General features: G+C 35.0%; 1 protein-coding gene across 1 annotated transcript; it reads left to right on the top strand.

Annotated features, from left to right (window-relative positions):
- Nucleotides 1–17857: 17857 nt before the first annotated feature.
- tok (tolloid-like protein 1 tolkin) lies at nt 17858–129722 on the top strand. Its single transcript, XM_073083377.1, has 20 exons — nt 17858–17976; nt 47162–47416; nt 90112–90362; nt 90484–91061; nt 92506–92812; nt 93259–93479; nt 94271–94449; nt 107006–107236; nt 107693–107833; nt 114821–115024; nt 115822–115934; nt 116146–116294; nt 116701–116906; nt 117342–117517; nt 118389–118517; nt 119010–119236; nt 126983–127097; nt 127286–127466; nt 127714–127964; nt 128395–129722. Exons 2-20 carry the CDS (start codon nt 47224–47226, stop codon nt 128614–128616), a joined length of 4074 nt encoding a protein of 1357 aa, XP_072939478.1. The 5' UTR covers nt 17858–17976; nt 47162–47223; the 3' UTR covers nt 128617–129722.
- The last annotated feature ends 3318 nt before the right edge of the window (nt 129723–133040 follow it).

Here is a 133040-nt window from a genome sequence, read left to right as displayed (position 1 = left end):
CATTACTTTAAGAGGCACGGCCAGTTTGGAGGTCTATCTTGCACGCAAGTAAGACATGCCCGAATCTTCGGACGAATCTACGAATTTCGTCCAAAGATTCGAAAGGACAGAATCTCAAGAAGACTACGATACATCCCGATTCAGAATAACCGGCCATTACTTTAAGAGCCAGTGCCATTACAAAAAAGCAGTGATAGCCTAGTGGTTAAGAAACGCGGCCTCTCGATCGAGGGGTCCGAGGTTCAAATCCCAGACACGCACCTCTGATTTTCAAATTTATGTGCGTATTAGAAATTAATTATCACTTGCTTAAACGGTGAAGGAAAACATCGTGAGGAAACCTGCATACCTGAGAGATTTATAGAAAATCTTAAAGGTATGTGAAGTCTACCAATACGCACTTGGCCAGCGCGGTGGACTATGGCCTAATCCTTCTCATTCTGAGAGGAGACCCGTGCCCAGCAGTGGGACAGTAATGGGTTGATGATGATGATGATGACTTTAAGAGCCACAGCCGAGCCTAGAGGTTTACCTTGCACGCAAGTATGGTATGCCCGAATCTTTTGACGAAACTACGAATTTCGACCGAAGGTTCGAAAGGTCCCAATCTCAAATAGACTTTACGGGCCAACCCGTCTCAGAATAACTGGTCATTACTTTAAAAGGCTGGAGGTCTACTCTGTACTCAAGATAATCGAAGTTTTGTCCAAAGATTCGGGTATATTACTACTAGAGATTACTTACGGATGTATATTTCGGACAAAGGCTATAACGCTCGTTGTTAATATTCGATTCGTCCAAAGGACAATGCCCATGAAAGTATGGACCGCCGTCCAGAGTTGCATCAAATTGAAACTTGTTGTGAACGATGTATAATTAACCAAATACTACCACCAATACTTATTTTTTAGATCAGCACCCGGGTTCTGAAGTTATTTACCGAAATGTTACATAACCTCAAGATCGAAAATATCCGACGATAGATTGAATGTCGGTTTTAACTGATAGTAGGTACCTATAATGTAGTTCGATTAACATATATCCATTTACTTTTAAAGGTAGTAGTTAAAAAAACCTAAAATAATCCTACAAACTTAAAATAATGAATTCCGAGTATAAAATACCGCCATTTTAATTTTTAAGAACAACAATCAACACATCGTCTTATTTTATCTTAAATGGAACCCCCTTGTTCAAAGAAACTATTCTGATCGACAAACTATGTAAGAAAATCAAAAAATAATTTTAATATTACTTTCATTTTGATGCATGAGAAAAATCATTAGTCAAAACACTAATAGATCTTATTGAATTCCGAGTATAAAATTCCGCCATCTTAATTTTTAAGAACAACAATCAACATTTCGTCTTATTTTATCTTAAATGGAATCCCCTGTTTAAAGAAACTATTCTGATCGACAAATTATGTTAAAAAAAATAAAAAAATAATTTTAATATTACTTTCATTTTGACGCATGAGAAAAATCAGAACCAAGAATGGGCATTCTCCTTTGATCTAATAAATAATTGTCAAAATATCAAACATTACATCGTTGGATCATAAATACCGCGCGTAAAAACTCGTATTTAGGGTAGAGTGGACATAGTCAAAATTATGTACGAAATTACAGTAAAAAAATATCATTTTACGTTTATTTCGTATGTCTATATCCAAGTTAGGTCTACTTTGTACATTTGTCAATGTAGTTTCAAATCCTTCAAAAGTTAATTTGACACATTTAGCCGAAACTTCTATGAAATATCAATATTTTCGACAATAAAAGTTATACGATACGGATTACCTGTCACATTCCTAATATTGTTCGTTTTTCGTGAATCTTTCCGAAACAGACATCTGTAAGTAATCTGGGGAAACTTCCGAAAGTTCTGACAAAATTACGAACTTTATGCTTACAGAATAGTCCTCCGGTAACAGGTAATAAGTGCACCAATAAACGCTTCCATAAATAATAGGGCAAGTAGAGCCGCTAACTTTGCTTTTTCTTTTGTAATTCCACAGAAAGGAACAGTCTTACCACAGTAGAATGGTCTTACTAAGCCTACGCCGTCCGTCACTACTTCCGTTCGTCCTATTTTTAAACGCTTTAAATGCCTGTATCTTTAAAACTTTTTTAATAGTAGTTACAAAGCAAAACGGAAATATATTCTTTATTTCTCTATCCTAAAATTGATGATGAATATATCGACAATTGTTATTCAAACGGCAAACATTTTTAAAGCAATGATTCTGATCGACAAAAAATACATTTGGAGATACAATGTTTTCTATCTTAGTTAATTACATTTCTTATTTTCAAACTATATATTCGTCAAAAATATCAATAAACATTTAATATTATAAATTGAAAGAAAATTTCCGTCTGGAAAATAATAGCTGATTCTAAATCGAAGGAAAATAACAAGGTTTTGTACTAAAACGAAATATAATGGGTGCTCAAGAAAATTGCTCAACCAACGAGTAAGAAAACACATTAACCTTATTTGTAGCATCGATCGGTTCGCTTTAATCTTTGTTTAAGTAAGTCACGAAAAGGAGTTTTCTTAAAGTGATTCTTTTCATACGATATTTTTTTAATATAGCAGATGATTTATGAACGCACCGAAATTTGGTGACAAAAAAAAGTATACTAACGATGGTAGAACACATTGTTATTCGACCCCAGCGATACCACTTTCACACTTGTTTCTGTCTTTTAATTGTAATGTCAAGCGCTATTGTTTTCTAATTTCCACGTATATGTTAGACAGCTAGTACTTCGTGTCTATTTGAGGTTATTTCTAAATCTATTCCACAGGTAAAAGTGATAAATTTTCTAGTTTTATCGTCTTAAAAATATACCTATTACCGAGAGATACCACATGCTTGTGTTTTTTATTCTAGGTCCAAAGACTTCATAAATATAATGCAAAACTTTAGTACTGTCGTTCCAGTAGAAAAAAAACTAAACAGATATGTAGACCATAAGACAATCTATCGAATTCAACCGAATCAAAACTCTATAAATTAAATCAAATCAAAAATATCAAATGAATCCATGAAAAGTTACGTTTAAGAAGGAATAAGAAAGAAAGAAGAGACATTATGCAATATATTGATGGATTGTATATTTCTCAAGATTTAACAACAATCATGACTTTTAAGATGTGACAATAACCGAAGTTTGAAATTGAAATCAGGACAAAGAAAACATTTAGCAACTTTCACCCAAGTTTCAGATCGGACTTTTACTATACGACCTCCCCTTGAGGTCTTGAAATAGAACACAACGAGGGTTCGGCCAGAAACCACAAAAATGTCCACACACAGTTTTTTTATATAATATTGAAGTAACCAACGAGCAGTCCACCTGATGGTAAGTGGCTACTGACACTCGATGATATCTGCAATCAACCTCTGATAAGATTATATTCCTACTTTAGTTTGACCATAAATGCGTTGCTACTCCTGAGGACTTGTTGTGTGTACTGGGTCTCAAAGTGAAAGTTTAGGTCATCGTCCACAGACTGGCCAAGTGCGGATCAGTATATTGTATACTTCACACATCTTGGGCAACTTTTTTAATATTCAGAGTCAATGAACTTTGTACACAGAAGACTCTGTCATCATACTTATAATAATGATAATGTATCCCTTATCCAAGGTTAGATAGGTTTCAGAAATTCCGTAATAATCGTCAACCTAACATTTTTCCCTCATAAATACAATAGAATAGAGCATTTATCGTCAACTTTCCAAAAACAAAGTGAACGAGAAATGACAAATGTTATACGTGAGGAAGCACAAATGTTACCAAAAAAATATATTAAGCAAGCTTCATTGGCACATCACAACTTATGAGCAGCGACGAAAATATTTAATGACGACATATTTTACTACGAACAGTAAGGAAGAATACGGACGAACAAGTTATTTTTTCTTAATGTGTAGAGGAATTCTGTCCTGTTTTGGATTAAGGACAAGTATCTAATACTTAAATGGGCAATGAGCAAAATACGTATATATACGCTCGTGTAACCATGACCTTTTTTTTTTTTCGAGGGGAAACCTTCAAAAGGTACCCGACGACGTGGGAGCGACGCCGGGTTATGTGGGATTTTTACTGCACTAAAACCCCCCCGGTGGCCGTCCTCAGCGCTTGTTGGAGAACTCCGGGATCTCCAACGGAACACAACCGGAGTCCTCCAAGCGCGCTGCCCGGATCGGGCTCTGCTCTGGGGGAGCGTTCGCTTCTCCCACAACAACTGGTGATTACGACGGTATGCGACCACACATACCCCCGTCCTTCCCGGAGTCGCTTACTGGACGGTTCGAGCTCCCACTCTTGCTGCCCGCAACCCCGGAAACCCCCTTTTAGTCGCCTCTTACGACAGGCAGGGAATACCGTAGCCCTATTCTAGTCCCGGAACTACAGGGACAGTGTAACCATGACCTATGTCGTAATAATCAAACAGTAAAAAATTCTGAACCCTTGAAAATCTACTGCGTAATTATGTTTTTTCATTAAAACTCACTCCACTGCACGTATTATTACAATAAGAAATCCAGCTACAGAAAATTAATTTACACCTAAATGTACATTTAAATTTGCTTTTAAATATTACAAACATTACAGGACTCTATTTGAGTATTACCTATATTAACCTATTATATATCTATTATATCGAGGGTACTATACTCCTGCTATACTATACTACCTACCTATTATATTGGAGGTTACTTATAAACAATCACATATCAATCAAAGAAAGCATTATATTGATTGACTGACACATTGATGTATGCAAAATGCGTATAATACTCGTAAATATGTGGTAAGGCAGACATACTTTTCCGAAGCGTTCCAGCTTAGTCCTCAGGGGTGGCGGCGCATCTGTGACTGACCGCAGGTAGGAAACTAATCCTATCTGAAGTTGATGTCCATGGGCAGCAGTAGCCACTTATCATCAGGTGGACTGCATGCTCGTCTGCTTCCTCTATATTATAAAAAAATGCCGTTTCTACTTAAATACTTAACGTCATTTCTATGAGATATTATATTCTGTGGACTCGAATACCAATTTAGCGAAGCGGTTATACAAGTATGCAGGTGACAGTGATGAATTAATTTTTGTGGCGCTCAATAACCAGATAAATCCTTTGAGGATATTTTTATACTAAAATTTAGTTAGTATCAATATATTTTTATGAAAGATAGTTACTAGTTTAAGGCCCATTATCGTTTAATTTACGAGTAACTAAACAATAGCCCCTGTTTAAATTTTGCCACAAATGTACAACGTATGGAATTAACTTTCTCCCGAGGTATCTCTTGACCGTGGGACTCTTCAAAAAACTTGCACATACATAGGGGATTATTATAAAATCAAAACTCTATTTAAAAATATATTTGTCACTCCCACAATTTAGACCAATCCGACGACACCTCATATGTTAAAAGCCGTTAAGCCGTTTGGGCTGCAGGGAGTGCTAAAGTATGAGACATACAAACATAATATTTATACACTTGAAAAACATTATACTGCACAGTCGGGTAAAAACTGTAATATTGGTGTATTTCACAAAATAATGAGTATGAGAGAAATACGTATCTAGTTCAACCTTTTTCTTGTTTAGTCATGATTTTCCCAAAAAATCGCCTATTTGAAATAAAAAATAGCTAAGGATCGTAAATACAATCATTAATAATATTCGCTACAAACGCAAAAAGTTTCTTGAATCTGAACATAAAATACGTATAAAAATATCTTACGCGTATTTTTGATACCCTTTTGTACTGTGATCTATTTACGTCTAAGCTCTTTACAAAATGGTGTACAAAATATAACGGAAAATATTAGTAAAATACTCTTTCCTTACTTCAAAGTAAATTAGGTTTCTTTGCTCACGTGATCAAGTACGAAAATTCTGTATACTCTGATAAATTATACTGAGTTCTTTGATCCCTAAAACGGCTTATTAGATGAAGAAGATATACTATTTTCCTTAATACGAGTACTATGCTTATGTATGTTATTTTACTTAACTCTTATAAATCTCATATCTTTTAAGTTAACCTTCGTGGTTCGACTACGGCAGAGTTACCGCTAAACATTATAACATTTAAGTTTTACTATGACCTTTTCATTTCTAATGAACGTAATAATAAATAATAATTCTTTATTTCGGACAAGATCCATATATTGTTACGAAATACTTATTATCTATGTTAGTAATAAAATGAACTTAACTACTTAACATTAAATATGGCGCCTCTGAAACGCATGTGGCATGCATTCCAGTGCTTAATCATTGGGCAATTAACATGATCTAATATTGTGTTCAGGAGACTGTTGTTGCTGTACCTCACCCTCTGCATTACTGAGGCTACACGTTTCCGAATAATAGTTTGGAAACTATCCACTCGAGCCCCAGAAAACATACTGGATGCACTACAGTACCCTTACCAGGAGGTTTTACGTTTCGACAAATATGACTGTTTTGGTATTTGTATACCTATTGGCCCATGCGTCTTCTTAGTTCTGACACAATCCGCTAGGGGCGCTGATTGCAAATTCCAATCAGCGCCCCTAGCGGATTGTATTGTGTTGTCAACGTACATAGTTAAAATTTTAAAATGGTATAATTGAATCCTTTTGAAAAAAAACTGCATTATACGTGAATAATGTTAAAGTTACACGCATTAGAACATTCAAATCGCTCTACTGTAAAGTTGTGAAAACGCACTTGCACCAGTTTACGTAGGACCCGTCGATATTGTAATAAAGTATACTAAGTTATAAAGTTAGGTCATAATCCGTAAAGTGAAATTTTATATTAAGCTAAGTTCCTACTTGTAGTGAATTACATCGAAATTTACTACGACAGAAGCTAGTTCGATGTTTATCGCATCGCAGGAAAAGTTTAAAAAGGCTTTTTGCCTTCAAGCGTTTCTTGTGCTTTTAAAGATTTGCGAAAGTGTAAAAGAATTGTTAATGTAACTTTAGCATCGGATTCTATAAACTGTCGTAACCAACAATAAAATAATAATTATTAAAGTAATTATTTATTTGGAGCCATAAAGGCGCAATATTTTACATAATTTACAATGTACAGAATTATGTACGTAAGCGATAGGAGTTGCACTTAATAAATAATCATTCCAGTACCCTTACCAGGAGTTTTTACCTTTCGACAAATATGACTGTTTTGGTATTTGTTTACGTATTGGCCCATACGATTTCCTAGTTCTGACACAATCCGCTAGTGGCGCTGATTGGAATTTGTATGAGCAAATACGTAAACAAATACCAAAACAGTCATATTTGTCGAAACGTAAAAACTCCTGGTAAGGGTACAGATCCTAAATGACTTTATAGCTACACCAAAAAAATCTGCAGTACGTTAATATTATGATGCAGGCAGAAAGGCAACCACTAGAAAATATTATGTTCTGCGTCTATGACATAACAGTTAGTATTTCATAATAATGGATCGAACTATAATACCTACTAAGAGTGATTTATATGTCGGCAATATAGTATCTTACTAATTGTTATCAAGATGCTATTTGAGCGCTTCTGGAAACAATAAATCAGGGACCCGAAACTAAAAATTTACGCAATTATATTCACACAAATAACTAATAAACGCTTTAAACGCTTTCTACACTCATAGCCCCACACTAGGATTCCCTGTATCGTAGACGCCATGGACACACACAGAGACAAATACACAAACACCCAGACCCAGAACAGATATCTAAATTCATCATTCAAATGTCTGTCTGGCCGGGGATTGAACCACCCTTTGCACGTCAGACCGGTATGGTGACCGCTCCGCCACGCGTGTCAATATAATATAATATACTTTTAATATGGAATAATTTATATAACCTTACGTATTCCTCGAAAGTATAGCAGAGTATTAAAGCTAAGTCAAAGCTAATAAAAAAGTCCTTAAAGCTGGAGCCCTCGAGATAACATTCGCGCGAAATTCAGGAATACTTATTCTGAGACATAAAAATGTTCCATTGAGCAGCCCTCTTATATTCTTACTGAATGTAATGAACACACCGTGCCTAACGCTTTTATGGTAATGAAGGCAAAAATGAAGCTGATTCGGTGTTGAGTGTGAAGCTTATCACAGATGCGAATAATATTAGCGCCTTTATTAAGAAGGTTGGGGTTAGAGAATTTAAAATAGGTAAATTTAATCTAATTTTTGGGTTATTGCTTTTTAATATGTTAGTTGGTATGTTACGTGAGGTTTAAACTAACTAACGGTATTTCTTTGTATATTTTTGTTATATGTAAACATTCCGCAACTTATCAAGGGATTTTAGCGCTTCTGAATCACGCTTTTAAAGTTTTCTAATCATCTTGAATATAAACAAGTTCCGAACCTTTCGAAGCTTCCAAAGTATATCGGGAATAGACTTTTTATTCATCTTAAACCAGTAGGACCAAACGTCATTCAGAAGTAAAGCTTGCCTGTATCTAAATAAAACAGAAAATTACATAACTTTTTACCAAATAAAACATAATTTATAACAAAAACGTGTGCTGAAAAATGCGCAAAACATCTCTCAGTGTGTTTCAAACCCAACGGCTAAGTCTCTAGTAACAATTGCTCGTCGTTGACGATTATTTTCGGTGCGAAGATCTCGACGCAATGGCCTTAATTAAAAGCCCCGTGCAATCACGCGCTAAAGCTCGCTCGTTGACTTCATGTCGTTTGGGGATCTTATGATCCTGATTATAGGCACTCGTTAAATGGGTACATTCTGCCGGAAAAATGTTAAACGCCGTTCCTTTTTTAAAGCGTCAAGTGATGGTTTGTTTTGTACTTTGTAAATGGTGAGAACGTGATAATATCTCATTGATTGACGTTATTATAAAGTATACATTCTTTGCTAGAGATATAGTTATAAGTTGTATTTTAAAGCTTAACTCAATAGTTTGTTTTCTAGAGTGGTTCAGGATTAATAACACGTCATTCTTTGCAGTATCTATACTTAGTTACTGTTATATTTCTCGTTCTTCTAATTACAACAATAGCTTACCTTTCACACAAAAAATTACCGCTTAAAATTCACTCGCAGAATTTTTGGACAAATCCAATTGGTTTCATTTTAACCAATCTCAGACATGTTTCCTTCAGCGGTGGCAGTTCATCTTCATCTGTCCCTAACTATTATCTCCCGGATAAAAAGTTTCAATAGCCCAAAATTACTTCCGAAACGGAATGCCCGATTTATATGACGAGGGTCGTGTTCCTCGGAGGCCGAGTTTTTATTGAAATAAATCTTAGGATTGTGCTACATTCACTGGTTTAAGATAACGTGACAGTAATAATAATTTAGATCCTGATTTTAATTTAAATGTAGGTGGTCTACAGTAAATGCGAATTGGAAACATTTTTAGAGCTTTTTAGTGAAGATTTAGTCGAAGTTTCTTCGGATGTATTTTATAACATTTATGTAGTAAATTAGCCTGCAGTCCACTTAGAGACAACTTGATTGTAAGATGTCATAACCGCCCTTTGACGTCTGCAACCAACTCTATATACAGTAGGGATTCAACCTGAAACCTATTACAGATGCATCACCCTTGAGGACCTAAAAATGGTCACCTCATATGTAATTCAGCTGATACACAAAGTGTGTGGGACATAAGTTTGGACTCACAAACCAAAATAACTAAAAGAAATGATTGATCAAAGAAAATACCTACATACCTATAAATGCGAATAAAATCAATTTCAAAAATGCATTTCTGACAGGTTCTTTCGCTTGATGTGAATGATTGATAAATATGATATATCGTGAACTTCCGAGCTGAAAAACCGTAAACGTGTAAGATTAACGTCACATTTCTCAAATGTTCATTCATTAGATGCGTTGCCTCCGCTAGTCTAAGTTGAGAAATTATAAGACGCCGATCGACTAGTAACATTTATTTTATGTATTAAAATGTCTCCTCGAATGGTACATTACAATTATTATTTTGCATTACTATTGCATTGCATTTTGCATTATGTGCATTACATTGTACCTGACATCTCATAGAGTCTACGCCTTTATAAAATTACATCTGCCTTACCTGCCCAGTGCATTAAAAACGGATAATAAATAGTGCAACAGTACACATTAGTATACAGTACTAATACCATAGAGCTTGTCTAAGTGCTCTAATGCGTTCTATGGCTAATACGATAAGTGATATCCCTGCATCTGAGTAACCATCAGGTAAGCTTGCGGTCAAACGCTAATACTTAGGCATATAAAAACCTAAATTTCAAACGAATGAAGGAACCACCTTAAGTCTTTACTCGATACTTTAACTTTTCTTATTAAAGAACTACAACTATGTTCTTGTCTAGTCTTAAAGTATTCTTGTAAACAGTTAGACCGCTTTAACAAGACTTAATGATAGACTACTTTTATTATGAAGATAATAGTTAAAGTTTCTACATAAAAATAATTAACAATTCTTGGCCAGCACGAGATTAAAACCGCATAAGTACCTTTAAAGTATTTTGTATTTATTTTTTCGCTTAAATTATTTATTCACCATACTACGTTATTTGAAAAAAACGATAGATCAAACACCGGAAAAGATTAGGCAGGAAAATCTATTTCCAAAATCTCCATTTTGACGACACGTCCTTCCGCCTGATGTGACGATAAACGTGAAATATCGAGCCGAGCTGAAAACGTGAATATGAAAAATTTTGCTAATATCGCCCACCTGATAGATTCCAACAATTTATTAACCTAATCCTCTAATGGAAACCGAATGAAATCCTACGGGAGGATTTCTTTAGGGAATGTTATTGATAGGTTATTTTAAGAGGTCTGAAGAAATACCTTCATCAATTCCAAAGTTTCGTGCGCCTGTGAATGACTTTGACTGAACGACATTAAGAGCCATTTAACTTTAGAAGACTTTTCAATATATCACTGTTCTCATGAATAAAATTATGAATTTTCATAAAGCCTAAATGTTCATGCTATAAATCTATATATATCTTGTATGGATTTCTCGATTATCGTTAACTTTTTATTATAATATAGGAGTATCATGCAGTCCAACTGATGTCGGCTACTACCGACCATGTAAATTTGTAATCGACCCCAAATAAGATTAGATTCCTACCTAGGGTTGACCACAGATGTGCCGATACCTGAAGACTGAGGACTTGGCTTGAGGAGAAGTTTGTCTCCCGTACTACACCAGCTGAAGCGGTAGACTAATTAAATGCGTAAATACTTTTAGAAAAGAAAAAGGAGTAATATTTTCGGCCAGCCAGTCAGTAAATCCTCCAGTCAGCTAATCAACAGTCAAAACAATTTTATTTTGAAGTAAGCAATCCTTTGTAGTTTATATCTTTTGTCAGGAAAACTCGTCAGGAAATTATTTAAAAACAACGTATATAAACCGAGAACATTTTTACTTTACAAAGTTAACAAAATAACAAGCAAGCATTATAGCATTATAGATTCAACAACAAAAGTGGCAGAGTAACGTTCTTTACAACAATCGGAAAATAACTACCCAGAAGGCGATCTACAGTGCCCTTTTATACGCCTATTTTTAGTTAATACCCTCATCTGACAATTTAATTTTCTTTCTTCTATCGTCGTTGCTAACAGTATCATATCTGTCTTCTTAGTATTTCTGTGTACAAACACCTATTAAATAAATCACAGACCTGTATTTGTTTGTGAAATAATATAAAAAATAAAAAAAATCATGTATGTTGTTGCCTCACACTTTCTATTATAATTCTGTTTGGAAACCATCTGAATCAATTTATGCACAATAAAATTATATCCCGATTTGTGCTAGGTCTAATTAAAGCTCATGCTTGAATACGTAATTACGTACAGGAATATCAGATTTGCCGCTCCAGAATTAGCACCGTTTCAATTAAGTTAATCTCCACCGGTAGCTTAATTAGCATTTCTTCAAATGCCAAGGATAAGCCTTCTGTGTTCTAGCGTCGAGCTCTACGCAAGCACTGAGGGTTGCTACCCATTTGTCAATGACAGAAAGATTATCAATGCACTCCTGTATGATTTAATACTATTCTACTCGATTATTTCCTGTGTTATACTCGTACACGCTTATCAAATTGAATCAATATACTTAGATCAAGAGAGTTTGAAGTTTCTAAAGATTTTTCAATGAATATCGTTTTACTATTTAATAACTTTCTTAATAAAGTAAGATGACGTTGAATCTATTTCAGACCACACATTTTTATCATTTAAGTATCAATTTATATTGAAATACCCTTTTATAGTGTGTTGTTTGATAACCCGTTTAAACGTTTTCCTGGGATATTCGTGACAATTACACCCAAAAACAAATACACCACCAAGATCCGTAACTGATATCAAAATTTGTCCTGACCGGATATCAAAACCTGAACTCTATAGTAGATTAGATATATCTGCGCCATGCAAGTCGATTATTATACGTTTCCCAAATATTATAAATATTTATTGCGACCGTAAAAATAAATATTTAAAAAACAACACTTTCCCCAACAACATTAGTATACTATTCTATACGATTAAATGGGGAAACACCCACAGATCGGCATCTAGCATAGCATTAATTTCCTCAGAAGATGTAGGTCATCAGATAAGCTGGTTGGGGAAGCCGAATGGTAATTGTTTGAGCACTAAAGGCTTCCATTGTCAGCTAAATTGCGTCCGCTAAATGCACTTTGATCTCAGAATATTCGTATTAATTTTCTTTAGTTTTCCATCTTTTTATTACCCCTTATACCTATAAGGGGGTTATAATTATAAAAGGGGGTCTAATTTTTCATTGTATCCGACTGCGGCCGATCTCAGTTAGGACCCCAATACTATATTTCCCGTTATTAATAATCAATCTATCCAATGTTTGACAATTTCTGTCTACTAGAAATTGACAAATTTCATAGGCAATCAATGAATAGATAAAATTTTAATAACGGCGTTATGAATTAATATAAAGGTGGTAGAACCCTTTGTGGTTTGACTCCGGCGGCACCACCGCCACACCTATTTCTACCTAATAACAGCAGTGGTAGGCGCTGCTGTGTTCCGGTTTGAAGGGTGTGGTAAGGGAGACAGACTTTTCCGAGGCGTTCCAGCTTAGTCCTCAGGGGTAGCGGCGCATCTGTGGCCGACCTCAGGTAGGAATATCTAATCCTATCTGGAGTTGATTACAGATGTCCATGGGCGGCAGTAGCCACTTACCATCAGGTGGACTGCATGCTCGTCTGCTACTCTTATATTATATAAAAAAAAAGAAAAAAAAGTTACGTACCCGTTATCCGTCAAATCAACGCATACTTATTTGCAACTAAAGTTTGTTAAACCGTCAAATAGATGGTTATGTAATTAAACTTTGACTTATTCTCAAGGATCAGCTTTGAATAACTAGCATTAATGCAGATCATAATCTATGTCTACGAAGACAATATTCCACTTAGTTTTAGAACAAATACGTTCATACACATTGCATACTTGGCTTTCGGAAGCTTAAACAGCATAAAGCATGCAATAAAGCTTAACAATTGAAGCTAAGATTCCTGAATTTCAGAAGTACCTGCTATCAGTATAAAGTTTGTTTTTACAGCAAAGCAGGAATAAATTGAATGGCTCTAGGCGCAAGGCGGACTCTACTTAAAGAGCTTTTTCATAAGCTTTTATTGCACGCACTCTTTCACTCTGTTTACTACTTGGTCACGTCCTGCAAATAGGGGTGGGAGCTTTATTGAAGCCTATTTTAAGCTTTTCGCTTCAAGGTTGAGGCTGTGATGTTAACTCTTGATATTTTATGAGCAATAAACTTTAATGAGCGGTTTGCTATTTTGTGAAGTGCTTTGAAAGCTCCATGTAAGAAACATCTCATTTATGTGTCTGTTTATTGTAATGTGTGTATCGCTTTACTCATGTATTTTATTTGTATTGTGACATACGTGGTAAATATTCATTGTCGCTATTGGTCATAAATCTACCTCAAATAGGATTTGAGGAGAATAGTAGTTGAGGTTAGATATGTTTAATTACCCCGGCTATTGCCCTTTTTAAGGACCTTTAAATATATCGTCACCTCAAACTTGAAATAAAAATTTTGTTTTACATTCTACATACATCTGCCGGGAATCGAACCCAAAACATAATCAAATAAATACTCCTACAGCACATTGCCTAATCTTCCTAATTACATAATTTGAAGTAACCCATTTGACCAGCAAAATGATTACTCGTACTCTAATCCTTATAATTATATGAAGTGGCTCTTTGAAATGTAAATTTATTTCCCCAAAGATCATTGACATGGAGAGGGGATGGGTAATCAAAAGGCTGAACGAATGACCAGCAAATCGCCATTACTCATAGGGGGACCTTTGCGCGACCAGTGAGGCATGCGGTGATCGACTCTGCTTGGTCATACTCAATATATAAACTAATATAGGTATTTTTTTTACATTGGCCACTATAGGTCCTGTACAGATTTATTTAATTGTCCATTTACAATATATATTAAATAAAATACTAATTAAAATAAAATAAATTAGACTATATAGTAATAAAAACGTATTTATAAAATGTACATTTACACAAAATAGAAAAACAAAAATACTAATATAAAAATATAGGTATTTTGTTTCACGTTGATTTATTTTTATTTTATTTATTTCGAGTAGCTGGCAAACGTACAGCTTACCTCATGGTAAGTGGCTACTACCGCCCGTGGACATCTGTAATCAACCCCAGATAGCATTAGATATTCCTACCTGAGGTCGGCCACAGATGCCCCGCTACCCCTGAGGACTAAGCTGGAACGCCTCGGAAAAGTCTGTTTCCCTCACCGCACCCTTCAAACCGGAACACAGCAGCGCCTAACACTGCTGTTATTAGGTAGAAGGTGTGGCGGTGGTGCCGCCGGAGTCGAACCACAAAGGGTTCTACCACCTTCAAATAATCAAAATAACTCACGATTCACTAAAAAGGACATGACATAACACGTGCTGAGGGAGGTCAATTAAAATCAGATAATACTTACTTGCAATACTACCACAACGATTATAATTATCACCACTATACTATAATTAATTCATGTTTATCATTAGGTACTCTATAATTATCATTATTTATATAATAACAGATCAGGTACACACGACAATATTTCCAATGACCATTCACGCTCGGCTCTACTCGCATTTACCCCCGATCTTTTTAATTTCTACCTGGGAACCCTAAGTATTTTAGTCGGTAGGAACCTAAGTAGTGAAACAAATTACTAGCGCATAACATTGTAATCATTTCGATATAAAGAATGACTACTTTGTTTTTGTAGATAACAACAGCTTTTATGTACATCATTTGCAAGTAATTTAAGCAATTTCGATTACAGTTACAGAGCGGCGTGCTGAAGGCTAATGATGTAAATTTTAAAAACCACGTTAACAATTGGATTACATATTTTTGTTGTAAACACGTATGATTCATAGAATCTCCATGCTTAATACAATCGAGCAAACAAAGAGCTTCATTAATGACGTCCGAAGATTTCATTAAAATGAGTAATTGGATTAGGTATAAGGCTTAGGCACTTTAGGTAACAGATAGTAAAGTAAATTCTTTTTATGATAATATAGAAAATAAAACGGGCACCGATGCAGTCCACCTAAAGATAAGTGACTAATGCCGCTCATTGACATCTGTAATCAACCCCTATTAAGATTGGATTGCTGAGGTCGGCCACAGATGCGCCACTACCCCTAAAGGACTAAGCTGGATCGCCTCGGAAAAGTATGTCTCCCTTACCGCACCCTTCAAACGTGAACACAGCAGTATTTAACACTGCCGTTATTAGGCTGAAATAGGTGTGACGGTGGTGCCACCGGAGACGAACCACAAAGGTTTCTACCACCTTCTATGTCTTTAGTAAATGTAATTACGTAGATACCTAACTCTCCTTAAAATCTGTTGTGAAAGCTCTTATGTGCTTACTACAGAGATGGGTCACTAAATACCATTATAATACCTACGTTTATATACTATCGCTCAAATAGTAAATGTCAAATAAAAATCATATTGGGTAATATGAGTTCGTCAGTCCAATTAGACATATTCCTATTTCTATACTAATTATGATCACTTGAACAATAGCGCAGTATCAATTAGCTGTTTCCATGTAACGGAATATCATCTGACAGTAATTAAGACATGTTTACAAAACGAGATAAACTTTAACATAATAATGAATGGCTTGTTGTGCACAGTTTTGACAAGCGCTTAAATAAAGGCCGGTACAGTCGTGTAGAAAATTAATAGTGTTACAATTAGAGGAATATTCTATTGTCACTCTTTTATTTTAAGAGGAAAGAGGCAATGATTAGTTATATAATGGGATCATAAGTTTGAATGATCCTTCCTGTGTGACGTCACGTTCCAGTACTCTTACCATGAGTTTTCAAAACATCCCACAATTTTACGTTACGTTTACTCAATCTAATATTCTGTTCCGTTTGCTTCAGTAGACTAAGTAAACGTAACAATAACTAAGTGCTCAAGTCTTTCTGTCTGCCTCACATGTTTGCAAAAAAGAGACACAAAACATAAAGCGCCATTTTGTCAATTTAGACATTTAATGTTACGTTACTGACACTACAGCTCTGATACAATCCGCTAGGGGCGCTGATTGGAAATTATACGTAAACAAATACCAAAACAGTCATATTTGTCAAAACGTAAAAACTTATGGTAAGGGTGCATTTACATTGTTCCAGTTACATTGTTTACGCACTATAATTCTGCACAATTTTTGTCGTATATTTAGAAGGATTGTCGTAATAGTTTATGCGTACAATTTAAACATCATTAAAAAATTAAATGTCTACTTTCTTCTCATGAAAATTTTAAATCAAACAAAATTTGCTTTACAAAGTCATATGGGGTGATTGAAAGAAAGTCATTGGGGTGAAGTTAATGATTATCTACATATAATCATTAACTTAACAAAGTACTTAATTATTTCAAATACTACGTTAAATATGGTATTTACAGGGAATTGTCTATTGTTTAATATGTGAAAACTTGTACGATGTAATTATACAATTATACCTAGGATAGACTTGAACCTAAGTGAAAATTGAAATCAATAAAATTTATCGTCATTTACACCCACGTTTTACTCAACCTACTCTTATTAACTGTGACATTTCTGAAAGGAGGGAAGTTGATCGTTACGCCATTCCACAGGCTTATTTTAGATTTGTATTGAAAATGGTTCACGATTCCGTAAATTGATTAATTTTGGTAATTAGATATTTGTGTCTATTTAATTAAGGTATTTTGTAACAGCATTCAAGCTGCTCAAAACAGCTTGGAATGTTTTTTTTGGGTTACGAATGTTAATTAAAAAAAACGGAAGCTCACTTGTGTGTCTGTCTCCCCGTCTGTCATAGCCATGTTGCTTCGAATCTATTGAACCGATTAAATTGTAAGGTATAGTACGCGACAAACTGCTAGTCCGCTCTGAATATAGAAATGAATCGCGTCGCCATAGCAAATTGTATGACTACACCTGCTCGCAACAACTTCAGAGCGGAATAGCAGTTTGGCGCGGGTTATACTCACATGTATTTCTGTGACCCAGATACAGACGTAAATAATTTAATTTCTGAATAAATTGGGGTGTTTCAAGGGGTAGATTTTTGCAATTAAAAAAACATGGCACTTTACGACATTCGTCACAATAACAACGTGCTTTATGTTCAATTTAAAAAAGGAACATAAAACTCCCATCCCGATTTTTGTCGTCACAGTACTCCTCGGAGCACTGTAGCCAAGCTCGCGTATCAGTTGCCCACGGGACGCCGTCACGTGCGGACGTGTCTTGCGATATCAGAACTTACGCGATCGGGAGTGAGTGTTGTGTGGTTGACCCTTTACTCCGGAACATGTAAGTACAATTTTCACTTATCACTGTCGATGAACTTTCTGTCGCTATTGAAGGGTACTGGGTTCGATTGGCCAGTAAGTGTTATGGGTTATTTATGTTGTTGTATGGTGTCCCATTGTAATTGCCGGAACTAGACCGGGACGCACAGGAAGTCCTAGTTTGAATGTATGGGGATCTGATGTTCCACTTTTGTATTCTTCCCATTGGACTTCATAGTACTTAAAGTTTCTAATGTCGTTTATAATAGGTTCATGGGGGAATTTTTGCAGTGACTGAAAAATGTTGGTAGAGTAAGTAAAGTTATTTTTCGTAATACCTATTTATTCTTCATTTAAAATGTGATTATCATGAAAATGTGTTTTACACGTAATACACATAGTCGTATCATTTATTATTTTATGTAGAGTTTGAGTAGAGAATAATAAGTACTCAAATTAAATGGTATGAACAAAGGAAGAGATGTATAATTGTTTGTAATAATTGTTTTAATATTTTCTATAAAGATTGGAAGTCTATTCCTTATTTATTTCCTTGCTTTTATAGTAGGTATTAGCCACAAAAAAACCCAAATCAAGTCAGTAACCCGGCGATTCTACATAATTAAATTTACATATAATACCCTTCGCAGACGATACAAATAACAAGAAATCTATTTGTAATAAATAATATTTTCATATCAACAAGAGCAAAAGGTCAAGTCAAGCAATAATAGCGTAGCGAGAAGGCCAGATGACTGAGGGTTGTTAGTTATAAAAATATTGTGTTTTTTATATAATATTACAGTAGCAGACGACCATGCAGTCCACCTGATGTTAAATGCCTACTGCCGCTCATGGACATTTGTAATCAACACCAGATAAGATTAGATTCCTATCTTAGTTCGGCCACAGATGCGCTGCTACTGAGGAGTAAGTTCACCTCGAAAAGTATGTCTCCCTTACCACAACCTTCAAACCAGAACACAGCAGCGGTTAATACTGCTGTTATTAGGCTCAAATAGGTGTGGTGGTGGTGCCGCCGGAGTCGAACCACAGAGTTCTACCACCTTTAAGGGCGTATCCATATAACTAACTACATAACAAGAAACAACGAAACTTAGCAACACATGAAGCGAATACATCGATTATATACTGCCGTACATAGTCCTTTGTGTGGCTATTAATCACACATATGTTATTGTAGTAAATATATAATGCTATTATACCAGCTAACCGCATAATATCTAATTACGATCCAGATGTGTAATATGATGTAGGTATCTTCCTTGTAATAGAAAAAAAGTTGAGGAAAGAATTACTGAAACCTTTGTTTTATCAATAAATTATGTTGATTATTTATTGATTACATCTTTGTCTTTTTATGATTGAAGTAATGAATGAGCATGCAGCCATCTGATGATAGTCACATCTATCTCACCTATGGAAAAAATTCAAACGTTTTGTTTTATTAATAAGTTATGTTGATTATAGATTGTCTTTGTCTTTTTATGATTGAAATCTATACTAATATAATATTATAAAGAGGAAGACTTTGTTTGTTTATTCGATTGTAATGAATAGGCTCAAAAACTACTGGACCGATTTTAAAAATTCTTTCACCATTCGAAAGCTACATTATCCACGAGTAACATAGGCTATATTTTATATGAAATAAATTTGATAAATAGATTTTGAGGCGGTACAAAGTATGCCGTGTCAACTAGTAGCAAATAAAAATGCAGTCCGCCTGATGGTGCGTAGTCACTGCCGCCCATGGACATCTGAAAACAACTCCATACAGAACAGGGGTTCTACCAGAAGTTGATCAAAAATCCGTTTGCACTCTCAAGGACTAAGTCTGATCTTATATGTAAGTCAGTCTGCATACGTACCCTTCAAGGAAACAAGATTTGCCGCGTACGTGCAAAATGTGGAATGAACTTCCTCCTGATGTATTCCCTCAGGTCTATGACATGGGGCTCTTCAAGAGGGGTGTAAAAAAAACTCTCCTTCAAAGCCGACGACGCACTGGCGACTCCTCTGGTGTTGCAAATATCCATAGGCGACGGTGACTGCTTTCCATCAGGTAGCCCGTCTTAGCCTTATCGTTAGGTTAAATATTTAAAAAAAGAAGAACTTCTTCACATTACTAATAGTTACACCTATTCCGTTCTATTTCTACTATCTTTAGGGTCTGATTTATCTAGGTGATGATCTGCATCATATTGAATCTATATTTTGGTTTTACATATATTTGAAAGTAACAATTTCTACTAAAACATGAAACCGCGTCTGTAAAAAAATCGTTAAACAATTATACGGGCGACCAATATTTGCCAATCTAATTAATTATTAAGTTCCCGATGTTTGTGAAAATTAATTAAAAAAAATCATCTTCTCTACTCATCTATGGCCCTCATTTCCTTGTGGAATGAATACGCAAAGATAATTATAGTAATACTATGCCCGGATCGAAAACAGTTATCTAAATTAATCACTCAGTTATTCAGTTCAGTTATCTGTCCGACCCGGGATTAAACCCGGAACCCTCTGCATCTCGTCAACTGACACTGACGTTGAGACAGGTAACGATTAATCTTAATTCGACTACGGCAATCCATTGTCACACCTGTTTCTCCCTCACAACAGCACTACTGTATTCTAATTACGTTGTGGTACGGAGAAATACTTTTCCGAGGCGTTCCAGCTTAGTTCTCAGAGGTAGTGGCACACCTGTGGCCGACCTCAGGTAGGAATCTAATACTGTCTGGGGTTGATTACAGTACCCTTTGTATGAGTTTTTACAAAAATGACTGTTTTGGTGTTTGTTTACGTATTTGCCCATACATTTCCAATCAGCGGTCCTAGCGGATTGTATCAAAACTGATTGGAATAGTATGGTAGATACGTAAACAAAAACAAAAATAGTCATTTTTGTAAGAACGTAACAACTAATACTAAGGATATAGATGTCAACGGATGGCAGTAGCCACTTATCATCAGGTGGACTGCATGCTCGTCTGCTACGCTTACAAAAAAGGATTTCAACCTATCAGAAATCTTATTCTGAGTTGATTACAGATGTTCATGAACAGCACCTGACCACTTTTCATTAGGTAATCTTAAGCTCGTTTGCTGGTTCAATCTCATTGAAAGGTGTACGTACACCCTTATTATACCTTCACCTAAACAAGTTCATATTTCAATTTTTGCCTAAGACCAAAATTGTAAGCCTATTATGCGTGCTCAAGGTACGGCCCTACGTAAGGGATCCAGAGATCCATTGAATAAAACCAGCCAACTCATTCACAGGTGTGAAGGTTCAGTAAAAGGGACAAAGTATGATGCTAGATTTTTTCGAAAAGGGAACCTTTGCAACTATTCAATAAAAGGTTTCACAAACTGAAAACGTTTCTCCGCTGGTAAAGTTTCAGAAAGAAATTATATAAAGCTTAGCCCAGTGCCGGATTTTTTGTAATGGATACGGCTCACAATGGAATACTTAATGTGGGGTAAGTATCCAAGCGAAATTGTGTTTTTAGTTCATTTTCCATTTGTCAGTTTGTGTTTCTGTGCGGTTTTTTTTATAAGATAGGAGTAGCAGACGAACATACAGTCCACCTGATGGTAAGTGGCTACTGCCGCCCATGGACATCTGTAATCAACCCCAGATAGGATTAGATATTCCTGAGGCCGACCACAGATGCGCCGCTACCCCTGAGGACTAAGTTGGAATGCCCCGAAAAAGTCTGTCTCCCTTACCACACCCTTCAAACCGGAACACAGCAGCGCCTAACACTGCTGTTATTAGGCACAAATAGGCGTGGTGGTGGTGCCGCCGGAGTCGAACCACAAAGGGTTCTACCACCTAAAACAAGTAATTAATTTAAAAAATCAAAAACCCGACTGCACCAAAAAGGTTGAAGTAGAATTTCCAAAAGCAGTGAAATAGGCATTTAATCATTTTTATCCAGAAAGCCAAATACAAAGTTTTATAGTAGGTGTCTGCTTCAAAAACAAAAGATGTTCAAACAATTTTATCCTATTTTATCCTCTTAGTGCTAATTTACACTATATAAAGAACCAATGTGTAAAATTCCAGCACGCTTAAGTTCAGCGGTTTCCCTTTGCGTTGATCTCTGGCACAGCAACTCACTCACTTAGTCAGACAGTCATCTCGATGTGTATATACGATTGTATATGTACCTACTAGCTGACCCGGCAAACGTTGTGTTGCCATATAAATAAAAAAATGTTAAGGGTGAACAACCCTTATCACTTAGGGGTAAAAAAAATAGATAGTGGCCGATTCTCAGATCTACTGAATATGTATATAAAATTTGGTGAAAATCGGTGAAGCCGTTTCGGATGAGTACGGTAACTAACACGAGAATTTTATATATAAGATAAATTATATAATGTATGTGTAAACTCCTCTTAAATTCCTTTATTTTGACACGCTACTCGATAGGTTTGGTTAACTTTTTTTAAAATGTGTTACTATTTCGCGAAAAAATCCACCATTTACGGTCTATAAAATATATAACTTCAGTAAATCAAACTTTTGGTCATTATTTTACCTCGTTAGGGGTAGAATGTCATTATTTTTATCCAACAAGCCTGATACAAAATTTCATAGTGTTTGCTTCAAAATTGACGATTGTTCAAATTAACTTTTAACCCTTATTTTACCCTTTACGGGGTTGATTTTTCGGAGGGGGATAAATAAGTGCGTCCTTGTTCCTATCCAGAAAGCCAAATATAAAATTTTATAGTAGTTGCTTCAAAATTAAAGGATTTCAAAAAAACTGTTTTCTCCTATTTTACCCTCTTTAGGGTAGATTTTCCAAAAGGCCTTTCTTAGTACTTATTCACGCTATATAGAGAACCTATGTGCAAAATTTCAGAACTGTAAGGTCCTTGGTTTAGGCTTTACGTTTTCTAAAAAATGAAAAAGTCATTTAGTTAGTCTGTCAGTCAGTCACCTTGCTGTTTTATATATAAACAAATATGTTTTTATAATCTCCGTTTTATTTCCTTTCATTTGATACCCTGCTCGATAGGTTCGGTTAACTTTTTTTTTAAAATGTGTTACTGTTTCGCGCCAAAAATCCGCCATTTTGACTTTTTTTTACTAACACCTATCTAAGGACACTCGGGTCATAGAGACAAATATAATGACACCTTAACTGTAGAAATTCATCCAGCCGTTTGTTAGATCGGATCAAATAAAGAAAGACAAACATACAAGATACGCGCGAAAAACATAACCCTTCCTTGGCAGTCGGGTAATAACCCTTCCTTGGCAGTCGGGTAAAAATAATAATTGTGTTTTTAGTCCATTTTCCATTTGTCCGTTTGTGTTTCTGTCCGTGCTTTCGTCCGGCCGACTTTCCTTTCGTTCGTTTTTACGGCCGTACAAACTATAACATAAGAATGATTACATTAGGATTAATAAATACAAGCGTATAAATTTAAAAATTCTAAAGATTTTTGAGGTAATAGAACTTAGTAGTTTTTAATAACGAAATAAAATGGTTTATACTTAACACATTTGCCTTTAGGTGCAGAAAAAAATATTTCTTCAGTGTCTCTGACCTATTGCTCGTGGATACCTTAATTTTGGTGTGAATCATAAGAAAACAATCTTAAAAATGTTGATAAGGAGAATTTAGAATATCATCACTATGTTACATAGTAGGTTATGTTACTATTGTCGTCTTTCACTCTTTGCGGCAGTGCGACTTGTACATTATAATTAATGGGAGAGCCTAATTAGCTAACGATGTTACAGACACGGGGGTTTGACTGTCTGAGGGGTTGTTCAAATAGATTGCTTCCACCTTTTCCTGCCGAAATACACGCAAAAATACAAAGTTCTTAGATTATTTTTAATATATTGTACATTTTGTGTACATCTAAAAATATAAATATTCGTAACAATTACAGAAAAAAATAATAAATTTAATACAAATATATTTCACGAGTAATTTATGTTTTTTGTCATACACATGAACTTTTCTAAATAAAATTCAGTTAATCTATTAAACCGTAGTAAAATATTAAGAGAAAAATTATTATAATGTGATTGGCATAGTATTTCTTTTCACATTGATGTTTTAAATCAAGAACTGCAAGAAATACATTAGAAGCTTTATTCATGTAAATTTACCAAAGCATTATTTAAGATTTACACATGGATTAGTAAAGATTACTCACTCCTAACAAGAAAATGTACCCAGTTTTGAGAATTGAAATAGTTGCGTAAAAAAGTTTTGCCACGTCTCCGTGCTAAAATGTCCGTAAAATATTTGAAATAATTATTTATTTGCTACGTAAAATACGTAGTATTAGTTATTTATTCGTAATTTTCTCTAAAAAGTTTTTATTTGTCAAGAATTAAAAAAAAGAACTTACTAAAATAAGCCGTTTGTGGCTTCATTCAATTTCAAGGCGCCGAAGTATCTTTACTAATCTATGGTATTACATAAAATAAAAAAGTTTAAAAACTAAAAAAACACGCTTTTATGTTAAAATCAACTAAAAAGTAGAAAATAATTTTCAATCTAGAAATCAATTAAGGATTTTTCGAAAACTGATGGGTGGGATGCCGTGCGGTGCTCTATTTATGTTTTCAAACTGACGTTCAAAGTGGACAGAAATCGGGTTCAAAGATTCCATTACTTAGTTACATATATTCATACATACATACATATGTATGTACGTACATACAACCCAAGCTAATAAAACCGTGTTAAAAATTGAAACAAAATATGAAATACCAATTCGTGATACGAGTATGATCTCCAAATAAGTTACGTATATATTTTGGTCACAATCTAAACAATGACATCGTCAAGATAAATGCGTCTGTCCGGCGTCTAATATAATATATTATTGGACAAGACAGATTTCATCGTGACCCGCATAAGTTTCGATAGCTCGCCCCACTGACTTGTTAGGTAACAAGTTGTCAAACTGTTGTCAGCTTTGCCGAGGGTCAATAGTCCACTAGTGACTTGTATCTTAACTTGGTTGATACGGAAATGGCACAACTTGGTAGCCCATGTGTCTCTATAAACTATTAGATTGTTATACTCGGGTCACTATAAATTAGTTATAAAACTTTTGATCGTCTATCAATTACTTTTTAGTACAATTTCGTACCCCCATGGTATGCAAAATAAGGTACAAAAAACAGAGCAAGTAGTTACTTAACACGTTTGCAAAACTTTTTTCTTTTATTTTTCATTTCGTCACCGTTCCTTTTCAGTGTTGTTTTCGTTAAACCTTCGTCTTTGGGTCACGAAGAATCATAATATGCGTACCAATTTTTAACTTATTTGGTCCAGTAGATTCGGAGTATCATCATCATCAACCCATTACTGTGCCACTGCTGGGCACGGGTCTCCTCTCAGAATGAGAAGGATTAGGCCATAGTCCACCGCGCTGGCCAAGTGCGTATTGGTAGGTTCACATACCTTTGATATTTTTTTTTATAAATCTCTCAGGTATGATGGTTTCCTCACAATGTTTTCCTTCACCGTTTTAGCAAGTAATAATTAATTACTAATACATAATTTCGGAGAATCAGAGGTGCATGCCTGGGATTTGAACCGCGGACCACTCGATCGAGAGGCCGAGTTTCTTACCTACTAGGCTATCACTACGCTTTTATTGTAGTTTCGGAGCAAAGGAACCCTAAAAAAAGTTTTCATCCAAAATCAGCGATGCATTAGGGGCTCCTCTGGTGTTGCAAATGTCTATAGGTAAAGGTAACTTTCCATTCTGTTGGCCGGCTGCTTTTTCGTTAGGTTCAGCTTAAAAATGGTACAACCGTCACAGGCGCCACACCTAATCCTTACATTAAGCAGGGCGTTTTAGTAGAACCCTGCCACTTCCACTTGACACTGACTGACTCAGAGGACTACTAAGGAGTGCTCAAGAGCGGCAAAGCGCCTGTGATCGCCTTCCACTAGAATTCTTGTTCTACATGGAATCGGTTATAAATTTCCATGGCTGATGATCACTTATCAACTGGTGATAACATGCTGCTGTCTGCATGTCTGCTTCTAAAAAACTATATATCAAAAAATCTATTGAGTTTTTTGTTACAATTTGTAACACTAAAGTAATCTGTCAGCTAGAAAGAAATATAGTGGACGGGGAATTGTATGGAATAAACAATAACGTTAAAACCACCTGGTTAAAAGCTTATATCAATCAATCTCTTTGTTAGTTCCATATTTCATATAACCCTCAAGCTATTTGACCGCCATTTATTGTAAGACCCATTTAGGTATTGGATTCAAGTACCATTGCTGACATAAGATCTAAATTTATCAAAGCCTAAGATAGATCGCTACCAGGGTCGATAGACGTCATGTTTGGTAAAAAAAGTTTTATTTTTAAAGAAATTTTAGGCGTACAAGTTTTCTTATAATGCATCCTGTCAAAGCATAATTATGATAATTATGTGTGCAAAATTATAAAAAGAAATTCAAATATAATAGTAATCTACGAGTTATATGAGTACTTAACTAAATCAAAACCAAACCTATCCAAAACCGCCCAGACTACTTGAAGTGTGTCCTCGCTGTATAGGAAGGCTGTATAAATAACTAATATTATTAATATTATTTAGAATCCATTTTTTTACCTGCTTTTATGTTGAACACCAAATCCCAACATTTATGTTGACGAATTTTGAAAAAATAATACTAGTAACATCCCTACTAATCATTAAGACTTTTTAAGTAACATGTGACGTATCTTTTGTAATCTTTTATTTTCTAATGCATTGCGACTGACGCAGCGCTGCGGACGTTGCGGTGTCAGCATGAGGCCAAGGTTTAACTAATGAAGACCTAGAAAAACTAAAGAAAACACTGATTACTTACCTTGAACTTGACTTGGTTTTCAAGGCAGAAGCTTATATCCGGCCCGCCTAAGTATTACCATCGTCAACTCACTTTATCCATTACTTACTATCCCACTGCTGAGCACGAATTCCTCTCAAAGTGGAAGGGTGGCCAAGTACGAATTGGTAGACTTCGCACACCTTTGAAAACGTTTGTTTTGTAAAGAACTCTCTCAGACGTGCACGTTTCCTCACATTTTTTTCCATTACCGGTAAATCAAATTGTTAAAGCAAGTGATAATTAATTATTTATTATTTTGAAAAACCAGGAGTGCATGTCAAGAATTTGAACCTCGAACTTTTATATAGGTACTTGTACGTAATCGGTCACACACATCCATGGGAAAATAAATATTCTTAATTTTTCCAATGCTGACAAATGGAATTTGATAACACACTTGAATACCATTGCAATGAACTGAGAACAGACTTATACAATGTAGTTCACTCATACCCTTGCCCTGGGAACACAGTCGTGAATCTGACAGTCAATTTATTTTACCTTTTGTAAAAAGACGCAATTTGAAGCTTTAATAGTGCACTGCAATGCGAGCTTATTTCCAGTAAAGCTCGTTATTTTTAAAACTTATAAAAGTTCAGCAATTTACGATACAATTTATTTGTACGTTTCAAATGGAACTGAAAGGTTTATTTAAGGAATTTTACGCTAAAAATTATTACGTCGGTGGATAAAATTATATTTGTTTAAACAAAACTAGGTACGTATATTTCTTTCATTCAGAATTTGTTCAAATTTATTTAATTATTCAAATACATAGAAGACAATATGTTAAGTTTTGAGGTTTTCAGTATTTTATGGAATCTCTAAGATATATTTAATTTTACTGAATAAAAAAACACTTGTCACAATCATAGATAAATAGACCGATTATTATTAATTGCAACATTATCTATGTATATTTCTCTCGGTAAAAATGTACACTAATCGACTAAAAATAAACAAAATAACGCACCTAAATTATAAAACGTGCCAAATTAATTTATGCAATTTGTTATCTAAATAATATAATAATAGGGTGACGTCACAAACAAGTTTTTAATTAACGTTCGAGCACGTACGAACTTGTCATAGCTATTCCGGAATTTGTCACGGCACTTTAGTTTCACGTGTAACGTGACACAGCCTAAATTGGGATGCACGGTGATAATAATCCCACGCCGCTATTTACACTAAAGAGGTGTTTACCGTCGCAAATGTTACTGTAAACATGAATCTCTATAATATACACTTACGTATTTAGGAAACTTATATAAGGGTCCGTTTATAGACATACCGATTGACTATTGTATATGGCACTTAAAAAAGTGCAAAAAGAGCTCTCGAAACCCAGTGATACATTGGCGACTTGTCAATTGCTAAATATGTATTAGGTTAGAGTTCTATTAGGTAGCCCGTCTGCCTCGTCGTTTAGGTTATAGGTTATATATTTATTTATATATATCTTCATCATTTAAATCACCTATTCATCTTTCAATATGAATTTTCCATTATTTTTTGCCAAGTGTGAGTTGGTTAGTTGGTACTTCAGTGGTCAAGAAAACTTACATTTTAAAAATAAATCCTTACAAATGCTCTGAATACCTAAATGAAAATTGTAAAAAATCATAATGCGCATATTTTTGACGACGCAAATATTATAACTATCGCAAATAACATATCGTATACAGAACCCATTATGATAACTCGACTGTATCACACACCTGAAAGGTTACGCAAACGTTATTGTAAATACAAGTTTAATACGGCGCCGTGTAGTCTCAAATGTAATTACGCAGTGGATATGAGGTAGTTACCATTACAGAAAGCTTATATTCTGCTCCGTAATCTTATATCGCATGCTGTAGGCACGTTTATAGTTATGCATAATTATAGTTATTTCAGCACGCCTGCTTGCTGGATTAGGACAGTGTTTTTCACAGTATTTCATAACACGGCTCCCTTATTATTTAAAATACTTATCCCTGTCCTTCGCTGTTACAAGTATTTGCAATATTTGTGTAATTAGATTTCGGTTAAATACGTAAATAGATTACGGTTCAAAACGTAATTAACTTTTAGCTAAAGTATATTTTTGAGTTTAAATTAATTTCTTATCCTTTTTACTGACACTTCGCGAACCCCCGCGACCGTTGTATTGAGACTATGCGACGCTTTAGGTGGTTGCGACTCAAACTTTGAAACACTGGATTAAAGTATAGTAATACCCCGACTTACGCTACCCCGACTTACGCGAATTCGGAGTTACTCGATTTTAAAATCTTGTCGATTCTACTATGGTTTGAGTGTCTCGCAATTCCCGATTATAAAAAAAAAGCTTACTAACCCTACAGTTATTCATGTAAACATTTGTATTTGTTGTTCGAAGTCAACACAAATACGAAATCATACCATGTGATGGTATGTACATGCATTCCCCGATTTACGCGAATTCGACTTACGCGGTTATCACTCGGTCCCACCAATCGTGTAAGTCAGAGGTATTACTGTATCTTAAACGAAGCGCGTATATCTGCGTGCCTTGATCCTAATTGATCTTAAATGTTAGGAAACGTCGCGCGCAGTCGTACCATGGATGGGTGATCGACGTGAGATGACACGGATAGATGTTGGTTTCCGTTACCATATTTTGATAGTGGTTAATTTCGTTGAAGGTTCGATGGTTTGAAATCTTCTGACACGGATTTGCCTGTATATAGTGCCTTAACATTCAAAAGTTTTTATTAAGTAGCGTGCTAGAATTTTCCTCAAACTTCTTCCAGTCGTGGGAAGTTATGGAAGGAAGCTATGAGTCATAAAAGCACAAAAATAGTTCCAATTATAGTTCCAAATTTACAATTTTTTATTCACAATTTAAGATAGATTTACAAATAATTCATGACCTTCTTAAACGACGGAAATCATCGAAACAAATCCAACTTCTATTTCTCAAAATTCTTCACAATGTTCTTAACTTTAACTCTACCAACAGTTGTACTGCACATACGGTCGATACAAATCATAATTTTTCAATATATAAAATGATATTAAAAAACTTTAAACAATATGTGATCACCACAATGTTTCGCGAGCGAGTGTGATAACATAGGTTAGGTATATTTTTAAGAATTTTTTTGGATAAAAATTCGTCCAAAAATATCTTAAGACAAAAATATAATCCTCATGGTACGGTCCTAATGCGTACTGAGGACAGGAAGGCCAGGTACCGGTACACGCGTATCGTCGTGACCACAAGTGCGTATTTCCGGAATTTTAACTGACATTTAAGCGAATATGACATCAGGGATTATGGAATGCTCGAAATGTGTATCTATTTATGTTCCGAATTGTACTTTGTTATTTCAGCTAAAAGGTTATGTACATTAATACACACATAGTCTCCGTTTTTTGTCAAACCCTTTGTGAATTTTTGTCACGCCGTTTTTAGCAAATGATTTTGCGATTTTATTTTTAGCAGCTTTGTAGTTTTGCTGTCATTCGACTGTCTATCAAATATGTAATCGGATTTTAACTCAGTTCCAATCATCCGATTAGGGTAATATTGAGCGTGGGCGCTCTTTTTAAAAATCCATAAATATTAATCCATTTGATTCACTTTATGTTTCTAAAATTGTTTTTTCAAATACTGAAATGTTATTCGATTAGAAATAAAAAAGAGAGCGCCAAGATTTTATACTACAGTACTATTCATACTTAACACACACACACTTTATAAATAAGTACCTATAGCAAGCATTTAATTTTAAATTTTGAACTATTAGCCAATAGGCTAATAGGCTTTCAAAAGGCTTTAATAAAAGCAGCGTTTTCTTGTATGGCAAATCCCGATTTATGTTCAATTTTAGATTATTTTCAGTATTGTTATAAAGGCCATATACATACCAAGTCTGTAAAAAAAACAAGTGTTACGGTTCAAAAGATAGAGTTAGAAGGACAGACAGCGGGGCTTAGTAGGGTTCCGTTTTTACCCTCTGGATACGGAACCTTAAGAAGATGAAAGCCGACAAAGTTTTGGCGGCTGATATAACACTTCTTCATAAGATCGATGATTACTTTCAGCCTAAGGTACCTTAGGTCTACTTCAGTTCTCGTCCCTGTAGTTCCAGGACCAGAATAGGGCTACGGTATCCCCTGCCTGTCGTAAGAGGCGACTAAAAGGGGCTTCCGGGGTCGCGGGTGGCAAGAGTGGGAGCTCGAACCACCCGGCCATCGACCCCGGGAAGGACGGCGGTATGTGTGGTCACATACCGTCGTGTACAACAGACGGTGTGGCGAGCGGCATGCTCACCTGGGCGGAGCCCGACGGGGCTACGCGCTATGAGGACTCCGGTTGGGTTCCTCTGGAGATCCCGGAGTCCTTTACGCAGCGCCTAGGACGGCCACCGGGGGAAGTGCTATAAGAATCCCACATAACTCTGTGTCGCTCCCTCGGCACCGGGTACCTTTCAAAGGTTTCCCCCTCGAAAACAAAACTACTCTACCTCAGTTCTAATTAAAAAATATAACCCAAGAATGATGAAGTAATTTTATAACTGCACTGTTAATAATTATCTTATAAAACGAACTATAAATAACGTGAGAATAAATTATATCATACAGTTCAATAACTTTTCGCTTGAGGGCATACGAACGTAATCTATTTAAAACAACATTACTAAGAATTGCATTGTTATGTATGTATTTATATATTTTTGTCAATCAGTACATAGTAAAGTACTGTGATAAGCCCGAAGTATGAAAATTGCAATCAATTTAAGTTCTACTTCAATAAATCCAAAAACAATTTTTTTTGATGAAATGTTACGAGTAGTTTGAGAAAAATATGATATCTCTGCGTCAATTGGGCGTAAAACTATGTTGGTTCGACTCCAGAGGCACAGTAATAACAATAGTGTTAAGCGCTGCTGTGCTCTGCTTTGAATTTGAATTTAAAAAGGGTAGAAATGCATCTGTGGACAAACTCAGGTAAATATGTAATTTTATTACAGATAAAGTAAGACTAAAGGTGCCAATAGCCATTTATGTATAGAGGGCTGCATGCTTGTTTGCTGCTCAAATATTATAAAAAAGAAAATTAGGTAGAAGCAAAGGTTACACTCACAGCCCTATATGAGGATTCCTTATGTTGTGGATGCCATTAACACACACAAAGGCAAATACACCAACACCCAGACCCAGAAAGATATCTAAATTCATCATTCAGATATTTGTCTGGCCTGGGATTGAAACGGGAATCGGCACCAAGTTAGTAAAAAGTATACATGAGTTATGCACACAGGCACATCTAAATGATCCTTTATTTTCAGTACTTCCTCCTCTTTAAAATAATTTTTCAGTTATTCGCTCATGGCTAAAAATATAATTAAAAGTTGCTGTGTTGGTACACACGCCTAATTTCAAAACATGACTGTGAATTTAGGGCGAAACTTTAAAAGTTTCATATTAGAAATAGATCCGGAGTAAAATGGGTATAAACACTCATTAATATCAATTTTATATGTCTAACTTCCATTTTATTCCTCAAATTAATAATGTTTATTCGGTCGGTTTGTCGGTCGGTGTTTTACGACTTTAGAAGCTTAGGTAGGTATATCTTACTAACAACACTTAAATATAAAAGTCAAACGTAATCAAACTTAATCTTTTTGAAATTTCACTACATTAATTTTCATGCACCTACTTTCTGTATGTCTCTTATACTGTAATAATATATAATAAGTAAATGAGTTATGCCTTTTTCTGCTATTTGGCTATGAAGATCATTAGATTTTTATAGCTGTCTTTAAAAGCTATGAAACTGATTTTTTAAACAATTTAAGTATACAAATGGATTTTTTGAAACAATTTTATACCTTAAAGAAATAAGCCGGACCTACCGTTGTATATTTTATCAAGGTAGTATTTAGTACCGCCTCTACATAAATTGTTAAAGCTCAAATATGATGCTTTAAAACAGAACTTTCTATTCTATTTAACTAAAGATTGGATCGTATATCATAAATGCTAAAGCAGGGGCTGATTTACTCGACTACAGTTAATTAAGTTAACTGGATTCCTTTTACAATACTCTCTGTGTAACATTGTTAAAATTTTCAAATTTATAGCTTCCTATTATTTGTGATGGGGAAACCATGAAACTTTTCAGATACCCGCAATATGAAGGATTACTCAAAGGGTATGATTTATGATATTGGAGATTCAAATTTCATTGTTTCGCTTTTGATGTTATTTAAATAATTTCTAGAGAGAAGTGGAATAATATTTTCTAGAGCCGTCTTTTGAAATAAATGTGTCACGGATGCAATTTTCTGTTCGTGATTTTTATAAAATGGAAGTAGAATACAAGCATGGGTACCTGATGGTAAGTGACCATTATTGACCATCTTCTAACCTAGTTTTGAAGTCGATCACAGATGCGTTATCAGTCCTCAGGACTAAGATGGTCGCGTTATAATGTAACTCAGCAGGCTTCCGCACCCTTCCACCTATATGTAGACAGATTTCTACTATAAACAGGTATGGCGGTGGTACCTACCTGAATAAACAATATCTACTACTACCACATTTTAATATAAAGTTTTTTTTTATATGGAGGTTCCAAACGAGTACTTGGTCACAGTCGACATAACTAAAATAATATAAACGGTTATTGCTACCCATTTATAAACCCTAGATAAGGCCTGGGGTACGACATTCTTGAAATCAGAATATAACAGCGTTTAACACCGTTTTACTAAAAAGAAATAAGTAGGTGTGATCTTGATAACTAAGAAGTGAAAATACGAAGATTTACTCTATCCTATCTTCTCGACACATTACGACACGAGATATAAAAATATTTCCCTACTTCAATAATTATGTCATATGTTTGGCGCATATATTTCACGTGTAAAAATAAAATAAATTTAAAATAGAAATTAAAAGTGTACTTTTAGATTTAAAAAAGCAAACAAATGAACGAGCGATCAGCACACGTCTGGGCACACGATACGATGTGCGTATTAATTATTCGCGCCAATTAACCGCCGAAAACACGCGTTGTTGTAAACGGCCTAACCACGCAAAATGTATGAAACGTCACCTGCGTTGAATTTATGGCACATAATATATATCACTAGCAGAACCCGCGGCTTCGCCCGCGTAAAGATATATTATATGACATACAAATAATTGTAATCGTAAATTTGTACCTTTAACAATTTTAACGATAAAGTAGCATTAATATTTAATTAATAAAAGCTTTTTTTCGTCACTGTGTACCTAAATTGGTCAAGCTTTCTTCAGAAACATACACTAAAACTCTAATTAGTGGACTGTAATGAAACTTGCTTTAAAATATAAGTTTCATGTGGGATAATTATTATTTACACTATTCCATAGGAACCGTCCATATTATATGGGGCCTTACATACAGTGGTTCATTCCAGGTTCTCTGGCTGGGCGGTTAGAGCTCCCATTCTTGCCGCCCGCAACTCCAGAAGTCCCCCTTTAGTCTCATACAACAGGCAGGAAATACTGTAACCCTGTTCTAGCCCAACATTTTAATCCAAGGTCTATGTATCTACCACATCACCATCACTAATCCACGCATAACCACAACCATACCCCACGGCAGGACAAAATGTTGGCACGCAGTGTGTCCAAAGTAGTTGCGATGTACCTAATCAGTATACCAAAATGTAGGCCAATTTGAATTAACTTACGTATTATCATATATGAAATTTGCACCCGTCCACGTTGTCTAACTTCGAACCTAAAAGATTCCCGTATACATACATAAAACACTTCTTTTACCTCCTTAGTATAATTTCAAAAACATTTCTATGTACATATGCATCAATAAACACTTTATCGGCAAATTTCCGAAAGCTAATATTTAACACCAGCGGTCGGCAACCCGACAACCACGGGTGGTGTGTGGCCCGCGACTTTCCCTTGTGGCCTGCGGGTCTGCGCGTTACTAATAATTGGCCAAGTGCAAGTCGAACCCGCACCTGGAGGTTTCCGTATAACCAAAATTTTCATTTTTTTACATTTCTAGTTTTTAATATTGCAGCAGTTATTAAAGTACAAACATTGTGAAAATTTGAACTACCTTTAACGATTCAAAAGTTAGTTGGAAATCAATTGGCGCAGCTTATGATGAAGCACGAAATGTAATTATTTACAGTATTATTTACATATATTTTTTACATATATTTTCAGTATTATTTACATTATTATTTACAGTATTATAATTATTTATAATTCATTTTAATAAATTAATCTTTTTTTTTTTATTTTATGACAGAAATCTTTCCATCGAGCCTTATATGACGCATTTACGTTTTTTTATGAATTTATGAAGATAATGGAGAAGCTGAGTAATGAAAAGGTTCAAAGAATGGTCAAGCAGCAACAGTTAAAAGCCGAATGGAAAAATAAAAATATTGTAAAAAAATAATTAGTCATATTATTTTAATGTCAATTAAAATATACATTTTTATTAAAAAAAAAAAACGTATAAATTTCGAGGTATTTATTCTTGGTTGTTTAACAGGACGAAACAAAAAATCGTTTCAAAATTTGGTCTATTGCAGCTGTTAATTAAATATTTTTACTTTTTTTTTATTTTTATTTTACACCGTGCATTTTTTCTAAGGGCAATATTCCCGAACTCTAAAAGCTATAGATTGTAGTACACATTTTTTTTTTAATTTTTAACGCCCTCGCACAACCCTCTTGGAATTGAATATCATAAAATTAGTTTTTTAATAAACTCAAACATGACAATAAAAATATTTTAGCCAAGTTTTAAAGTTCTTAAAGCAATAGATTGGAAGATACAAATTTTTAATATTTTTAACGCCCCCGCACAACCCTCTTAGGGTTGAATATCATAAAATTCATTTTTAGTAAATTCAAACATGCCAAAAGAAATATTCTGGCCAAGTTTCAGAGTTTCAAAAGCTATAGATTGGAAAAAAACAATTTTTTTTTTAATTTTTAACGCCCCCGCACAACTCTCTTGGAGTTAAATATCATAAAATTAGTTCTTAGTGAACTCAAACATGCCAAAAAAATGTTTTGGTCAAGTTTCAGAGTTCTAAAAGCTATAGATTAGAAGACACAAATTTTTAATATTTTTAACGCCCCCGCACAACCCTCTTAGGGTTGAATATCATAAAATTAGTTTTTAGTAAATTCAAACATGCCAAAAAGAATATCCTGACTAAGTTTCATACCTATAAGAGCTGTAGTTTTAAAATGTGAATTTTTTTTAATAAACACCCCCGCAACCTATCTTGGGGGTGGAATTTCGTAAAATCCGTTCTTAGCTGACCTCTACTCGGTGAAAAGAATATTCCTACCAAATTTCAAGTCTTTAGCTCTAATGGTTCCAGAGATATCGTGATGAGTGACTATATACGTGGAAATCTCTTATATATATATAGATTATGAAACATGCATATATCAAATGATTATGTTTTGCCGTTGTAATTCTGCGTGGATTCTAATTTGGTTTTAACGTATATTCAAATTTGGTATTAAATTTGCATATTGTAATAACGTACACGAGATGCGTAATATTATTTTTGTGTAATAACATTTCTGTTACGAACTATTGTTATGTGTTATTCCAAGCTTGTGTTAATCTTGTCTTGTTAGTAAGTACGGGTCAACTCTTCCAATCAAATTTTGAATGACTTAACCTCAACTGATTTAGCTGAATTTTGCTTATAAGAAAACTATGCTTACCTCCGTATAGTTAGGGTGACAACACATGATTAGCGTAGTGACGTCATTCTAAATCAATATGCTTGACGACCCAATATTAGGGACTATTATTTTTCATACACACCTATCAAAGGAAACCCTATGAAACAATTTAAAGGTATCAAATAATGTCAAAGGAGTAAGAGAGTAGTAACTAATTAACTAATGATAAGACTTTTTCAGACAATAATTAAATTTATACGACCCGCGTGGCGGAGCGGCCACCATACCGGTTTGACGCGCAAAGGGTCCCGGGTTCGATCCCCGGCCAGAGAGATATCTAAATGATGTTCTGTTTCTGGGTCTGGGTCTTTGTGTATTTGTCTATGTTTGTGTCCATCCACGACACAGGGAATGTTAGTGTGGGGCTGTGAGTGTAGAAAGCGTTTATTTATTTATATTTATTTTCTAGTTAGTAAAACAAACTTTCATATGTAGCACCACTATTTCTACACGCATTCGCTTGTCGTCTCAAAATGCAATAAAACAACGAAATAAAAAAAATCTTTATCCTAAACAATGCTGAGAGGAAAAGTATTTGAGAATGTAGAGAGTAGAGATTTAGGCAATAAGTTCAAGTCGCAGTAACAATTTCCTTTCAGTGCTCTGTCGCTTCTTTTTCTTCGTATTTTATAAAGACTCGTCGCATCACTGCCATATAAGCTATGAGCGTAAAGTATTTTGGCGGATCCTAACTAATATTGGTTTTAAATACGAATATGAGTTTGTCTCTCTTTGTTTGCTGTACTTTCACACCTTAAATACATAATATGCGATTGTCACGAAATTTATTCCGAAAAAAAGTTTCGTTCCCGACGGATACGTTAAAACCTCTGACCACGAGCCAAGCCTCGTGCCAAAGTTAGTATATAAAATTTATTTTTTCCGACTTTGTAGAGGAGGTTTTCAAATCGCCAAGTAAATATTTTTTGTCATTTATATATATCTCTATTTTTAGTTCATTTTCTTCTAATACCTATGACTAACTCATATATATATATATACTAACCCAACCCTTACACTTTTTTACTACGTCTATTGTTTTATTATGACTATTAATGCGTAATGTCCTGCCACCCACGAACATTTGTAATCAACTCCAGATAAGAATAAATTCCTGACTGCGACCGGTCACAGATACGTTGCTACCCCTGAGGACTAACTTGGAACGCCTCGGATCTCTCCTTTTTCAGTATGTCTCGCTTACCACACATTTGAAACCGTTTTGATGCTGTATAAATAAAAAAATGTTAAGGGTGAACAACCCTTATTACTTAGGGGTATGAAAAATAGATAGTAGCTGATTCTCAGACCTACTGAATATGCATATAAAATTTGGTGAAAATCGGTTAAGCCGTTTCGGAGGAGTACGGTAACTAACATTGTGACACGAGAATTTTATATATAAGATATTCTCTATTTATTTACTCGCTTAACGACGCTCGCCGATGGTCGAACAGCTGCCAGACTGCGCCGGATGTTTGCTCGTAAGTTGCGGTACGAGATTCTAGAGCTATTTTTGTCTGGATGTATTTTCTAAGTTTAGCTTGAAAGCTATGGGTAAAATTAAAAAGTCTTGAACTTTTTCACAAGATAATGGTTAAGTGCTTTTACATTGTTATTTTAAGTGTTGAGTCAGTGTATTAGTGTCTTAATTGTAATATGTCTGAATTTTTTATTGGACCAGAAAAAATAGCAAACCACAATCGCAATTTGCTAGTTGGGAAAATAAGATCAGAATGTCTCATTTTCTTATATTATATATTTTCAAGTTTATATCAAGTTGCAGAATTAATAAGTCGATAGTAATTTTGAAGAAATATAATTTAAATTGTTATGTAGTAAATTTACATCGCTACAGTACTTAACGTAAAGTGTGTTTTAAATAGTTTAATGCCATTATTAATATATAAAATATCATTAAACTACGAGTTTAAACTTACTACATATTTTGGTCCATGAGAAACAATTCGTAAAACCATTACTTGAAGTATTGGACTTAAATGTCAGCGCTTTGTTCCAATTTGTTCGGTAACCAACAATGTTCCTTACATTACTATCGGCAGCCATAAAAGCAGCAACTATTCCGCTCCCAAAAGGCAGAATTGCTTTCAAATATCTCGAAACGGCTCCAGAAATATCACTGTAGTAGACAGCTGAAGATTGATCGATTTCGTGTTAGTTTGTCAGTTACCAGTTACCTACCCAAATAATTCCCTTATCGCTAGGGATGGCGATTCTTTCTGAAAAAGATCAATTCCTAAATCGACTCGAATCGAAGTGTGATAAATCGATTCACAAAAACATCGAGACCCAATGAATCGATTCTCCAAAAATCGATCTTCGATCTTTTTAGCTAGAAAGGGCGAAGATAAAGGAATAAAAGGCCATCAGGACAAAACATGCATTGAAATACGTATCCGTCAGCAAAAAATGTTTATAACACATTCACTTTGAAAACATCGACTTCAGTTTTTCTAGAATTTTATCCAGGAATCCATGAATTAAGATCCATTACTGGAGATCGATGAAAATAATCGATTTCTTTGGGCCAAAAGTTCGATTCTTCGATTAATCGAGTTCAGATTGCCATCCCTAGTTAGTTCGTCAGTTAGTCCGCGTCAAACTGCTAGTCCGCTCTGAAGTTGTTGTTAGCAGGTGTAGTCATACAATTTGCTATGGCGACGCGATTCATTTCTATATTCAGAGCGGACTAGCAGTTTTACGCGGACTATGCCCAAATAATTCCCTTATCGCACTGTTCTTAGAATAGTCCTATATTTCTGCTATTTCTGCTATTCCAACCTGGCACGTATAACAAAGAAAGGAGGCTCTTCATTATTGGAATGTATCTGTTATCGCTCAGTGATAATGGCGACCGGAGCTCTATTGTTGTCCGACCGAATAGCGTCATAACTACTAATCAGTGTCAATCTAAAATGGATTCTACATAAGTGATATAAAGTCTCGATTGTGCTACAAGAAGCCAGTGACATATTGGTGCGAAACGGGGCGTAAGGTCAAAGAACACTAGCTGATTAGTTGCAACAACGATTGGGTGTACTTAGAACAAAATAATTGCGTTCAATGAGTATTTATCGTAACGCAGTTTGCGCAACACAGATTTTTGTTGATTTGTGTTTATTGAAATGACAAAAGACATCTCTTTGTACTTCTGTTACATACCAGAAAAGTTGCCACTGCTGTTCGCTGGTATGAACTAATGTGTTGGGATAAAGCGTTCCACTTTAGTTGCAGCGAGAACAAACCTAAAGGTTCTAAGGTGTCTGTGGCCGACCTCAAGTAGGAATATGTAATCCTATTTGGGTTTAATTACAGATGTCCATGGGTTGCAGTAGCCACTTACCATCAGGTGGACTGCTCGTCTGGTACTTCTATATTATAACAAAAACCTAAAACTTGAATGGCTTGTAGAGAGAATAACTAGCCTTTTTGCCAGTAGCCTATACATTCTTACACCAACCCAGATTAGAAGATTACTACGGGTTTTTAACAATTATAATAAGAGATATAATTGAAGCAATAGGATTTAAAAAGAAGAGGTAAAGATTCTTTAACATGACCTGAATTTTCATTAATTTCCATCTTCCTTGTGAATTTTATTTATTTAGGTACCCACTGATAACGGAAACGGAGCCTTAAATAAGTATTAACTGTTGTTCAAATCCAACATCAAAGACTTATTCGAAACAGAACGGTGTCATTTACACAGAACAACCGTGACACTGTTCTGGTCAGTGCACCAAGGACGACGTGTCTGCAAGGTCGGTTACACGTTATGACTAATGTAATTTACGACTTTTAATTGTATCGTCGTTAACCCTGGGACAAGATTAGCCATATTCCCCAGGCTGACCAAATGTGTCTACTAATACTCTACTTTTGAAATTTCTTTAAACAACTATCAAGCTTATATCTATCCTCATCATATCGTAAAGTAAATGTAATTAAACATTTTGGAAAAATCAAATGTGAAGTAAATGGAAAAGAAAAATATCCTGAGGATACGCGCTCAAGAGGTATTTTAAAATATTCTCATAGGAAGTCTTCCTATCTGGTAGATTATGGTCTAGGCCCGTCTCACTCAGACGAGTTCTGTACCCAATAGTGAGACTGATGGGTTGACGGCATAGATCATCATCAACCCATTACTGTCACACTGCTGGGCACGAGTCTCTTCTCAGAGTGAGAAGTATTAGGTCATAGTCCACAGCGCTGGCCAAGTGCGTAATGGTAGACTTCACAAACCTTAGAATTATTTCTTTAAAGATTTGTCAGGTACGCAGGTTTCCTCGCGATGTTTTCCTTCACTGATTAAGCAAGTGAAAATTAATTTGTAATACGCACACAATTTTGAAAAGTCAGAGGTGCGGTGCCTGAGATATGAACCTCGGGCCCTCGATCAAGACTCCGAATTCCTTAACCACTATCACTGCTGTACACATATCCTGACATAGATCGCTTCAAATGAAACATAAAAAGTATTGGGAAGCTCACCGAATTTCGTATTTCCCTTATCAGTTGTGTACGAATCGTGTAAAAACACTTTAGGAGGAAAGGACGCCTTATCGGCCAGCCCTGACCTCTGCGAGTTATCGTAAAAGTTCACTAAAATACTGGGCCGCTTTTTTCGTCCTGATAAACAATTTCTCTGTAGCCAGCTAAATGAAATTTCGAAAGAAGTCTGTTATATATAAAACGATGAAGAATGACAAAGACATATTATGCCTAAAGGAAATTAGCTGTAAACACGCATAATGTAAAGTATTGGAATTACCAAGCAAATTTCTACGTATTTCGATGTTTACCTACATTGACTTGTTACCAAGGAAATTAACTAAACAATATTTTATTAAATTACATTCAAAAGGTTTCTTTTAAAGTACCTATTTTATGGTAAGTATAAGGTATAAGCATCAAATAAATAGTTGAACTGGTTAAATCAAAATTCGGCCAAGTGCGGAAACTTGGCAGACAAAATGGAGTACGCTAACTCAGTTTGTGGCCCTATAACTGACTTTTTTATTGTAAAAAGTATCATACAACCATGCAATCCACCTGATGGTAACTAGCTATTGTCGCTCAACACCTGACATTAACTACAGATGCTACCCCTGAGGACTAGGTTTGGACGCCTGTCATTAGTGTCATTAGTGTCATTACTTCTTTACATCACCCTTCAAACCAGAACACTGCAGTACTTTACACTGCTGTTATAACGCAGAAATAGGTGGTAGAGGTGGTGCCTCTGGAGACGGTTCGTCTCGGAGGACGAAGGACGTATAGGTAACACTAAAAATCACTTAGCAACACACAAAGCGAGTACAAAGCAACAATCTCTAACATATACCATTTAGAAGCATCAAATTAATAGCTGAACTGTTAAAATTGAAATCCTGCCAAGTGCGGCAACTTGGCAGACATTCCGGAGTACGCCAACTCAGTTCGTAACACCGCCATATATTCCTGTAACTTGGCTCTTCATTGAACTAGTAATATCAAGTTGATAACATATGTCCTACGTCTAAGTTTATTGTTGACTTGGCTTTGCTTGCAACTCCGTTCGCTAACTAATAACTAACAAGACAAAATAGAATCAATAAAATATTGCGTGAAAATAATGATAAAATTCTTACGTTTCTGTTACATCTGTTATTTAAACTTTTCTGGTCAACTAATGTATATTATAAGATGTAGCACTCATAACAGACATTTGATCATAAACTTTTTAGTATAAAATGTCATAAAATCTAAATCTACAGTTTTAAACTAGTTAAAACATACGCCTGTTATTAATAAAAAAATAATTTTGCCAATGAAATATTTAGAATGTTTAGTATCAAGAACTTGTCAAAAAATTTTTGTAGGCAAAACCATGATTTTTTTTTCATTGTGCAACCACATTTATTGTTCGACTACATTAAGTAGCTTGAGTAATTAAGTTTATTAAAGCAATAACTAAGTGGATATAATCAAATTAATTATCGTGTTTGTCGCCTATCACCACTATGTATGGGTTTCTTCTTTAGAAAGAAAAAAGTTATAGTGCCATAGACTATGCTGAGATGCACGTTGGTATACTTCACACATCTTTAAGAGCACTATGGAGAAATCTTGACACTCTCCACTCTTACATTATATTTTCACGACGCTTCCTTCAACTATAAAGCGTATAAATTAGTTTCTAATAATATATGCACAAGGTTTTAAAAATAGCAATTTTAGCTGTGTTTGTGTTATACGCAAAATAATGAAATAAAAACACTTTATGTACCATTCCACGAATTTTTATCTGATTGCGGAGGGTAATATGTTTCGAACTTATATGTATTTATTTATATCTCATTCTTTGGCATGTCCTGCTATACAAACGGCTTGGACGGGTTTTAATCTGAGGTAACGTTGGATTCGTCTAAATTGTTGGAGTGACATGAGTTGCAGTATTTTAAGCAATTGATTTTAGTTTTAATAATTATTTCTATGTGTTTCTTAAACAGTCATTTAAATCTAATCCTTGAATTTGGTCCACAAGCACCTGTGCGTCTAGATTTATTTAAGCAGTTTTACTACATTAAACTCGATCTCTTGCTTTACCCCTTAATAGTTAAATCTATGCACCACAACTAAGTAATGGTTATCTTGAAGCTTTAATTAAGTCTGAAGATAGACTACAGTTTATGCAAAGAGGTGATCCATTACTAGGAACTGTCTAAGATCTAAATGATCAATAGGGTGAATGGAAAAGTAGGTAAGTAAGTTTTATTTTAAAATCTGTTTTGTTTGCGACTTCATTGTGAAATGTGCTTTAGAATCATATATTAGTAAAGATTACTCGCTCCTAACAAGAAAATGTAACCTTTTGACAATTGTCAGTGTCAATTATTTTCGTGTTTGAAAAATATTAAAAAATGTAGTTTAAGTAAGTATGTAGATCATTTACGAATGATACGATATTTCTTCGCACTTTTTCTTAGATTTCGTGTCTTAACTGCGCATGTCGGCATTATTCTGCGTAAATTACACCATGACAGCCATTAAATGGCTTACAGAATTGTGAGCCATTTAATGGCTGTCATTAATGGCTTCCTTCAATTACAAGGCGATGAGATAGCTATACTTATCTTAATTGGTGGCTTATCATTAAACGGGTGACAGAATTGCCAGCCGTTTAAGTCATTTAATGGCTCCCTTCACTTACAAGGCGGTGAGATATCTACACTTATCTATGTTTAGAATAGTGATTTTTTTTCGATCACTCTAATAAACATTTGTAGTATTAATCATGTTAATGATGACTGAAGAACGAAACTGACACTTGCTGTATCAGACTATTATGATGACCAAAGCATCACTATGGTCGCCATATTTTTAAATCACAATCACTTCTTTAATAATTAGTAAACAGTAAGTATACTTCATACTTGTGAATAATTTACTATATAATTATTTATTTATTGCTTGTAGGTGTGTATATATAAATACGAAAGGGCCTAGTTTTAGCATATTCTAGTAATCTAAATTCAAAAGTAGGGCATGCGTTTCTTTGTTTTATTTAAGTAGTACAGTTAAAAATCTTGAGCCGAAGCAGAAACAATGTTTTAAACACGTGAGAATTGTTTATATTTTCTTTGTAACTTTACGATACTAATTATGCAAATGGCGTTATAGTCAGCATTATAGACAACTGTAACATCTCTTTTTTATAAAGTTAAAATAGTAAATGACCTTGCATTACCTGGTACGTCGTTACATGGACTTTTCCAACCAACTCTTTTCTAACCAACCTAGACCAAAGTTTATACCTGAAGCCAATCACACATGTGTTTCCACTCCTGAGGACAGTCAGTGACATGTGTTTAGTTTGGGCTACATCCAACATAAAAGCTACGATGTTTAACCAAATCAGCTTCAGGCGGAGCTACAAATGCATTACAACCAATTCATTATTGATTTTAAGAAAACTATTCCCGACCATAGTCTTCATTTAAAAGCGTTTTGTTTGTTTTTTTTTAAATATCTAAGAATATAACATTATATTTCCGATATGAATCGTTAATAGATACTAAAAAACCTAAATACCTATAACACACTCAACTTCATATTAATTTCGTTTTTGAAACTTATAATTATATCTAAACAGACAAACGAGCTTAAAATTCACGGAACAGCTAAACTATCCAAGTTGTTCAAACTTCACCAAATTCCCAACTCGAAGTTTACACTCTAGTTAGCGGTCGCTAATCATCACATCAAAGGTAGATCGTCTATATCGCGTCCGTATAAAGTTGATATACTTAAATAAGATAACTTTTCTGATAAGCTCGACTAGATTTATGAGGAAAAGTTCTTAAGTTTATGAATACACATCGAAGTCAACTGGCTTAGTTAGCCGTTCAATAAATAGCCTAGCCTCTTAACGGAACGCCTGTTAAAGTAGCTTCCTGAATGATATTCATAATGGTATGGCAAATTACTTAAATCTTTAACGTTTAACAACTTGCCTTATTGCAATGTGTATCCGCAAAAATAATACAATAGAACATTTTACTAATAACTAGTGATTTTATAAAAAAAAAAAATCCCGACTGCTTCAAAATATAGTCTACTCAGGGTGTGCCAAGGAATGAGACATACATACATATGCCCGAAAATGTTACCCTTCGAAGTTGATAAAAATAATGCGAATTTAGCTGTGACACCAAATTCCTGTGAAAGTTTACACTCTAGTTAGCGGCGGCTAATCATCACATCAAAGGGAACATCGATGTTTGATATAAGCGCCCTTGGACACGCTTAAACGCACCCTCGGATATGGTTTAACGAAGTTTACTCGTTAAAAGTCAACCACAACAAACTTTTCGTTTCATTAAGCCAGGTTATTGTCGCGTTTTGGATCATTTGGTCTCGTTTGACCCAGTTCCACATTTGTTTGTGGTCGTCGGTATAACTAAAAAAATCTGTGTGTGGTGGTCGGATATACCTCAGAGTGATGTTATTTAAAAACATCTTTGGATAGCGGCAATCAGTTTTAACTTATTGCGAAAATTTTGCAAATTTAATTATTCATAAATACTTGTAGAGATTTTAAATGCGTCAAAATATTACAGGTATGTAAATTGAGATTATAATTTATACTGTACTTATAATTTAGTTTTTAATATATAACAAATCTACTAGTAACTTCTCATTATTGTATTATTTTATTAACTTCGGAATAAAATCTCAAATCTGTCTACTAAAAGAAATTGCTAACTTAGAAAAAGATCACCTCTTGTAGACTTTAGTATAAATATTTTCTTTACAAAAGTTATATTATTGATGCATTATAAAGCATTGTGTAACTATCTCTTTCTAAATTCAAAGAAAATTACTATTATCACCAATTGATTGTCAAACAGACAGACGATATTGAAGCCATTCTAACAAAAAATCTTTATAATTTACACAAAAGTCTATCATTTCCACCGTCTGTTATTTATAGTCGAATTTCCTTTGAATGCTAATAGTCTAACCATTTTTTCTAAATCAAAAATATAGAATTCTCACTATAACCAATCATCGCAACACAAAATAAATAAAACAGAAATTTCTTTATAGTTTACACAAACATCTATTATTTCCATCTGTTATTCAGAGTAGATATTCCTTTGAATGGTAATGGTTGGAAGCGGTAACGCAGACGCGCCGTACTGTGAAACCACCATTTGTCAGAACCCTGTTGTAGTTTAAACTTTCCATTAAACTTCGGTTATTGATTTATAGGCAAAACTTTTGCCACTCCTGTACACATTTATAATGCTTTACATGTATACAACAGCTGGAGATTATTTTACGATGGTATACTTCTGTCTCATTGGACAAAAGTATGTTTGAAGACCCGTGTGGCGGAGCGTTTACCATATCGGTCTGACATGAAGGAAGTTCCTAATTCGATTCTCGACTAAAAATCAAAATTATGAATTTTAATTGATATTATAGTCTAGTGCTCATATCTGTGTGTATTCATGACTAGACAAAACACAGACAATCGTAGTATGAAGTTATGTCGAAATGGTACGTAATAGTGTAATGGCGTAGTAATAGGTAATGAGTCGGTGAACCAATTTCTCATATGAAGTGAACTTAGTAGTTAGGATTCATGGAGTAAAACATCAGGTGATAGACATTATTAAAGAAAATAAACATCAGTGCGGAAGTTCAGATTACACTCCGCATCGGAACAAATACAGAATTCATTTTATTTTCTGAAACAGGCGCATTTGTAAGGATGAAACTTGTTTGTAGTTGTAAACTTTCTATTAAACTCCAGTCATTGATTTATTAGGAACGTTCCGATCCTTGTTCTATCTGTATGAGTTCTATTGAAAACTTTAGACTAACTGTCTCGTTACTGTTGATTTTTTGTTTTGTATTAAAATTAATTTAGCACACCCATCCCAAAAGTGTGTGATAACGTAAGATCTTTAATATGCTTACTTTCTTTTGTTTCAGATGATTACACAAAACAGTTAAGAAATTATGTAACAGTGACTGCTAGTGAATAAAACATCAAAATGACGTTTAGGTGTGACAGTGCGTGCGCGACAGCGGTTGTCGCTGTACTGGCGATTTTAGTGAGTGTCATGCTACAAGTAACCTCTGTGGAGGGGAGAGAGGAGCCGCACAAGTACACGATAGACGAGTTGCTGTCGACTGAGTTTGAACACAAAGACTCTAATGATCTAGGAATGGATCCTTGCAAAGCTGGTAAGTTATTTTTATATCCAAAATACGTCTTAATGCATAATGGAGCAAAATAACGAAGTGTATTTTTGATATTTTTTCTAAATTTATTAAAAAGCGGAGAGACAGTATCAACGTCGCAAATATTTTATTCAATTATTAATCCTTTTTCTCGTCGTCTTTATCACTTACAAAATGTAAGGATGTCTGTTCAATAAAGGACGTTTCTGTAGATATAGGGTAATTTATTTTACAGATATCTACATAGATAATTAATTAGTGACCTTCAATCAGATAGGCTTTAAGTATAAAATATTTACCGTACAAACTTAATAAGTGCTGTGTCCGGCGCAGAACCTGAAAATATAAATCGCCTCGTACAAAAATAAACGGGATTCGGCCATTACGAAGGTCGTTATGTGGTGGATCAAATTCATTATAAAATTCCATTACACATAACTGATGGGATATTAATTCCTTGAGCATTTCTGTTAGTAGATGGTGGAATTACTTAATAAGCTCGTGAACGTTACGAATTCTTTGAGGGTATAAAAGTTTAATGTGTTGAAATGGTGTTGTTTTTTTATTGTTATTAGAGACAGCATTTTTTGAAAGAAAACAATAATAATCCTATTTTTTAGATTTAAATTATCCAATTTGACATCCCGTCACAATTTTACATCCCTACTTACCTATTTTCAAAACCAAATGATTTTTGGAAATCCACACGCAATTTTGACAGCGATGCGAACAAAACGAAGGTATACATGTGCCAAGATCATGTCTATTCCATCGAATACCCTTTAATTTGTAACGCATACACGTACGCGCTAATATTCTAGATAGAACTTAGCCTCGAAACAAACTTGTGAAAAGGCAGACGAAACCCAAGTCGTAGATAAGGAATGATTTGTTACAGTAACAAGTTATCTTTTATTAGTTAGAACGCCGCGTTCCTCTCGTGCCTTGAAGTAGGGACGGCGATCTAAGATCGATTAATCGAAACATCGATCTTTTGGGCTAAAATAGTCGATTATTATAATCGATCTCCAGTAATCGATTCAGTGAATCAATCTTTCATCCTAGAAAATTGAAAGTCGATTTTTTCGAAGTAGGTTGTGTTATAGACATTTTTTGCGTATTTCAGTGTTTGTTTCGTCCTACCTTACCTTTCTATTCTTCGATATTTTCGCCTCTTTTCAGCTGAAAAATTTATAGATTGAATTTGGAGATTCGATTCTTTGGGCTTCGATTTTTTTTGTGAATCGATTTATCGCATTTCTATACGAATCGATTCAAGAATCGTTCTTTTTCGGACTTTTTGGACAGAATCGCCATCCCTATCTTAAATACCGTCAGAATTTCAATGAGCCGTCGGGGCGGAGAGGGTTGCTTTTTATCACCGACCGTTGATTTCTGTTTTAGCACTTTTTAATGGCTCTCGTTCCGAGGTGGAATTGAATACATTGTTACCTTCGAAATTTTAGAGGCGAGTATTTTGATAAGGGCTTTCAGCATCTGATAAAGTAATAAATGTGTTTCCACTTTATTATTGCTTAAAGTGATGTAAAGTAAACATTTGTACATACCAATAAAAATGCCAGTTTACGTAAGGTTTTTAATAAAATAACATGAAACAGATAAAATAAAAAATATCGTATTTTCACGTTATGTTACTTTAAGTATCATTAAAAGCAACAACAAGTTTTACTTTTTATATAAATTAACTGAAAAAAATCGTTTACGTTTTAAAAGCTACAAAATATTTATGAATCAAAGGTAATAATTACTTTGCGAGTACGAAATAATAGTAAACGTTAATTAAAATTACCAACTCGCAGTGCCAAATAGCAATTAACACGCGGTAACACCACGCATTCAAACTCATCGACGGCCGAACTGTAAATTGAAACCGTCACTCTATAACGTCAATAAAGTGCCAGTCATGAATCGTAGGGATGGTGATGTGAAATCGATTAATCGGAGAATCGATTTTTTGGGCGAAAAAATGATTATTTTAATCGATTTCCACTACTGGATCCATTCAGTGAATCGATCTTTTATCCTAGAAAATTGGAAGTCGATCTTTTCGAAGTTGGTTGAATGTATTATAGACGTAATTTTCTGACGGATACGTATTTAAGTGCTTTTTTGGACGCCCTGATGACCTTTTTCGCTATCTTCGCCCTTTCTAGCTGTAAAAATCGAAGATCAATTCTTGGAGAATCGATTCTTTGGGCCTCGATTTTGGTGTGAATCGATTTATTGCATTTCGAATCGAATCGATATTTTGGAAAGAATCGCCATCCCTAAATTGAAAACCGTCACTCTATAAACCTTTAAAGTCAATAAAGGGCCAGTCATGAAGCGGACCGTGAAATCGGACAATACCCCTCCACAACGAACCGGACGCCGTCCAGTGAAGTAGCTTTAATCCAGCGGCTTTTATTCGGATGGCCTTTATTCGAGCTGCCTTTATTCGGAGCCTATTCACTGCCGATTGAATCTTTGTATCAACATTTACAATGTACGTGTGGAATGCGTCAATTGACGCATTGCAGTGATGTTTAACAATAAAAGCTCAGTACGGAAAAAGTATTTTACCACGTTCACCATTTTTCTGTACATTTTGTATAATCCGCGCCAAATTGCTAGTCCGCTCTGAAGTTGTTGCGGGCAGGTGTAGTCATACAATTTGCTACGGCGACGCGACTCGTTTCTCTATTCAGAGCGGACTAGCAGTTTCGTGCAGACTATACCAATTTTGTTTAATTATGTTTTCAATATTCTCATTATGACATTAAGTTAATTTTTAACATTCTTATATCATAAATATTCAGTAGGTATATCGTACTACTAAAATTTTATTAAAGGATTGTGAAAACTATAAATACTGCGCGCCACCGAACTGTTGTATAAAATAAGGCGTCTATTCGTGCAGCAGTTATCCGAATTGCCTATTCGCTGCCAATAGATTTAGCACAAATCTGCTTTGAGCTACTATCTGTGTAATTTATTGTACAGTGAGTTCAATTGAATTACCGTTAAATTATCAATTACACTTTAATGTTCTTTAGATGTTAAAACTAATTTGGTAGTGCATCTCTTCTTTTCTTTTATATTTATATTAAATATATATAACTCATAGGTGACTGACTGACATAGTGATCTATCAACGCACAGCCCAAACCACTGGACGGATCGGCCTGAAATTTGGCATGCAGGAAGATGTTATGACGTAGACATCCGCTGAGAAAGGATTTTAATTCAACCCCCAAGGGGATAAAATAGGGGATGAAAATAATACGTCGTAACGCGAGCGAAGCCCCGGGCAAAAGCTCGTTTAAAAATAAAAAAAGGGTGACTTAGTCGAATCTTGTCTAATTTGGAATTAAATTACTACAATAACTTAAAGGCAAAGCGCATAAGCCGTAGCACTAAATGTTAGCATTAATTTGAAGCTGCAAATAAAGGCAATTGCTACGTAATTTGTCGTAGACTCGCTCAAGCTCGTAGCGTCGTAGCAGTTCGTAGCGCATATGTTAGGCTCTACGTTCTTGCGGTCGTTTCGCTGAAACCCTAATAAATTGAGCTTTCTATACGTGTCTTAAATAAAATGTTTGTTTTCACAACTTATATGTAATAGTGTTAAATTTTTGATTAAATTTTAATAAGTATTAATATGAATTAACAAAAGTTACACTCAAGCATTAAGTTATTAGGGTATATAAGGGTTGTATATGATGTGGCGTAGATTTATTTGGCACGTAGGTAAATTATGTCATCTCTATAAACTTCAGTACATAGATATTTAATTTTATTATTATCAAATTTCGTGGAGTCATTCTGTAGCAGTTCATAAACTTATTTGCAATGCAGCTGTAAATTATATTATGTACCATTAGTACAACGACCCTTAAATATCATACTATAGCTATAATTTTTCAAAGGCCGACCACTTAAGATTCAGGAAACATCGTACTCTGTTACTATTTCCCTAAATAAATATAAACTTAGATATTTTTATGAGAAGATCATATTATAACTTTATTAGTAAAAGAACTAGGCTAGAAATATCTATACTCATAAAATATGGGCATACTTCACTGGGTTATGCAAGGAATTTTCTTCTAAGGAATGTGAATCATATTTTCTAGGTTTAGTGCCATATAAACCTAGAAATATAAAATGTATGTAATACTCTATAAACATGCATAATATACCAATAGTACATACTAAATACTTATCTGATTTCTAGAGGTAAACATGTAAAAAATATAATAATAATTTCCAATATTGACGCCCCACAATAGGCTTCCATGTATTGTGGGTGCGATGGACAAGACAAGAACTCCAAGAAAATATAAATTCTTCATTTAGACATGTCTTTGGCCAGAGATATGAACCCGGTACACTCTGTATGACAGATTGGTATGGTAACCTGCGGTATCCAGTACACTTACCATGAGTTTTCAAAACATCCCACAATTTTTCGTTACGTTTACTCAATTCATTATTCTGTGCCGTTTGCTTCAGTAGACTGAGTAAACGTAACAATAAGTAAGTGCTCAAGTCTTTCTGTCTGCCTCACAAGTTCGCAAAGAGAAGGACAAAACATAAAGCGCCATTTTGTCAATTTAGACATTTATGTTACGTCACTGGCACTATAGTTCTGATACAATCCGCTAGGGGCGCTAATTGCAATTTGTATGGGCAAATACGTAAACAAATACCAAAACAGTCATATTTGTCAAAACGTAAAAACTAATGGTAAGGGTACAGGCCGTATATAATACGAATACTCAACTAATTAAACTAATTTATATAGTGTAACGCATGAAATTTGCAATAATTATCTAACCGCCAAATTGGCAATGCTATTTCACATGATAGCATTAGAAAACCTCATAAATGATATTAATATTAGGGATATATAAATATCATCATAAAGATCATGTTAAATTATAATAATATACTAGCTGACCCGGTAAAAGTTGTGTTGCCATATAAATAAAAATGTTAAGGGTGAACAACCCTCATCACTTAGTGATATGAAAAATAGATAGTAGTCGATTCTCAGACCTACTGAATATGCATATAAAATTTGGTGAAAATCGGTAAAGCCGTTTCGGAGGAATACGGTAACTAACATTGTGACACGAGAATTTTATACTCGTATATAAGATTATTACAGTAGACGTTGAACTATTACACGAGCCATTGTATTAAATACTAGCATTCCACTGAACTTTGTGCGCTTGTTACGAAGAATTTCTAAAATTTCATAATTTCCGTTACATTTTTAATAAAAATTGTTTATAACTTCATCCTGCATTAAACGCTCTTATGGGATGGACGGAGAAATATAGAACCGGGTTTTTTTTTTTTATATTATAGAAGTAACATATATGCTGTCTATCTGATGATAAGTGGCTACTGACGCCCATGGACATTTATAATCAACCCCAGGTAACTTCCTACCAGACGTCGCCCCCAAATGCGCTTTTACCCCCGAGGACTTAGCTGGAATGCTTCGGATAAGAATACCCTCCACCTTACCACACTCTTCAAACCAGTAGCGTTTAACACTGTTATTAGAATAAAAAGGTGTGCCGGTGGTGCTGCCTAAGTTGAACCACAGCGTCCTATTACCTTCCCAAAAAACCTGGGTTAAGTCGAACTATATTAGTTCCAGGGTCTCGGTCATTCACCTTAATATTTGTGTAACTGCATACTGTAAACAAAAATATATACAAGATAACCGCAATGTGGTAAATACCAGAAGAGTGGCCATTAAAAACAATCACGTCATTACTGTCTCGGACAGCTTGTGTCATTTGCTCGCCGATCATTTTCATTTGCATTCACATTTTGAAAACACTAGCTGTGCCCGTGACGTTGTCTATAGGGATTTTTAAGGTACACGCTTCATCGGATGTCGGAAGGTTGTCGAAATGGGTTATAGAATAATTTTATGCTTGTATTACACTACATAACTCATTAGAAATGTCTTAATGTGATTTTACTTAACATGTTTTAAAAATGCTAATTAAACAGCCCTTATCACTGAATTTAAAAAGTGAAACGTATATAAACTTAATTATTAATCATTCATAATAACTCAAAACAAAAATCCGACCACTAAAGTAATTAACTGACAAGGGAGTGATTATACAGATTAAACAAACCCAGTACACTTCATATGTGAAATTCGTCATGTTATTTAGGCTGTAGGGTCAAGGAATGATTGTCCCTGTAGTTTCGGGACCAGAATAGGGCTACGGTATCCCCTGCCTGTCGTAAGAGGCGACTAAAAGGGGGTTTCAGGGCTTGCAGGTGGCAAGAGTGGAAGCTCGAACCGCCCGGCCAGCAATACCGGGATGGACGGCGGTATGTGTGGTCGCATACCGTCGCACGCACCAGACGGTGTGGCGAGCGCCAAGCTCACCTGGGCGGAGCCCGACGGGGCAACGCGCTAAGAGGGCTCCGATTGCGTTCATTTAGAGATCCCGGAGCCCTCTACGCAGTGCCGAGGACGGCCACGGGGGGGGGGTTTAGTGCGGTAAGAAGCCCACATAACCCTGTGTCGCTCCCACGGCACCGGGTACCTTTTGAAGGTTTCGCCCTCGTTAACAAAAAAAGGGTCAAGGAATGAGACATACATACAAACGCGCCATAATATTACTCTCCGCAATCCCGTAAAAGAAAACAAAATATAAACAAAAAACGACATAATTTCATATATTCATTATTAATACAGTCATATGAAATAAAAAATGGGAGATTTCCAAAAATGTTATACAGCGTTGTATTATATTTACTTTTAACTCCCAATACCAGACAACTTAAACCCGCTTAATATTAGATGTTTCATAATGGCGTTAAAGAGCCATTTGAGTGTCACAAAACTCGTTACGTCCGTAATCCCGGAAACATGTCCGCACTGTCACGTGAATGTCACAATCTGCGACACAAAAACGTTGTTATTGTACGTTCGTTGTAGATTATGTCGTGTAAAATTATTATTTGTTGAAAGGAAAATATGTATTGAAAATATAGATACGAAAATATTTGAAAGTGGCAGAACTACACATGAATAATTTCTAAGTTATATTTTTAACGAGTCTGTAACTATTTTAATATTTTTCTATGCCTTATTGTCAGTCCAGCTGCGTTTAAAAAGTCATCTTAATAATTAAGATAATTTAAAATAACTTATTAATAAAATAACAATATAATATCTAATTTTAAACCGAAATTATTATAAAATAACAATTTTTACGGTATACACGTAGTGTGAGAATGTATTTTTAATTTATAATAGCTTTTAAATTTTTCAAGATTAAATCTTATATATAAAATTCTCGTGTCACAGTGTTAGTTACCGTACTCCTCCGAAACGGCTTTACCGATTTTCACCAAATTTTATATGCATATTCAGTAGGTCTTAGAATTGGCTACTATCTATTTTTCATACCCCTAAGTGAGAAGGATTGTTCACCCTTAAATTTTTTTGTATTTATATGGCAACACAACGTTTGCCGGGTCAGCTAGTTAAGATCTAAATAATACACAAATATAGTTTAAAAAAAACTAAATAACACGCTTTTATGATAAAATCAACTAAAAAGTAGAAAATAATTTTCAATCTAAGAATAAATTGAGGAACACTAAATAGTATAATTGTGAAAAAAGCGTGGGGTTCTCCATTTATCAGGTTCGAAAAGCGCCCCACTTGTTAGTTACATACATACATACAACCCAAGCTAATATAAAAGCGTGGTAATAAACAAAATAGAACATCGTTTATTAAATTTAACATTTCAGTAACAACAAACCATTATAAAGGCATCGCATAACTAGACAAGTCACAGTGAGAAAACATTTTAGCAGATAGCAATATAGCACTTGAGCGCAACAAGATGTTAATTAAGACAATGGAAATGAGAAACAGCTGCCCGTCAATTAGTCAGCATTATCGCAACTGACAACGTTGAAATATCGCTGCCGAAAATAAACTCCTTTCTTAACTCATTTTTAACTGATGCTAATAAAGATAGGTAGGTTTTAATAGATGTTATTTTTTACAATATACAAGTACTCGTAGCAGATGAGCAACGTGCAGTCCTGATTGCAAGTGGCTTCTGCCACCCACGGACATCTGTAATCAATCTCAGATAGGATTACATATTCCTACCTGAGGTCGCCCACAGATACGCTGCTATCTTACCCTACGCTAAGGACTAAGCTGAGATGCCTCGGAAAAGTATAGCTCCCCTAACATATCCTTCAAACCAGAACACAGCAGCGCTTAAAACTGCTTTTATTAGGCAGAAATAGGTGTGGCAGTGGTGTCGCTGGAGTCGAACCACATCTTTGTGGTTTTACCACCTTCAACACTTATTTTAAATAGGTTTTCTATTAAAAATGATAAATAATTGTCTATTTATAATACTCTCCAGATAAGATTGAGTGCTTTTGTGACGCCTACCACAGTGTTGCTACCCTTGAGGACTAAATTGAAACCTCTTATTCTTCTTCTTCGTATTCAAGAAGAGACACTTCCCTCGCTAACCACAGAAAATGACTCTACAGTCAACATGATCTGAAACTTTTGATAGTGCTCTAAACATCCGTAATTGATCTCAGCTTGCAAGATTCCAATGCTATTTTCAAAACATATTTAATCGCTGTCTTCTTATCATAACACTTTAAGCTAGAACACAGTACCCTCTATAAAACAAAATCGGCTGTAATTTCTTAATTATGTTTGAAGAGATATTTCAGAACATAAACAGCTACTGTTTCTATGCGAACTAAGTCAGCATCTGCTGCTCATAATTATGCTATTAGTAACGGAATCTGAACAGAAAATAGATTCTCTCTGTGCTAATATAGCTTACACACTAGTTGAATATGACTATTGAGAAGATATGACTCGGAATACTGTTTTGATCTTTTGTCTGAGTATTAGCCACGTTATGGTACGAATTTCTCCATTAATCCAGATTGGAACAGTGTCGTGAAATATGCTCAAGCGGTTATGGGGAAACACTCTTGCTCAGTAAAAAGAAATCCGTATTTGTCAAACATCCTTTTTTATTCTTGCATTCATTTCATTTTTGTTTAGAAACACAAATTGGGTCCTTTAATTAAAATATTTTTAAGCCGATTAAAATAATTTCACATTATTATTATTATCATCAAATGCAGTGATAGCCTAATGGTTAAGAATCTCGGCCTCTCGATCGAGGGGACCGAGGTTCAAGTCCCACCTCTGATTTTTCACTTCGAGAAGAAACCTGCATACCTTAGAGATTTATAAAAAAATCTCAAAGGTATGTGGAGTCTACCAATACGCACTTGGTCAGCGCGGTAGACTATGGCCTAATACTTCTCATTATAAGAGGAGACCCGTGCCCAGCAGTAATTTAATGCAGCCAGGACAATGATGGTTGATGAAGATGATGATGATGATGACGATGATGATTATTATTATTTTCGTTCGAAGCTTTGTTAATTTTCCTTTAAAAAACAAATTAACAACATTTTTTTAAATCGTGCATTTTTTTTTAAATAGAAAAAAGAGAAAGAACCGAAAGATAAATGTGGATTCACTTGAAAACCCTTCGGTATTGAATTGTAATTCGGAGCTAAATCCGCCATTTATCACGTAACCGCACAGGGCCAGCGTGGATACAAAGGGTTAACGAATCGCCGACACAAATCAGGCTTAGCCTAAACCCGCGAAGGAGCTGTTTATTGCAGATTGAGTGAATATAGTTTCTTGTAATATGGAAGTAACAATGAAGCACGCAGTCCACCCGATGGTAACTACTGGCGTCAATGGACATTTGTTATCAATTCCAGATTTGAGAGTCATGCCTGGTGTCGGCCATAGATGCGTCGCTCGTCGCTACCCCTGAGGACTGCCTAATGTGGAATGCCTAAGAAAAGTATGTCTCCCCAACCACACCTTTCAAACCAGAACACATCAATGCTTAACATTACTGTTATAAGGAAAAAATAGATATGGCAGTGGTGTCGAGGTCGAACCACGGATGTTTCTGCCAACTAATAAATTTACCAGAATTTCAATATCCTTCAATATTTTAAATCCATATGTACGACTATTATTTGTTACGAATCAATATTTATTTTATTTTAATTACAAGGAAATCGACGTTACTAATACATATCAGTAGCACTACCATGAGTTTACAAAAGTATTACTCGCTAGCGACTGCGTAAAATAAATGTATGAAAAATTGTACAGCGCCTCTGGTGGTTACTCGTAGAACTAAAATCCGTAGTGGCGTAACTCGATACGTAAAAAACCTATCGAAATCAAATCGCTAGCGAATGTCATTATGATCTATTGCCATACAAATTCGGTCCCATGAGTCATTAATTTGACAGACGTTGTCAAGAAATACCGTGATTGTTATTCACTAGCAAAATGACAATAGTTTTCTATTTACAATTTCTATAGTGGCGTTTCTATGCCAACTCATGGTAGTGCTACAGAATCATAACGTAGATTACGTTTAACTAAAATCTATTGTTCTATATAGCTTGAACCCTTTATAATAGGAACCCTCATATATTAGTGTATTAATTAATATCGACAGAAGTAGATACAATCAGTCGATCATGGCGTTTCGCAACTAGCAACAGTATTTGAATAGTTCTAGCTTGTTTTATCCGACTGCAGAAGGTATTGGTTTTATGTAGAGTGATGTTATGTCTATTTTTTTAGCAAGACGGATTTTAACATTAAGTAGTCGTTGGATTTAACCCAACTGTGGAAGTGACAGGCTATTTTACGCAGTTTTTTGCTTTTAAAACAAGTGAAGTCAAACCCGGATAATATACAGAATGAAAACACAAAATTCAACCACTGAGCTACTGCTATATCAATTCTCATGACCTATATAAAATACATAGTAGGTAAAACGTTTTACGGCGGTAATCCTTGCGGCCGTATGTCCCGCAGGACATAAATATCTCAAGGGAAAAAATGCTAAACAGTAATTCGGACATGTACAGGAGTGGGACTGGCAGTTAGGACCGCCATATTTTAAATGTGCAGAAAAAACTGGCCGAGATTTATTTATATCTTTCAGTGTGATTGTTGTACGTGCAATTCTATAAAACTCTCGTTTTGAGTTGGTACTTGGTTGTTTATTTATAATATAGGAGTTGCAGACGAGCATGCAGTCCACCTGATGGTAAGTGGCTACTGCCGCCCATGGACATCTGTAATCAACCCTAGATAGGATTAAATATTCCTACCTAAGGTCGGCCACAGATGCGCCGCTACCCCTGAGGACTAAGCTGGTACGCCTCAGAAAAGTATGTCTCCCTTACCACACCCTTCAAAACGGAACACAGCAGCGCCTAACACTGCTGTTATTAGGCAGAAATAACTAATTTGGAACGCCTCGTGTAAGTGTATCTCACTAACACACCGCTTAACGTTGCTGTTATATAGAAATAGGCATCGTGAAAGCTCCTAGCACTATTTTTCAGAAAATATTCTATCGATGGCTCAGTATAAGCTGTATTCGATGCGAAAAAATCCATAAGCTGAAAGAATATTCAGTGCCTGCTTATTAATATTCAAGCTCTGAGAAGGCTCAGGTGCGGCGGACGTGGTTCAACGGCATGTCCTATCTTTATCTATAAGCTAACTTATACACGCGACTGCGCGGATTACTTTACAAACAGTACATTTTCTACGTAATAAAGGATAAACTTTATATATATACTTAGATGACAAAGAACTTGTCCCTGTCGTCCGGGGGCAAGAATAGGGCTACGGCATCCCCTGCCTGTTGCAAGGCGACTAAAAGGGGGCGTCCAGGGTTGCGGGCGGCAAGAAAGGGACCATCCGACAAGCGACCCCGGGAATAGCGACGGTTTGTGTGGTCGCATACCGTATGTGCAGATTGCACCAGAAGTGCGGGAGAAACTTTTAAGTGCGGTAAAAAGCCACAAAATCCGGCATCGCTCTCTTCAGCGTCGGATACCTTGTGAAGGTTTTCCTCTCGTCAACAAAAAAAGGTGTCAAATAGCTGTTTTATAAAATTTATGAAGCAAATAAATATGCTGTTCACCATCAGGTGAGGTCATTGCTGCGCATAAACGTCTGTATTTCACCATAAATAGAATGGATCCTACTCGAGGTCAAGCTTTATCTGACTAACTCGGAATGCCTGGTGTAATCGTCATTCCCTTATCAACCCTTTAAATCCAAACACAACACAGCTAAACACTCCTGTTAAGCCAGAAATAGGAGTGATGGTTGTGACACCGGAGTAAAACTACAACAAATTCTACCACCATTAAAGTACATAAGCAAAATATAGGCATTACGATCACACATATTTTTTTACTAAACAAACGTATATTCGTACATTTTTATATATAGAGCAAGCGTGCTTACTCAAGGCGCCATTTAAGTACTTAACGACAGACGATAATTTTATACCCGTAATACGGTCATGGCTGCGCTAAAGGCGAGATTATGATTAATTGTTTGTTTAGTAGCTCAGTGCGAAATATAATTCTCAATCTTACTGTTACTTAATTTTGAGACTTTAAGTAAAATTCACTTTTGAATAATTTTAAGTTAGTTATTAAGCCCGCGTGGCACTGTCACCATACCGGTCCGACTCGCAAAAGGTTCCGGCTTCGATCACCGGCTAGACAGACATCTCAACGATGAATTTGGACATCTGTTCTGCGTCTGTTTGTGTGCAATCCTTGCAACGATATCTGTAATCTGTATCTCAAGCCTGGTAATAATTGCAGTTATAAATTGATACAACTACATTTATATCTATCAGCTAAATTGAGTATCAGACTATTACACAATAAATTGCCGCTAGAGGATATTGCTGTACTATTTATAGTTCTCAAGATTTCACAGCAATACTACTTAGGCCCCTCTTATGTAAAGAGATTAAATATATAATATGAAATACATTTGTAAATCTTTCCTTAAATAATCTAATAAAAGAAATAAACAAACTGCAATAACTGGTTAACTGTCACACACTGACAGATGAATAGAAAATTACACAGAAAATCAAGAATTGGATAAAAAGTATGTTTTCAGCCAGTAACAACTCCAATTGTTTTCGCACTGACAGCGGCTGTCAGATTTAACACTCGCTGTTCTCTTTACATTTCATCGGCGAACGGAAATTGCTATTCGTTCCGTTACGACATCTGATTTAATATATTCAACTGATTTTAGGATGAAATGGGTGTTTTGTAAGTTGTACATAGAAAGAAAAAAAAGAGTAAGGAAAATATTCAACGCAGGACTAAAAAAACACGCATTTGCATTTGATTAGGTATTACTTTAAAAAAATGCCATTATGTACAATATTCGATTTGAAACCGGACTCAGCGCAGTAAATTTAAAATAGAAAAGGAAATAAAAAGGTTAACTCAAACAAATCCGTCCGTTTCAAAAAGCGAGCCCCCATAAATTCCCATTAACACGGACACAGCGAACTTTTAAAAATATCGCCGGCTCAACAATAATTTGCTTAAAGGCAACTATGACAAATGCGAACGCCTAAGGGCGTTTTAACCCTAAACTGAAACGGAACGCGAGGGTCGCAATAATTTTCACTTTGCGCTAATTGGTCAGCCTTGCCCCGCTAACTAATGACGCTTTACATGTCTTGGGTTTATTTGTTTTCGCAAATTAAAAAGGTTACGGCCTTAAGCGCTTTTAGAGGAGCTGTCTATGACTTTGTCTGCTAACCTTGTGCGTTTAAATAGGCATATATTGCTTATTAACATGTTAAGTTTGAAGTAGAAGAGACATGCGTAAAGTATTTTTAGAGGAAATAAATTTTATATGAAAAAGTACATTGCGTCTACGTTAGCCAATGAATGTCAAAAGTACCCCAATGGTAAAAGAACTTCAAAATGAGAAAAAAATCCGCTAATATTTTATACGTTAAATAATAGAGATGGTTAAAAGTTTTTTTACAAAAATAAAACGTGTACAATATTTTTTGCATCCACATTTGCCAATAGCTGACAGTTTTGCCACGACGCAAGCAGCCCAAATAAGCTAAACAATGGGAAAATGTATTATAACATAATAAACTGTATAAATGTATTATAAGTATATATTAGTATGTATGTTAGTCTGTAAGGTATATGTAATATGTAGGACTTTGGTGTAGGACCTTGTTGTCTGAAATAAATAAATAAATAAAATAAATTATAACATAACAAACAAAGAGTAAATGTTCAAAGTCTTGTAGAGAAATAAAGTGTGTACAGCGTATTGTACCCACGTTTGTCTAATAACTGCCAACACTCCCTTAAGTTCGAAAATCGACTTACAAGCAAAACAATCGGCAAATATTCTTTACAAAATGTGTAACCGTTAAAAGTTTTTTACAGGAATAAAATGTACAGACAATTGCGTCCAAGTTTGGCAATAACTACTCGTACCAATAATAGCAGTAAGAGTGGAAGCCGTCCACATTTCTTGTCAAGGTGTTTGGGCTGCAGGGCATGCCGAAGAATGAGACATACGTATGCTCTTAAAACATTACACTCCGTAGTCGGGTAAAATGCAAAATAATCAGCAAATGTTTCTTAACAAAAAATATGTAAACATTAACAGCCTTATTAATAAAAATCGTTTATTCCAAGCTTAATCCATAGTTACACTTGGACTAGTTAATCTTAGTTTAAAAAAAGTAGTCACTTCGTTATAACAATGTCATTAATAAACATGGAGTAACCTCGGAGTAACAATTCCTTTCTTAGTCCGGGTTTATCGAATAAAATATAGCAACACTCAAATTTTAAAAGTAAAAAGAATGAGTCAATGAATGAATTCATGTTTTACTAAACTACACATTACGTGTTTATTAATACCGAATTTGGATAAACTTTCATTACGACAAGTTTTAAAGTTACGCTTGCTCTAATCCACGTTTAGTAATAAGGCCATAAAAGTTTTGTACAGAAATAAAATGAGTACAGGGTATTGCGTCCACGTTTGCCAATAACTGCCAATAGTACCGCAAAGCGGAAGCAGTCCACATTTCCTGATCACCGCACATGTCCGATCGCGGCGCATTCAATCGTACACTATTTACGAACTGCGTTTAATTTGTACGTGCGCTTTTAAAGGGGGTATTTGCACCGAATACATACTGAGATAGAGAATTGTGTATTGATAACTGTTATTTATTATCTAACTAATAACGTCTTTTATTATTGACTTAGTACGTTTTTCGTACGAAAGATGAAAACTTGATAATTCCTACTTACTAACTACTAAGAAATTATCAAATTTCAATCGTTATTGCGCAAAAATTGGATAGCTGTATTTAATTTCTAAGACACACCTTTAAAAAAATCAAAGCTGTGTGTTTGGGATCGTACTTCTACTACTAGTGATAGGCTATCACTATAAATTCCAATTTTATATAACGTCTACATAATATGAGTAAATGATGTACCTCATTTACTTTGCGATCCCGTGTCCAAGCTTTGATGTATTAGGGGATGTTTTCGCAAAGGAAAAGCCTCCTTCTACCGATGTATTAAGGCTCCGGCAATATAAGAGCGATTGTTTGAGAACGTTTGAATGCGACGCGATTGTGTCAACAGAGGTAAGGGTATCATAGACTGAGTTATAAATAGAAGTGTCTTCAGTATTTTGTATGAAAATAAATAAATTTTTATTCGTGTTCCGTTATTAATGTTAAATGTATACGATTTGCGATTTGCCTACGAAAGACCTACCTAGAAACTTTCTAATTTTAATCTTCGGAAGTCAAAACATTGGATAGAATAATTATTAACAGCGAGAAATAATGGTAGCAATTGTAATCAGTGATTGTCGATTCATTCAAATAAGTTTTTAAGTTATTGTTACAAATTAGCTTATCCTATATGTAGCCACTATTATGAATCAGTAATAAACCAGTACTAGGATTCTGTTGTGCTTTGCAACATCTAAAGAAAATCTCGTATGCCTTTATCATACCATATATCTCGATGGAACACCGAATCACTTAACACTGCTAACATTCAGAGATAGGTATGAAGAGAATGCGGAATATCAAACTCAAAGGACCTTTCAAACCACCTTTCTATTCTACATATTATTAGTTCTATGGACATAAGTGCTTCGTCCTCTTGAGGTAAGTCCCTTCTAGACGCGATATAATGGAGCCGAGGCTTTTTTTCTTCAAATTGTCTGCTTTACGTGATTTTGTTACTTGCGGTCTGCGTTTGGGAATTCATTTACATTTTTATTCACAAAAACAGCTCGCGGTAATGATAAAAATACGTTTTTATCATTGACTTAAAAGAAAATAGATGTCGTGTCAAGTAAAAAATCTTATGATTTAATTTTTTTGGTAGAACAATATCAAGTGTGAATTAGTGTTAGCACTTAGCACTCCCTCCTTTCCGTAGTTATAGGAACGAATATGGATTACATCCAGATGACTAGTAATAATTTATTCGGGTCTTACAGTTGTAGGTACTATTTTGAAAAAGTCTTGAGGCCGTAAAAAGTAACTCCGTGTGGCAAAGCGGTGTTTCCAGGTTTGATCCCCGCCCCAGAAGAAGAATTTAAACTTCTAATCCGGATATGCCACCCACGGATATAGGGAATTAATTGTAATCCACAATGAAGGGAATCTTATCAGTTCTTATATGAGTCGAAAGCGCCTTTTAAAAAACAGTACTAAATAACTACCTATCAATCCACGTCTAATGATATTTACTTCGATCATCAAAGGATATTTAAATAAAAAATAAACTAGCTTGAAGTGTACACGTGCGTCCCTCGGGAATGATTAAATTAGTTGATTACCCTCACCTTTGACACATTGCTCGCTGACCTTCGCTATTTTTTGCGAGCCGTGTAACTATAGTGACCCCTAGAGCCTTTGACACGAAACACGTGTAAATACGCTAAAAATAAATTAAATGTAAGGGTGGGAGTAGTTTTTGCTCTTCGTTTTCAGTGGTACTATCTATTACCGACCGAAATGCAATCCGAAAGTTCAAACGTTTGATTGAGTCGAAAGATTTCTGAATGAGATCGAAACCTCGGTCGGTCACTCATTTCGGTCTTATGTCTGATAATAGGGATAGGTTTTATATATTTTTACCTTTGTATACTTTATGTATTTAAAAAAAAATATAATATATGTCACTTCTGACTACTAGAAAATGGAACGTAGTTTTTTCTCCGACTCCCTAAATTACTTAATATAATTCGATATAGTTCAATATAGTTCGATATAGTTCAAGGCCTTTGTCCTAAGCATCGCTGCGAGCCTCCGGAGCCCTACAAAAACAATTATATCAGCGCTATAACAATCTTTGTTTTGTAGCAGCAGCACATTGCTCTTGTGTTCCAGTACTTTCGGAATGATGGGTGTGATAATATTCACATTGTAGGTATATTACATTAGATCAGTCCAGTAAACGCCTGTTAGTGATCAATCTTGATCAACGTTTGCCTACTAAAGTTCGAAAATTGTGGACGCTTAACACTGTTGTTATTAGGCAGAAATAGGAACGAAACCACACAGGGTTCTACCTTTTTTTTTTTGTTTACGAGGGAGAAACCTTCAAAAGGTACCCGACGACATGGGAGCGACGCCGGGTTATGTGGGATTTTTACCGCAATAAAACTCCGGAATCGCCGAGGGAACACAACCGGAGACACACTTCTACCTACAGACTTACGATTATCTGCACTAAAATTGTTGTAATTCTAAACAGACCATGTTTAAGATATTATAAGGCGAGCATTACCATGCACCGAGCGCCTCTAAGTATTTCACGGTCGATTTACTCTCAATACAAAGTGTGATCACATCGTCAGTGCTGAATGCCTGCGCGATCGTACGATAAATATTTTTCTATAAGGCGCAGCTTCATAGAATTCCTCTAGCTTGAACTTATTCGTGCTATGTCTCAAGTACATACGAGTATACTTGAGAAAATAGTTTATTAAGTTTTTGATTGTTTTGTATTAAGCACAACTATTATATAATTTAACACATAGTTTTCATGAAATGGAACCATGAATTGAATGAAAGAAAGCAAAGTTTAATATGATTTATTTGTCATACGCTTCCATTAGGCCTACTGCTCTATATTTAGTTAATTACAGATGGCGTTAGTGACTATTTTAAAAGTAGACCAATTGTTTTTATGCAGGAATTTTCGAAGGTGGTAGAACCCTTTGTGGTTCGACTCCTTCGTCACTACCGCCACACCTATTTCTACCTAATAACAGCAGTGTTAGGCGCTGCTGTGTTCCGGTTTGAAGGGTGTGGTAAGGGAAACAAACTTTTCCGAGGCGTTCCGGCTTAATCCTTAGCAGTAGCGGCGCATCTGTGGCCGACCTCAGGTAGGAATATCTAATCCTATCTGGGGTTGATTACAGATGTCGATGGGCGGCAGTAGCCACTTACCATCAGGTGGACTGCATGCTCGTCTGCTACTCCTATATTATAAAAAAAGGAAGGTACCATAGCTACACCTTTTTTTACAGTGACGTTCTCGCGTAAGGTGGAAGGCTGTGGGAGCCGGCTAACGTATATACTATTACTACAACCCAGTTGTAGTAATAGTAGTAGTAATATTATATAGATTATAGTGGATAATTATAAAGTTGGTAGAAAATGGTCATGTGCGGCAGTGACCACTTACCATCAGGTGTAATGTATCATCATCATCATCATCATCAACCCATTACAATCCCACTGCTGGGCACGGGTCTCCTCTCATAATGAGAAGGATTAGGCCATAGTCCACCGCGCTGGCCAAGTGCGTATTGATAGACTTCACATAACTTTGAGATTTTTTTTAATGTGTAATGTACGCTCGTTCGCTATTTCAGTCTTAAAAAACACCGAAATAATAAAGAAGTGATATTGTGTTTCTTATTTACGATATCTCTGTACTTATTTCTATTTGGCCAATTTGGTCAAGTTATCTTAGCAAAAGGTCGTTTTATTTGCGAATCCACAACTATTAAAAGACTAAGCCGCACTTAACAAATACTTGAGCGGCCCCAGACATAATTAGGTAGCTGATTAAACACTTGGCGTGTCTCCCTAATTGCGGGCCGGTCCTCTATAAACAATTATATACTTATCTCTGAGCGGCCCTTACATAAATACCCGGAGGTGACCCAAATCCGAAACTCAGAAAAAGTTCAGTTACGATAATTTAGAGTATATTGGTATAACCTTTTTAGTTGTCGGATCTAAATATATCCTGTTATTTAGTACGCGTAATTTTTTTAAGGACGGAAATGTGTTAAGCCTGTTTCGTTTACTGAGAAGAATATAAAGGTAGGACCCTTTGTGGTTCGACTCCGGCGGCGCCACCGCCACACCTATTTCTACCTAATAACAGCAGTGTTAGGCGCTGCTGTGTGCCGGTTTGAAGGGTGTGGTAAGGGTGTGGTAAGTAACAGACTTTTCCGAGGCGTTCCAGATTAGTCCTCAGGGGTAGCGGCGCATCTGTGGCCGACCTCAGGTAGAAATATTTAATCCTTTTGGGGTTGATTACAGATGTCCATGGGCGGCAGTAGCCACTTACCATCAGGTGGACTGCATGCTCATCTGCTACTCCTATATTATAAAAAAAGAACAAAAATAATTCGCCAAGTACGAGTCGAACTTGAACATGGATGCTTCCGTACCACCATTCATTATTTTCTAGTTATTTTTATTCATTTTATTATTTTCAACAATACTTAGTTATATGATATAACAATAGATGGCGTTGGGGTGATGATGAATAATACGTAAACAACGTGTAATAAAATTAAAATAACTATATTAAAATATGTTTTATAGTTCTTATTTGTATTTATTATATTACCAGTTATAGTAGGAAATTCTTAGTATGGTTTAAGAGTTAGATCGAAAAATGCCGAAAAATACCGGTTTGTTGTATGGAGACCCCCTTCAAGATTCAACTTTATTTTATTTTTAGTATTCGTTGTTATAGCGGCCACCGTAATGCATCCTCTGTAAAAATTTCATGTGTCTATCTATTACGGTTCCGGAGATATAACCTGTGACAGACGGACAGACAGCGTTGTCTTAGTAATAGGGTTCCGTTTTTACCCTTTGGGTACGGAACCCTAAAAATCATCGGTCTTGCTCCCGGTATATGAATTCACTTATGTTACATATTAGTAAACAATGTTTACCAAATTTAGAATTCTATTAACAGTGTTAAGCGCTGCTTCGTTCCGTTTTAAAGGGTGTAGTAAGAGAGACATACTTATCCGAAACGTTCCAGCTTAGTCCTCAGGTGCAGCAACGCATCTGTAGCGAATCTCTGGTAGGATTCTAGTCTTATCAGGAGTCTTTTACAGAAGTCCATGAACGGCAGTAGCCATTAACCATAGGTGAACTGCATGCTCATTGGCTACTTCTATATAATAAAGAAAACAGTTCTTCGTTTCGGTGGAAAGATGTGGAATTGTGGATGTCAGATGACTAACACATGTATATGTCATTGTTGTCATGTTACTTCATGAAGCAACCATACTAGTCCTCTAAATTTCAGGCAAAATAGAATTGGTTACAGACGTACATGGACGCCAGTGATCACATACCTGCAATCGTACGCAAGTGCTTCTACTAATCCACTAACAAAAAATTTGGAACTTAGTATATAAAAATGCAAAGTGCAAAACCAGACCAAATTGCGTTTTATTGTCCCATGAATTGTATAGGGCCAATTTTAAAAGTAATTTAATAAAGCTTTGCTAGGTAGAAACATTTACTGCATGATAGGCATCCATTTAACAAGTCTGCATCGCTTTACACTTTGTATTGAGTGTTAATAGCCCGTGAAAATGCTGGATGCAAAATACTAGACAGCTTATCATATACCAGTATGTTTACGGAAAAATAGAAAATCATAGTGGATTTCAAGAAAAATACAATCTAGATGTACATAGCTGTCAAACGATGCTTTATTTGGAAATGTTTATATTATTTTTTATTTGGTATTTCATAATTGGTAGGATACTAAGTATTCCAGGAAAGCTTCAGATTCGACTTAAAATCTGTTCGTACAATCTTTCAATGAGACAAAAAAAAATCCATCTTCTCGATTGACAAATAAACACGATATAAATATAACATATCTACACAACAAACACAATACAGAGAGTATACAGTTACCGCTAAAATCCATTACATGATTGTCTCTAAAGAATAAAGATCTTCAGTGTTTGAACAAGAACAAAGAGAAAAAATTGAGACAGACCGCTCTCAGCTAAGTGCACCGCTCAATAACTTAATGCATGGTGTATTTGTTTCGTAAACAAAGATCCGGTGTACTGTCTACACTTAGAAAACGTCTGAAATATTGTTTTGACGTCTGGTAATAGTATAAAGACCGTAGCGTATTGTATATTCCCTTTTTGTTCACGAGGGGGAAATCTTCAAAAGGTACCCGACGATGTGAGAGCGAAACTTTCCGCCGTCCTTCCCGGGGTTGCTTGCTGGACGGATCGAGCTCCCACTCTTGCCGCTCTCAATCCCGGAAGCCCCCTTTTCGCCTCTTATGACTGGCAGGGGATATAGCCCTATTCCAATCCCGGGACTACACGGAAAGTATTGTTTATTACTAGAAATGACTATCATTGTAATGGTTTGTCGTCATTGTCAACCTATGAATACCCCAATGCTGAACACGGGTAGGAGACCCAGAATAAGAAGAATAAGGCCATAGTCCACAGAGCTGGGCAAGTGCGAATTAGTAGACTTCACATATCTTTAAGAACTTTTATTTGAAGATCTCTAGAGTATGCCGTTTTCCTCACTATGTTTTACTTTACCATTAAAAAAAGTGATAATTCATTTCCTATACGAGTACATACATAATTCAGAGGTGTATATCTTAAATTTGAACCACAGACCATTCGATTAACAGTCCAAGTTTCAGCCACTAGGCTATCACAGCTTATTATTAAAGACGTTACAAGAATAACTTATTTTCACTCAAACACGCCGACAATATCGCGAGTAGAAATTTAATAATTCCGTGAAACAGTTATTACATAATTAAAACTTTCTGCAGTGGCACCAATACATTACCGCAATATGTCAACGATACCCCATTTCCATTTGAATTGGCGCAGTGCTTGCCAAGAGCTATTATGGAATAATAATCATTTCTAAGCATACACTCTTCAAAGCCTTTGACTACTAACGCAGTCTTACGTCATGCCATGTTTGGTCTGTCATTTGAAATAGTAGACTATGCCACAAGGGAGCAAATTTATGTTTTAAGACTTCAACGTCTTATTTTAGGCTATTTTTAATCAAGATCAAAGCAGAGAATTCTCAAGAAGAATCAATTCAATCAAATCAAATCAAAAATATTTTATTTAAAGATTCTTAGATACATAACTCTTTTTGAATTATATCTCTCAAACAATAAATATATATACCCCTACTTCGCAAGGTGTTTCGCTATGGAAAAGAAGCGGCGAAAGAAACTCCATAACACATTGTAAAAAAATATGCTTCCACAGTATAAAAATTATATTATCGGACAAAGTAACATAAAACTAAATAAATTAAAAAATATTTTACGAAAAAAAAACTATTTACTCTAATGAGTAACTAATATAATAATGAATACCGGACCTACTTATTTAAGAAGAAGTCATATTTTATCGAACGGATGAAATGAAAAATAATTTCCTTCGCCGTCAAAGCGAGTAGAAAAATCTAGTCTATTACACATTTTAAAAATTAGAACTTAGAGCTGCTGTCCTTTAATTGACGCGTAAAGCATTTTTCTTTATAAATTTTATGAAGAGATCACTTTAAAATTAAGTATCTACTTCTTGAAATGGCATTAAAATGTATTAAATTTTACAATAATGTCGTTCACAAAGAAATATATTAAATTTCCGAAAGCGTAATACGAATTGAGCTCGGATATTAAAGATGGCGAGATATCTCGAGATTTTTGAAAAATGCAGTTCTCGGAGCTCATTACGACCCAAGATTCAGGAGTTGGCAACTACAAGACTGCATTTCCATTTTATTGCATCTAGTGTAGGCATATCATTTTCTTTTGCGTTGGCAATGACAGTCGGTTTTCATAATTTGAAAATCTGCCTCTAAAGGTCATGAGCAAATAGGTTAGCAAATAGGTACTTGAAATAAAATGAAATAAAAATATAATAAAACACAGAAGATTAAAGAATTAGATTCATGATAAATAATTTTATCTTATAAATATAAATTTTCATCGTCAGCCTGTTATTATCACACTGCTGGGCACGGGTCTTTTCTCAGTGTGTGAAGGGTTTATACTATGGCCACTGCAGTGGACTATGGAAAAATGCGGACTGGTGGCAGGATTGCCAACTGTAGAATATTTTTTCTCGTATAAAAACCGATAAAATCTCAAATTTTGCGTTTTAAGCCTCGTACGCTCCCAAAAATGGTATGGTATATGGGCGAAGACATGTAGGAAATTTGTATTTACCAGCTAAAAAAAACTTTTCGTACAGTTGACAACGCTGACAGTTAGGTTCATTTCGGAGAGTTTGATTTTTAAAAACTCTTACGTCTTTACTTGTTTAGGCTTCCGTGATAGGAAGTAATCATTATTTCTATTAATTTTGTTAGAAATACGTCTTTTTATCCCTCACAAATTATCCCCGGCTATGGAGCCAACGGGTTGATGACGAAAACTTATGTAACTACAAGAAAAACTCAAACAAGACAAGCACAATACGTATGTGATGCACTATACGTTATGATCTAAGTTTGTACCGGCGGCTTCAAAAGTTTGAAACCTCCGCCCTATTGTGGTCCGTTTACTGCTTTATTTTCAAAAGATGCCACGGAAATAGCTTGATTTTGCTGAAGAAAAAGGCTTGTTTGTTTTTAGTTGTAGTATTTTTTGGGATTGTTTTATTCTATTAAATCAGAATAAAAAATATTTTTAAGTCATGTGAATGCAGACGTATGTACATATTAAGCCTTTAGCTTATTATACTTTCGAGTTTATCTTTATAATGAGACCTTCACGCTTATATTGTGATATTTCGGATCACATAAAACATTCTTATTTTATGTAATAACTAAATAAGATTTAGTTTTACAAAAACTGGCAGAGAATACCAACAGGCATGAGATTTGCCCGTTTGTATCTTTTTTATTTTATAGAGCTGCAATAAATATACGTCAATAATACGTTTGTTACTAAATGTTTGGTAAATATTTTCACATTTATTTTTTGATGTTTGCCACTCTTTAGGAGTCGTTTTTCAATTTTCTTAACAAATATCGGAAATAAATAAACCTGTAAGGAGCCTTTGTTCGCGGTAATATTTTGAAAGGCGGAAAATAAAGTGACACGAAATACACCCTTTTCATTTATCATTCTTACACTCCAATAATAATCATAATCAAAAATCCTTTCATTTCCTCTTTTCATTTTAGGTATTGTGAATATAAATGTTTCCCTTACCTGAACATGAATGAAATCTTCATTAATGAATGATTAATTAAAAATGATTTAAATAAATATTAGGTACTCGTGTGTGTAATGAATGTTTACATTGAATTTTAAGATTTTAGCTGCTTCAAAAGTAATTAACTCTTTCTTCTATTTTATATTTTACCCTTTTAGTAGGTACGAAGCTATTATTAGATTGATATTTTATAGATATCTACCGTTTACATTGTTCACTACAAGAAAATATAGTTTTCACCTATTATCAACGGGTTTTCCATGCGTTATCTACGCATCTACTATTTTACGATTTTCATTGATTGTAAGATTACATAACATAAAATATGTAATACTGACAAAAATGTATAATGCAGTTCAAATAAAAATTCTATCTAACCACCGACGTTTGAGGTCCACTGCTGGACAAAGGCCTCTTCTAGTTAACGCCATTAAAACTCATATACCATTAGTAAGATAATAATATTTCCTCCTCTTTTGCCCAATATAAATATTGTTTAATAAAAAACTAACAACGTCGTTGTTGTATTGTTGTATGTTGTTGTATGTTGTTGTCGTCGTTGTCGTCGTTGTAACAACGTTGTTGTATAAATAGTTGGTATATTTATTGATTAGTACTTCTCCTGGTATTAACTCAGGAACTAATTAGGTAAATACATATTCGCGTAGCAAACAAATTGTTTAGGAAGCAAACATTATTTTTACTTTGCGTAGAACACTATATCATGTAACAGTAGTCGGGGTCCAACTGTCACAAAAGTTGGCTCTCACCGCGGATATAATTTCACGCACCAGCCACTTGTAAATACTCGTAAGTCAGGCACTCTGAACCAGAAGGGGGCGGCCTTTGTTCCACTGGAAAAAAGAATATTTTTAAACCGTTAGAAAAAGGAAAATGATGAACATGATTTTATAGTTGTATTTCTTTTGACACCTCCAATAGGAAGAGTTAAAAGTAATATTTAGCATCAGAATATAGACTTCATTTTATTTTCATTATTTTTAATTTTTGCAATATTTTCTTTTTATAAATATGTAGTTTGACTCCGACGACATCACCGCTGCTGTGTTATGATTTGGATGTAATAAGGGAGATATATTTATTCGAAACGCTTGGCCCTTAGGGGTAGCAATGCATTTGAGGCCGACCTCAGAGAGCCCTCTAACCTAATCTGGGATTGATAAAAGGTGTCTATAGACGGCAGTAGCCACTTACCACCAAGTGAACTTCATGCTCATTTGTTATTTCTGACATGTGTACTCAGCCCCAGATATAGTTAAATTCCTTCTTGAGATCAATAAGTGTTTTTCCCTTCAAAGCAGATAACGGCAGATTTATACAGCTGTTATAAGGCAGAAATAGGTGGAAGTCGAACAAGCAAGTAATTTACCATATTTCATAAATAATACCATAGTAACAATTGAATTATCTAAAATATATAATGAAACAAACAAAACTAATAATCTCCACAGCCATATATCATTAAATGAACGTTCAGTAATTAACTAATCTCTGTAACAATTCGTAATAATCCCAATCGCTTAAACAAAGCATTCGATGTTTGCGACCCACAAAAACAATTTACAATCAAAGTGCCCAAAAACAGTTTAGCATTGTGTGGCACTACTAGCGAGTGAAGAGAAAAGCGATAAATTCGTTAAGCTACAGAATATAAATATATATAACTCAAAGGACTGACTGACATAGTGATCTATCAACGCACAGCCGTTTGGGCTGGACTGGACGGATCGGGCTGAAATTTGGCATGCAGGTAGATGTTATGACGTAGGCATCCGCTAAGAAAGGATTTTGATCAATTCTACCCCCAAGGGGATAAAATAGGGGATGAAAATATTACTTTGTAACGCGAGCGAAGCCGCGGGCAAAAGCTCGTAAAATATAAAGTAAAAAATATTAAGCTGAAGAATAAGATATATAAATTATTATTGTATTGTATATTTGTATTAACAAAGTGTTAAATATTCCATTTAATACACATTAATAAGTGTTAATGTTAATAATTACAGATATTTTTAAATAACCAAAGCCCCCTCAAAATTGAATTAGTAGTATTTTTGAGAAAATCGCGAACATATAAATTACATACACTCGTAACGTATCCCGTTAACGAAATATACGCAACATCTATTTTATACCTTTGGTTTAGGTAAGTAAACAGTTAATACATATTTTATTATGTTGTCGACATGTGATTATAGCCCATACCACACCATATACTACAGTAACGACAACAACATATCGCTCCGAATGTTATGGAACTGAACTTACGACTAGCTTGGCAGTTTCTAGCTATCAGTGCCACAAGTGCCTTAATCCCGGTATTTTATTTCCAAATAGCAGAGGGAAACCGAACAATAGAGCACCAAATGCTTTATCAAACACAATGATTTATTACTGTAGTCTGTTATCGGCATTTTTGTTGCGCGCTACGTAAACAACAAAATTATAATCCTTTTATGGATTAAAGTCCGGATTTTGGGTTATTTAGAGGGTTGAAAGCGGAACCTTGTTATTATCCCGTTTATTTGTACATATTTTAGGGCTTTAGATGTGTTTGTAGGCTGTTTTGTGCTTCTCTTATAGACACAATTGTCTGTTCTATTTCTGATTTATAACAACGGTAAGTTTGCTATGTGGTAGATTCTGTTGTGGTTCGACTCCGGCGGCACCACCATCGTCTATTTCTACCTTATAATAGCAGTGTTAAGCGTTGCTTTGAAAGATGTGTTAAGGGACACACTTTTTCGAGGCGTTCCGTTCAAGATTAGCAATGCATTTGTGGTCGACCTCAGGTAGGAGTCAATCATTTTATCTTATCTGAGGTTGATTACAGGTGTCCATGGGCATAAGTTACCATTAAGCATTAGATGGATTGCACGCTCGAAGGCTACTTTTATGTTCAAAAAGTACAAAAGAAAATAAAAAAATAAATTAACAATCGTTACATTTAGCTAGCAAACAATGAAGTTATTGTTACTGATGTAAGTTGACAACTTTGCAAAGTTGGCACAGAATGCGATTTCAGTATTTTAAGTACGAATTTTACTGAGATGCGCAATTCGTGTGCAGCCAGATAGAATAGATTCCACTTAAATAAGACGACGAAGCTGCTTTCATCTCTTTTCTATTATAACTTATCTGTGGAAAATAAGACTAATTAGTTAGAACTTTTATTATTCAAAAAATATATTATTGTTAGTTTAAGTATCTTTTGCAGTTATAAAAATTGCAAAGTTTTCGAACGAAACAACTTACAACTTTGTCACAGTGGCACTTATTTTATCAACGTGCAATTATTTATTTATTATTAATAATTACTAAATGATTATGTATATTTAATATTTTTTTTATTTAACAACGAAAAAACATTCTTTTTGAAAATTGTATATTATATCTATAAATTTAAGGCTAAACGGAAAGAAGCCAAGGTCGTGAAAAAGAAGTATTTAAAAAATCAGTATCCGTCACATTGACAAAAAATAACGTCAAAATTACTACAGTAGCGCCCCCGGTGGCAAAAACGAGCAGCTGCCTGAAGTAGAGATTTCAGCAACTCAAAACATTGGAACAATACTAAGTGCAGCCGAATAGAATAGATTAAACTTAAGCCGTGAGCGAAACTAATTTTAAGTTGCGCTTTTGGAAGACTGGTATTGTTTTGAAGAAATCTCGGTTTTTTATCGCAGATGGCTTTGTTAGGCTTGTTGTTAGACAGTCCCGTCACTATTTTTTGAAGAAACTTGTTTCACAATGCTTTCTTTATTTTTCTCTCTGACAAATTAGAGAAAACGAATGGGAGGTAAATAAATCACGAAATTTTGGAAAAACAAACTTAATTGAAACATGTTTTAAGTTATTTATTCCTTCATACACTAACATTGTAAACATCCAAAAATATTTGACAACACATTTTTTTATATCTCCTAAGCCATCATTCTTTATTTATCAAGATATGATCAATAATTAAAAAAATACTATATATAATTATCAAATATTATATATAATTAATAAAAGTTATAAAGAAGTTGCGATATTATTATTAAAAAATAATAATTGATCATTGTCCTTCAATTACATAAGTAGGCTGTTTCACTAAATTACCTTGCCCTTCAGACAGTCTAAAACAATAAACAATCGCGGGAAAATAATAACACTATTTTACGTACAAAGAAAATTTACTGTACTTGATCTTATTATACAAATTTTAAATAAATGATCAAAACGAAGAAAGAATAATTATATAATAATTGAAAATGTGCTAGTTGTAAGAAGGGTAATTAAGAAAGTTAAATTACCATACATAGCTTTTTATTTACTTGATTGTTACTTTACTTTTTATTATAATTACTAGGGATGCGCCGAATATTCGTTCGGTATTCGGTATTCGGCATCTTTTTTGCTATTTGTATTCGGCCGCATTATTCGGTTTTAGTGCCGAATATATTCGGTTCGAGTATTTCTTATATACCACCACGCTGCTCCAATTATTAAATTTGGATATATGTTAAGAGCTGTTTTAATTAGCAACCCATAGAGGACGTTTTAAAACCACTGGTACGGTCGTTGTAAATTTTTAAATTTCTACTTTTAGCATTAAGGAATCTCTTTTAGTGATTGCATCCACGCTGCATCACATTTTAGCTAGCTATGTTCAATTATGAAATCGAAGGAATCAAACATGCGCGTTTTAGCGACTACTTGAATCATCGCGTCCTTTGAATTCACTTACTGCATCAAGAGTCCAAAGTAGCTACGGACGAGGCTTCACAGTTTTGAGGAATGAGGATATAGCGTTTTATTGCTAATGTCTGCTGATGCCGTTAGCGTAGCGGTACGAAAGCATATGCGTAAAAATATAAAATACTTGTAAGTATACTTAAAAATAACATTAGGTTAACATAAATAGGTTAATGTCCATTTATTATGAACAAATTAAATTTTCGGTCAACAAATTATTTCACAGTAACCATCTGGGGCTATAAATTTCGTTGTTAATGTATTTCAGCGACCACTGCGGCGATAAAAACGATGCAATATGGCGCTGCATATTGATGTCCGTTTGAAACTGCCGCTCCATCGGCTCACTATGCGGCTTTATTCACCGCGATTTCGATAGTAAAACTTAAAATCAGATCGTCTTTCTGTATTTATTATTAATTTAATTAGATTATTAAATTTCAGTAGATAGATATGGGATAATATAATTCAATTCATATTAAGCTGTATTAACTATACAGTAAATTTTGTATTCCACTATTGTAGTAAACAAGAATACACTCTGTATGTCACTCCCACAATTTAGACGATTCCAACCATATCTTCTATCTTAAAATCTGTCAGGCCGTTTGGGCAGCAGGGCGTGCGAAAGAATAAGACTTACATAACACATATCCTCGAAAAACATTACCCTCTCTAGTGGGATAAAACACTTAATCCTTACTAATATTATAAATCCGAAATTAAATCTATCTGTCTGTCTGTCTGTCTGGTTGTCTCTTCTTCACGTCTAAACCACTGAACCGATTTTAATGAATTTTTGTACAAAGATAGTCTGAGACCCGAGAAAGGACATAGGATAGTTTTTATCCCGGAAATCCCACGGGAAGTAGGGATGGCGATCTAAGATCAATTAATCGGAGAATCGATATTATGGACCAAAAAATCGATTATTTTAATTGATATTAATAAGAATTGAATCGTAAACTATGCATTTGATCAAGTGATGATCTTTAGCAAAGTTGTTGTCCATGAGCCCACGAAGGTTTCAGAGTTGGTACGACCAATATTCGCCAGATGGCGCCACTGCCACTCCAATGAAGGTACGAATTTTCAGTTTTATGTATGTTAGTATGTCATACTTTCTTTTAAACGCGGGCTTGGCCGCGGGCAAAAACTAGTGTAGAACTAAAGAGACTCCATTCTTATTACTTTCCCTATCAGTGATCTTTCCGCCCACGTGTTACATAGTACTCCCGTAGAGTTCTTCAAGGGGCACTTACATCGAGAGCGTAGTCGCCACTATCTCACCTATTTTTAGTTTATAAGTAGGTTCCCACTTACCATATCATTTTACACTCCATATTATAATATGATCACAAATATTAAAATGTAGTGGCGTGTTAATTTCTGAAAGACAGAAACACTTGTTTGTTACGTACAAAACATTTCACATAAACCATCATTATTTTTCGAGTTTTGCATCTATACATGAAAGCTGAACTTGTAAATAGAAGAGTACATATGACGAACAAAACCACAGTATACAAATACATACCACACGTGAAGGCGACACCGGTGCGTGGGATCACGGCTCACTTCACACGTGATTTCATTTCGTTGACAAATATGCGCTGAAAACTACTGTTTCGGAAAATGTTCGGATAACAACTTCCTACCTTTTTTACCGTACTATTATTTGAATCCAAAGTATACTTTTAAGATACTCGTGCTTCTATCCATCACAATAGATTTTTGTAGAGTATTTTTTTATTAAATTACTTCAATTAATTAAAGTTACTTTTCTGTCCAAAAAATGAAATATTTTTAACACATAATCGTATAATGCAAAAAGTATTAAAATAATATACTTTAAAGATCTTCTTCGAGTTTTAAGTGCACTTATTTCTGCATCAATGCAGTGAATTTTCGCTGATATTTTCCGATTTCAACGATGTAAAATATCAGGGGTAAGAGATATTCTTACAGGGCTAACAACTCAAGTGGGACCGTTGTCCTATCTGAACTTAGTCTGATAAACATTTATGAGGCCTAGTGGCCATTAACACTTCGACTGCGTATTTTTTCGTGTATCACAAAAAAATCATATCCTATAATGATATGATATACAACGTTCCATAAAGACGCGGGCTATTCTGACAACTGAAATTTTGCAAATAAAACTTTTGAAATAAAACAAGCATCGTCACAGTATAAGCTAGTATACCATAACATATGAAGGTGCCAGCGGCAGCGCTGTTCGCAGATCACGGCTCACTTCACACGCGGTTATTTTTCCGACAAATACTCAGCGAACATATTTCAAACGTTGATAATGTTATGGGTATTGGAAATGGGTTTTGAAAAGTTCTCGTGTGCCTTTTTCAATGTTATGTGGATGTTTTTGTAAATAAAAAAATACGTGTGGCACTCGGAGACTGCCGCGGTAAAGCTATTGCATAGCATTTTTTTATCAACTGGCGCTCGCAGATCGCAAACACAGATCGCTACTAAAAAGTAACACCGCTGTGCCGGTCGGAGTGGGGGGTGTTAGGTTTTTTCGTTACGGAATTTCTGGATTCGGTCTCCACGCTCAAGGCCCGCGATAGAAGCTATACAATAGCTTAAAAAATGTGTGGTTCTTAAAGATGTGTGAAGTCTACTAATTTTGACGTGGCTAGCGTGGAGGAGTTTTAAAGATTAAGAACAGTATCGAATTAATAAATTTTATAATGATCGGTTATAACTATTCTAAGTTTGCTGAATTTTTTATTTAAGCACAGCACTCTAATTTCATAAAACAAGTTTTGGTTGAAACCCTGTATTGTAATTAATTAGTGTTTTTTTTTTTCTATTTTAACGCTAGAATATAAGTTTTGTGATTTTTGTAACTAGTCTCTTACAATTATATTTATTTACAAGTTTCGCCGTAACCAATTCCGCCATTTAAATGATTAACTTATTTAAAAAAATCCAGCAAAACGAAATTATAGTTACGTTTTAACATCGGACAATCAAAAAATAATAGCTTAGGAAAAAACAACTAATTTGTTTCCACAAATAAATACTTTTAGGGCCATACTAAAACACATACTTGCGCTAAGGTAAATACTGCATTCAGCACTCGAATTACACTCTAAAATTACATCACGTTTAACTAGAACAGCAGCAACAATAACGTCAAGTTTAATGCAAAAATAGGTAAGGAAAGAGCATTTTTCGCTGCAAACAAGCACGAACACGCCATCCTTCAAACTAAGCTTCCAGCGCATCGGGTATGCATAATGTGCGCTATGCAAATTGATTACACCGATCGCATGCACTGTGCTGATTAAATTTAGACAGATTTCTTTAGAAATACTTGCCTGAACTACTTTCTTGTACATCTAATATCAGGTCTTTATATTCGTGGTTAGGGATGGAGCGTGCATTGCTTTACGTGGTTTAAATTAAGTTTTAAGTTAAGATTTAATACCGTACGTAACACAATTGTATTAAACAATTATTCGTAAATTGGAATTTATTAAATTCATTTTATTCTCCTAAAATTTAAAGTTACTTTACTTTATTTCATGTACTATTGCCTAATCCTTATCATTCTGAAATAAGATCTATGTCCAGCACGACGACTTTAAAACTTTCTGGGACGTTTTGAACAGGCTCATATGATGTTACGTTGATATTGACTGCATAATTATTTGGCAACGTAATACTCCACATGAGCGACTATAGCATAAAATAGTGAAAAGAATGACTCTTCTTCCTTGTAAAAAATATATACAGCTTAACATAAATCCTCCTTCTTTTTAGGGTGGTAATAAAATTATTAATAGAGGACTCTAAAGCAACGTTATTCCCGTCGCTCCAAAGACACAGACTTGAGAGGAATATAGGAAATGCAGTTGATACCCCGGCCTAATAACCGCAGAGATTCCAGTTCCAAATCACAAAAGCTTCAGCAAACATCAATTTGAGCTTAAATTCGGCGTTTGAAAGCACCCCGAAAATCAATGCCCTGATTCCCAAATGCAGAGCTTACTGGTTTAATTATGCAATATCATATTATTTATATGTAAATAAATATGTCTAATTACAAAATTGATAAATGAGAATTGTTACAACTTTATTTTAGGCTAGACGTTACCAAACTTTTTGTGTCGTACCAGTTGCCTTATTTTTCGGTTTTGGAATACCTCAAGAAATTTCAGGAAGAGATGCTTCAAGAAATATCACTTGGTAGCTTTCATTTGTCCCTGTAGTTACGGGACCAGAATAGGGCTACGGTACCCCCTGCCTGTTGTAAGAGGCGATTAAAAAGGGCTACCGGTGTTGCGGGCGGCAAGAGTGGGAGCTCGAACTGACCGGCCAGCGACCCCGGGAAGGACGGCGGTGTGTGTGGTCGCATACCGTCCTGTACACCAGACTGTGTGGCGAGGGGCATGCTCACCTGGGCGGAGCCCGACGCGGCAACGCGCTAAGAGGACTCCGGTTGCGTTCCTTTGGAGATCCCGGATTCCTTTACGCAGCGCCGAGAACGGCCACAGGGGAGGTTATAGTGTGGTAAGAATCCCACATAACTCTGTGTGTCGCTCCCACGGCAACGGGTACCCTCGAAAACAAAAAAATTGGTAGCTTTCCTTGACGTTAAAGTTACAACCTATAAAGTTCACAATCGTAAAACCCAGTTCCCATCTCACCTATCTCCAACTCTATTTTAAACTTAAATTCCCCATAAAATTAAAATTCTTATCACACACAACCAATCAGCTTTAAGTTTTATTCTTGAATAGTATGTAGTCTTACCATATTTTCAGCTGAAACGCAAACATGTTGGACACAAATTCGATACAATATTTGCACTATGCAAATCATTGCACCCAAACTGCACGCATTGCGGTTTTCCCGTGAATTATACAATGCAAAGCGATCAGGCATGGTATGATGCTGTGGTTAATAAATATTGAACCATTTATACAAATTAATAATTTGTAGAGCCTGTATAGTTAAAAACGTCGTAATCAAAGATGTCTCTTTATAAGATAATTCTAGTCACTTGGTTGTTTGTAACAGGATATAATTATGTCAAATAAATTTTATCATGGCTGCGTATTATTATCATCATTGAAGCCTGTGGTAAAAGAGATATACGTTTTCGAGGCGTTCCAGCTTAGTCCTCAGGAGTAGCGGCGCATCTGGCCAAGTAGGAATATCTAATCCTATCTGGGACAGATGTCCATGGATGGCAATAGCCAGTTGCCATCAGGTGGACTGCATACTCGTCTGCTACTCATATGTATATCATAAAACAAACATAGACTTAGAAATTTTCCATGTCAATGCTAATTACGGATAGAATTAACATAAATTTTCCCAAAAATGTTGTTTTTAAGACGCAATGCTGTCTTCAATAATACTGTCTGAAAATATTATTTTAAGTAGTTAAAAAGATTGTATATACCTTTGATTTATTAAGCTATTGCATAGCTTTTATCGCGGGCTTTGAGCGCGGCGACCGAATCGAGAAATTCCGTAACGAAAATAAGTAACACCTTTCAACAACTCGGTTGCCTGGAGACTTGATATCCAACTATCAAGTCTCCAGGCAACCGAGTTGTTGACTGTCAATAGAAAAATATGGATATAATTGAATAAAGTATTATTTTACATTCCTTATTATTTTATTTGATATTGGCGACGAGATGTCGAATGAACTAAAAAACAATAAGGAAATACGAGCCACATTACGTGGGTTAATGAAACGAACCGAAAATTACATTTCGGGAATAGAAAAAATTGACATTGAAGAAATAAATATACGACTGAATTCTTTACAAGAAAATTTGAACAAATTCTACGCGATTCAAGAAAAAATTGAATGGCTTACAGAAGAAGAAAATTTAGAAGAGGAAATAAAATACAGGTACGAATTTGAAGAAATATATACAAAGCTAAAATTTAAATTTTTGAATGTACAAAAAGAAAATAATCGGCTAATACCTGAATGTTCTTTTATATCAGCAAGAGCTGAAGTTTATTTGATATACTGTTAACTGTCAAGGCATGCTTGAGACGTACACCTAATACAAAAGAGTTATCACCTTATCAGTTAATGTTCGGCAGAGAGGTAAGAACCTATATGCATGCCTTATTTAAGAAATCCGCCCCACTATCCAGATTACATTACAATGCACCGTCAACGCAGGAGTTCGGACAAGGTGATAAGGTACAAGTCCGCAGTTACACCAACCCAAGAGTTAAATGGGAGTTCAGAGTCGTCATCCGAAGATTAGGTAGACTCCATTATGAAGTTAGAACTGAAAATGGCATACTGGTGCGCCGTCACCTTGACCAAATGCTGCCGGCGCAATAAGTGAAAATAGCGGTGGAGGACTGTTGGATATCAAGTCTCCAGGCAACCGAGTTGTTGACTGTCAATAGAAAAATATGGATATAATTGAATAAAGTATTTATTTATTTATTTATTTATTTATTTATTTACATGCCAACAGCAACACACACAATACATTATATAGTACTTAAAAGTACACTATAGTAGTATTAATAATATAAGGTTCGTATGAGTGCCAATTATAGGCATGAACAACGTTTATATATTAGTCTGTATTTTTAATTTGTATGGAACAAATCGAACCATACGCAACCATAATAATGCTGACTGAGCATGGTAATAATGAAACAACCGCAACTGTTGCCCACTAGTTTCAATCTGTGCCATTTAACTATGATATAAGTTCTACTGATATAAGTAGTGGGACAGTAATGGGTTGCTGATGATGATATTATTTATGTTAAGTATTATTTTACATTCCTTATTATTTTATTTGATAACCTTAATTCGTCAACTTGAACACAGATGGCAGTAATACACATTTTTTTATAATCCGTGCAGAAATCTTAAAATTGCGTGAAGTATATTTTATATTCCCATTATAAAATTCAAAATTATATTACCATATTATCCAAATAATATGTTTTATCAACATAAGCTATGTTGAATTCTGGATTGATAAAATTACGTAAAAGAGTGTTTGTTATTTTTAAACGTACAATTACAACTGACAGACTTGACAGCACAAAATCAAAACGCCATTATGATTTATGGTACAAATAATTTGTGTACAAAGTGTTTTAAATATGAATAAACAAAGTGCATTTATTAATGAAAAATGCGATGTACCTGTAACATTCGGCCAAATGTCACAGGCACATCGCATTGATCCATTTATATTGCTGGTTGTTAATACTTTATGTCACTTATTAAATACTTTTCTATTTTATATTTTAGAATGTTCAGTCTTGCTTGGAGTTATGAAATGTCAGCTGATATTTGCAATGTCTTATATAATGGAGATATGATAAAATAGTGGATAAAGATGTATTAATGTAAATGTTGATGATTATGGAAGAATATATTGTATTTCTGGAATTCCTTCTGAGCGTTTTCATAGCATAAAAAATGCTATGCAATAGCTTTACCGCGGCAGTCTCCGAGTGCCACACGTATTTTTTTTTTATTTTTCTCAAATTTTCATTAAAATTAATTTTACTAAGTATTTTCGTACTTGGGTATTAGTGTTTACCACTCTTCTCGTCTTGACAACCTATAAAAAGAAAGAGTACACAAGTCTTAAGCATAGCATTACGAAATATACCTTTATGAAGCTTACGTTCAGTTCTTCGAAACTCCCCCACAACCTATTGGGAATACTCGTACTCTGTAAGACGTTGATGATATTTGCAAAGCACTTAACACAGTTCCGGAAAACCTTGTAATCCGTATCGCTAAGCGTCTCTGTAAAATCATGCTAGTAATTACTGGATAGGTATCTTACCAGATAATACCGCACGTAAAGATGAAAATTTTGCAATTAAATGTTTTTAAAAAAGACTAAAAAGTCATATATACTAAATTGATACCTAATTAAAAAATACGAAATTTTAATTTTGATCAGACATGGTGATTCAGGTAGAAATCGAAAAGATCTTTAATATTTCGAATATTCTGAAACATTATGAGGAAACCATGACTAAAGAGCCGTGATGTCAAGTAGGTATCGGCTTTATATTCTTTTTTGGTACTGAAAGTCGAAAACATATTGAAAGGTATATTAAATTCTCTTAATCTTCTAACCAGAGTATAGCAGCCATACATCATGGTTATAAAGCAGGAACCGTTACAATAGTGGTGCTGCTACAGTTGATCTACAAAGAGTTATCCTAACAACAGTAACTTCACTTTTAACAGTAACAAATCTGTACTGTAGTAGCCTTATGAAGGTTCCCTGCCGAGGGGAATGTTTTTCGAGCTTATGTATGTTTAGTCCGTGTAAAACTGCTAGTCCGCTCTGAATATAGAAATGAATCACGTCGCCATAGCAAATTGTATGACTACACCTGCTCGCGATAACTTCAGAGCGGACTAGTAGTTTGGCGTGAACTATACATTTTTTTATAATGTGGAAGTAGCAGACGAGCATTCAGTCCACCTGATGGTAAGTGGCTACTGCAGCCCATGGACATCTGTAATGAACCCCAGATAAGATTAGATAGTCTCCTTTACCACACCCTTCAAAACGGAACACAGCAGCGCCTAACACTGCTGCTATTAGGCAGAAATAGGTGTGGCGGTGGTGCCGCCGGAGTCGAACCACAAAGGGTTCTACCACCTTGAACCACATGTCCTATTTTTTGGCATGACGTACATCCCAAATGGCTTAACGGATTTTAATATATATGTTGTTTGCATTTTGAGAGTGACTATGGCGATACTTTTAGGAATTCTTTTTTTGTAAAAATTCTCTAGTTAAATAATTGCTTTGTGAGTAGAAAATTTTATCGTTTTTCACTATTCCACTGAACAATAAATAAAAGTTATAAAAACCTCCATTGTTATCGCGTATGTCCTCGTAAAAGTATTTTACGGGTCCGCCGTATTTGTAAAGCTTTTGTGGCCTATAAAGATTATTGCTTTATTAAAATCGGACCGGGGCCCCTTCTCAAATTACTTAGACTTGAGTATGTAAAAGAAATAACTACGACGACGAAGCAGCGAAATAGACTCTTATTACACATTTTTGTCGATCTATAAAGCTATAAATTTATAAATAACTATAACTGTATTATGTTTGCCCTTTTGTGCATTTCTTTTTAGAGGTGATGCAATAAAATTTTTAAATAAATAAATAAATAAACTGTACATAATATTTTGATAAATCTGAACGCCACTGCATAAGAGCAGAGGACCGCGCGCTGATTGAGGATTACAAGGAAGATGTCTAAAACTGCAGGCTGGCTGGCTTCACTTAATAATCGGAGATACCTTTATGTACGATCTACCTACGATACCTTTATGTACGAGGTACCTTTATGAAACCAGAAGGATACATATTGAATCTATTTAATTCTATCAATCAATCATATTCCGAATGTAAATTTAATAATAATATAATTAACAACATAACAACGATCTTCAATTCAAAAAAAAAATATGTACATCAATTAACAATAACAAAATATAATACAACGAGTCAAATTCAAAATGTGCAATTTGCGATAATAAGCCCATTTTCAGGCGCTATTATCAGACCCTACACCTGCGGCTGTAAACTGTAATATCGTGTTCCATTGCGCACTGCTAATTAATTACACCCGCATAAAGGCTTACAAAATGCGCGATGGAAAATCAGAACACAATAGTTCCTGCCAGGATTCAAAACGATGCATTGAACTAAAATGGAGCGGCGAATTGCAATGATGTGATTCAACGCTTGTAATTAATTAGGCCTTTACATACACGTAAATATGTAATATCTTCATACGAATATTACCTTTTAGTCCAGATGAAATAAAACAAAGTTGAGATTTGCACGGGAATAATGTGACGTTTACAAAGATAATAAAGTTTACTTTGAAGTTCTACTTTACTTTATAAAAAGCCTCATTATTAACTCCTGACATTAAAAGAAAGATGTTTTAAGTTTGTTTGTGTTATTGTAGCTCTTGGGTTAGTATGAAATCTGCTTTAATTTGAAAAATATGTTTAGAGAGAGGGTCCACCGTTTAGTTATATATTTTTTTTTATTTCAAAGCAAATTTCAATGTCGTGCCAATATTAATAGTGCTAAGCTATGTTTAAGGTACGTGTTTGAAGAAAAAAGGGTATAAATTTTAAGCATTAGAACTTTTAATATAGAGTTCATCCGATAGTAGTAGTGTAGTTACTTAAATTTAGGTAGAAACTAGCTGACCCGGCGAACGTTGTGTTGCCATATAAATAAAACAATGTTAAGGATGAACAACCCTTATCACTTAGTGGTATGAAAAATAGATAGTAGCCGATTCTCAGACCTACTGAATATGCACATAAAATTTGGTGAAAATCGGTAAAGCCGTTTCGGAGGAGTACGGTAACTAACATTGTGACACGAGAATTTTATATATAAGATCAATTACTGAAACTTGATGACTATGTAGGTATATCTAGGAAATCCAGGTACTAAAATCGAGAAATCCCCAATATGATTTAGCAACAATGCACAGCAGATATTAATGTGCACCTGGCTCAGTCGTAAATAGTAATGGTCCAATGCATGCTACTAATTAATTAGATCTTCATAGGCCCATACACAATACGTAATGGATATGATGTAATTGTATATGTACGTACGAGGTACTGTTACTATGAATATTCATGTCGATACACAGAATTCAATTTAATATCTGGCTAGTAACTGATATGCTTAATTGAAATTCATTATAAAGATCTGTTACTGATATTGTTCTGTTAATATCCCAATTAATAAATAATTTTAACATAATTAACATGTTTTAAAGTTGTAAAGTAAGTTTTTAACAGTCAATTGGTTATTGTGATTGCAAACGTGCTCATTTTAATAATTATTATAGTTTAAAAACTAAAATCCACGCTAAGATCGTTATCCTGACGATCCTGATGAGGAGAATGGGACAAAACTATTAAAATCATGTATTGTCATCGGTTCTTGATAAGTGTTCAACATTTTAAATTAATCGGACCGTTCGAAGTGTGTAAAAATCGAATTTAAAGATTCCGTTACATACACACAGGTCAAGCTCATAAAAGCGTGGTAAAAAAAATGTAAACAAAGCTTCTTAAGGTTTTTCGTAGTTCTTTTAAAGTATGTACTTTTAAAGAGTACAGTATTAATTTTCACACATTCATAATCATTTATCATAATTAAATATGCGCCTAATTGGCTATCGAACTTGGATCCTTCTGCCTGCTGGTCAGAATGGTAGGTAAGGTATTGATGCAAGATGTAACATTTGTTGCTACCCTTTTTGACGTGAGACACTTGTGTCCATTAGGTTATGGTAAAATATAACTTTGCATATAAATCTCAGTAAATAGATTCAGCCGTTTTCTAAATTAGTCATCACAAACAAAATAAAAACTTTTATATTTTATCATTAGACAAAATTTACATAATGACATTTATTATAGTATCAGAGAGAGACTTCAATTATTTATTTGTATAGAAGTGAAATGAAGGTGCTCAATTCAAAGCTTACGCAAACACTGCGAAGTTATCGTAGGCTTCAAGCTTTTGAGCACAACGCAGAGCTTTGAAAAACGTTCGTTAGAAAGCCTACTAATGAGCGAATTCACACACCACCTCTGACAATAAATTGGTAGGTAAGATTCTTTTATCAACATACTAGATGTGCCCAAGATTTACTAAAAATAAAAAAAAAACAATTTGATTGTGCGGAACCCTCTGCGTGTTGGTTCGATGGTAATTGGCCAATCATTAAAATATTTAAGTATTTGCCGAACTAAAATAAGGAACTATTTTAGTTAATGTTAATATATATGAACCAAAATATTATTATACAAAAAATATACTTTGCTATTCTTCATATGTATCATTATGCATACTTAGTAACAGGCTACACCTATAATCCATTATGTGCCATTGCTGTCCCTCTGCTGGGCGCGGGTCTCTTCTCAGATATGTTAGGAAATATACTGATGAAATGAATGAATGGGCATGTCTGGATAAATATTTATACAAGATTATCCTTGACCATTCTCTATTTACTCAAAGGAGATTTAACGGAGATATAACTTTTAATTGGATTATTCTTATTAATTAACAAGAAAAAATAAAGACTTTCGTAGGACTTACGGACAATTCTTTTGACTTTAGGGGCTAACTATTTTACGTAACGTTATAAAATTATCTTAAGGATTTTGTCTTAATTCCTGGTGCAATTCTTTCCACAGAGCTTCTTTTAAAATGAGATTCTTTGAGTCTATAGTTTAACGCGTTGGCCAACTGCGGGCTAATAGACTTCCCACTTCTTTATGGATCAAAGAGAATTCTGCAATCTAAGTTTTCTGACGATGTTTTTCTTCGACGTTAGAGCAAGATACAAATAAACTCTAAGACACGTCTACGAACAAGCATCTACCTGTTAAAACTTAAGAGTTTTGCCATTTCAATGGAGAAATCTCGAAATATCTCAGCACAATCAAAATATTACCTTATAATTAATTATGCGTGGTTACCGCAATCCGTAGTAATATACTATCAGTGCTAGTAACAGGCATATAAATAGCAATTATGCAAATATCCTATTCATGTATCGAAGTAAATTAACGGCCTGCGAAACGATGTTAACGCTATAACCGTATTGTAGCGGCTTTACACGCAGTGTGGCGGGCTGACATGCACTGAATAATTGGAACACCACCAGCTTGCACGATAACTAGTAGAAAATTAAAACTATTATAGAATGGTAGATGTGTTGTTGAAAGTGATAGTCCGAAACATTTAACATAACTCACTATATTTTATAGTTTTATAGATAACAGTTAGGAAGCGAAACTAAGCGAACATACAGAAAAACCACTCTATTAATATATTCATCTGCGTATATACCATCCACATGATATCCTAATGACATTATTTATTTTTTATACAAAATATAGGTTTTCAATTACTTATAATATAACAGTAATCCGAGACGCGAATATTTTAACTTAATTTACAATATTTTAATTTTATAATAAGAAAAATGTTCAAGTATTTTTTGAGGGAATAAAGTGGATGGGCGCAAAAATGGTACGGTACTAAAATTGTAATTGCAAGCCAGGGCAGTAGATATCATGATTACGCATTAATGAAGTGGTAAATACCTTTTAATGTAGGCTTAATAAGTGCAATTAAAAATTTATGATATTTTTAGGAAGTCCAAAGTTTGAAAAATTTGTATAATTTCGTTATGTATATTACTTTGGTGTCATTCTCAAATGATACTAACAATATGACATTAACAACGTCATATTGTTAGTATAATTTGTAAGTATCAGTAAGTACTTACTAATGAAATGTAAATAATATTTATCATATTTCTATTGTTGCAGAAAACTTCCAAGGAGACATTGCCATTCCAGACATCGACTACTTTAAGCCTGCCCGCACAGTCCCTGCCACTTCTAAAATTAATAAGTCACTTCAAGAAGAAGTAGAAAGACTGAAAAAAGAAGTTTTATTAGAAGGTCTACAAGTAGAAGAGGAAGGCCTACCTGATATTTTAAGGAAACGAACTAAACAACCAGTGCCTCTACCACAAGAAAAGCCGAAGAAGTACAACGATGCTTCAGTATTAACAAAAGTGAGATCACTATAAATACAAAGTTTAGATGTAGATTTTTTTAATTTTACTGCAAAAGTACCGCCAGATCTATTTAAATACCACTGTTTACACTGTTTTATCAGCATTCAACTTCTTTTAGGTCCTACCAGCTGGTTTAGATAAGTCACTACTAATGAAAAATGGCAAATTACCTCCAGGAGAGACATTTGAAAACTTAACTAATTTAAGCAATCAAACGAAGCAAAATTACCTAAACCAAAGCACAGTCACAGATAATCTTACAGAGTCTGAGAGTCTAGAACAGGAAGGAGTTCTAGTCGTTAACATTTCAACAGATAATATTTTAAATTTAGATGAATTCTTTCCTAATATACAAATATCAAATTATTCCAATAAAATGGATGAAGTCACTAATAAGATACAAAGCAATAGTCGCGAAATAACTGGAGATTCAAACAACAATTTGAAGTTTAAAGAACTACCGGAGAACATGACTGTAGCACCAGCTCCTACGAATGGTGTCCTAGCTACAAATGAACAAGAGGAAGACACTGAAAATGTCGATAAAGCTATAATTAATAAAACCGATCAAGATCTTTATGCTAGAGTAGATGATGGCAATGACTTACTTAAACCAACGGAAAGTCTTCAAAGCTTGATAGAAGATTCAAAAGCTCACAGACGCCGGAGAAGAAGAAGACACGGTAATGGAAGACGGTATGATTTTTTATAATTTTTAACATTGTCATTAACATTAATTTAATAAACTTTGAAGCAAATATTTTTTTTCCAAAATTAAACAATCAGGTTATAAATAATTTAATTTAATTTAAAAAATAAGCAGGTCTTGTTTATATGTTTTGGGTAGTGAAAATATTACTTTTATAAGGGGCCATCGATTACTCACGAAATATAAATATGGAACGTTCAACTGAAAATTTAAAACATAATTTTTCGAAAAGATATTAATTAATAGGTATTACTATTATTTATATCAATATTTTCACTGACTTAAAATTTGATTCTCATAAGTAATTTTATTCGCAAGTAACAGCTGGAGATATGTAGAAAGTGTCGTGGAAAATTATAATAACTTATTGATGTTTTATTATCCTTTTCAAGGTCCTTTTAACAGCTACATTATTTTCTCCTTATATTCTTATTTCGCTTTATTTATTCGTATTCCTTTGTCGTTTCCCTCATCTATCATTCATTGCGTAATGCTTTTGTTAACAGTTAAGTCACATTTATGACACACGGCATTGAAATAAAAATACTTTGAGTTATAAGTCTGTTGTGATCCCTAGAGAATCAAGAGACTTATGTTTTATTTTAGAATGTCTCGTCAAAGTCTTAGTAAATTTTCCATTGTGATTTAGGAGATGTTTTGTACACATTATTATTACTGCTTTAGTAATATTTTTAGGTAATATAATGTCTTATTTTATTTCTACATGTTTGTATTGTAAATAATTCTATCGTGATTTCTAAGTATGATGTAACTAAAAATATTGACATTGTCTTCAATCCAAAGTTGTTTAGATTTCCCTAACGCCATCGTTTACGTTACTGGTGCTAAATTACTTCGAGCACTGCAATAAAATTTCCGAGTTTTCCTTTCAACATTTTAACCCTGTAACCAATGTATGAATAACATTACTGCATACACTTGTAAAGTTAAAGTAGCGAGATTGAAAAAACCTTTTTTAGTTTTAAGTTAAGGTAATGCTTGTTATGAAACTAAGTGGTACCTTAAAGGGCTTACCGGCACCGGCGTTCCATGGGAAAGCGGTCAAGTGTTAGCACCATAGGCATAGACTTCGAGGTAAAGAAATAAATTAAGCCTGCGAAGATTTTTCTTGGTTACTTAGAAAGATTTCATTATTTCAGTATTTTAGCTCGCAAAATGTTAGACTTCTGATAAGAGAATTGGATAACAATAGACATATAAACCAACAATACCTGATCTGAAGATAGATGAAATAGTGTAAGAACTTACATACAACAATGTATTTGAACAGAGCATATTATTATGAGTTTCTTAATTTGAATTAAATATAATAAGTATTTTATGTAATTCAACCAACAAATGGGCACTTGTGTTTATAGGTAACCTAAACAACCACTAAGAATATCACCCTTAAAATGTAACATTTTACAGGTTAAGAAACATCCAATCAAGCGAACGAGTGGGGCATAATTTACTTAAATTTTCGGCCGAAAATCATGATCAATCACATTTCAGTCGGAAAAAGTTTTTTCGTCACCAAAAAAGGCACGAAGACAGAGAAGAGGTGTACAAAAAATTTGAACTGCCAGAACATGAGTTTGAGGAGAGGTTCGAAGTTAAACCGCCTCCTAAAGAAAATAGCACTGAACCAGAAAACCAGCAGTTTAAGGACTGGTTTTTTCGGGACTCGGACGTAGACCTCGAAGCCGCCGAGAGTCAGTTTTATAACCACACCGAGGTATGTCACACTCTATATTTATGTCTATCTTCACCATTCGCAATTATCATTATTTCAGTACTTCATTTATTCTTCCAGTAATAGGTAGGAGAATCTTATAAAAGAAGTGTCAAGTTCTACTCCTTCATAACTTTCACGATGTTTCACTGTCAAAGAAATATTTAATTCTCAAGGAATCACAAAAGCATATATATTATTATATTCTGTATTGCTGCAATGATATAATGCTAAATTTACTACGCAGTAGTGTGAGAAACCGCCCGAACAAACTCATCGAACTCATACTTTACTTTACATTACTCTTTTTCAAATAAAAATTAATAATATTTCTATGTGTTAAACTGAATAAACTCTACACGTATGTAAATTATATAATATGGACAATATAACATCTTTACAGCTTGTTTTAGTGTGTAAAATATAATAATATTTTACTAAATCCTCAGTCAAGAAAGCACAGAACAGCGCGAGCGGCGACGAACAGAAAAGAACGGATATGGGAGAACGGTGTGATCCCTTACGAGATCGACGGGAACTTCAGCGGCGCTCACAAGTCCCTCTTCAAGCAAGCTATGAGGCATTGGGAGAACTTCACGTGTGTTAAGTTTGTGGAGAGAGACGCTGATTTACATAGAGACTACATTGTTTTTACTGAAAGACCTTGCGGGTAAGAATAAAGCAGAAATAGATTTCCTTTAATTTCATTTGAAATGTATGATAAGGCAGACATCCCGACATGAAACAATTCAAATTCGTTTATTTATTATTTATTCGTATATTTATTTATTAACCTCACTTAAGATTTATGTATGTAATTTATTCTACATTTATTATACCTTTTCGGAGTTTTCTACAAAACTATGAACTACAGGGACCGTTTTTCGACTTCTTTGACACACATATTATTAATGTCGACAATTTTGTATAATTCTCCAATCTCTCCATAATAAAAACTAGAGGCACCGGAAGACTGCACTAAGTCTGTGATTTGCACATAAAGTAGTTTTTATTGTCCTTGAAAGGAGGTAAAATAAAAGACATTAGCTTATGGCGACGGATACCGATTTGCATGGAGACAACATCGTTTTACTGCGTAGACTTCCTTCTTTTGAAGTTTCGCCATAGCTACGAATAATTTAACTACGAAATAATAGCTACGTATACTTCAATCTCTAGCGGTGTTTAAAGTTTAAACCTTTGTTGATATATACTACAATTAAAAAAAACAAATTTGCCATTTTTTTTTCTTATTTTTTTTTGCCAACTCTTTGGTTTTGGCTTTTCTCTTGGCAACTTGGCCAAATCAAATAGTTGTTTTTATTAGTCCTGCAATTTTGTTCACTGCTCTTAATTCTTTAATCTGTTCCGTTAACATGATATACTCTAATTATATTCGATATCTCTCATTTGAATTTTTAACCGACTTCGATCCTTTATAAATTTGATAATTTTCCCCAGCTGTTGTTCGTTCGTCGGCAAACGCGGTAACGGCGCCCAAGCGATCTCGATCGGCAAGAACTGCGACAAATTCGGCATCGTGGTCCACGAGCTGGGCCACGTGGTCGGCTTCTGGCACGAGCACACGCGGCCCGACCGCGACCATCACGTGCAGATCATCAGGGACAATATCATGACTGGTGAGTGGTTCTATTACACGTTTCTTTAGCTAACCTTGTCGTCAATCTTGCCATAAACCTGAGGTATAACCGTTGCACTGCTGAGTACGCTTCATATCACATAATAAGAAGGGTTTTGACCATAATCCAGCACGCTGGCCAAACTTGAATTGGTAGATTAGTACCTGTTTTTTTATAGGATTAAAAAATACAGGTTTCCTCGCGATTATTTTATTACAGCAAATCATCAATTTATGGTTCCAAATAAATGATTGTTACTTCATATTAGGTTTTATAAAACTTCTTTTATATCTTTTGGCTATTTTTAAAAAATTGCCGCTAGCAATAAGTACCTTTATCTTACCTTTACCAAAAAAAATACGTGTGGCACTCGGAGACTGCCGCGGTAAAGCTATTGCATAGCATTTTTTATGCTATGAAAACGCTCAGAAGGAATTCCAGAAATACAATATATTCTTCCATAATCATCAACATTTACATTAATACATCTTTATCCACTATTTTATCATATCTCCATTATATAAGACATTGCAAATATCAGCTGACATTTCATAACTTCAAGCAAGACTGAACATTCTAAAATATAAAATAGAAAAGTATTTAATAAGTGACATAAAGTATTAACAACCTGCAATATAAATGGATCAATGCGATGTGCCTGTGACATTTGGCCGAATGTTACAGGTACATCGCATTTTTCATTAATAAATGCACTTTGTTTATTCATATTTAAAACACTTTGTACACAAATTATTTGTACCATAAATCATAATGGCGTTTTGATTTTGTGCTGTCAAGTCTGTCAGTTGTAATTGTACGTTTAAAAATAACAAACACTCTTTTACGTTATTTTATCAATCCAGAATTCAACATAGCTTATGTTGATAAAACATATTATTTGGATAATATGGTAATATAATTTTGAATTTTATAATGGGAATATAAAATATACTTCACGCAATTTTAAGATTTCTGCACAGATTATAAAAAAAATGTGTATTACTGCCATCTGTGTTCAAGTTGACGAATTAAGGTTATCAAATAAAATAATAAGGAATGTAAAATAATACTTTATTCAATTATATCCATATTTTTCTATTGACAGTCAACAACTCGGTTGCCTGGAGACTTGATATCCAACAGTCCTCCACCGCTATTTTCACTTACACCACCAGGGGCGTTGGCAGCATTTGGTCAAGGTGACGGCGCACCAGTATGCCATTTTCAGTTCTGACTTCATAATGGAGTCTACCTAATCTTCGGATGACGACTCCGAACTCCCATTTAACTCTTGGGTTGGTGTAACTGCGGACTTGTACCTTATCACCTTGTCCGAACTCCTGCGTTGGCGGTGCATTGTAATGTAATCTGGATAGTGGGGTGGATTTCTTAAATAAGGCATGCATATAGGTTCTTAGTGTTCTTACCTCTCTGCCGAACATTAAATGATAAGGTGATAACTCTTTTGTATTAGGTGTACGTCTCAAGCGTGCCTTGACAGTTAACAGTTTATCAAATAAACTTCCGCTCTTGCTGATATAAAAGAACATTCAGGTATTAGCCGATTATTTTCTTTTTGTACATTCAAAAATTTAAATTTTAGCTTTGTATATATTTCTTCAAATTCGTACCTGTATTTTATTTCCTCTTCTAAATTTTCTTCTTCTGTAAGCCATTCAATTTTTTCTTGAATCGCGTAGAATTTGTTCAAATTTTCTTGTAAAGAATTCAGTCGTATATTTATTTCTTCAATGTCAATTTTTTCTATTCCCGAAATGTAATTTTCGGTTCGTTTCATTAACCCACGTAATGTGGCTCGTATTTCCTTATTGTTTTTTAGTTCATTCGACATCTCGTCGCCAATATCAAATAAAATAATAAGGAATGTAAAATAATACTTTATTCAATTATATCCATATTTTTCTATTGACAGTCAACAACTCGGTTGCCTGGAGACTTGATAGTTGGATATCAAGTCTCCAGGCAACCGAGTTGTTAAAAGGTGTTACTTATTTTCGTTACGGAATTTCTCGATTCGGTCGCCGCGCTCAAAGCCCGCGATAAAAGCTATGCAATAGCTTAAAAGGTTTTCTTTTCAAAATATTCTAAGACAAATACCTGAATTCATTATTCAAATCGCTATCAATTGAATCTGCCAAAATAATATTCCGAGAAGCCTATAGGTAACAAGAAATGGTGACTTTGCTTTTGAATATTGATGTGATAAATTAGATCTGGTATTAAGCAATTGTTATTATAAGGTAAGATTTCTCTGGCTTATTCGCCTACACTGTCTTTGCGTAATTTGAAGACTGAACCTTGAAATTCACTTAAGTTCATCCCGAAATCGTCTAATTTCTCAGGTGTACAAGGTTCCTCACGATGTTTTCCTTCGCCATTAAAGCAAGTGATAATTTTCTAATATGTACATAACTTTGATAAATCAGAGGATTCTAAATTCGAATTGAGAACCCCTTGAAACAAACAAACGCTATGCGCTAAACGCTAAGTTGTAAATAACATTTATTAAAAAAAAAAACGTGTGTTATGGAGTTTCTTTCACCGCTTCTTCTTCATATCGAAACACCTTTGAAGTGCCGGTAGATGTATTCAAAAAGAATTCTGTAAAGAATATACTTTGAATTTAAAAAAAGTTATTTAGTTTGAGAGGTCGAGATTCAACCACTAGGCTATTAGGCACGAAATGATATGAATCTTAAAAACATCAGAGCGTTTCTTTCAAAATAAATCGTTTCAACTTAGCAATAAACAGTTTAATTCGGGGCGTTGTTCAAAAGAAAACTGTCATCAATCCGGTCATAACTCAAGTCAGCTGTAGCGAGGTTGCGAAAATTAAAACGTCTCCGGCGTATTCCGCCTAATTTCGGCCCAAATTGTTTTAACTGTCCTCGCGTGCTCACTCAATTCTGTCTGTTAACCTCTCATCAAGTGTTGTGACTTATCAGAGCGGTCAAAATTTGGAAGCTATAAGTTACTTTTTTTTATAATATAAGAGTAGCAGATGGACTGCATGCTCGTCTGCATGCAGTCCATCTGACGGTAAGTGGCTACTGCCGCCCATGGACATCTGTAATTAACCCCAGATAGGATTAGATATTCCTACCTGAAGTCGGCCACAGATGCGCCGCTACCCCTGAGGACTAATCTGGAACGCCTCGGAAAAGTTTGTCTCCCTTACCACACCCTTCAAACCGGAACACAGCAGCGCGTAACACTGCTATTATTAGGTAGAAATAGGTGTGGCGGTGGTGCCGCCGGAATCGAACCACAAAGGGTTCTACCACCTACTACTATAGTTTACATACGTATGGTGCGCGTAAAACAGCTAGTCCGCTCTGAATATCGAAATTAATTGCGTCGCCATAGCAAATTGTATGACTACACCTGGTCGCAACAACTTCGGAGCGGACTAGCAGTTTGGCGCGGACTATACATAGTATAATTGACTATTATTAAATATTCTAACAATAAATGTAAATAAATGTATTCGATTTCATATTCGTTTAAAAGCTCTCTGCTATTAGGCTCGAATCCAGGCAAACGCAAGGCAAGATTTATTACAAAAGCAATTGCTTTGGTTGGTTGGAAAATAATCCCAACCTCGTTTCCCAACCAGTTTTTTATTACTTCATAGTAATATTAAACACCAACATTTTACTTGACTCCTACGACTCTTGTAATCCGTCATAAACTAACTCCATGTAATTTTGATCTAATTAATATCAAACTTAACGTCAAACACAGACAAACAGTAGTAATATGAACCCTTTGAACACAGCATGTCATCTCACATGCCTCCACAAGATAATCATGTTTTCACGGCGTCTTAACGAAGATCATAATCTTGAGAGCGTCAAAATAAACCCGAGAACTCTTATCAAGCAGAAACAGGCGGAGACAAGAAAACTGGGATTTTCTCGTATGGCCTACTTCGTGAGGTCACGAACGCAGTCTTATTGACGGTATGTTAGGTAGTAACCAAAATAGACTTGCAGTGTACCTACTTTACAATCCTGAGGTCTAAAGTATACACTCCAAAAGAAAGATTACTTTGTTTTACTTTACAAAAAAAACCTATCTACAATTTCTATATCTAATATCCTTTACGTGGTTCCGTATCGTAAACGTATAAGAAATTTAAATTCATCGTGCCTGCGTGTTCGGGAATCGAATAGTCTAAGTGTCCGAACAGTATAACAGCGTAGTGAAAAAAAAAACTGAATTTATTATCATATACTATAGGTGTAGAAAATAAAGCGCAGCGCGTTACAATTAAAAACGTAGTATTCCAAAAAAGTTATAAAAAAACAATTATCTCTCACATCGTTCGAAAGTAAAGCAATTCCAGATTATTTTCATTTAAAAAGTGTATTTATTAATAGTGAATTCCATTTGCATTCAATTACAATATTTTGGAACATTTTTATTGTAGTTAATTGCTTTTGCGCTTAATATTGCTTTTTTCTGCGTAAATTGTGTATTGATTTTTATAACGTTTCATTTAACTATGTAATGAATTAAGACGATAGGAATTATTATTTTCTGGTATTTTTGAATTGTTTTTTTTTACAATATATAGAGAGTGTAATAATGTGAAGTCTCGTATTATTCTTATAGCTTTCGTGTGATGAATAACCAAGGACATCATTACAGTTTTAGTACATTGTACATAGATTAGTAAAGATACTTCGCCGCCTTGAAATTGAATGAAGCCACAAACAGCTTATTTTAGTAAGTTCTTTTTTTGAATCCTTGACAAATAAAAACATTTTTAGAGAAAATTTACGAATAAATAATTAATTTACGTAATAATTACGTAATTTACGTAATAAATAAATAATTATTTCAAATATTTTAGGGACATTTTAGCACGGAGACGTGGCAAAACTTTTACGCAACTATTTCAATTCTCAAAACTGGGTACATTTTCTTGTTAGGAGTGAGTAATCTTTACTAATCTATGACATTGTAGATTTTTTAAAAGACGCAATACTCGGCATGTCGTTTGTGACAAGTAGTAGGTACATGCGATGTTCAGGAATTTCCCAACGGGACAGAATATGAATTTGGCATTGAAATGTTCGCATCAATCCGAACAGTACCCTTACCATGAGTTATTACGTTTAACAAATATGACTGTTTTGGTATTTGTTCACGTATTTACCCATACAATTTCCAATCAGCGCCCCTAGCGGATTGTATCAGAACTATAGTGTCAGTAACGTAACATTAAATGACTAAATTGACAAATGGCGCTTTATGTTTAGTCTCTCTTTTTTGTGAACATGTGAGGTAGACAAAAATACTTGAGCACTTATTGTTAGGTTTACTCAGTCTACTGAAGCAAACGGAACATAATAATGGATTGAGTAAACGTAACGCAAAATTGTGGGATGTTTTGAAAACTCATGGTAAGGGTACAGGTAGGTACCTATATTATGGAACGACGATACACACTTTACCGCAGTGACAACTAATATTGGTTTTTATACACAGGACTACAGTTCGGAATCTACATTATATTTGTTTTTGGCAACATTGATCCTTTAAGAAGTGAGACTTCGCATTTTATTGAGAAATACTTACAATGTTTTTTTAAATACTCAAAGCAACGTAGTCCTACATAAATGTGTATGTATTTCATATATATAAAGAATAATGATTTTTTTTCAGATTTGAACTAGAAACTATACTGTTGGTTCGGAACATAGTCGGAACATAGTTCGGAACAAGTCGAACTTCTACCGTGAAATAAGAAATACTACTTGAAGGTGGTAGAACTTTTAAGGGAGGGGGTGTCATACTCTCCCAAGGCGGTCCAGCTTAGTCCTCAGGGGTAGCAGCGCATCTGTCGTAAACCTCAGGTAGGAATATGTAATCCTATCTGGGGTTGATTACAAATGCCCATGGGCGGCAGTAGCCACTTAACATCAGGTGGACTGCATGCTCTGCTGCTACTTCTACTCGTATATTATAAAAAATCGTTCAGATATTATAAGCTCATCAATACCCTTATCTCAAGGTCATCGACACTCAAACAAAAACATGAAATGAACAACATCTAACGAACGCGCTGATAACGGGTCAAAGGTCACAGTAATGTAATAATTAGTGATTAACTGCCGCATTTGAAGTCCCGCGGAATTAGCTTTGCACTGGGTCACTAGTAGTGGTGTCCAGGGTTGACCAGACTTTCCACTTCACTGTCCAAATTTTCATGCCGAATCCATTTAGTATACTTACTAATATTATAAATCCGAAAGTAACTTTGTCTGTCTGTCTCTTCTTCACACCTAAACCACAAAACCGATTTTAATGAAATTTTGTACAAATATAGTCTGAGACCCGAGAAAGGACATAGGGTAGTTTTTATCCCGGAAATCCCACGAGAACTAGGGATGACGATCTAAGATCGATTAATCGGAGTATCGATCTTTTGGACCAAAAAGTCTGTTTTAATCGATTTAATTTAATTTTGAAAAAATATCAAAAACGGATGACAATACACGATTTTAATAATTTTATCCCATTCTCCTCACCAGGACCGTCAGGAATCAGAAGTAACTATTTTCCTTGTGTGATTTTAACGTGGTTTATAGTTTTTAAACTATAATCTACTTTGTAGACAACCCTAAAATACAAGGTAGCGGCTAATCTAGGTAATTGTAAGTGCTATTAGCACGCGTGAACACGACACCTCGTTAGCGCTGCGCTGTATACACGCCACTACATTGTAGCCTGCAGCACTTATACAAACTTTTCAAACTCGAATGCTATTTGTTCGTAATTGGATTCTACAGAACTGTTTTTGAATGTAATTTAATTTACGTTTTACTTCACCGTCAAATCAAGTAATGATTTTTTTAATAACATCTAAGTAGCAAATGAGCACCTAATATTTACTGCCATCCATTAACAGAATGTAATCAACCCTACTTAGGATTAAAGTCCTACATGAGGTCGGCCACAGATGCGTTGCAACCCGTACAAAAGAAGTTAGAATGCCTCAAATAAATATTTCTCCCTTAACACACCTTCCAAACGCAAACACAGGCAGATAAAGGTATGGCGTGACGGAGGTGCCACCAAAATTCAACCAAAATGGTTCTACCACCTTTAAAACTGATTTCTAAAACGCACATAACTTTGTACGTTTACGTATTACGTTTACGGCTTTTTCGCAAAATAAGCAATCTCCTTAAAAGTTGGGAGCGAGTTCAAAAACTTACCCTTTCCTTTGACGATGTCCTACAAATCCTATAATCTAAGCTACCAACGTATTTGCCAATGCCAAAGCCAGACATAAAAGGCTTAATCAAAGTACAATCAAACAAGACATCAAAGTATAATAAACAGGAAGCGACCTTGCTTTCCTTCCGGCGCGAACTTTGTGTGTCACATGTCAAGATGTGACTTCTTCAATGTGAGCACGACTGTCTATAAGAGACCGAGGACATAGTCTGTGTAGACTGTTTGGCAATTATAAGTACTTTGTGACACGTGGTATTTATCTAAAAACAAAAAGATAAAGTCTTCCATAGCCATATTTCTAAATTGTAACAAAGAATATCGTAGGCTATGCAGCATTTGGACCTGTCATCGACTCCATATAAAATACCTGTAGTCGAGCATAAGACCGTCGGCTCATATACTTACTCATATGCAAGTCAGCAGATTTCCCCATCCTTCTATAGAAATGCAGAACTACTTTACGGCGGTAGTACTACTTTAGTGGCGGTGGTACCTTCCTGGTCGAACTATATGGTTCTACCACCTTTCAAAAGGATTACTCCTTGTAATCCTTTATATTTCTTTATTACTACTAATCAGTGGCCTACGAGTAACTATTTTCGTACATAGCATTCGGAAATTTAGAATTAAGTCATGGCAGTCTCTTCGAAACCTGTGTGCATAATATTATGCGTATGAAACGATAAGACCCATATAGCCATGTAAAAACTTGCGCGACAGGAAAAGCACCCAAGAAAATACCTACATAGTGCCACAGCTACACATTGGGCCGTACTCATACCTCGCACTTAGCATTCGTAAAGATTGAGATAGATCGCGACTGACAAATTTGGGTCAAGTGTCGCAATCCTTCGTTATGTGAGAGATGGGTTACGCACTGTGTACAGAAGGTGTTATGTTGTGTATGTAAGTGCTTACATGACCTATATCCTTATTTCCAACATTTGTATTTTGCACTTCTTGAACAAGAGTTTTCCGATGTTTAAGTGTAATAAATTTAAATATTGAATTGAATATAAATAAATATATATAAAGTAATAAAATTAAATTAATAAAGAAATATTGAATTGTTGAATTTTAAATATTTTCTGAGTAAAAATACAATCTATGTTGCCTTTAAAACTCATTTTCACTTTAAAACTAATTTCCTCTCAATCAAATCCCAATCGATTATGAAGTTTCAAAATTAGCCGTTAATAAGCACTTTTTGGTATACCTATTGCAAATAAGTTAATACAATTGTACATTATATTTTTAGAAAATGCTTTTTATTTTGAGTACCAACAAACATCTCAAATTCATTTCTTTGTACAAATTAACCAATAGAATTAATAATATTTAGTTAAGAGCATCAACTTTAGTAGGTCACAAGGAAAATGTAATTAAAGTTATCCAGCCAATTTATTTCCTGGAGGTCAATGGAAAACAGTACTTAAATGTGGGCCATCGTTACAGCTTGCGACTAAAACCGAATGCCTTCTAAGCACGCCGATATCCTAGGCATTCGAGCTTTGCAAGGCTCGACTCTAAGGACGGTCTTAAGCAAGCAAGACTCAGCACTAAAACAATAGAGCCCAAGTTAAATTTCCTCTGTACCGGTGCAGAGAGGTATTCAAATCAAAGCATATTGTTATGAAGTTAAATCTAGTTTAATGTCGAGTTTTGAACCCCGATCTCTGTTAGAGAGGCTCCTTCTTGTCCTATATTAGTTGGGGAATCATTTCCGAGTTGCCGGGGTCGAATTTGAAATTGTAATCATATTAGAACATTGTTGTTATCTGTTATGGAACTATGTTTGCGCAGTTGTTCTAACTAAACGATATTAGGAATGAACAATTAATTAATTGAATCAAATTAATTGTTTATGCACGTACATAAAACGTGGATTCAATTGAAATTGTTTATTTAAAACTCATCCTCTGTTAAAATAAAAATAAACAGGATTTTAAATTAATCATACGTTTATTAACATGGTTTTATTTTCATTACTTTTAGCCATAGATTAGTAAAGATAGTACTCCTAACAAGAAAATGTTACCAGTTTTGACAATTGAAATTGTCACTGTCATCTATTTTCATGTTTGAAAAATATTAAAAAAGAGTAGTTTTTAGATCATTTACGAATGAAACGATATTTCTCCGCAATTTTTCTTCGATTTCGTGTCTTATGGTAATATACAATTATATAAAATACTTTTAAAATCAATATTTATTTTATACTTCAATAGATTAAGGGTGGTATGGTATGATAAAATATGGTGGTAAAATATCCATAGACCGTAATAAACAATTTTATCATAACGAATATTAGGTATATGCTTATTTTTTAGGCGATTTTCACGCAAATAACATTAATGTAAATATTCTTTCAACAAATTATTCTATTCTGAATTTAAAATCGTCCAGAAGGGTGATCGTTAGTAATTCCTTTGTTTCTACATAGGAGTACAAATAAGTTTCCGCCGTTTCAATGTAGATGGTGTGGTACAAAGTTCTCGTTAGCTTACGCAAATGATACCCGGCTTAAAAATTAGTTGGTTATTCAAGAACAACATAATCTATTAATATCATTAATTTCATATTTGTAAAATATAATTTTTGTTATTTGAAAATGTCCACATTTGAGCCAAGTGAGCGTCATTTGCGGGAAATTTTAGTTTACTTCTTTAATTTGAAAAAATCTGCTGCTGAGGCGCGTCGATTGCTTGTAGACGCATATGGTGAGAGTGAGAGAACGTGTCGTGAGTGGTTTCAAAAGTTTAAAAACTGTGATTTCGATGTAAAAGACAAAGATCGCAGTGGAAGGCCAAAAATTTACGAGGATGCAGAATTGGAGAAATTAGTGGAGGAAGATTCATCTTAAACACAAAAGAATCTTGCTCTAACATTAGAAGTCACTCAGAAAGCGGTCTCACATCGTTTAAAATCAATAGGAATGATTCATAAACAAGGAAATTCGGTTCCGTACGAATTAAAGCCAAGAGATATTGAACGCCGATTATGCTTAAGTGAAATACTGCAAGCTAGACATAAAAAAAGGTTTTTTTACATCGTATCGTAACTGGTGATGAGAAATGGATACATTATGATAATCCAAAAAGAAAAATATCATAGGGATTACCTGGCCACACGTCAACATCAACACCAAAACCCAATATTCACGGAAAAAAACTCATGCTGTGTATTTGGTGGAATCAGCTGGGTGTAGTGTATTATGAGTTGCTTAATCCGAGCGAAACAATTACTGGAGCTCTCTATCGTACACAATTGATGAGATTGAGCCGAGTTCTGAAGGAAAAACGCCCTCAATAGTATTCTAGACACGACAAAATTATTCTCCTACATGACAAGGCGCGTCCACATGTAGCGGTTCCCGTGAAAAAGTATTTGTAACACTTGATTGGGAAATGTTACCGCACCCGCCGTATTCACCAGACATTGCACCGTCCGACTATCACCTGTTCCGGTCCATGGCTCATGTCCCGTCGGAGCAGCGGTTCACAACATATGAAGATACCAAAAATTGGGTTGATTCGTGGATAGCCTCAAAAGATAAGGAGCTCTTCAGACGTGGGATCCGAATGTTGCCTGAGAGATGGGAAAAAGTAGTTGCAAGTGATGGACAATTTAAACTGGAATATTTAAACTTTGAATAAATTTAAACTACCGTTCTGTTATAATAAATATTTAATTTTTGATGAAAAACGGCGGAAACTTATTTGTAGTCCTAATAGTTCTGCAATTCGTTCTAAATCTGCAGAGATAAAAGCTCAGCACCCTTTATCATGTCCGCCCATTAAACCGCCCAAACGGTGCATATCTTTGCTCAATAGTTTCCGTACTTTGAAAATTTATAGCGTTAGAATTTTGCTAATCTTTGGAAGATGAATGTAGCTATGAAAAGAAGTAGAGAAGAGTAGGAGAGGAGTTATTGCTAATGATTGATCAGAAATATGAATAGTGATGATATGATGACTGCGTGAAATTCTCCTATATAAAGGAAAGTAATAACGAATCTTATAAACCCACCACTGCTAAGAACTGGTAGATAAATGGATGAAGGGATGTATGGACGGATGCATAGACGGACGTATAAATTGACTCACGGTCGGCCAGATAGATAAAGTGGAAGGAGTTTCTTGCGCCACTTCTTTTTCGTAAGGAAAACTTTTGACGCGGTAGGACATTTAATTAACGTTGAATAAATATTTTTGATTATTTAATTGACTAGGCATTATGTCTGCTTGTTAAAAAATCTACAAATCGTGTATTCAATACATACTATGATTTCATCAAACTAGTAAATAGCCCTACACACAAAAGAGATAAAAAGATTTCCAAACATAAAATATTTATTCATAATTCTATAAAATATACCTACAAAAATAATACTGTGTAACATTGATAATGTTTTGTTTAACAATTTGTATCTAATATAGCAAGGGCAAGAAAGTAAAACTAAACACAAACATAATATTTATAATTATTTGCAAAATTAAAACACAATTTATATTTTAAAAAAAGAATTTCATACAAATAAATACTATTAATAAGTTCTAAATTTAATACTGTTTGCATAGACTCGAGTTTCGCTATCAATTAAAGTCTTATGCAACTTGAAAGCGTGGATTAGATACTCAAAAGTTTGAAATTAATTTTCCGCTGGTTCTCCAGATCAGGTGGGCGGGATGCGAGGAATTTAATACTGTCTATTTGTTTTTGCTAGTTTCAACGTGTGTGCTAAATTATTTACATTCGTCTATTTCATACTTGAATATTTTAAGAATATCTGTAGGTATAATATCTCTTTTGCCTGTCGTCTGTCTTGCATAGCGTTATTCGTATTGTATTTTTGGTAGTCTTTGATGCTGACATCGTCACAGGCTATGCCGAAAATACACTTGTTAAGTCATTTTACGGTAGATTTGAGGTTATTGTTAGGACAAGTCTTATTGCCAATTCAATGGGAATTCATTTTAACATTGTTATTTTCTACGATACCTGTTTTATTTAAAACTTATTTCTTTAACCTATAAATTTGTACGTACGAATTAATAAATCAATATGCATTTTCCTACTCCAATGTCCTACTGCTGAGCATGGATCTCTTCCAAATTTAAGGGGATCTGCATGCATCAGCACATAGCCCCAATTCAGATTACTTCTTTAAAGTGTATAAAATACTATAGCCACCTTATTATAACTGTAGATATAAGCTGTCAAAATTTAATAACACTTAAAACAGAGAAACACCATAATTTAATTCCCTTAATTTTGTTTCCAGGACAAGAATACAACTTCAACAAGCTAACAGACGAAGAAGTGAACTCGCTGGGGCAGACCTATGACTACGACTCAATAATGCACTACGCCAGGAACACGTTTAGCAAGGGGACCTATTTGGACACGATCCTTCCTCTAGAAGTGCACGGGAAGAAAAGACCGGAGATCGGGCAGAGAGTGAGGCTCAGCTCGAGCGATATAGCTCAGACGAACTTACTTTACAAGTGTGCAAGTAAGTATGCTATATTGTAATACATACTTTCCCATTGTATGAAATAATTGTTTATTAAAATTTATAGAAATCCTTCTTAAGTTAAAGATACTTTTAGGTAATACTTACTTAGATTTTAGCCCAGTTTTATAAATCATGATTAGATTAGATTTCACCTGAAACATATGTAAGGCAGCCGACATGAACATTGGACACCCTCTCCCCGAAACAAGAGCTGTTTCAGGTTAAAAACATGTGTGGAGGTGATTCCTCCCGTCAAGTCTACTAGTTTTGCCATTTTGTAAAGGTTTGGCTTACCACATCCTCTAAACCAAATCCCTCCAACATCCAACCAAGAATATTGCAATTCTTCACTGCCTTCATAAACAACTGTTAGACTTGATACCTTCCCTTAGCGGTCATTGTTTTTGTGAAGTTTTCCTGATTTCTCCCACCTAATGTATCACTAATCACCAGAGTGCGGCAAGACATTCCTGGGCAACTCGGGCTGGTTCAACTCGCCGGGCTGGGGCACGGAGACGCCGCCCGCCGCGCCCGAGCGCTGCGAGTGGAGGATCGTTGCTACGCACGGGGAACGCGTCGTGCTCAATATTACTGGTGAGTTTACTTTAAACAATTGGCCAATTGGAATTCGAACTCACACAAGGATTCCGTCGAACAATTTATTTTAATTTTGCTTATTTTTAGTATTTTTTTATTATTGCACCCTTTGAAGCAAATACATTGTGTAAATTTTAAAGTCTACCTTTCACGGTTCAATAGATAAAGCGAATTAGTTGCTTGTATGTACGAGTATATACCCCTACTTATTGTTAACTTTTTTATTTTTAGTATATTTATTATTTGTTATTATAGCAGCCACCGTTATACATACTTTGTAAAAATCTCAAGTTACGGTTCAGGTGATAGAACCCTATGCCAGACGGAGAAACAGCGGAGGCTTAGTCCGAACACAAAGAATTATACAAAAATACAAAATCTGTGGAAGCAATAAAAACCATAAAGATAACATTTTTGTTTCGAAGAAGATTCCGAGATTAACATTTTTGTTATCTAGGTGTAACGCCCGTTAGTAATAATCGCAATGTATCAAATTAGTGCCTTTGATCTTTGGTAATCAAAACTTAGATAGATTGATGAATAGTTGTGGGAGTAAATGCTTATGTTTTTGTATTTTTGCAGTATCTAATAACTTATAATGTGGGTGTCATTTTCTCTCTCGTAATTGGGTTATATCTCAATTTATTTCAAGCCTCAATAATCTCTACCTACATTCTTCAATAACTAACATTTTCATAATACGTGTATAAACATTTCTCGAAATCACAAACAAGTGATGCCGTATTTGGGTCTATTCAGAAGCCCTTCCATTTGGGGACTACTTTTGTTCAAATCGGGCAGATCGGCCGAAAAGGGCATCGTCATATACAGCTAAGTGTTTGCCGCGGGCGATAAGGGTCAACCCAATTTTGTGCAAAAGGGCACTCCAAACTCTCGATTTCGCAGAATAATGATTTGCTGATGTGGTCAAAAACGTCTCTCGAAGGGCACGGGTACCCAATCTTCACATTAATAAGCCTTTCAAGAGTACAATTCTTGCATATTTTGAAGGCTACCTTTTCCTTATTTTGAAGGCTAGTATCCATATCTATATATGGTACGTATATCTGTCTACGTATGAATATGTTTTACGACACGACAAAAACGAAAAATTAAGCCAAAATTAAGAATTGAGAATTTCTAGAAGGCACAAATTGTCAAATGTCGATCTTTAGTAAGCAAAAAAATTGGATTAATTTTATCAATAAAGGGCGTTGCCTAAAATGTTTTAACTTAGTCCTCAGGGATAGAAACGCAATCTTAGCGAAATAAGTTAGTATTTGTGGCCACTACAGTTTTACCACAATTATTTATATGAAATCTTTATGAAAACCTTAGATGAGTAGAGTACATAGATCGATCTCTCCTCACAAGAAAGCGTAACCAGTTTTGAGAATTGAAATTGTTGCGTAAATAAAGTTTTGTCACGTCTCCGTTCTCAAATGTCCCTAAAATGTTTCAAATACTTATTTATTTATTACGTAAGTTACGTAGTATTGGTTATTTCTACGTAAATTTTCTCTAAAAATGTTTTTTATTTGTCAAGAATTCAACAAATAAATGATAAAATCATCCTTTTGTGGCTTCATTCAATTTCAAGGCGGTGAAGTATCTTTCCATTGTACTCATCAAAGATGAAAATCATCATCTTGTACAAATTTAGTGACCTGCATATATAAAGCCGCATGCACAGCTAGTCTAGAAAATACAAGGCTTCTAGTAGTAATAAAATACATACGCAAAACTTGAAATATTCTTCCATTTATTTTCCAAATTACGAGACTTGTTTTGAAAGTTGATTAACTTAAATTTCATTAACATTGAAAATTTTGATTCAAAATAATATAATGTCTTATTTAAACTTCGAATTAAGATTGTCATGCCAAATGGCGCTCCTTTGTCTCTAAAAGGGTAGATTACTCATTATCAATGTCATTTTAAGTAGGTCCTTTACGTTTTAAATTAACGTTATAATATGAACACATTTATTCTGTTTAATGATAATGATATTCAGTCTATATTTATTTCTAAGCAACTCATGTGTTACTGTGACACAGATAAATTAAAAATTAAAAATAAGTAAATTATTTAACCAGCTCATTGATAAGAAGCTTTCATCCCCTACTAAGCTCTTAAAGAGGAGAGAGGGATTTTATTATTTAATTAGTGCTCATCTGCATAAAAAAATGGGCAAAATTACAAAATTCTAGGTGCAATGGTTTCAGCGTTTTCAGCGTCTCAGACAGTTTAATTTTTTTAACAGACAGTAGAAATCTTAAAATAGAGTGCCTAAAACGACTTACTTAAATTTGATCTTGGATTGAATCTCAAACACATTTCAGTTTAGAAATTATGTCCATTGAAAATATTGGAGACTTCTCTATAATCATCTTAAAAGCGTAGGAATATAAATCTGAACTTTGTCGGCGCTATGAACTCTGGCATTAACCCCACTTCTGAAAAAGACTCGAACCAACTATAGCGATAAAAGTACATAACAAAACCGTAGTAGTAAACTTACTTCAGATTTTTTTTTGCGAGAGCATGCAGTCCATCTGATCGTAAGTGGCTACTGTCGCCCATAAACATCTGTCATTAACTCCAGATAGGATAATATTCCTACCTGAGATCGGCCACAGATCGCCAGTACCCTTGAGGAATAAGCTGGAACGTCTCGGAAAAGTATGTCTCACTTACCACGCCCTTCAAACCGGAACACAGCAGCGCTTAATACTGTTGTTATTAGGCAGAAATAGGTGTGGCGGTGGCGCCGCCGGAGTCGAACCACAAGGGGTTCAATATTTACACATGGATTTATACATGGTACCTTCAATATTTATTACATGGATTATATGTACATTATTACATGGATTTGAATGTCTTTATTTGAGTCTAGTTACATTCAACGTGTTTATTCTACGATCAATTTGCTCGTAACTTTAGAGTGGGTTGAGGACTGTGCTGTCATAACAATCTATTGTTTAGTGGCGTGCGGTCGGACAAGGGCCATCTAATTCAATTATCTACCTCCAACTGTGACAAATGGGTGTCTGGACAACCGTTTACAATTGGGATAAGCGGGAACAATTTAACGTCCAACTATATCGTCTTACAAATGGATTGTTTTATATACCTATTTAGTGATGTTTTTCTTTTTTGTTTGTAGATGTGATGAGGAAAATGAGCACGAAATTTGATCTAAAGTTATATCTTTTTTCACGTAAAATAATAGGTATTATTATAGTAAGCTGTGAGACGGAGATCTAATTTCGCTCTATGTCAAAATTAGATAAGGTATATTAATTTTCATTTATTGGTAAGGTTCATAAATGTTTTGTTATACCACGCTTACACTTATATACATTATTTACTCTTATTATGGAATTTTCCTGAAATTCTAAATGTAAGGATGTAACTACAGAAAACTTGTATCTAATATGTATCTCTCTTGTATACAGGGTAATTTTTTTAAATAGGCCTTCAGGGCCAAATCCATATTTATTGATAATCGATAAACAAAAAAAAATCAAATCAACATAGATAGTGATAGAAATGTATAGTTTATTTCCTTGGGTCCCTTATAAATACGGAACCCATCCATTGTTTATATCTAATTGCACATGTATTTAATCCAGTGGCACCGCAGCGCTAATGGATTCCCACCGTTTCCACTGAATTAATGAATTTATCACCCGCTTTTATGCGGTCTGGGCCAGACGGTCTCGTGGACATAAATCTCTGGATTTCTGCTATTTGCCACCTATTGCAATTGTATCGATATACCTTGTACAATTAGTTAAGAAATCTTTATTTTTCTTATGTGTGGGTGTGTCACTGAACTCCTCCTAAAGGACTGGACTGATTTTGATGAAATTTGTTGTGTGTGTTCAAGGGGACTTGAGAATGGTTTAGATTCACAATTTAGTCCGTGGGAAAAGGTTTTAATTAATTTTTGATTCGTGAGTAGTTATAGAATCGGAAACTATGCATTTGATCAAGTGATGATCTTTAGCAAAGTTGTTGTCCAAGAGCCCACGAGAGTTTGGGAGTTGGTAAGACCAATTTTCGACAATTGTCATATTATTTCTTTAAAACCACCACTAGTATAATTATATTAATATACTTAACTATATAACCAAAAAACAGTCTGGGTGGTAAGGTCGATACCTTATAGAAATATTAGATAGCTACGTTGACTAAAATATTGTCCCAAATACGTAATCTTAGAACATAGAAAAATAATTATTAAAATCAAGACACTTTACTCAAAATTCAAAGTTTATCGATAACAAAGACCAGATCATCCCTTTTATACTCCTAATATTAATATTGATTATTCTACCTTTTTAATGATCATTGATTTGATTCCATAGAACAAGCAAGATACGAGTACGTTCGTATCGTTACGAATTCGCCATAATCCTGCAAATAATAGCCAAAAAGTCATCTATTGGTTTTACCTATTATTTACACAAAGGACCCTTATACAAATACTAATGGATTCACAGTATTCACTGAATAAGTGAATTTATCTTGGCTTTTATGTGGTCCGGAACCGACAGGGTTGTTATAAATCTTCGGGTTTTACACTAATACTACATTTGAGTCTGGTCTCTACATAAATGGGTTTTATCAGCGATACGATATAAGTATCGATATTGTTGTATAAAAAGTGGTAATGTACGGATTTCTTTTTTTTTTACATCTTTGACAATAATCTAACTTTCTTCTTTATAAGGCTTAAGTATTTAAGGTATTAAGGTTTTTTTTATATATTATAGTGCAAACGAACATGCAGTCCACTTAAGTAGCTACTGCCGTCAATAAACATCTGTAATCAATTACAGATAAGATCATATTCCTACCGGAGGTTGCCCACGAATGCGTTGCTACCCCTGATGAGTAAGTTGGAGGATTTTTTATTTTGTTTTCCGTATTAGAAATTATATAATCCGGCCACTGTCAAACTTAATTGACTGGGAAATCGTGTCTCTGAATGTAAGAAGCCAATTCGTACTATTTCATTATAAGTGTGTGCTTCTAAATCCTTGCATGTATCGGCTCAAACGAAACCTAAAATAGTGTACCAATCCCTCAATTTATTAACCTTACCTTAACGTTACCTTATGCCTTATGCCAAGCGGTCCTTGACTAATGTTACCGGAAATTTATTCCACTTTTATATGCCGGACTAGCCTATTAATCTACACCTACGCCATTAATCTCAGACCTTTCAGTACCAAATAATACGGATCTAAATCCCATCATCAAACTTAGGAATTTTGAGCTACATATGTCAGATTTAAGCATCAAATTAATTATAACAGAATTCATCCACCCATCAATCAGCACGTTTGTTTTAATTAATAAACAGCGCACCACCCGTTAAACGTCATGAATTCAATTAGTCCAGAATCCTACTAATTGGTTCCGAAATCCTGATTCAATTAAAATAGAATCATTAATTGTATTAAGCGTTGCTAAGTACAAGTTATATTCACATAAATATGTACTTAACTCGTTTAATGGATGTATTCCAGCAAAGGTGTTTTATACCATAGATAAAAGATACTTCCCTGAAAAATGGAAGCTTATTCATGCAGTTTTAATTAAATTTATCTCCTTGCTACACTTTAAACCGGAGCACAGCAGCGCTTACCTGTGTTTTTATTAGGCGAAAACTGATATGGCAGTAGTGCCAATTCTTTCTAGTATTTTTTCCTAGCACATAATATCATGCTTTATTTTTCCGGCATTATTTAGGGCAAAGTAATCCTACAAAATAACAATGTCATTCCGTTAAATCTACAAGACAGTGATTTTATTTTCCACGAAGAAACAAATTAAAATGAATTATTTGTCTTTATATTTATACAGGTTCTCTATTTTACTTTGCAATAATCACTCTCATAAATTGTTCTGAACAGTCCACGTTTAATTAGTTGTGACGTTTCTTATTAGCATTTTGTTAAGAAGCTTTGTAAATGACTTCAGTCTCGAGGGTTTCAGGCTTGTCTATATTTCCTTACTGATTGTTTGTTATTACAGTTATAACACTTTATAACTCGTAGGTTTGTTTTATACTAATTTATTGTTGTAATTAATCGTAAAGTTAAGCGCCATCTGCCAATAGATAGATCAAAAAGTAAAACATTTTGAAGATTTGAACATAAACAGAGGCAAGCAGTTTTATATTGATCTAAATTTAAGTCCCTAAATAAACGTAGGTATGCTTATTGTAAAAATCTAAACAAGTTAAATAAAAGAATAAAATAAATAGTAGGTCAGCAAAACAGATGACTTTACGCCCCACTTCGTGGTATTAGTGGCTTACACTGAGTCTCTATTCTGACCAACCGCCCATTTTAGCCTGACCCTTCACACCACATAGAATTAGCATTTCACTACCAACGAATTAAATCGCAGGGTCCGGATAGAGGTCAAATTAAAATAGTGGTCATAGGAAGGGTAGTAAATATTCGCCAGTCACTATAAGTTTAGTTTACGATTGCGGTCGCGCTGAGGTTCACAGCTATCAATCTAGAATAGGTTTGCGAATAAAATAGGGAAGTTGTGGGAAACAGTCCCAAGGGACACGGCAGAGTAATGCTTGGATGGTGAAAAATATTTGACTGGGGAGAGATTTAAACGATTTTACTGAACTGAAGTAATGTGCAATTGATGCAAATAATTAAGAAATATTTGATATGCTTGATAATAATTAACTCAACTTTGAAGCGCTAAATATAAAGATAATCCTAACTTCTTTACCTCCGCCAAAGTTTGTGAAAGTTAATATATTAAATTCTGTTACAAAAATATTATAAAAGTATATTGTACCTAACTACCTATACCAAATTCGGAATCAAACACTTCAAACAACCTATCTCATATCTCGAAAAGATTTTCTAAAAATAATCTTCATTTACACTTAAAATATCAACTGAAAACATTTTTTTTTCATTTCACACTTTTTGCTTTCAGAGATTGATATCCACAAATCAGATGGGTGTTGGTCGGAATGGGTGGAAGTTTGGGATGGGTACATGCCCAACGCCCCAGTGCTGACTCGTATCTGTGGTTCCGGGAAAGGACCTATCATGAGGTCCACTGGCTCCAGACTCACCGTAGTGTACCAGCCTGGACCTAGGTCTAAACCGCATAGAGGATTCCGCGCACACTATGAAGGTAAGTATTGTATAAGTGTTGTATAAAGTATCGATTACATGGATGTTTGATTCTATTTTAACATGATTAACTATGCCAACGTAAAGTCTAAAAGAATTCCTCTCTTTCTTTAAGAAAACGTGAGTAGTTTTAGGTAGAAAGAAAAAACAAAAATACTTGAACAATAAAATGGTGCCAAAGTATGATTGAAGGGTTCATTCAAGACCTAGGCTGTAAAGATTAAATTAGTATCTAAAACCCTATTATAATGATATTACTTACTAAGTATCATTTCAAATCAAGTTTTTATTCAAAAGGAAATGTAAAAATATTCTGTTTTAAAATAAGTAACAAGTTTAATAAAAATGGTCGTTCATTATAAATCCGTATAAAATTATTCAACTCGCTCCGTAAAACAAATTTCATACTTAATTCAATTAAATGTTCCGCTCGAATGAATCGAAGTTTGTTTCGGGATTAACGGATACTTCGTGGTGGGAATTGGATTTATCTGAACTTCTGTTGGCTTACGGTCTATTATCAAAGGTCAGTGAGTTACATAACAATACAGGTAATGTTATGAATACTTATTTGCGACAAATAAAGGAGATTTGGCGAAGACCGATTTGGATTTGGTCCTAGAATATATTTATTTACTTACACTTCGTCTATTTTATCGTTATCATTGTAATTACCGCAAATGTTATCATAATCGTCATGAATATTTCTATCATCGTCATCGTCATCATCATCGTACAAATGTTTTACTTCTAAACGTACTCCTGTATTATTTTCAATATTTTTGTTTATTTTTCCAGCGGTGTGTGGTGGTGATATCAAAGTGGACAGCAGTGGTCATCTAGAGTCTCCCAACTATCCTGATGATTATCAGCCCAACAAATTTTGCGTTTGGAAACTTTCTGTACCACAAGTAAGTGATTCAAACTATAAAGACCCATACCATCAATATAACTATATTCGAACACTTAATACTCGTAACTATTACTGCTTAGAAAGCTTTCTTTGCCAAGAAGGAGCATTGTAAGAAACTCGAGAGATCCATAATTTAATTAAACTTTTATGTATTGTAGTTCAATCTTATCAGTACATGAGTATGATCGTTTTCGATTGAACTATTTCAGGACTACCAAGTGGCTCTTCGGTTCCATTCGTTCGAAGTGGAAAACCACGACACGTGCAACTACGACAAGGTCCAGGTGCGGGATGGAGACGCGATGGACAGCCCTCTCATCGGAATGTTCTGTGGGCACAAGATACCTCCTGACATCAGGTATGTTTTCTATATATGTATACCACCCACTTCAGGATTCCCTGTGAGGTGGATGCCATGGATATACACAAATGAGTGCACAAATTCCTAAATCCAAAACAGACTTAAATTCGACATTATAGAACTCAGGATTTAATACTTAATTTATATTATTTGTAACTAGACTTAAGTTGCAATTAGACACTCAAATCTAGATCAGAATGAGAACCTAGACGCTATGTTTTTAAACTTTAAAACATAAGAAAATTTGCAATAATAGGTACAGTTTGAAATTTACATAAGATATTTTTTTCTAAAGAAATGATGGACTGCTAATCCACACAGAGGCAGCGTGGTAGATCGAGATAAACATTATATTCTGATAAGTGCTTACGATGTCTCGTAATCAAATCAAATTTGATTCCAGGTCAACATCAAACAAGCTGCTAGTGATCTTCGAGTCAGACAGTTCGGTGCAGAAAGCTGGTTTCTCCGCTACGTTCATGAAGGAGTTCGACGAATGCGCATCAATAGACCACGGCTGCAGCCATTCTTGTGTCAACACGCTGGGTGGATATGAATGTACATGTGATATTGGATATGAACTGCATTCTGATGGGAAGAAGTGCGAAAGTAAGTTCTATTAAATTTGTGTATATATAACTCTGACAATACTAATTGTTTCGTCGTTGAGAAGAAATAGCTCGTAGATGTTAAAATCCAAAATAGTATGGTGTAGGAAAACCACTTAGCCGAGACATTCCAAGTTAATTTTCAGGGACAGTTACATTAAACCCTACAACCCAACTTAGACCCTAATTCTACTTAGGGTTGATTGTACATTTTCATGATTATGAACATCAGACAAACTGCAATCTCGTTTGCTCGTTCCTCATTATTAAAAAAATATTGAAATAAATGTGGAAATGAACTATTGAAACAGAAATGAATTATATTAATGAAACAAGTTAGATGAATAAAATAAACGGAAGAAATAAAACGAAATGAATCTATTAACTCGATTTACTCGATACGCTATTATTTATATTAAAACATGTCTTGTTTCAGATGCTTGTGGAGGTGTGTTGGTAGCTCCAAACGGGACCATAACGTCCCCTTCGTTCCCGGACCTGTATCCTCCGTCCAAGAACTGTCTGTGGGAGATAGTGGCGCCCCCACAACACAGGATCACGCTCAACTTCACACATTTTGATTTGGAGGGTAGCAACAACATGTATCATCAGGTAAGACAAATGTTGAAGATGATCTAGTTAAAGCTTGAACATTTAGCCAAATACAATATTAATATTTTTTAACATTTTGATTTTAATCTTGTTTCATTGTTTTTCGCGTTTGTTGTTAACATCTACCATTATAGGTATTCGTTTTGTTTATTTTTTCTTGTCTACTATTTTATTACATGATTATTCCGTCCATCGACACTTAAATTCGTCTAATACAAAGTATTAGAAAAAAGTAAAAAGTAAAAAACTTTTTATCGAAATCCTCATTCAGCTGAACTATATTAACTAAGGCATTAACGAATTAAATTTTTAGCAACGGGTAAAATTAAAAGAACTTCATGGAACTTAGACACATAAATATCATAAATTGCATTTTGCCATAATTATTCCGAAAAATTAAAACATTTATATTATCATATCGCCTACATACGTGTGATGGGAAGTCGAGTCACTATGATCTCATAGTTGTACGTCATCCCATTAATCCACTTACGGCCAAGGTCTGATTTAGCTGTAATAGGGCTAAATCATACCACTCCTGTTACGATTACGTAGTTGCATTATTTAAATGTAATTTTGGATTCTAGAATAATTTTTGGTATCAACTTTTTTATTATAATTTTTTACCCCCACTGCGGAGAGTAATGTTCTTAGAGGATATTATGTAGAAAGTCTCATTTTGTAGCAAGCACTCCTTGATGGATTTAAACATACGAGCATATGAGGTTTTGTTGGATTCGTCTAAATTGCGGGAGATACTTTGGATATAATTTTAAATAATCGGGGTTTTACTTTTTAGTCTTTTTACATTACATATTTCGCAGATACCAACCAATAAGGCAATGATTAAAGTAAATTATTCTAATTTCAGGAATGCGAATACGACAGTGTGACGGTACATTCGAAGTTAGGAACGGACATCTTAAGACGTCACGGAGTATTTTGCGGTTCAATTTTACCGCAACCGGTCACATCCGATGGATCTGTATTACGAGTGCAGGTAACATTACTATTTATACAATTACCCTTATATGAAAGATTTATTGTCTCTATTAATATTCTAATCCAATTTGACGTCAAGATTGAAAAACATTAATCACAATACGTCATTTGATATAGTTTTTATTATAATTATTTATAATAACTTTATTTACTAATTTATTATAACTTTAACAACATTTTGACTGTGATATGTAACAACCAGTTATGGTGGGAATGTTATTAATAACATGTTAGTAATAACATTCCAACCATAACTTGTTGTTTTGATAACATTTGGACCATAATTAATCCACGTCGAAAAATTGGATATATCGATTTGGCCCTTATCAACAAATCCATAATTATATATTTATTATTATTTTTTTTTTTATTTAAAAGTTTTCAACAAAGATATTTAAGATTTTGAAAAATATCAAGCACATCATATTCAAATTTAGTTCTTTTCAGTATTTGAACGGTCATCATAATAAACCAACTTTGTTTACTTCAGTTCACATCCGACACCTCAGTCCACCACTCGGGCTTCGCGGCGCTGTACTACATCGACGTGGACGAGTGCGCGGACAACAACGGCGGCTGCCAGCACGAGTGCCGCAACACGCTCGGCGGCTACGAGTGCGCCTGCCACAGCGGCTTCACGCTGCACCCCAACAAGCACGACTGCAAGGAGGGCGGCTGTAAACATGACATCACGCACCCTCACGGGACTATATTCAGGTTAGTTAACGCCTTTTTTATTTAGTTCATTGTTTAAAAACCCTTTCTAGATTTCGCACCACACAAATATTATAATCAGTCATGGGTGTCTTGGAACACAAAGACGAGTAACCAAATCACAGAATCCAGAACAAAAATCTGAATTATTTTTCTGCTCGGCCGACAAGTCTGAAAATCTCGGCGTATACAAACTTATTTTTCCAATCCAGTTCTCCACGCGCGATGACCCAATCGGGCTCTGGCCTAGAGGAGTATTCGCTCCTCCCACAATATCTGGTGTTTACAACGGTATGCGACCACACATACTGTCATCCTTCCTGGGGTCGACTGATTGGTGATACCGTAGCCTTATTCGGGTCCATAGATTAGTAAAGATACTTCGCTGCCTCGAAATTGAGTGAAGCCACAAGTGGCTTATTAGTAAGTTCTTTTTTTAAATTCTTGACAAACAAAAACATTTTTAGAGAAAATTTACGAATAAATAACTAATACTGCGTAATTTACATAATATATAAATAATTATTTCAAATATTTTAGGGACATTTTAGCACGGAGACGTGGCAAAACTTTTTTACGCAACTATTTCAATTCTTTCGTAATCTTTACTTATCTATGTTCGGGTCCTGGAACTACAGAGGCACGGTGTATACAACCTAATATCTTACTGCATCGCAACGCGAGTTGTCAATTTTAATCGCAAATATGTTTTGATAAATTTAATGCCATCAAAAACACTGCTTGTAAAAAAATCCAAGCCTCGCCATTCAGCTCTTCCACCGTAAAAAGCCGTAAGATCCATGGAATCCAAGTCGGTTGGTTCATACAGACTCTACTTAAGAGACCTTCTGTCTTAAGGTATTATCTCACTATCTAACCTAACAACATCTCATGGGACCATATCAATATTAAAAATATTTTATGTTTCAAATAAATAGATTGGATTTGGCAATCGTACTAAACGAACTAATTTAATTTAATATACATATACTTGTGATATACATTGTTTTTTTTATAATATAGAGGAAGCAGACTAAGCTGGAACGCCTCGGAAAAGTATATTTTCCTTACCGCACTCTTGAAACTAGAACATAGCAGCGCTTAAGACGCAAAAATTGATCTAGCGGTGGTGCTGCTGGAAGCGGTGATACAACAAACAGTTCACATTGTGTTTTAATCGCATCATATCGCAGCACACGAGTAACATTACTTCGATTGCCAAGTCCAATCTATTTATTTGAAACATAAAATATTTTTAATATTGATATGGTCCCATGAGATGTTGTTAGGTTAGATAGTGAGATAATACCTTAAGACAGAAGGTCTCTTAAGTAGAGTCTGTATGAACCAACCGACTTGGATTCCATGGATCTTACGGCTTTTTACGGTGGAAGAGCTGAATGGCGAGGCTTGGATTTTTTTACAAGCAGTGTTTTTGATGGCATCTCATTCCTTTTTGTAGGTATGCCTACTTTTTTTCCTTTCCGGGACCTTCTATTACTTGAATGTCAACAACAGATTTTTTTAAAGCCCCCTCACTGTCTTACGAGAATGAGCGTTCTTTTTTGAAGGTGATATTTGTAGTTATTGTAAGAATTATTATTTGAAGAGTATATTAATAAAACATATTTTCCGCTAGACCGCGTTTTTATTCATTTCTATTTTAATCTTGAGTCACCGAACAATATCATTTTATACACAACCAGTAATATAGATTACAATTTATATTAAAAAGGTTCTTACAATACGCCCCCTTTATCTATATTACCCACCTATAACAAAACTCTACATAAATATTACCAAACATAACTCTTTCGTGGAACTGGCTAAATAGTTGAATCTCCCCACTAAACTCTGACATGGTAGACTACTGTTACTATCTGAGTTACCTTTTGTTTATTTCAAATCAAACTCCATTGAAGTTGATACGGACTTACAAACGGACATACCAAAGGCTTTCAATAATTTTAAAATACATTGTTTTTGGTCTCAAATAATCACTCAGTCATCTATAAGCATGCTATCACGCGGCGGTCCAACAATAATTCAAGTTTGATTTTATTTTAGCACAAATTACGATCAGGCCTACACTCAGGCCGTTACAGGACCACTCTCTGAAATTAAATCACATGTTAAAAAGTTGTAAAATTCAGTTTATTTCCTCTCTCTAACATGATAACGCCTATTACTATCATTACTTATATCAACAGATTCACGTTCCATTACTTCAGACTCGCTTACATCCGTCATAGCATTAGTCACATTACTTACTTTACTTGTATCTGTAACCGCAGGCACACATACACCTATATCACCTGTAACACCCGCATCAGTCATGCACTCTTTTCATTCATCACCACTTTCATTCGAACATGACAATAAATTAAATCGAAAAAGTTAATATTTTGACAACTGGAATTACTCCCGTTATCCTCAGGAAAAAATCGTCTAAAAACTTAACAACTCGACTGATTGTGATTTCACGTGTCTTCGTATTAAATAATCGATATCTTCTTATGAATATCCGACAAAAATCATTGGTTTTGACTTTGCATCCAATTTTCGTCTTTTCTGTTTGGTATAAGAGTATACGCTGCACATCCAAATAAGCATAAATAGGTAACATCTACTCGTTTCCCAGACCATTTTTGTAGTGACACGCAGTCTTTCACTGCCTTCGTCGGACTCCGGTTTTTGATATAAATCACAGTATTTAACGCTCTTGCTCAAATTCGCTGCAATTTATAATAGACTTCTCGATTTTTCGATAATAGTTCTGTTAGCTCTTTCAACCATACCATTCTGTTTGGTGGTATATACTATATATCGCCTTCTGATGTAGAATTTCATTTGTTGACAAAAAAATATCGTAAGCTCTATTACAAAACTTCGTTCCACCATCTGATCTCATACACTTGTTCGACTTGCTAGTTGCCTTTTCAACGCGAACTTTATATTTTTTAAATTTCGTAAAGTCTCACTCTTATGTTTGAGAAAATTAACATGTGTCATTCGAGTATATTCGTCGATAAATAATAACATGTACCTTGAACCGTTGAATGAAGTAGCTTCCATGGGACCACATAAACCTGTATGTACGATCTCCAGTATATCGTTCGCTCCCGTTCAAAGTTTTGGAAATGGTTTCTTACTAGTCGACATATCCGTCGTAATGTTCACATCATCAAGACGAGTCACAATATTCTTTAAAATTCGCATATATTCCGGATTAGTACGGGCTAGTCTTCTATGCCAATATTTATTTGACATTGTCAAATTACATATCGGTGATTTGACAAATTGTTTAAAATGTATATCATGTACGTTGTGGCCAGTTGCGATGATATTATCCATAGAGTTACTAATAGTGCAACCGTTTTTCAGGAAATTAACAGTAAATCCTTTTTCAGTAAGTTTACTCACCAATAACGAAATCATACTTAAATTATTAATCTGTATTTGTCTTGTGAATTCAACCTGTAGTTATTTTTAAAATTATTATTTGCAAAGTATATTAATAATACATATTTTCAGCTAGACCATATTTTTCACCGAACAATATCATCTTATACAGGGTGAATTTTTCAAATAGGCCTTGAGAGCCAAATCCGAAACTATGAGGATTAGCGAAAAGTGCTGAAAGTGGTTACGAGGCCAATTTTGATAAAAACTATAACTGCCTCATTAGTTTTTTAAATATCTTTTTCCTTAGCCGGGAATCGAACGAGTTCAGTTTTAAAAAAATACACCCTCTATATTATTCCACTATAAATGATAGTGTCGCTTATAAGGATAAAATTCTGTAAAGTAATGTTATGTGACAAATTAAAGTAAAAGGAAAATTTTGAAGAAAATACATATTTTTTCATACCTTGGCATACTAATCCTTAAGGATTATACATAACATATGACTTATGTATAATTCTTTAGGACTATACATAAGTCATAACATTGAAGAATTTGTTGGTTAATCAACTAATTCTTCGATGTTATGGCCATGACTTACGGCTTAGTATGAGAAAGTAATAGGTTGGCAACTAAGTTCCCGCCGAGGATTTATTTTTTAATAAAAATAGATAACTGATTAATTAGTAAATTCTTATTTTTTGTTGTTTACAACTTCTTAATAACGTTGAATATGATTTTCAATATCTCTTTGTTAAGTAAACACTCGGATTTTACTCGAAAAAGTCATTCTCGCAAATTGTCAACTTTACATCTGTATGTAAACTCCGCATACGCATAGCAAGTTACAAACGCATAGCAAGTTACAAATCTATTATAATGGTCCTAAAAATAACCTTAACTAAGTCGAACGTAAATATATAAATTCTTGGAGAACAAAACGTCCGCTTTCGAATGATTTAAAACATAAGGCCAAGATATTGTTAATATGCGAAATGTTTAAATTAATGAATGGCGGAAACTTAACTGCCAAATTATTATGAAAAAAATTGAATTTTCTTAAAAATGAGGCTTTTCCTTTACTTTGTCATTTATCATTTCTTTCAAGAATTTGATCCTTATAAGCAACACTATGAGGTAGTGAAATAATAAAGAGGGTGTATTTTTTTTTTCAAATATTACGTAAGTTGAAAACATGCTTTTTTGTTTGTGTAGATATTGGTTTGTCTTTAATGCTGTTTGGTAGGTTTACGTCTAAAACGGATAGGGCAAAAGGAATTGTGTAATTACGGTAATCCGTTTAAAAGTTATTAAGGATTTTACATTGTGAACTTTGTAAAATTTTATAATTATGTATGCTTATTTTCATACAGACATTTACTTAAGCGCAACAAGGGCGAAATTTGCCTAAACATTTGTTTCCTTGGAAACAAACTTATTATTATTTTATAATACTGTGACAGTTGCTTTCCCTCACGACAGTTATTGTATTTTGTGTATGTTACCGTTAGATTGCAGAATACGTTAGCATACACATTAACTAGTTAGTCTCAAGATTAGCTAGAAGATAATAATATGCAGATTAACTATGTAGTAAAATTCGAAACATCTTTTCAGACTTGTTCTTAGGGCTAAAACATATGCCTTTTTACGACATAACGACGTATCGTGATACATAGCGACATCATGCCGCAAAGCGATATTGTTTCTTGAAAATATGCAATGTTTGTCGTAACATGACACGACGACGCATCATGGCATGCACGAAACGACGTCAAGGGGTGAAAATTGATACAATCTTCGTTTTGTACTTTAGGTAATGGGCAAGCTAATCTGCGTTTTAACTGATTAGGCACATTAGCCGCAACATATAGTTTTATTCTCATGACATTTGTCAAAAATTCGGAATGTTTTTGATATTATATTACTTTTTAGGGTTCCGTACCTAAAGGGTAAAAGCGGAACCTATTACTAAGCTGTCCGTTTGTCTGTCTGACATAGAGCTCTATTTCTGGAGCCTTAATAGATAGAAACTTAATTTTTTTACGGAATATGTATAATGATGGCCACTTTAACAACAAGTACTAAAAATAAAAAGAAAAACTTTCAAACAAAGGATAGTTTTTTTTTTTCTTTATGAGGAGGAAATCTTCAAAAGGTACCCGATGACGTGAAAGTGACGCGGGGTTATGTGGGACTTTTACCGCACTAAAACCCCCCGGTGGCCGTCCTCAATGTTTGTTGGAGAACTCCGGGATCTCCGACGAAACGCAACCGAAGTCCTCCAAGCGCGATGCCCCGATCGAGCTCTGCCCTGGGGGAGCAGTTTCGCTCCTCCCAAACTATCCGGTGTTCACGACGGTATGCGACCACACATACCGCCGTCCTTCCCGGGGACACTTATAGGACGGTTCGAGCTCCCACTCTTGCCACGCCCAACTCCGGAAGCCCCCTTTTAGTCGCCTCTTACGACCGGCAGGGGATATCGTAGCCCTATTTTAGTCCAGGAACTACAGGGACAAACATATAAGGACCTGCTATTTTTTGGCGTTTTTCACTTTATCTATTGAACCGTAATAGATGTTACAGTTGACATTTTCACAATGCATTCTATGGCTGCTATAATATCAATTAGTAAATATAAAAAACACATGTTTTTTTGGTACGGAACCCTCAGTGTACGAGTTCGATTTGCACTTCACCCATTATTTGTATTGAAGTTAAATTGAAGTTGGAATTGAAAACTTCTTTTGTCTCGAGAATAAAAACAATTGACGTCGCCAATAATAGTAGGGGAGCCCAAGAGGGGATTTCGAGAGTGACTCGAACGGGGCAGATTAAGATATGGGAGATACCTTACTTCCTATAGAGTATCTTAAACCATCCATTTGGGGGGGAGGGTTCGCACGGGGAAAATATCGTGAAATCTATAGTAGCTTAATTACATGCTGAAAACAATAAATTTATAACAATCTGACGATTTGAGGATGGCGTTAGGGAGTAATAAGGTTGCAAGAAAATCGTTACCTGGCAATGACGTTTTCGTCTTTATTAGTAGTATATCGATGTTACCTGGACATACTTGAGTGCGGTATTTTTTTTTAATATAAAGGAAATAATGCTAGAAAACGGGTAACATCATAATCTTACCACACGTTGATGTAGTGAAAAAACAGTCATTTAAAAAGAGAATATGTACATACACTATCTGATAGCGTCACTTATTAGCATGAATCCCTGGAAAGTACTGGTGTATAACAAGCTAAAGGAAAAGGCAAATTTTATGGAAAATACATTTTTTTTTTCAAATCGTCGGTATAAAAAGACCCCTCCACTAAATCGTCAGATGAAGGGTTATGAGAAGTAAAACATCAGCTGGAATTTCCTGTATAATAATCTTACGCCCTCGAGTGTGTCAAGATAACGATTTTTTTTTGCATTTTCGTAGAGTCACTGACAGTCTTTCGAATCGAACCGTCAGTCTTTCGAATGGGCAACTCATCTGGGGTAACTTAATATCCCCTTTTGAAAATCGAATGCACTGGTGTAATTTTTTTTCTCCATTTTTACCTCTCGTATGGCTGCAAACCAGCAGATAAACATATTTCTGCTGCGCCTTGAGTATGTCCGTCTGACTCATTTTTTTACATCTTTCGAATCCTCTAGAAGCTATTCCCACCGTGAATCGAAAAATATCATACAAACTTTTCTTCAATCACTAAAGTGTATTCTATACAATCGTATAGGTCCAAACGACGCTCGAGTTTCTACCCATTTAGCATCATGGGCTCCCCTACTACTCGTACATTTCGCGGACAGGAACACAGATTCATTAACTGCAAATATAACTTTGTAATCCTATATACTTATATAGGATACAAAGTTATTTTATGTAGTTGGTGTATCTAGATAACCGAACAGAAATTGCAAAATATTAGAGTTTTTCCGTGAGTTATATACTAAACACTAATTGTATTCTCAATCTTAACCTTCTATGTCTGCTAGAAGTGCCTTAACATTTTGATGATCGGTCAGTCAGTGAGTGACAAAATTACGAACTTTGACTACTTGTAATTCCTAAACTACTGGTTCAAATTAAATGAAATTGGTAATACACCGTGTCTATACAATGCTTGCTTGGCTCCTGAAAAATCAGGCTTCTAGCTCCATATGCAACGAAGTTACAGGGGGTCAAAAATGGGCCGAATTGCTTCGAGAAAAGAATGCTACGGCCGTGCCGCTATTTTTGGCTTTGGCTCGACTTGGCGGAGGCACTGCCGTGCCTCCAGATACATTTTATATTTAACCAAGAAAGCTTCTACAATTTTAACCTTTTTCTTCTAGCCCCAACTATCCAGACACGTATCCGTCCAGAAAAGACTGTGTTTGGCAATTTTCCACCACTCCCGGACATCGTATCAAATTAATATTCAATGTGTTCGAACTGGAACCTCATCAGGTAAACAAAAAAAACTTGTATAATGTATCTATTTGCGCGACATTGTATGTTCTATTATATTAAAGTTATAGTTTGCTAGTCAGTCTAGTCACACGTCGTCCGATGTCTATTATTGAACATTATTGCACAAAAACGTTCATGAAAAAATTATAGCTGATAATATTGCTATAAATATATATTTTTTTCAGGAGTGTACATATGACCACGTATCGATCTATGATGGATCATCAGCCGATGAAAAGACTCTGGGCAGGTTTTGTGGGAGCAAGTTGCCACATCCAGTGGTGGCCTCGCAGAACCAGATGTACGTGGTCTTCAAGTCTGATGCGTCCGTGCAGAGGAAGGGTTTCTTGGCTACTTATTCTACTGGTAAGTCTTTAGTATCATCTTCATTTATTCATTGCATGATCGACTGATCTTGGTTCAGATTATAGTGTATCAAGTTGACTTCCCAATTTTCCCAATCACTATATAGCTCTGACATGTCCTACTTAGAAGAGCATGATAAGATGAAGACCTTCTGCATTAGTTCTCAAAGAAATATAACATTCCCAAATTCCAAGAAATCATAAACCAATCATTTACAATCTATATTTGTACGTATTCTCATTTTCAGCATGCGGAGGGTACCTCGCAGCCACAGAATCAGTCAAGCACCTTTACTCCCACGCGCGTTACGGTCATGATTCCTACGAGTCCCGAGCTAACTGTGATTGGAGCATCGTGGCCCCTGTCGGCCAGTTTGTCAGGCTCACCTTCCTGACCTTCGACCTGGAACCTGAAGCTAACTGCGGATATGATTACGTGCAAGTGTTTGGAGGAGTTGAAGGCAGTGCGGGAGATTACGGCAGTTTTTGTGGGACCAAGGTAAAGAATATTTTTTATGGATTGACCACAATGAGAAAGAGAGAGAAGATAAGGCTTACAAAAGAAGTGTTGCTATTAGTTCATTCCTGTTCTTGATAAAGATAATTTTATTTTCCATTAGTCTATTAGTAATGAGCGTGTACTGATTGTGACTAATCTATTATGTTAAACAATGTTGGGCGCGGTTGGGAGTTTCATGGTTGATCATTCGTGAGTAACCATCCTCTGCCATCATAAATTGGCATTAGATTTATGAAGTGAAATAGATTATAGTTATATGATGAACTTAGTCATTACTGGCATGAAGCGTTTATACGATTTATTGTTATATAGGACTTCTATAGGTACAAGTTTTATTTTATTCAGGTTAGGTTAGGTTAATAATTCTATGAACACTGCCCATGCTTTAACTCAATATTCTTCCAAACAGGTACCTCCAGAAATAATATCAACTACCGAAGCGTTGCTCGTGAAGTTCCGCACAGACGATTCCATCGTGTTCAAGGGTTTCTCAGCGTCATACCAGACAGTGAAGCCAGAGGTGTGGAGCGGCGAGGACTCGGAGGAGGAGGAGGACGAGCGCATGCCGCCGCTGGTGGTGGGCCGGCGCGGGCTGCGCGCGCCGCTGCGCTTCGTGCGCCGCCCCACGTGACGCCGGCACAGACCGCCCAGACCGAGACTGACTCATGCGTAATGACTGGTGGCGTTTAGCGACGCAACTGACTAGTGACTTGTGACAGACTAGTGACTTGTGACTTGCAACAGACTGATGACTTGTAACTAGTGCGCAACTGATTAGGGACATACTGACTTGTGACTTGCAACTGACTAGTGACTAGCAAGTGACTGGTGACGTGTAGTGACGCAACTGACTTGTGACTTGCAACAGACTGATGACTTGTAACTAGTGCGCAATTGATTAGGGACATACTGACTTGTGACTTGCAACTGACTAGTGACTAGCAATTGACTGGTGACGTGTAGTGACGCAACTGACTTGTGACTTGAAACAGACTGATGACTTGTATAGTCCGCCTAAGACTGCTAGTCCGCTCTGAATATAGAATTGAATGGCGTCTCCATAGCAAATTGTATGACTACACCTGCTCGCAACTACTTCAGAGCGGACTAGCAGTTTGGCACGGACTATAACTAGTGACGCAACTGATTATTGATATGTGTAATGACTGGTGACTTATAGTGACGCAACTGACTACTGACTTGCGACTGACTAGTGACTCGGAGGAGGAGGACGAGCGCATGCCGCCGTAACTGACTAGTGACTTGTGACAGGCTAGTGACTTGCGACTGACTAATGAGTTGCAACAGACTGGTGACTTGTAACTAGTGACGCAACTGATTAGTGACATACTGACTTGCAATAGACTGGTGGCTTGTGATGATGCAACTGATTAGTGACTTGCAATTGATTTGTGTCTTACAAGAGACGAGTAAGTTGCGACTGACTGGTGAGTTACAAGAGACTAATGACTTGCAATTGACTGGTAACTTGCAAGTAGTGACATACTGACTTGTAATTTGTAATTGACTAGTGACTTGCAACTGACTGGCGCCATACAACTTACTTGTGACTCGCAATTGTAGAGTGTATTGTAAATAACTAGTGACGTAACTGATTAGTAACATATTGCCCTGTGACTTGTAACTAGCGACATACTGACTTGTGAGATGTAAGAGAATCGTAAGTTGCAACTGACTGTGACTAATGACGCAACTGATTAGTGACATATTATACGTGTGACTTGCAAGGAACGAGTCAGTAGCATCAGACTGGTGACTTGAAACTAGTGGCACGCAACTGATTAGTAAAATACTGATTTGTGACTTGCAAGAGACTAGTGATTTACATCTGACTAGTGACTAACATCTGACACTTGACTTATAAATGTGTAATTACTTGCGTCTGGCTTACGAATTGCAACTAGTGACGTAGAATTGACTTGTGACTTGCAACTAACTAGTGATTTGTAACTGACTAATAACGACTAGTGATATACAACTAGTACTTACAATAGACTAACTTATAAATGACTGGTGACTTGTAACTGACTGGTTACTTGCAACTGACCGATGACTTGCAACTAACTGGTAACATGACTGACTGGTGACTGCAACTGACAAGAAATCAGCTCCAAGAAATGTCCGAAGTTAATTATTTACGTAACAAATGGAAGTCAGGTCTCATGTCTTACTCGGAAAAATAACAATTATCGCGCCATTGTAACACTGTTTTTACCCGACTGCCAAGGAAGGGTTATGTTTTTCGCGCGTATCTTGTATGTTTGTCTTTCTTTATTTGATCCGATCTAACAAACGGCTGGATGAATTTCAACAGTTAAGATGTCATTATATTTGTCTCAATGACCCGAGTGTCCTTAGATAGGTGTCAGTAAAAAAAAAACAAAATGGTGGATTTTTGGCGCGAAATAGTAACACATTTAAAAAAAAAAGTTAACCGAACCTATCGAGTAGGATATCAAATGAAAGGAAATTAAACGGCGATTATAAAAACATATTTGTATATATATAAAACAGTAAGGTGACTGACTGACTGACTAACTAAATGACTTTTTCATTTTTCAGAAATCAACGTACAGCCTAAACCAAGGACCTTACACTTCTGAAATTTTGAACATAGGTTCTCTATATAACGTGAATAAGTACTAAGAAAGGCCTTTTGGAAATTCTACCCTAAAGAGGGTAAAATAGGGTAAAACAGTTTTTTTGAAATCCTTTAATTTTGAAGCAACTACTATAAAAAATTGTATTTGGCTTTCTGGATAGGAACAAGGAGGCACTTATTTATTGCCCTCCGAAAAATCAACCCCGTAGAGGGTAAAATAAGGGCTTAAAGTTCATTTGAACATTCTTCAATTTTGAAGCAAACACTATGAAATTTTGCATCAGGCTTGTTAGATAAAAATAATGAAATTCTACCTCTAAGGAGGTAAAATAATGACCGAAACTTTGATTTACTGAAGTTATATATTTTATAGACCGTAAATGGTGTTTTTTTTCGCGAAATACGAATAGTAACACGTTTTAAAAAAAGTTAACCAAACCTATCGAGTACGGTGTCAAAATACAGGAAATTAAGAGGAGATTACACATATGTTATATAATGTATCTTATATATACAATTCTCGTGTTAGTTACCGTACTCCTCTTAAACGGCTTCACCGATTTTCACCTAATTTTATATACATATTCAGTAGGTCTGAGAATCGGCCACTATCTATATTTTTTTACCCCTAAGTGATAAGGGTTGTTCACCATTAACATTTTTTTATTTATTTGGCAACACAACGTTTGCCGGGTCAGATAGTACTATATGTACTCGTATTTACACATCAAGATGACTGTCTGACTAAATGAGTGAGTTGCTGTACCAGAGATAGACGCGAAGGGAAACCGCTGAACTAAAGCGTGCTGGAATTTTACACATTTTTTAGGTTCTTTATTATATAGCGTAAATGAGCACTACGAGGATAAAATAGGATAATATTGTTCGAACATCTTTTGTTTTTGAAGCAGACACCTACTATGAAACTTTGTATGTGGCTTTCTGGATAAAAATAACGAAATGCCTATTTCACTGCTTTTGGAAATTCTACCTGCCTTTTTGGTGCAGTCGGGTTTTTGATTTTTTTAATTAATTACTTGTTTAGTCCTTTTATTCAGATAACTTTGAACGCAAACCCGACATTCATTCGTTTAAGATGGTAAGGTTTGTGGTGGGAAAGGGGGGTCTGCAGAACCAAAGCAGTTCACATATCACCCCGAGTGAAGCCCGCGACTCCAACAGCGACATCTATAATTAACTTACTGACTAGAGACAAGACACCGAACGGATCAGATGATTGCTTCGCAGATTGCTGAATAAATGATAATAACAAAAGGTCGTCGGCTCTCGTTGAAGATAAGTCCTAAAAAGATAATTTTAAATCATGTTAACTTTCATATCATCTATTTTGCGTTACGCAATATAGACATTTAGCGCGCTTTCCGTGTCACGCGTGTTTATGACTGCGTGCGTGTTCTACCCGCACCCGTGCCACTTGCCATACTACCCAATTTCTCATTACATTTGTGATGCCAGCTACATGTCTTATTGCTAGAAATTGAATGTTCTGAGTGACCATAAAAAGTTACAAATTATTCAAGACATACAGGACAATTCATTTTCAATCTTGCAACACTTCTTGCGCATTTGTTACGTTTTTTTTATATGTAATATAGGTTTGGCTTGACACCAACACTTTTGCACCAAAGAATGCAAATATTTATTTTATTAAGGAAATATTATATAATATTTGCTGCTTATGATTTGTACTGGGATTTTTACTTGGATCTTGTGTGTTAATTTAGTATAAAATGATTCGTGAATTTGCTTGTAGCGTGTAAAGGATTTGGATTCAAATGTTTTGTATAGCCTTCCTCATAAATTGCCATTAAACAATTGAGTTACAAATTATTTTTACGACTGAATTCAAATGTAAATAAATTATTTGTAGTTTAACTTAGGTTTAATACTTAATAGTGGTTACCATAAAAATACTCAATTAATTAAAAGGACTAGAGGAGTCCCATTTTGATACTAAGTTTTATTTTTATCATGCCATGTTAACCAAAGAATGTTCAAAGTGCACCAAATTAGAGATAGTGCCATGCTAATTTGTTTTAAGAACTTATTGTGTTCGTACTTATATTACATGACAATATGAATAAAATATCTAAGAGTTTAAGGATTAAACGATAATAATATATCAATCACGTACAATTATTATGGCTTACCAATTATTATTTGTGTAGTGTACTAGTATACTAATAATATAGGAATCATTAACGATTTTTAAAGCACAATTATTAACTCAGAATGTATTATTATTCTGAGCAATTAGAAAAATACTAATATGACAATACATAGGTAGTATTTAAGGATAATATAATAATATTAGAGAATAGGTGTTCAAGTCCATATCATACACTATTTGAAATAGTTACATACGTTTTTTGTTAATAGAATACTTAGATATAAAAAATACATTTATGTGT

Source organism: Epargyreus clarus, unplaced genomic scaffold, assembly GCF_041222505.1.
Source record: "Epargyreus clarus isolate Ecla_fem2 unplaced genomic scaffold, WU_Ecla_fem_2.2 ptg000019l, whole genome shotgun sequence".
NCBI lineage: Eukaryota > Metazoa > Arthropoda > Insecta > Lepidoptera > Hesperiidae > Epargyreus > Epargyreus clarus.
The sequence above is the reverse complement of the archived record's forward strand: the minus strand, read 5'-3'. Positions and strand labels throughout refer to the sequence as shown.

Coding starts and splice junctions, on each gene's coding strand:
- tok (XM_073083377.1), top strand. CDS start 47,224: ATGACGTTTAGGTGTGACAGTGCGTGCGCGACAGCGGTTGTCGCTGTA. Junction 115,025..115,821: donor ATTCCGCGCACACTATGAAG/GTAAGTATTGTA, acceptor TTATTTTTCCAG/CGGTGTGTGGTGGTGATATC. Junction 127,965..128,394: donor GCAGTTTTTGTGGGACCAAG/GTAAAGAATATT, acceptor TCTTCCAAACAG/GTACCTCCAGAAATAATATC.